Source organism: Panicum virgatum, chromosome 3N (genome assembly GCF_016808335.1).
Source record: "Panicum virgatum strain AP13 chromosome 3N, P.virgatum_v5, whole genome shotgun sequence".
NCBI classification, from domain to species: domain Eukaryota; kingdom Viridiplantae; phylum Streptophyta; class Magnoliopsida; order Poales; family Poaceae; genus Panicum; species Panicum virgatum.
The window spans coordinates 63,549,533-63,693,207 of NC_053147.1; the positions used below are offsets into that span (position 1 = coordinate 63,549,533).

At 47.3% G+C, this 143,675-nt stretch overlaps 5 protein-coding genes and 1 long non-coding RNA gene across 10 annotated transcripts; 2 read left to right on the forward strand and 4 right to left on the reverse strand.

Annotated features, from left to right (window-relative positions):
• Positions 1 to 28,349: 28,349 nt before the first annotated feature.
• Positions 28,350 to 29,817, reverse strand: LOC120663768. Of its 4 annotated transcripts, none has more exons than XR_005670615.1 (4): positions 29,674 to 29,817; positions 29,341 to 29,570; positions 28,601 to 29,195; positions 28,350 to 28,522 (listed from the first exon to the last, which is right to left on the reverse strand). It is a non-coding gene; the product is annotated as an uncharacterized LOC120663768 (long non-coding RNA). The 4 variants fall into 4 exon arrangements; XR_005670614.1 differs by having other exon boundaries at positions 28,601 to 29,198; XR_005670617.1 differs by having other exon boundaries at positions 29,317 to 29,570.
• A 7,825-nt stretch (positions 29,818 to 37,642) lies between these two features.
• On the forward strand, positions 37,643 to 56,643 carry LOC120668000 (probable LRR receptor-like serine/threonine-protein kinase At1g51860). Its single transcript, XM_039947967.1, has 10 exons — positions 37,643 to 38,786; positions 45,572 to 45,710; positions 45,831 to 45,902; positions 53,060 to 53,128; positions 53,240 to 53,391; positions 53,479 to 53,741; positions 53,867 to 53,993; positions 55,241 to 55,309; positions 55,426 to 55,615; positions 55,788 to 56,643. The coding sequence occupies exons 1-10, from the start codon at positions 37,643 to 37,645 to the stop codon at positions 56,182 to 56,184; spliced, it is 2,622 nt and encodes an 873-aa protein (XP_039803901.1). The 3' UTR covers positions 56,185 to 56,643.
• Positions 56,644 to 60,137: 3,494 nt separating this feature from the next.
• On the reverse strand, positions 60,138 to 62,517 carry LOC120666596 (transcription initiation factor TFIID subunit 1-like). Of its 2 annotated transcripts, XM_039946468.1 has the most exons (4): positions 62,503 to 62,517; positions 61,760 to 61,813; positions 60,943 to 61,678; positions 60,138 to 60,770 (listed from the first exon to the last, which is right to left on the reverse strand). In XM_039946468.1, exons 3-4 carry the CDS (start codon positions 61,219 to 61,221, stop codon positions 60,417 to 60,419), a joined length of 633 nt encoding a protein of 210 aa, XP_039802402.1. In that variant the 5' UTR covers positions 61,222 to 61,678; positions 61,760 to 61,813; positions 62,503 to 62,517; the 3' UTR covers positions 60,138 to 60,416. The 2 variants fall into 2 exon arrangements, with proteins under 2 accessions (XP_039802402.1, XP_039802403.1); XM_039946469.1 differs by having other exon boundaries at positions 60,943 to 61,813.
• A 13,986-nt stretch (positions 62,518 to 76,503) lies between these two features.
• LOC120666597 (RING-H2 finger protein ATL8-like) lies at positions 76,504 to 82,180 on the forward strand. Its single transcript, XM_039946470.1, has 4 exons — positions 76,504 to 76,730; positions 78,373 to 78,578; positions 78,662 to 79,309; positions 81,964 to 82,180. Exons 1-3 carry the CDS (start codon positions 76,575 to 76,577, stop codon positions 79,068 to 79,070), a joined length of 771 nt encoding a protein of 256 aa, XP_039802404.1. The 5' UTR covers positions 76,504 to 76,574; the 3' UTR covers positions 79,071 to 79,309; positions 81,964 to 82,180.
• Positions 82,181 to 86,322: 4,142 nt separating this feature from the next.
• LOC120666598 (vegetative cell wall protein gp1-like) lies at positions 86,323 to 87,875 on the reverse strand. The gene is made up of 2 exons (XM_039946471.1): positions 86,994 to 87,875; positions 86,323 to 86,639 (listed from the first exon to the last, which is right to left on the reverse strand). Exons 1-2 carry the CDS (start codon positions 87,831 to 87,833, stop codon positions 86,547 to 86,549), a joined length of 933 nt encoding a protein of 310 aa, XP_039802405.1. The 5' UTR covers positions 87,834 to 87,875; the 3' UTR covers positions 86,323 to 86,546.
• A 7,681-nt stretch (positions 87,876 to 95,556) lies between these two features.
• On the reverse strand, positions 95,557 to 98,490 carry LOC120666599. The gene is made up of 3 exons (XM_039946472.1): positions 97,856 to 98,490; positions 96,926 to 97,273; positions 95,557 to 96,824 (listed from the first exon to the last, which is right to left on the reverse strand). Exons 1-3 carry the CDS (start codon positions 98,273 to 98,275, stop codon positions 96,198 to 96,200), a joined length of 1,395 nt encoding a protein of 464 aa, XP_039802406.1. The 5' UTR covers positions 98,276 to 98,490; the 3' UTR covers positions 95,557 to 96,197.
• Between the last annotated feature and the right edge of the window lie 45,185 nt (positions 98,491 to 143,675).

Sequence of the window (143,675 nt, forward strand, 5' to 3'; positions counted from 1 at the left end):
TTAAAGGTGGATTACCAACAATGTGCCGATGGTTCTGAAGATGTGGGGCTTCTCCCACGGCTCCGCCAGCAGCTCCAACCGAAGCTGTGCCAAACGGTCGCACAGGCGGAGTGCTCCAAGGAGGTGTGCTGGGAGAGGTGGAGCACTTTTACAGAGTGCTCCGGTGGAGCCGGTGGAGCCACAAAACGTAGTTTCACCGGCTCCGGCTCCGACTCCCTAGCAAACAGCCCCTTGCTGCCATCCACCTCAATAAAAAATCATCATTATTTTTCCTAGGTATCAATTAAACCATATTTTACGTCATTTTAATTATTGGGAACATAAACACAACTCGGAAGCAGTGTGTGGAACAACCAGAACGGCAGAGCCAAAAACAAACATAACACTCAAACAGCCTGAATGTTGACTGGGTATTACATCTGAAAGCAAACTGAATAAAAGACAAGAAGATTGAGTCGATCACGTCTCCCAGATTGGAACGTGAAGAGCCTTTAGGCTAATTTGCTTTACTCTCGTGACACTTTTGTACGCTTTGTTTTTTAAATAAAGCGGAAGAGCCTTTAGGCTAATTTGCTTTACTCTCGTGACACTGGAGACCTTTTCTCTAAAAAAAAGATAGGAATGTCGGTACCCTGCAACTGGGGTACCCACTCCTATTGTGCCAAGACTCGCGTAGTTATCCGTAACTACGCCCTAAGAGCTGAGCAGCCGGACCCCTGTGGGCCGACTCCATCTCACCGAACCAACGGTCCCGGACCCGCTTCCCGCTCGGGGACGGGTCCGATGTCACCACGTGTCCCAGAGGTGGAAATGCTCAGCACCTGTGGCCGCGGACCTGGACCCCCACAGGTGGGTCCGGGACCTCCACAGGTGGGTCCGGAACCTCCACGTGCCATCCGGACTCCCACTGATGGGTCTGGGACCTCCATGTGCCTATCCGGACCCCGTGAGCTCTCGGCTCAGCTAGCTGCTCGGGAGGGGTCCGGAGCCGCCATGTGTCACGCAGACGCGGGCTCGGGCGCAAGCCTTCCGCTGGAAGCTCCCTCACCCATCCGCATTAAGTGCGAGTGGTTGAGGTGTGCTCTGCTGCCGCTGGGCACGGGGCAGCTTTTGTCAGTCCACACTGTGGATCGCCAGTTACCGAGGCGGCTCGTCAGTTACCAAGGCAAGCATTAAAGACTCAGCGCCGCGCGCATGGGCGACGAGTCATGATGACCAGCTACTGACTGGAGCAACAGTGCACGCTATTACAGTGGACTGAGTCAGTAGTTCGGCGCTTCATCATGACCTCGACGCGCGGCTGCAGAGGCTAGACTCTACTCCGACAGGACAGCTCAAGGCCATACCCAGTCGGAAGGTACGCATGGAGGCCGACAACGAAGATATCCGGATCTATAGCATTTAAGGCTCCGCTGTGTACAATATCAAATATATCGCCGGGCCCACCTGTCGGGGCCCCGCTCAGTGTACGTGCTCTCCTTGGACATATAAAAGAGAGAGCACGCCCGCGAGACACGAGGTTCACACAGACACGAGGCCAAGCGAAGCCAGACACAACACAAGCTCTGATTCACTCCGAACAATCCCGTTCTCAACCTCTGAGAGCACAAGCAATACAACATACAGTGGACGTAGGGTATTACGCTCCGGCGGCCCGAACCATTCTAAACCTGCTGTGTTCATCGCATTCTTGCATCTAGATTGGACTAATCCTAGCTAACCCCCGAGTACTCACCATCTGGGTTTAGGCGGGTGCACTACGCCACCCGGCTGTGGGTTTGCACACCACGACAAGGAAGATTGCACAAATGCTAATCCGCATCTCTTTATTGAGCTACTATCTCAAGAATATGCTCTGTATAGGTATGTACAGAAGAATAACATCAGTGTACAGCCAAGCAGAACTGTCTGGGAGCTTCAGAACAATCACAAGCCCATGCATTGCATTACCCTGCATACTTCTACACTGTTTCGCAACCAAGGAGTAACTTAAGATCCTTGCCTTCACCATCCAGCAAAATTTATTGCTCAGGGAAATGCCGGTATAAAAATCTCTTCACTATCTACAGACTACAGCAGATGAAATGGAGTTCTTTCATTTCCTGACTACATGCATCGCGGTGTCAAACTTCAAGATAGTGTACCATGTGTGTACCGTGAGGGCCAAGGGTTTTCTCTACCGGCCGAGAAATTCCGAAATCTCCCGTCTACTAGTGGGGCCTAGTATTTTGCTGGTGCCGCTCAAAATTTTCGGCATGTTGAAATTGTGCGCGCTAAAAATTGGGCCCAAAATGTTGTGCGAGTCCGCCAAGCAATTGGAACCCAATAAAAACCCAATCCTAAGCCTAAAATCCCAATTCAGGCCTTATTTAGTTAGCTTCAAAATTCCAAAACTTTATAAGATTCCCCATCACATCGAATCTTTGAACACATGCATGAAGTGTTAAATGTAGCTAAACAAAATAACTAATTATACAGTTTAATTATAATTTGCGAGACGAATTTTTTTAGCCTAAATAATTCATAGTGGGATAATTTATCAAATACAAACCAAAGTACTATAGTGCTTTACCAATTCACTTTTATACATCTGGAACAAGACCTCATTCACTCCTACAGGACCAGCCTCCGCCGCCGCCACTAGTACGGTCGTACCTAGCAAGCACACGCATCAGCCAACCCCGCTCGTCGCGCCACGCCAGAGCCGTGCGCGCAGACACGACGTCTGCTCTGCGTGCGCCAGGCGCCCAGCTGCATGTGCCCTGCCCGGTGCGCGCCGGCAGCCAGCATCGGCCATCGGGTGCGGAGGCGGCGCCTGCCCTGCACGCGCCAGCAACCAGAGTCCGGCGCATAAGGCAGGCTCCCGTGTCCCCGTTTGGGAGGGCTCCAGCAGCGGCTCCACGAGCGGCTCCAAGCGAAGCCCTCCCAAATAGTAGTTTTGTAATCGGCTTCACGTGTGAAGCCACTCCTGGAGCCATCGGCGGCTTATATAGGCAAGGTGAAGCCATAAAATCGTGGCTCCACGCGGCTCCGCGGAGCTCCTACCGTCACTGGACCACCTTGCCCTCGCTGGGGCCCGGGAGCAGCGGCGTGGGCAGACGCCAGGAGCCAGCGGCGCGGACAGAGGCCGGCCTCTTCGGCGGCGCGGACGGAGGCCGGTGGCGGCGACGAGGCGCAGCGAGATGAGGGAGGGGGCGCGGGCCGCCGGCGGCTACGGGGAGGAGGAGGTGCAGCGAGGCGGGGCGGAGGAGGCGCTGCGAGACGAGGGAGGGGGTGCGGGCCGCCGCCGGCCGCGGGGAGGAGGAGGTGCGGGCCGCCGACGCTCTGGGAGGAGGAGGAGGAGGAGCAGGCCGCCGCCGCTTGAAGGAGAAGGCCAAGCGGAGGAGGCGGCGACGGGTTGGGAAGTCCCGAGGAAGGAGACGTGCGACCGGATAAGAGGAGAGGAGGAAAAAAGAAAAGGGAAAGAAAAAAGAAAGGAGAAGAGAAAAAAAAGAAAAGGAAAAAAAGAAGAAAAAAAAAGAAAAGGGCAATTTAGATTTTTTACAACATCAATCTAACAAGTGAAGCTATTTTGCCAAATATTTTCTAAAACGGCTCCAGCTCCACCAGAGAAGCCGCTCCATCTGAGGAGCCGGAGCCGGAGCTGTTTTTGGAGGAGCCGGAGCCCTGCCAAACAGGCCCTCATTCACGTATGCAGGAAGTCAGCCCCGTACTCCTCCGTCCATCCTCAAGGTTTGACACATCATCCTTAAGCTCAATTCATTTTGTTTGGCTCCTGATTACTGAAGGAGGTAGGGGTCCTTTGTAGGATTTTAGTGGGCTGCTGAGATCCGAGAGTGAGCTACTATGCTATTGTTCATTCTTGCCTCCTCGTCTGCAGGTGCGTGATTTTTAGTTTAAAATAATTATTCATAGAGAGGTGGTGAATCTTTAGATATTCTTGCTTGCCCGTAAATTTTGAGATATTCTTGACTTCTTGTGTTCTATGGCTATGCTGCTAGTTACCACAATGGCTGGTGATGGAGCTCGTCCTTCGGCTAGTGCCAAAGGCTTGACACGGCGTCAGGCAGTGGCATCGGGCTTGACTTGGCACTAGTAGCAAAGGTAGCACTGCTGGCCGTAGGAGCACGGCAACGACAGACAACCCTGAGGTGGTTTGTGAAGATGGTAATTCTTGGATGTTTGATTTTTACTTGAATGCTGCACGTGCATGTATATTTGTATGCATAGTTTTTTTTAATCATCTTCACTACTATAAAAAAAATTATAGAAGCGGATGAAATAGTATTTCTAAGGACGGACGCCGCACCCGCATTTACTTTCCGCTGCTAAAAATCACAATATACAGGGGTGATGGGTTACCCGTTCCTGAAAATGTATTTCCAAGGACGGGTGACCCCATCACCCGTCCCTAGAAATCGAGTCGGGACAGCCGCCGCCCGTGGCCGCTGCCGCGCGCCCCCGGGCCCGCGCCCGCTGCCGCGCGCCCCCGGGCCCGCGCCCGCTGCCGGAGCCGTCCTGTGGCCACTGCCGATGCCGAAGACGTGCGCCTCTGCGGCCACTGCAGAAGCCGTCCCGTGCGCCGCCGAAGCCGCCGCACGAGTCACCGCGCCGCGCGCGGCCCGTGGCCGCTGCCGCGCGCGGCCGCGGCCGCTGCGCTGCCGAAGTCGAAGCCGTGCGCCACCGAAGCCGCTGCTTTGGCGTCGGTGAGACTGCCGGATGCCAAGCAGCCAAGCAGGTGCAGGAACTCGAGCCGCCGGCAGTGTCCGCGAACGCGAGGTCGACGGCAAGCCAGAACGCGACGCGTCGGGCTGCTCCTCGGGTTGCGGCTTCTGATGCTCGACGGTGACATGTCGTCTGCGAACACGAAGATGCATCTACGTAACGAGCAGAGGAAGACAAGGACCCTGACTCCTGTCCTGCTGGTCTTCAGTTGCTGCATTCTTCAGAGTTTTCGCGGACCCCGCAGGCCGCCGCCGCGCCGCGACTCGCCTGCCGGCCGCGGGGGCCCGGACCCAGCAGGCTGCCGCCGCGCCGAGACTCGCCCGCCGGCCGGGGGGGGCGGGACCCGGCAGGATGCCGCCGTGCCGCGCCTCGCCGGCCGCGGGAGGCCGGACCGGAAGGCCGCCGCCGCGCTGCGACTCGCTTGCCGGCCGCCGGAGGCCGGATCCGGCCGGCCGCCGCACCCGCGGCTCCACCTTGTTGGCCGCTGGAAGAAAGTGCGTAGGAGATAAGGAGGAGAGAGATTGAGGACAAGACTATCTCCAATCATTCCCCCTCTCCAACTCCTCCCAAATATACTATTTACTATATTTTATTATCTCCTTCCAAAAGATTCCTCTCCCTATAACTCCTACTCTCCAATCATTCCCCCATATCTATTTCCCCTATATACTATCACTCATTAACTAACTATTTATTTATCGTTTTTGAATTTAAAAAAATCATACAGTATTTGTACTGTCATAATACGCAATATCATCATGTTACGGGGCTCAAACGATATTAATATCGCGAAGAAATGGTGTGATTAGAATATAGGGGGAGTTGGAACTCATTCTATATATATAGGGGGAGTTTCAACTCCCCCCTATATAGGGGGAGCTTTGGGGGGAACCGTTGGATCGCCAACTCCCCCCAAAGCACCCCAACTCGGCTAAGAAGGAAGAGTGAAGGAGAGATGAAGGAAGAGTGGAGAGATATAGAAACGCGTAGGGGTGCTGCAGCTAGCAATTTTTTAACCTGTCCCGCCTGCTGGTTTCGAACTTTTACAGAGGCGGGTGATGGGGTGACCGCCCTTAAAAATAACTCATTTTTAGGAATGGGTAATGGGCTGACCCGCCCCTAAAAATATATTTTCAGGGGCGGGTCATCAGCTACAGTACCACAGTCCTTTTGTAGGGGCGGGTTACATTTAGATCCGTTCCTGGAAAAAAATCGAGGTGTTGCTACAAATCGTTTTTGTAGTAGTGCTTGTATGCAAATCGCAAGCTGTTGACACTCCTTAGAGCCCCAATTTACGTACCACAAGCGCACGGATCGTGGTAGCTTTTCCTTTAGAGTACGCCCCCAAGGTTTATCAATCCGTGGATCGGAAGCGAACCGACTAGGGTTTACCATCTAACCTATCGAACATATCATAAACATGAAGCGAAGATTGCATATAAACTGAACACTTGATAGATATGAATGAAGCATAAGTGTTCATCACACCCACAACCATAGATGAGATAACTCAACCAAGGAGCTAGAGCCTATCGTCTCTAGGTACAGTTCTAATAAAAAGGTGATCAAAACATAGATTGCATCTCAACTAAAGGTACACAAAATCATCTCTCAGAAAGGCGTCTCGCAAGCGGCCTACTTTCCCAAGGTCACCGGTGCGAGGTGCGTGTCGACGCCTAAGGTTTCCCAAAGCTTTACCCCAAACGCCCACCAAGTGCTCTTACTCGAAGCTCCTCCTCTTGGTGGCCGCGTAACGACACCCATGGTACTCGCCATCGATCCTATTCCACATCATGTCGTCGCTAGAATTTTTCCCTCCGCCATGCTGTCACCACACCGGGTTAATCAACCAACTAGCTAAAACACGCTACCTCAACGTATCCGCAAGATATAGACTAATCACCACGAATAGATCTAATCTTACTATGAACATATGGATGCATCACATATGAAAAAGAAAGCATGCATTGAAGTAGACCAAAGTCGAGACAACTAGAATAAAGAGTAGATTGATATCACCATCGTGTGTGTACATACCCCGACGAATGTTGGGGGTGACTCCCGAACTCCACCATGGCACAACCTCACAGGGAGGCCATGGCGGCTAGGGGTGGCCTAAGCCATCTCCTAGGTACCCTCGAAGACTTGCGGCGGCCGTTCGCCTCTCTCCGGTCTTGGCCCTAGGTTTTCGTCGAGTTCTGGGTGGATTGATTCCCCGAGTTGAATAAGGCGCGAGCTATTTATAAGCCGAGGAAGCCACCAGTCGAAGGGGAGGCCGAACCGCCTCGTAAACGGGCTAGGCCGGCCGGCTCATGGGCCTAGGCCGGCCGGCCTACCCTCTTTCGGGCCTGCCTCGGTCTCATCTTTCGTGTGTAGACTCCTTATATCTTCTAGAGTTTATGTCCTTCACGATTGCACCCCTTTGGACGTCGTTATCTTGGAGATATCTTCGAGTAAAGGATAGAATAGGGAATCCTTCCTTAAATCTTCATTTGCTTTGCCTAATCCCGAAGTATCTTAATCTCATCTTTCGTGGGCTTGGTCCTTTGGGCTCTCTTGGAGGATGGATGTGCATGAATGGGCTTCGAATCAACATGGGTTTTGGTCCTTCCTTTGGGCTTTGGCCTTCGTCTTTCTCCGTGTTAGCGCTCGATCACGGGCCTCGTCGTTTCATGCTCCAAAATAGGCCAAAAACCTGCTAAAACGAAGTTTCTCCAAAATATATGTGCAAATGTGAAAATGACCAATAATTAGGCCGGGGTTATGACGGTTAGTGATTTTGATATTAAATTCATGCCATTATCAAGGATAAACAAGGGATAAAATGGGTACTTAAGGAGCGCCAACATCCCCCCATGCTTAAACCTTGATCGTCCTCGAGTAAGTCCAGGAGCTTTGCTTATAAAGAAATCAGCGTTGCCCCTCAATGTCCTCTCTGCACTTAGTCATACATAACAAAACATATTGCTCTCTCAAGTATTTAGCATTTAAGTTCATGTTGTGACCGGCTACTTTTTCATTATGTAAGATAGACTAGTAATTAAAGAACAAGCCACAATAATAAATAAATACAATGCTCTCAAATTTAAGCGAACTTCAAACATTTACCTTGTTTTATCGTGAAGAGTTTTCAAAAGAATGCATATCAAACATAAGTGAGGTTCTCTTGCAAAAGATCATGGAAATACTCATCTCATCAAGTCTTTCAAGTCTACATTAGATTGTTTTCAACCTATTCTACTCATATATAAAAGTGGAAGGCTTATGTGGAGCTTGGTAGGTAAAAACAATCCTAGCAAAACATTATATCTGAAATATTATCAAATTAAGAGAGAGATCTATTGGATTTACTGAGACTTGTCAAAAAGGCCATTGGAAAATAATGTTGGAGAGGGAGAAAGATGAAAGACACACATTTAGATAGGTGGACATGTGCAAGTGGCAAATGGATGATCCCGAGACACAAATGAAGTTCTCGTTATCAGATTGCACATGGTTGGAAGATTTGAGTATGGAATAGTTCTTCAAAGTAACTTGGAAAATTAATTAAGCCAAAAAGAACTAAGGAGCATTTTATTCTTCTCTTTTTTTCTTTCATTTTTCTTTTCTCCTCTTTTTTTCATTTTTCTATTTTTCTATTTTTCTTTCTTTTTGCTCCTTAGAACTTTTGATAACATAGAATACTTATCCAGCCATCCTCCCATGCTTGAACGAATGCTCGTCCTCGAGTATGAATAGTAGGAGAACCAACTAGCTAGTGTAAGTATCTCAAATTCACCTTCTTCTTCGTAGAACCTCTTGAATCTCCGGAGAGCCTTGTCTCCCAAAACTTTTCTTTATATGGTGCCCTTGATTCTTTTGATTCCGTCAAAATGATAATCCATACTCAAATTGGGTTGTGGTCAAGGAGGTAATCACAAAAAGATATTTTTGGTTTAGGCTGGATATCCAGCGAGGTTTGTAAAATTCCCGAAGTAGAAACTCACAATGCATGGATAAATAGGCTAGCAAAAAGAAGGTTACACAAAAAAAACGGAATGACCAGCTTCTTAGTCTCGTACCAAAGAAATCAATCTTAATCCAACTCATCAAAATATAAGTTTGCAATTTAAAGGTTTCATCATGAAAGAATATGTATGTATAGGCTTTGGTAGGTAGAACTTTGCAAGAGATTCATAAATGTAGATAGCATAGGAATTAAGTTTTCAAATTAAACAACACAAGGTGTAAGGTCATTGGTAGATTTAAATCAAAGAGCAACATAGAATATGTGGGTCTAGAATTTAGTCATTTAACCTCCATAAATAAAAGAGCCGGTATTTTAATCATTTTAATTCCATTTAATTGAGAGCAAATGGTCAAGTCATATACAACATAGCATAGGTAAAACAAAGCAGCAACTTTCATCACTTTTTCATAAGCAAGATCATATAAGAATATCATCGTGGTGGGCTCAAGGTGATGGTGGTTATCATTCATTGAAAACAAAAACAAATCTAGGTTGTACTCCTAGTAGCCATGTTATTATATGGAGAGATATACAAAAGTTGCATCTATGGTTGAAGGCATATATGTACAAGCATTAGAAAAAGAGAGAGTTGAGGAAGAATTACCGTCCTTCTCGATGCTCGTAATGAAGTGTAGCGCGGCGTCCCCCATACTTAAGCATTGTGCTAAGCATGGAAAAAGAATCATGAGCATCTTGTGGCAACCATGATTATCTTACTCCATGAGATCTTTCTTTCTTGTCCACGAAATCCTCCCCCATGCTAAGCATGATGCTAGGCGTGGAAGGAGAAAATGGACCATTTTGCAATTCTTGAAGTCCTTCCCTCATGTGTATGAATATCATCTTCAATGTGTTTTCACCTTTGTTGCCTCAATTTCCTTCAACTTCTTCTTGTACTAAGTCATGGTCCCAATCATTGCTTCACATCATCGTCGTCTCCTTCAATTCCTCGTTGTCCCATTGCTGCCTCATCTTCATGAATTTTTCTTTCAATTTCCAGAACAGAACATGTACTGAAACATTACTCCATTGCGAAGTGCATGAAAATTTCCTTTTCAACGAGTCCTCATTCGCCCAAAATTGATTCCGAACAAGAGAGTTATGTCCATTTCATCCCAGCGCTGCAATCTGTCCCGACGAATTTCAGAACGCGCAACGTCCAATGTTCTTGCCATATCTCCTTGTACGGGTCTTCAAATTCATTGATCTTGGATGAATTGGAACGAGAATTTCATGGAGCTTCTGAATATCTACTTTTTCTTCCTTGTACGTCTCTGTCTATGTGCAAAATTTGATAAAAACAGCGGGGCTTGCTCTCGAACTTTGGAGGTGTTGACGAATTTGATTTCTTCTTTGATCACGAATTCATGGGAACGCTTTGTCATGCCTGCAAAACAATTCAAGTGCACTACCCCTAAGGTGACAGTTGGGAGTAGAAACAATTGCCAACAAACCAAAAACATCCCCTAAGATACTTAACTTGTGGCATAGTTAGTCTATTGAAAATTAAATCTAATGGGTGTATGTGAATGCAAGTGGGAGGTGTGTGTATGCAAATGAGAGGAAAATGGATTGCTATCTTGGTCAAAAGAGCTTAAAGATGGAGGTCCGCAAACAAGTTTAAACACCACGTTTACACAAGATTGCAAAAGGTAAATGCTATCATGATAAGCATTACATGGATAGGAAAGCATACATCAATAAAATTGAGACCAATCTAGCAAAATCAGGGCATGAACAATGGAATGGATGCAAAGTGCAAATGAAAAGTTAGCAAAAACAAGTGTTAGCAGGGTTGAAAGGACCTTTCGATGTCGTTCCGCAACTAGCTTATTTAAAAACAATTGCTAAGAGTGACAAAAAGCCTTCGCGACACTTCATAAGAAGTGAGGCTTTTGTCAATGAAAATGTTATTTATCGAAAAGGACCAAGCAACCGAGCTAACAAGGTTTTAGAAGTAGGTTTATGGGTTTCCTATATTTTTGACTTAAAACAAAAATTTTGAAGAGAGAGTGTTGAGTATAGAAATTCTATCTAAGGTGGTTTTTTAAAAAAAACTAGAGAGAAACAAAAGTTAGATTTTTTTTGAAAGAAAAACATAACATATGGTTTTAGGATTGCTCTATGAGTGGTTTTCCTAAGAGTTTCAGGATCTCAAAAGTGAGGCTAGTCAATGTTTTTTAAAAAGAGTTTTTTTTAAATGCAACATGCAATGCAATGCAAGGGTGAGATGAATAACATGGTATGCAATGCAACACGGGGTGGGTGAACAAAATGATATGACATAATGAGGTGGTCTAAAACAAAACAAAAGTTAGCCTAAGTTAACTACCCACAAGTTTAGAATCAAAGAGCGGTGCAACACTTCATATTTCCCTCTAAAAGGACACAAATAAAAAGGCTCTAAACACTAATAGGCACACAAAAAGGTCTACAAGTTTCCCAAGATCAAATAACAAAGTGCTCCCTCAATAACATTTAGAATGAACAACATGAAGTTGTGGTTTTTGTTAGAGCAATGGTACAATGTTACTTGATATTCCGATTAAAGAGTGCAATGTAGATGGTCATATTAATATATATAAATAGATAAATAAAATAAACGGGTTGCCTCCCGCAAAGCGCTTCATTTAAAGTCATAGAGCTTGACTTTCTCACATACCTTCTCATTGATGTGAAGCCATGGTCCTTCGTGCGAGAATTTGAATTGTCCATGCAGCTTGTATTGATGACGCCTTTAGTAATCCATCGTGGTTCGCTCTTAACATCTTCATGCGTTGAATATTGTCACTCGTGCCTTCCTTTGCCAACGTCCTTGGGGCCCTTATTTTGTCCTGAGCTTGTGAATTCGATCATGTATGCTTGATGAAACCACACCCCAAGCTCCTCTTCATTGTTGGCATCCTTATCTCCTTCACCTTGTTCTCGTCATGATGCTCTTCGCCTCTCCTTCATAGATTTTCCCCTACATCCAGAATAGAACATATACCAAAATATAGATCTATTGAAAAGTTTATGAAATTACCTTTCCAACAAGTGGTCATTCGCTTTAAACGGAGTCCAAACGAGAGAATTATGACCGTTTTACTTTAGCGCTGCGTGCTGTCCAGAAAATTTCTGAGTGCACGACCTTCGATGTTTTGGCCATAACTTCTTGTGGGAAACTTCGATTGACTTCATTCTTGATTCGTTGGAACCGAAACTTCATGGGGCTTTTGAATATCCAAAAATATACTGCAATTTTCTTCTGAGGTCGAGCAGAATATTGATGATAAAAATGACTTCTTATGAATCGATCCGAAGATGTCGATGATCTTGATCTTGTGGTCTTCGGAGCGTCTTGTTGTGCATCCTTGGCTTTAAGGTCATCACCATTGATTCACCAGCGAGTAGCATGGCTCCAATGGTCTGTCTCCATGGTTCTTGCTTTGCCTAAGATGCCAGGATCGAAGGAGGCTCCCGTGCTTTGTGTCGATGATCAGAGTGATCTCTTTCTTTGATTGTACTCGACTAGAAGCTTCTTGAGCATCCCATAGAGAAGATGGGTGGCATCATGGTTCCTCTAATCTTGTTGCCTCCAGCGTTGGTCAACTTCAAATCAGCAACTTTTGTGCACAAGGTCCTCCAAACATCTTGCGACATCGTCATCACTTTCTCCATTGTTTGTTGCTGCCTCTTCTTCGTTGAATTCCTTGATCATCCTGCATAGAACATGTACCAAAATTCTACTCCATGGAAAGCCTTATTAAATTACCTTTTCAATGAGTGGTCATTGATCCCAAACGGACTACGGATGAAAAAGTTATGGTTGTTTTACTCCGGCACTGCGCTCTGTCCCGAGACATTTCAGAACGCATAGTGTTGTAAGATTTTACCATAACTCTTCACACCGATCTCCAAAATTCATGATTCTTGATGCGTTGGAAAGAAGGCTTGATGGAGCTTTACAATATATAATTTTCTCTCATGGTACTTCTCTGATCATGGACGAAAATCTCATCACAACAACAGTACTTTGGAGATGATGATGATCCGATCGCACGATTTTCTTTTTGGGCATCCTTCATCACCTATGGCTTGGACAAAGAAATCTCCAAGAGACATTAGCCAAAGTTGACATGGTGACATACCTTTTTCATCTTTACTTGTTTTGAGTGTGGGCTCGATAGCGGATGCTGGGCCACTAACAAAAGTTAGCACCTACCACTAAAGAGCGGGTCTTCACGTAGCCATCAACTTGCTTGAGTGAGATTGGACTTGTCAAAGTACGGACGTTGAGAGCTTCTCAATCGCTTTGTGTCTAGGGTTTTACATGCATTCATGGACACAAACAAGAAACACAGGATATATGCAATAATGAAATTAGGGTTAGTCCAAAAAGATAGATAGATCTCCCTAGGGTTCGAGTTGCCGATCCCCGGCAACGGCGCCAGAAAAGCTTGTTGACACTCCTTAGAGCCCCAATTTACGTACCGCAAGCGCACGGATCATGGTAGCTTTTCCCTTAGAGTACGCCCCCAAGGTTTATCAATCCGTGGATCGGAAGCGAACCGACTAGGGTTTACCATCTAACCTATCGAACCTATTCTAAACATGAAGCGAAGATTGCATATAAACTGAACACTTGATAGATATGAATGAAGCATAAGTGTTCATCACACCCACAACCGTAGATGAGATAACTCAACCAAGGAGCTAGGGCCTATCGTCTCTAGGTACAGTTCTAATAAAAAAGGTGATCAAAACATAGATTGCATCTCAACTAAAGGTACACGAAATCATCTCTCAGAAAGGCGGCTCGCAAGTGGCCTACTTTCCCAAGGTCACCGGTGCGAGGTGCGTGTCGACGCCTAAGGTTTCCCAAAGCTATACCCCAAACGCCCACCAAGTACTCTTACTCGAAGCTCCTCCTCTTGGTGGGCGCGCAACGACTCCCATGGTACTCGCCATCGATCCTATTCCACATCATGTCGTCACTAGAATTTTTCCACATCATGGCCTAAGCCATCTCCTAGGTACCCTCGAAGACTTGCGGCGGCCGTTCGCCTCCCTCCGGTCTTGGCCCTAGGTTTTCGTCGAGTTCTGGGAGGATTGATTCCCCGAGTTGAATAAGGTGCGAGCTATTTATAAGCCGAGGAAGCCACCGGTCGAAGGGGAGGCCGAACTGCCTCGGAAACGGGCTAGGCCGGCCGGCTCATGGGCCTAGGCCGACTGGCCTACCCTCTTTCGGGCCCGCCTCGGTCTCATCTTTCGCGTGTAGACTCCTTGCATCTTCTAGAGTTTATGTCCTTCACGATTGCACCCCTTTAGACGTCGTTATCTTGGAGATATCTTCGAGGAAAGGATATGATAGGGAATCCTTCCTTAAATCTTCATTTGCTTTGCTTAATCCCGAAGTATCTTAATCTCATCTTCGTGGGCTTGGTCCTTTGGGCTCTCTTGGAGGACGGATGTGCATGAATGGGCTTTGAATCAACATGGGCTTTGGTCCTTCCTTTGGGCTTTGGCCTTCGTCTTTCTTCGTGTTAGCACTCGATCACGGGCCTCGTCGTTTCATGCTCCAAAATAGGCCAAAAACCTGCAAAAACGAAGTTCCTCCAAAATATATGTGCAAATGTGAAAATGACCAATAATTAGACCGGGGTTAGGATGGTTAGTGATTTTGATATTAAATTCATGCCATTATCAAGGATAAACAAGGGATAAAATGAGTACTTAAGGAGCGCCAACACAAGCATTGGTTCTGTTTTTAGAAGCAAGCAGCCAAATTAGGTTGTTGTGCTATTGGTTATATTGACATAATATAATGCTTCATCACACTATCTGATATTCTTATTTTTTTGTGCAGGGAGAAGGGTGAAACTATCGGGGCCCATTGAGTATGTATGGAGCCATGCTACAAAATATAAAGTTGTTGGCTTTTCTTGTGGTTATTGTTGTAGAAATAACTCTGGTGGTGGTGTAACCTGTTTTAGGGAGCATTTAGCTGGACTATCTGGGTCGGTAGTTGCTTGTGAAAATGTCTCCCTTGTTATCAAGATATTGATGTTAGATCAAGTGTCGAAGCTAAGAATAAGGTCCAAAAAAATACAAAGTTTCGTCTATTTGTTGAAAAAGAGGTTACGCAAGCAAATAGAGGTTATGTGATGAATGATGCAAGAATTCCTCTTGATGAAGAAGCACATGTTCAAATAGCATTGAGAAACTCTTTGATAGATGTTGGTAGTGGGGCTGCAGATGGCCATAGGATTGGAAGTGGTAGTGGGGGTGCTAATTGCTCAGCTAGTCATCAAGTTACACTTCATAAGTTCTACCGAAGTCCTGAAAGCATTTCCAAAGCACCTTTTGACATAGATTTGGCATGTAGTTGGTCAATGCATGTCTTCTAGTGGGTGTGAACGGAATTGGAGCACTTTTGCTCTTGTCCATACCAAATTGAGGAATCGATTAAGTTATGACAAGCTCCACAAGTTAGTTTTTGTGCACTATAATTTGAAGTTGCGCATCCAACAATATGAAGATGACATCCATAGCCTTCAAGATATGCAAATTCAACATGAAATGGATTCTGATCCTTATAGCATGCTAATGGATGCTGTTGTGTTTGATGACCGCAACCCAATCATGGATTGGTTGGTCAACTCTAGGAGTGAGTCTACTCCTACTCTTGATGAAAATGTTGATGGTGAGACTGAATTTGCCATCTCTAGTAGATTTATCATTGAGGAGATGGGATTGAGTGATAAAGATGTGGCTATACTTAAGAAAATATATTGTCCCAAACAAAATATTAGTAAAAATAGGAGGATACAATTTGATGAAAAAGAAAGCCCTAAGGATATTGAATCAGATTCTGCTCAAGGTAGCCCAATATATGCTGAATTAGGGGACAGTGCCTCCCATGAGAGTGAAGATGAAATTGCCTATCTTGTTTGTTACATTCTTGTTTTGCTGGGTTTTTTATGCTCAATAATTGGTTAATTTTTCTGCTCTCATGAGAAGGTGATGATGGTGCTGGTACCACAAATGCACAACCAGCCACCTCCCCTCTTTGTCCAAGATCTAAAAGGGTGAAGAAAGTCCCTGTTAGGAACTTGTACTAGTCAAGAGGTTAGGTGCCTTTCTTCCCCTTCTATTATGAAATTGACTGACTATGCTAGCTGAAATATATCTACTTGGCCTTTTCTGATGTGTGAATTCTTACATATTGCTTGCTAAAATTGTAGTGATTTGGCATGAAAGTACTATGGGATATGGACTGATTTATGACCAGATTATGCTATTATGGTGCTGCTTGTTGTATTTGGGATTGTGCACTGATATTATGTAATATTTGGCACTATGGTGGACTCTGTAATATTTAGGACTGGACTATTTATACAAATATCATTGAATCGGTAGTTTATAGTATGTGTACATTTGTTTTTTATCTAAAATGATATAGAACTGATGTGCATGATTTTTTGAACAAAAAGAATGTTTTTTTTGTAAATTTTGTCCGAAAGTTTTTTTTGTATCGCCGATAAATTCCCGATATATCCGATATTCCCGTTTACCGGTGACCACTGAGATTTTAAAAATACTCGGTAGAGAAAACCTCGCCTCTTGCATGCCATTGTGTTCTCCACTACCGGCCGCGAATGAGCAAACTATCTCCTCTGCCAAGCGGTTATCCACCACTTCAGGTGACGGTTAGGCAAGCCCAATGCAGCTGAATAGGAGAAACATCTGTGCAGACATGCAAAAATAGATAAAAGTGCTCACCTCACCCACGTGCAAGCAAATTTGAAATAAAAAAAACTATAACTACTAAACTCAGCATTTAAAATAAATTTGGATTACACCGTTATTTTTGTTATGATAACAAGACCACACATGCCTATTTGCTCGATATTTTTAAAAATTATATTAATGCTAAATACTTAATTTTGGAAACTAGACACAGATATTATAAGAACACGAATAAATTATTATTTTCTACGAACAAATAATAATGTACGACGAACAAAATATTGCACATCATGAACATTTAATTGCATAAGATAAATAACAAAAACTAAATATCGCGAATAAATTGGTCAACATCACGTAATAATTTAATTTACAAAGTGAAGAAACAATTTATCGTTGCGAACAAATTAGTTACACGCAGACAAATAATATAAACTCAAAAACACATATTTGTACGCTCATAATAAATTGTACGAATTTATAGAACAACAATTTGTACACATGAAACAAATAGTATATGAACAAACAACAGCTCTTACAATCCTTAAAAAAGATATGAATGGATGAAGTTGCGAATAGAAAGTAAGAAAGAATGTAAACTAAATAATAGTAAATAAAAATATAGGTAAGAAACATATAAACAATTTAATATGAGATAGAAAAATAAAGTAAAATAATTGTAATATAAGAAATGAGGGAAACTAAATATCTTATATTAATATCTTTCTAGTAGTTATGCACATATTTTTTTAAGAAAAGAAGACATATGAACCACAATAGAAATAGATGATGTGAATATTATAAATTTTAAAATATATAAAATTTAAAAAGAAAAAGAAAAGAATGAAGAAAATATATTGAAGAATGACAAAGCAAATAATAAGAAAAGCAAAAGGAATACATATAAAATAATTACTAAAACAGAAATTAATAAAAAGGAAAAAGAAAATGGGAAGAAAAAGCATGCAAGAAGCAAGGTTGGAACAAAGAAAAAATATGAAGGAACCAAACAACAAAGAAGGAAAGAAAAAAGAAACAAATTAAGAAGAAGAAAAGAAAAGAAAAAACACCTGCTAACAAGTGCTGCAGCAAGCCCACCAACACTAGTAACACACTAATGGAACAGCTGGTTGATGTTCAAAGCATGCGGATCCCAAGTTCGCAACAAGGCACTACCTATAGAATTAGTAAACAAATAGAGAATCAATAAATTATTCTTACCTATTAATTTATCACAAAATGAATAAGTAAAAGAATAGATCTCCATTGCTGAAAACTAATAATATAATTTGGCTACATGAAATATAATTCAATGATATGAGTATTATATAAGAATTGTGCAAAAAACCTAAAAAAGAAAATAGAATAAAAGGAGAAGAAATGGAAGAATGGAAACCGAAGAAAAGAAGCAAATAAATTGTAATTTTTTCAACGTGGGCACTTGAATGCGTCCATAGTAGTATGTAAATTGCAACTCGCTTTCCGTCTATACCATGATAGAAACACATAAACAGAAAGAAGGAAATGATATGTAGATAAACGCTGATAGAGGGAACAGGTGAAATTGATGCTTCTGTGATCTACCCATAATATATAAATAATAGCCAATTACTTCTGTTCTCACCATATCCATGCAACGAAATAATATTTTATAATACGTGCGATCTTTTATAGAAAGATCGTACTCCTTCCGTCCTGAAATAATGTAATGTATTAGAGGATTTAAATTTGTACTCTTGCTAATCATCTTGGTTTTGGTGCTAGTTTTGTAAAAAAATCAATTGTGGTGGGTCAAGGTAGTAAAAAAAGGCATGCTAGTCTTTTTGATTTTGGTGTGAGCATTAAAAACTAAGTAATTGATTAACTAAATAATACAGTAATGAGGGTACATGCATTCTTCTCTACCTCTCCATAATATGTCTGTCAAAACCCAGAACGCCCTTTCACGAAGGAGGGAGTATGTATGAACATCTGGACGAGATCATCCGGCCATCCACCAGAGAGCATGCATAACAATAATAACGTTTTTAATTAGCCGAACTTCCTTCATATACAAGTTCAAACTCTTGTTGCGACTCGATCTCATGTCATCCTAGCTATTGTGGACACGTACGTACTAGAGTCTCTGTATGTTCCGGGCAGGAGCACGAAAAATTTATATAAATATAGTATATATATATGATAAGCACATGTAAACAAAGTCTTCGTCCTTGTTGCTAAACACGCAGATCGATCAAGTCATGGACGTGATCGACGACGACGTCCTCCGCCTCATCCTCGAGCGGATCGACTCGCCAGTCTACCTCGTCCGCGCCGCCTCCACATGCAAGAGATGGCACGGCCTCATCGCCGACGCCGGCTTCCTCCGCCGCTACCGCTCCGCCCACGCGCCCAGCCTCGTCGCCGGCTACTACTCCAACGGCATTTATTATGAAACGGACTCGGAGGCGGAGCCGCCCTGCTTCGTGCGAATATTAAAGGACCGCCCGTCGTTTGTCCCCGGCGCCGCCGTCGCGTCCTCGCCGATCGCTGCCCGCCACTTCTCCTCCTTCGACTTCCTCCCCGGCGCCGGCGACGACTGCCCGCGCCCCTGGGTCGTCTTCGACAGCCGCGGCACCCTCCTCCTGATGTACCGCATGGGAAGCCACCAGTCTTTCGACGGCGTCTTCCCGGACTGTGTCGTCTGCGAGCCCGCGACGCGGAGATACAGGAGGATCCCTAGGCCGCCTAACTTGAAGCCCCTGCCCAACAGCTACAAGGGGCTCTACCTCGTCGACGGCGAGGCTTCCATGGCGGGACCTCGCATCGGCATGTCGAGCTTCAGGGTGCTGTACATGTTCGAGAACGGACTGGGACTGGACTCCTGGAGTGCCGGCACTGCCATGTTCACCGCCGGCAGCTCGGAGCCGCCGTCGTGGGGCAGTTGGACCCCGAGGCTCGCCATCGGCTCGCCGGACGACGCCATCAACCAAGATCTCGCAGACATGCGCGACCTGGGCTGCGCCGGGGGCTCCCAGTACTTCTATGTCCGAGGCCACCGGAACCAGCTGGTCGCGCTCGACCGCAGCTCCGGCGAGTTCTCCGTCGCCGTGTTCCCGCCGCCCTCGGAGAACCAGGGCGGCAGCGACGACTTCGACGTTGACCTCATCATGTGGAGAGCCTTCTTCCATGCCACCGATGGCCGCGACGGCGAGCCACGCATCTTCACCGTGATCGGCGAGACCATGAAAGTGTACGCGAAGCTCGACGGCGGCGAGTGGGCGCTGGAGAAGAGGCTCTCGCTGCGGGAGGCTACCCGTGGCCTGCCAGGGTACAAGGACGAATACTTCGGCAAGCCCCGGCCGCTGGGCGTCGTGACTAGGGGCCCGGGGTACGTGACCCTATCGCCCGGGACTCGAGAGACGACGCGGGTGTGGTTGATCTCCGTCGACCTGGAGACCATGCAGGTGGCGCTGGCGGAGGCGGCGGCGGCGGACATGGGGGAGGTGATGTACCGGTGCGAGATCGTCCCATGGCTGCCGGTGTTGAACAGCGTGTAGATAGAGGATATGTATATGGATGATAGAGGCACGGGGTTTGATTATATTCCTTGCAAAACATTGTTAAATCAATCAATTATAATGAAAATTAGCTAGGTTGAATTAGGGATTTAGTTTAGTTGGTAGAGGATTTATGTAATGGATATGCTAGAGGCAATGCTGGTTGGGTTCCTGGTATGCCCAACTAAATAGATCCTTTTCCATTGCTCACAATTGTTTCATTGCCTGTGCATTGTAACACAAACAAAGGAAACATTCTAACATCAAGAACCTTTTCGTCGATGCCGATTAGAACTACCAAGAGGCCTATTTTTTAATGAGTAATTTAATTTTGTTTCTGCATAAACCATCGGAGTTGCATCAGGCCAATGCAGATAATACTTTCAAGCGTAAGTCGGAGCAGCCATATACTTATAGAAAAAAAAAGTCAGAGCAAATCCCTGAGTTAGTACCCGTCGGATTTTTGTGCCTACACATTGTTCAACCTGTATCTGAATCTTTATTCAGCCATGTGTTCGCATGCATGGTTACGTTACAGACCTTGTGGTTACTTTCAGGTACCTGGAGTGGCGCGGCGGCGCGGACGACGGGCTCCCCCAGGTGCGGAGGTGCCCGATGAAACAGAAGCTTCTTCGGAGGAGGAGGTGGAGGTACGGCGTGGCCGTCGCGTTTCAAAGACCGGTGAACGGCGGCGGGAGCGGCGGTGACCGCGGCGCGGGGGTGGACGGTGGCTGTTCCCCGACCAGGGGCTCCAGCCGTTGGATAGGAAACGAGCGGCGGGATCCGACCGGAGGAAGGCGCGTCGTATGGGCTTCAAGGCCCAGTAAGCTGCCCAGTTATCACTGTGGGCCGTGTCTGGTGATGCGCCGAGCGACGACGACTCCACTGGCCACCCGCTGGAGGGGAAGGAGTCAAGGAGCCCCCCCACAGTCGGCGGCGCAATGTTTTGCATGGTTACGTTGCAGAATACGGACCTTGCTTTGGATACATGTAACACTGGCACCGGCTCTCCACTACCCCTGGAATAATCTGCGGTGTCAGTCTCGATGGAAGGGCAGGAAAAGGCAGCCAATTGACGGCGGGCTGTCGCCGCGGGCATTGTGGAATCAAGCGACTCGGCTTTCGGGACGGGAGCACAAGAGGCGGGGATGGAGTGGGCCGGCTTGCTCCTTTCCTGCTTCTCCCGCCGCTGTTGCAGAGCTGGCTCCTCTTCGACGGCAGCAGCGGTGGCGGCGGCCGTCGACGGACGGCAAGAGGGTGAGAGCCCATACAAGGGGCCGTTTCTGCGGGCTGCTATCCGTGCGAGGGCGGCGCGGCGCGGTGAGGAATGATGTTCCAGCCGCGTCTCCCGCACGAACCATCCGCGCGCCGGAGCAACCGCGTCCTTGACCAGCGGCGCGATCCAGTGGCCGGCGATCGGCGGCGGGAGCGGCCAGCGGCGGTGACCGCGGCGAGGGAGCGGTGGTTGGCTCGTTCCCCGACCACAGGAGGTGTTTCATTTACCGTCCACCTCTGAGGTTACGGCAACCGTCAGATGGGCCACGAACGGCGGGATTCGAGCGGACGATGGCGAACTGATGCGTGATCACCGTGGGCCCGTGGCTCGTGTGGTGCGCTCCCGAGCTGAAGCAGGGCGCGCGCGGGCTGCGACGACGACGACGACTGGCCGCTCGCTCTGTTGGAGGACAGGGGCTAGGTGGCCGGCGGCGCCGGCACCGGCCGTGACGACGACGGGCCCGGTTGTTTCCTCCCTTCTCTCGAAATTGAAACTCCGAGGCACGTGGACAGCTCGCCGGACGCCGGGGCTCTTCTTCCCCGTCCCCGGCCGGCTGTCATCGAGGCCTTGAAGCCTCGACATACTGGTCAGCTGCCGCACGGCCGGCGAGGAGGTGATGCATCATTATTCCAGCTCGCTGTTCTCAGCCGTCAGCCATATCGGTGTGGTAGAAATTAGGTGAGAGATGAAACCTGCTGTGGAGCCATGGATCACCCACTCACCCGTGCAAAGGAAGGCGACGACCGCGCCTGTGAATCGACACGACGATGTGCCTGGAGGACGGCTGGAGCGGTGCGGTGGCGCGGACAACGGGCTCACCCACCCAACAGGTAGCGCTACTAGCACGTCCTCCACTCGCCCTGCCTCGAGCCGCCGAAGCAGGAGACGACGTCTGCGTCCGAGGAAATAGCTGCTTCTACTTCGGGGTCCGCGGAACACGTGGCCGTCGCGCTTCGCCGCCGCGGCGACGGCCGAGGGCCGACGCGCGGGCGGCGCCCAGGCGCCCGGCAGGCAGCCGCTCCATGAGCATCTCCCCGGAACCGTCCACACGGCTGAGGACCGGCGTCCTTGGACCCACCGTATTCCGACAGGCGACTGGAGACGGCGAACGGCTGTGACCGCGTGAGAGGGGTGGACGGTGGCTCGTTCCGCGACCAGGGGTGGACCGTCCAGTGGACGGTATTTCATTTACCATCCGCCCCTTGGGTCATGCCAGCCGTCGAATCGGGTACGAGCGGCGGGATCTGGTTTGAAGCGAACATGAACTGATTGCCTGTCCTGGTTTGAAGCATTTGCACAAGAAAAAAAAGCCCATTTTTGACCATCCAACTCTTGCCTCGGTCTGGTTTTGGCCATTAAACTCCAAAACCGGGTATCTTCGGCCACTCAACTATGAAAACCGTTTATTTTTTACCATCAGGCTGTTTTAGGGGTTTTTTTTGCTAACGTGGACGCCATGTGGCAGTGGGGCCCACTTGTCAGCACCGTCTCCCTCTCCTCTCTCTTTTCTCCTCTCCCTCTCCTCTGCTCCCTCCCGCCGGCACTTCCCACCCTCCCCTGTTCGCTCCCGCCGGCGAGCCGCGGGGCCACGCCGCCCCCTCCCCTGCTCCCTCCTGCCGACGCTGGCCAAGAGCGCAGCGCCCACGCCAGCGGCGCGACGCGCGCACGGCGGCTCGGCGCGGCGGCCGGCGGGGGTAGGCGGCCAGGAGCCGAGTGGAGGTCGGGCGTGCGCGCGCACTAGCTGGCCAAGGGCGCGGCGAAGCTCACCGGCCAAGCGCAGCGTGGGGAGCCGCGGCGAGGAGGCGGGGCGACGACGTCCGGCGGCGGTGGCGATGGAGCTTCGCCGAGGAGGACCTGCAGAAGGGGAATCGACTGGGTGAGGACCGGAATCGGTCAAGGAGAGGACGGGTAAGCTCCCAGCGCACGGAATTGAACGGAGCCTCACAGGAGACGACGAATTGAGGGCGGCCGGCGGTGGGGAAGAAGGTTGTGCCGCCACTGCCCGTGTGGAGCCGGAGCGAGACCGCGATGCGCCTGCTGTCAGCCGCCGCCTGCTGCCCGTGGCAGCGCCCTGCTCCGGCCTGCACTCGGAGGTGGGGGAGCAAGCCTCGTCGCCTCACCCAGTCGAGCACACGCATGCGAGTGCCACCGCCGCCACAATCGCACCTCGCCGCCCTCCGGCCAAATTCGCCTAAACCACCTCGCCCTCTTCCAATTACTCGCGCGTGGAGCTTCCTCGTGGCCTCCCCGACCTCGTCCCTGACTCATCCCGGCCGTCCATGCGCTGAGCCGCCACCCACCGGCCATCCACCCACCGCGGCCGCCATGGATGAGCCGCCGAGCTCGTTGCCGGCCACCTGCAGACCGTGTGCCTGGACGCTGACGGGGCGCACATGATGCGCCCAGCCTTGCTGAAGCTCCCTTGCTGGCCCTTAGCCACCCAGCCGCCGCCCTCGCCGCCGCCGGTGAGCCCAAGCTCCATGGCCGCCGCACGCCATGTCGTGCGTGGAGGAAGCAGGGAGGGGGCGGCGCAGCCAGCGTCGGTAGGAGGGAGCAGGGGAGGGGACGGCGCAGTCAGCGTCGGCAGGAGGGAGCAGGGGAGGGGCGGTGTGGCCCCGCGGCTCGCCGGCGGGAGCGAGCAGGGGAGGGTGCGGAGCGCCGGCGGGAGGGAGCAGAGGAGAGGGAGAGGAGAAAAGAGAGAGGAGAGGGAGATAGTGCTGACAAGTGGGCCCACTGTCATGTGACGTCCACGTCAGCGAAACTGGCACCCAAAACAGCCCGATGGTCAAAAATGAACGGGTTTCATAGTTGAGTGGCCGAAGATACCCGGTTTTAGAGTTCAATGGCCAAAACCAGACCGAGGCAAGAGTTGGATGATCAAAAATAGACTTTTTCATTTGCACAAACACGTATAACTCTTTTTTTTATCATAAGAATAAGGGAAGGGTGATGACTTGCTGTAATGGATGTAGTGACTTACAATTTGTACCTGTAAGCTTTGGAGTTCTTGGTTCGTCGTTATCCATGAGAAGAGAAAGATAAATGACATTGACACAATCAGGTTGCGCAGTGAAGCCCGGGCTTGACACTGAAACGTCACATGAAACAGATTAGTGCCCTGAGCAGAACAAACCATTCCAAGAACGCTCATCACATCACGTGAATCCCATCACTGAAACGTCGTTCCCGGTCTGGCTGGCAGACGAGAGAGGCCAAAGCTGCAGTGGTCGCTGCGCTGCCGCATCGATCTTGTCGATCCGGTCCCCAATTGCTACTACAAACCTCATGCCGGTCGCCGGCGACGGGGACGTGCTAGTGGCCATTTGCCGACGAGAAGGTGTGCAGGTACAACATGCAGAACGGAAGCGTGGAGGAAGTGGTGGACATGGAACATCAGCTGCAATACGGTCGACCTGACGGATCCAAGTACATGTGCCAATCATATTACTCTAGACGCTATGCCGTGCCCTACATGGAGAGTTTGGTCTCACCTAGAGGCTAGAACAATATGCAAGCTTGTAAATACTAAAACTAATAGAACCACAATATAATGATGATGATGATGTGGAAGACTCCATTTTTGATGGTTTAATTTGATGATAGCGAGCAACACTATCCTTTTGTGTGACCTCAACAATTCACTTGAAAAGAATAGGTGCTCGTAGCGTAGCCTAAGAGGGAGAGATGGTGAATTAAGTAAACTTAAAACCTTAACTTATAGCTCAAACTAATTTGCACAAAATATTAACTAAAACATGCTATTTAGATTTTCCACCAGGATTCTTCTAGTGTTCCACCCAATCCAAAAGAGTTTTGCAACCTATAGCCAATCCTAGCATGGAGCTACTCTAAGAAAGTAAATGCACACAAGTTGCAAGTATGAAAATACGGATTGGGCGCGAGGATTAATCTCAACAATGTGTATATGTGACTTCTCTCAACTCCAGCAACCTGAAACGACTCGGGGTGAGACGCTTGTATAGACTAGCTCATAGCCGTTACTAGCCATTCTGCCAAAAAGCATAAATCATTGGTTAAACTGGTTCCTGATATCGGTTTAACCTCTCACACTAATCCTACATTCTAGCCGTTGAACTTCAACTGCCCCCATCTGCTGGCGTTATCGAACCGTCGCTTGCACTGGCAGGAATCGGTTTAAACCGGTTCTGAAAACTTTACCCCTTAGACTCTTGTGCATCTTGACAAGTTCTCTAACTGATTAAACTACTAATGTACCGACGCCTTCTTTCCATGGTGTTGGTTGATCTGGTGTCTCTGTTGTTTCTTCACTTCATTGCTGTGTCAACTCAGCATTGTACCCACCAGCGTAGCTAGGATTTTTGCATCGGGTATGCCAAACCAAAGTATTTATATGCAGCCGGTAAAATCCATTTAGCAATTCGATAAAATTTCATCAAATTCACCCAACAATTGGTACACAACTATTAAATGGCATAATAAGTCTTAAATTACAATTCAGATATATTAAAACAGCACACTAATAGTTTAGATTATAAATATAAATGATTAAAACAGCACACTAATAGTTTAGATTATAAATATAAATGATACAAGCTTAAATAACAAATAGGATTACAACACTAATTTTTAGGCCTACGCTTTCTAATGGCCATGAAAGTCTTGACTACATCATCTTCATCCACATCTTCCAAAATGTCTCTCTCAATGAACGTGACAAGGCAATCATGAGACTATCACTCATTTTATTTCTTCACCTGATTTTGACAAAATTCATACTAGAAAATACCCTCTCAACACTTGATGTCACCATTGCTAGAAGCAATACCATTTTGAGAAACAAGTAAACCAAATCATAAACATTGTGTTGTTTCCACTAGCTTAACTGAGAGGTCAACAAGATTTTCTAGACCATTGAATCTATCATCATATCTCATGGCATCAATATAGGTATCAAGTTGCAATTATAGCTTAAGCAAATAAGAGCCAAAAATACCCGTGGGGTAGATTTCAGCAAGTCGGCGTACCATTTGGGCATCAAATAATGTAAATGAATTGGAAGGGTTGAGGGCAGACATACAAAAAAGCAACTCCATGTTCTCATCAAACCGACTATCAAGCTCTTGACTGATTTTATCAATGACCCCAATGTATACCTCCCTTCTTAAGTGGCCATCATTTGTTTGATTTTGGACAAACCTTCGTGATCTTCCAAAAGGCACATAATTACCCTCCATAGCAGGAACTTGGACACCATGTTTGTTGCAAAATAAAGTGACCTTTTGAAGAAATTGATTCCATCCTTCAAACCTCAATTGTTGCATTCTGTTTTTTTGCCACACCAACAAGTTGGATTGCATGAATAATATCTTGCCATCTTCTTTGCAAATACTCAGATAATTCATTTGTGTATTCCAGAATAACAAACATTAAGTGTAGACTGAACACAAAATCAAAGGACTCAAATGCTCCAACCATAAAATGAAATTTTATCCAATCAGCTTTATGTGTTGTATCCTCTCCAAGAGTGGTGAGTACATCATGGATTATTATTAGATACATATAAATGATGTTGCACACGGTTCTATAATGAGAGCCTACCGAGTCTCACCAGGCCTAGCCAATCCTATCTCTTGGTTTAGTCCACTCCCAATTTTGAGTTCACCACATTCAAATGCTTTCATCATACTCTCAAGTCTAGCACTTCAAAGCATCCCATGGCGCTTACAAGAAACTCCAACAATATTCAGCAAGAGAGATAATTGTTCCAAGAACCAAAAACTGTACTTATTGGTACCCTTTCGAACACAATTAATACATTCCAAAATAACTCGGATTCTAACATCTTTGCCCTTGGCCATGAACCTCCTTTCCCTTTTGGATTGACTTAACTTAATTCTTATACCTATTCTTTTATTCTTCTATTTTGGATCCAAAGAAGAAGAATAAAATCCATAGAAGTTCCTAACTAAAAATGTGATTTCTAAAGATTTTGTTGTAATTCTTCGAATTCTCCAAGGAATCCAATAGAATAATTTTTTTTTTGAAATTCGTAAATTAAGTAATAAAAATAGAGAAATAAAAGTCTGAGCTAGCACCCTTCCTAAGCCCAAGGAAGCAAGCCCGTTAGCTCCAAAAATCTGCCAAAGCTGAGAATCATCCTTGAAAGCCTAGAGTGCTTGCTGCAGACATGGAGACCCCCATCAAAAACACAAGCATTCCTATGTTTTCACAATGTCCAAGCATCAATGGATGCACGGAGAGTTGAATCCTTTTCTAAGGTGTTTTGGAATCTTCTTCCACGACCTTCACCACCTCTCTGCAAAGGAGCTAATACTGTGGCTTGGCATCACATGGGCTAAACTCAATGGCTGTAGGACCAAGAACCAAAACTGTCTTGCAAACAGACACGGAGTAAGGATGTGCTGAACTGTCTCATCAGCTTGGTCGCAAAGGGGGCAGGTCCGGGTGACACTACAAAAAATCTGTTGATCCATGACGATTGAATTTCATCACAGATCACTGAAAAACCGTCATAAAACAGTATCTATGACGATCTCAAATAACGTCATGTATTGAGCGTCACAGATCACACCTCGTGACGTTCCTTAAATTTTCGTCATAGATTACTTGATCCATGATGTTTTAAAACCGTCATAGAATGTCCCCGGGCCCCCGAAGCCCAACCCAAGCCCGTTTTCTATGACGAAAATTAACGTCACGAACAGTATAAGTTTCGTCACAGATTTAATTGCCATGTCACACAATGGTGACATAAAGAATGACGTGGCTGTTGACTTGACGATGACGTGGATAGCAATGATGACGTGCATATTGACGTGGCTGATGACATGGCAATGACGTGGCCAATGACATGGTAGATGACTTGGCAATGACATGGCAGCTAACATGGATGATGACATCAGCATCCCATCCCATTTATGGATGGACCCAATTCAGAATGGGCCACTAAGTTGGGCCTAATTCTCAACCCACAATTAACTAGCAACTAACCAAATTTAACTTTATACACAACCCATATAACCGGTTTTCACAACTCACTTATCAAAACAAAAGTTCGAGCGAGAAATTACCATAAGCAATTCCAGCACAAATATACATGCATACAACATAAGTTTTCCAGCAACATACATGTAGCAATTGAATCAATCTAAATCCACTTGAGCTGGTTAATACAAATGCATATTAGCTTCCATGCTAGTGCTGCTCCATGTTGCTGTAACACCTGCTTGTCTCTTTAGCCTATACAAACAATTGTTGTGTAAGTAAAAATGGAACTAATAACTGAAAGCCCGTAGGTGAAAAGGAAGAAATGATTACCTAACAATTATGTCTTCTTGGTATACAATCAGTGGGTAACAACTATACAGCTTTATAATGCTCAGACCAACTTTTGCAAGGAAATAAAATATAAGACAAAAGCAATTGTATTTATCAAGGGTTTACAAATATGTGAATATGTTAAAGGACATCAGCAGCACCCTGCAATAAGTAATTTGCTGAATGCTTGCAAAATAAGTTAAAGGACATCAACAGCACCCTGCAATAGGCAAACTCAAGTATCCAGTGATAGCATGTACAACCTTAAAGTTAACAAGCTAATTTAAGATAAGATATATTATGCACTGATGATAAAATTCTTATGCCATTATTATCAATGAAGTTACACAACAATCAAGGGAACAAACAATAGTTTGAACGGCAATAACAAACAGGAGGATTGCATCAAGAAAAAGAGAAATTATCTGTAAAATGGAATTGCAGTTCTACAAATGAATCTGATGATTAACCATTCATTTTCAGAAATGAAGACAACAACTATCCTGTATCTATCTAATGTACCTCGGTTCTGCCCACTAGACATCCTGCGACTTGGGAGCTGTCATTGTTGTGGTCATTCTCCACCACCACGACTCTGCTATGGGGATGCAAATAGTTTAACACAAATCAATTGCTGTTGTCCAAGCACATGCATGCTTACTAATAATCACGATTGCACCCACACATACATTTCGTCGAACATAATGGATGCATACCTGAACTGCTAGAGGTGGTCGTACCTTGCTCAGTCGGGGTTGGTGGCCAGCAGCTTGGGAGGGCCATGCTTCCATGTCCTTCCTCTCATGCGCGAGTTGGAGCTGCAGCCAGCCCGGCACCTCACCCACCCATGCGGCCGGATCTAAGGCTGCGACCGGATCAAGAGCTGACCAGCCGTCCATGGCCAGGCAGCGGAGCAGCAGGGGAAGGTGGGGAGGGCCGCTTCGATGCGAGACGGAGGTCGAGAGGGGCTCTGCACCGCCGCAGTTTATGAGTAGCAGTGCCAGTAGCGTAGTGGAAGCAACGAGGCAGGCAGGGCGGGGGCGGAGGTCGCGGGCAGTGCCGCGCGCGCGCACCTTGCACTCGTTGCGGTTGACCTCGTCGCTGCCAGCCATGGCGGTCGGCGGGCGCCGCTCGGCCTCGACCACCGGAGCACCGGCCTCCGGCTGCTGCTGCTGCGGCAAGATCTCTCCACCGGGGCGCAAAGCCGCGCCGCGTCGTAGCGATCCCGTAGAACCGAACGGAGCTCGAGGCGCGAGGTGTGTGGGGGTGCGGAGGAGGTAGGGGGTCGGAGCTCGATGGAGGAGATGCTCTAGATCAGCCTCCACACGGAGCTCGCCCAGGGAGGAGGCACTAGGGGCGTGACCTCCAGCGCCGGGCCTAGCTTGGAGAAGATGGGGATACAGAGCTGGATGTTGTACTCGCTTGTCGCGCCACTGCCTGCACACGAGCTGCGCGCGGGCTAACTGGCGGAGAGGGAGGCGGATGAGGACGGAGCGTGGTGCGTGTGCGTGGCGTGCGGTGCCCTTGCACCCTCGGCCCCTTGCAAGCAGCTATGAAGGAGGGGCGGCGGCGGGCGGGGTGCGGTGGATGCGGAGGGGCGGCGGCGGGGTGCGGCGGATGCGGAGGGGCGGCGGCGGGGTGCGGCGGATGCGGAGGGGCGGCGGGGTGCGGCGGATGCGGAGGGGCGGCTGACCTAGGGTTTGCTGGCCTATTTATACGTCTACGGATCGATTTGAGTCGTTGGATCAGAGATGGATGGTTGGGAGAAGTTGGGCTTTGATGGAAGATGGCTGTAGCTGCAGTTTCGGCCCATTTAACATTTTTCTTTATTTTTCCCATTTTGTTGCACCATAATGAAGTAACATATAAAAATAATTATCTTCTATACACTAATATATTTTCTGAATATAATAGACTACATATAAATTGTCTGGTAGAAGTTTTAATAATTTTCAAACTCATTTACTATTTTCCATGGTTTAAATGAATTTCTGCATATTTATTGAAAGTAATTACAATTTGAACTGTGTGTACCCCAAAAAGATAAAAAAAATTGTAAATAAATTATATTTAGGCTCATATGTTCCATTGTGTCCCCAAGTGTCGGAGATGGATGAAAAATTCAATTTTCTTCTAGGGATAATTCAAACTTCTTTTTCCAAATTACCATATAATAATTACAGTAATATCCAAATCTAGTCAAAAAATTCTATAAATTGATATGACAACATGTTTTTGGTCTTTTAGCTTCCCATAAAAAAATCAAGTAGTTCTAATAATATGTCACTATACATTGTTCACAAATGGATACCTTTCTCACATAGTTTCATATATCTCAAGTCAAACTTTGATATTTGAATACCTCATAAAATGTTCGAACTTGTATGTACCTCAAATTTGGACACCACCTTATGTTGACCATAACAATGAAAAATATGAAATTACATTAGCAATTGTTATGCAAAAACATGTTTTTCAATTCTCTATTTAATTGGAATAAAAAATATATTACGAAAACAATCTAGATATAGCAATTAATGTAAAAAAGCCACTAAATAAAAGATCCAGATTTTAGAAAACTTCAAAAAAAAGAATCATCAAATTTGGAGTTCATATGAGGAAGAAATACCAATTACAAAATTTAATTTGGGATCAAAAAGAAAAAGATGATTCACACATTTGTTCTTCACTGTAGGGCCACGTTGCAATACTATTATATAAAATATTTATTATTCAGCGTAATCACAAACAAAGGCCTGGCGCATTGGTAGGGCACCCTGGTCTTACCTCCATGCCCAGGGTTCGAATCCCCGCAGTGCTCGATGCCCTACAAGCGCAGGTTTTTATTATTTTTCTAAATTAAAGCATCGATATCAGATATAAAGAAATTAATACCAAACTATTTCACAAATGAAAGCGCGGACCAGTGGTTAGGCACGGCGGTCTGGTCCTGGTTATCAGGGTTCGAACCCTCCATTCTCTCTTTTCTTACCCCAATTTTTATCTTTTTTTTTTGTGAGCAGCTCTTTATTTTTCTTATCACCAATTCTGCGGGAGAATTTTTTTCTTCCATCACATGCAAATGAAGTCAACTTATTTTTTTATCTCCTACCTTGCACAACACCCACATTTTTTTAAGAAAAAAAGTAACACATCTTATTTTCTTTAAAATAAGCAACATATTATGGTTTGAGCACCATATCAAATCCGTGACGATTTCTATTTTCATTCTATGACATTTTCAGAGGTTTGTCATGGAAACTAAGCTCCATTCTCTCTTTTCTTACCCCAATTTTTATCTTTTTTTTTGTGAGCAGCTCTTTATTTTTCTTATCACCAATTTTGCGGGAGAATTTTTTTTCTTCCATCACATGCAAATGAAGGCAACTTATTTTTTTATCTCCTACCTTGCACAACACCCACATTTTTTAAGAAAAAAAGTAACACATCTTATTTTCTTTAAAATAAGCAACATATTATGGTTTGAGCACCATATCAAATCCGTGACGATTTCTATTTTCATTCTATGACATTTTCAGAGGTTTGTCATGGAAACTAAGCCCATATTAGAGCCCATATGGGCTCTTTACAAATCTGTGACGAAAATTCATAAATCGTCATAGATCCTGCCTGTTTATGACGGTGTTCATAAACGTCACAAAAAATTCGTCATGGATCAATGGATTTCTTGTAGTGTGAGGGAGTTCCCTTTCGTGCAGCTGATCTACTATCCAACAACGGTTTCTAATTGCCAGCCATACAAATGTCTTCCACTTGCTTGGAGCCCATGAACCGATCACAAATAATACCAAGTAACTAAGGAAACAAAACAAGTGGGACCGGATCGGAGTGCCGCCGCACCAGATCCACCACAGCTGACAAGTGGGACCGAGTAGTAAGAGAGAGAAGGCGCTAACGCACGGGCCAAGGCTGTCAGCGAGAGGAAGCATGAAAAAGAGAAGAAAAAGAGAAGAGAAGGAAGTTGGTCCGAGACCGTCCCGAATGGCCCATGATCGAAGAGAGTCTGAAAACACTTCGAGCCCGAGAACCCCTCCTCTCTTTTTCTTTTTTATTTTTCGTTTATAACAGTGCTGACATGCGGGTCCCACCTATCGGTGAGACCCAATCACTGACATGTTGGCCCCTCTAACCTTTGACCGTAGACCAGGTCAGCGTTGACTGTCAACGCTGATGTCAGCATGGGGCTATGCTGATGTCAGCACAGCCGACCCCATGGATGCTGTCATACTAACGTCAGCACAGCCGACCCCCTAGATGATGTCATGCTAACATCAACATGCCACATGGCACGCCCTAGCCTCAATTGTTTTCCGAAATTTATTTATTAATTTCAAAAATTCATTTAAACTTAGAAAATTCATAATAAATCAATCGAACCTCCAAAAATTATGAAACCAGTTTCATAATTCTTCTAAAATCATGATCTACCCATTAGAGTAGGATTTGAGAGCTATTTGGATCTTATTTGGATATTTTGTACATATTTGCACTTTAGCCCCTATACTTATACATATTTACGAATAGGACCCGTCACCGAGGAGCTAACCGAAAACCAGGAGTACCAAGAGACCCAAGAGTTCTACGAGGAACCACCAGGTTCACACCCATCTCTCGCATGCTAGATACGCTACAGATTCACTTGCTATTGAGATGAACCTGCATGGCCTACTTATATACCTAATCCTTGATCACCTACTCTACCCTTTATGAATGGTCGAGAGATCTTGTTGCTATGTATATGTGTTGGTGGGACACTGTGATATACTCTTGGCGTGATTGGAGATCCATGTATTAGGAGTTTGTGGTTAGGATTATCCAGCGGGAGCAAGCAATTTAATCCAATCATTCGATTGGAGGCTGGGGCGTGTGTTGGGCACACACTGCGAGTACCTATGACAGGTACAAGTGTTCCATTAGGGGAGGGATCCATGATAGTTTGGAGGAGATTTTGGAGTGGCGATACCTGTGATGGGTGCCAATCGCGGACCGTTGCGGGGGAGATGTTGTAACACCCTGGTGTTAATCTTGACGCTAATTAAGTGTTTAGTCGCTAATCAGGGTTAATCAAGGTCATTAGCGCTAATCAAGTTGCACAGTGTAGTTACATTCAACCGAGTTTGAGCGCATTTTTCTCTATGATCCGAGCTTCATATCAAGTTGTGCCTAAAAACAAAGTTGTCGATCATCTTGTCCTCTACAACTTCTATTTTGGCCGAAATTCGAGTGCCATTATGAAATTTTGATTTTAGACCGTCAAAAATCGACTCAAAAACATTTGAACGGTCACTGTGCCTCCCCTGTTTTTGCCACGGCGCCGCCGTCGCTGGAACGCCGCCTTGACAGCCCCGAATCCGCTGCGCGCCCGCCGCGGGCCGCCCCTGTGCCGTCCCACGCAGCGCGGCTGAGCGCCCCTGCTCCACCGGCCCGCCCTGGCAGCGGCTCTACCTTGCCTCGCCGCCGCGTACTTGGCCACGCGCCGGCCGTGGCGCGCGAGCAGAGTCCAGGCTGGCCTGGGCCTCTCACTGACTAGTGGGGCCCAGCCGTCAGCCCAGTTTAGGATTTAGGGTTTTTCTTTTATTGTTTAAATTGGCTGAACTTCGAAAATTCCTAGAAATTCGTAGAAAAATCCTAAAAATGCAAAACCAGTTGCATTAGTTCCAGAATTTCATGCTCTAATTGATAGAACCATGAAATGGATAGTTTCATCACTTTTGCTAGGTGGTTTTGTTTGCACTTGTTTAATAGCAGTTGAGACCTAGAACCCCTCCTTTCGGACTTAGAGTTGAGCCTGATCTGATCAATGCACTCTCCTGTCTTCTTTGATGGAGACACTTCGGGCTAAAAGACATTTGAACCAGGAATCCATCTCAACACTAAACCATCCCTTTGAGCCATAGTTAGGACTGTTGTTATCCATTTTATCCATGCATTCTTGTATGCTAATCAGAGTGTTTGCGGCCACGAGTCAGACTTCGAGGTAATTATGGGAACAATTGCTCGATGTGACTCGACGGGGTTGCACTTGGCGTGTGAGTTAGGTCCAACTTGCAAGGGTAAATCGGATCGATTCACCGTGACTCGCAGTTATGAGAACCTTGGTCACTTCCTCGCATCGTAGTAAAGAAGTGGAATGAGAATGGAATGGAAAGGTTGAGTTGTATGCTACTAAAGACTAATATGATCAACCATGTATGCTCTAGAAAATTAGGCAAATCTAGTTTATAGCTGTCAACTCAATTGGAGCTAAAATATTGAAAGTAAGGATCCAATATTAGCAGCTTTTCAGCAAAATAACTCCAGAGCCAAACAGCTTGCATGTCTAGATAATGGGCTAAGTATACCCATAGACAGGTAAGTCTTGCTGAGTATTAAAATACTCAGGCTTGTTGTTGTAATATATTTTAGCAGGATGCGTTCCGGAGGACTTCGAGGAGATCTGCATCTCGTGGATCGGTCAACCACTTCCTCCGGGTCGGTCAGTCGAGTGGGTCCCGTCTTCTCCGTGAAGTTCGGGCAGGTGAGCCTCACATCAGTGGGCAAGATGTGAAGCTCGTCTTCTGTCATCGATGTTATCTATCGTATTGTATTTTGAAGCTTGTTTAAACTCTAAATTACTTTCCGCTGCATTTGAACTCCGAAGTTTGAATTGTAAACCTGGCTTGTAAACACTTTTGTAGATTAAGTTGGTAATTCTGTTATAAACTCGGGTTGTAAATGGCTTTGAACGCTTTTAATGCCGGTAATCATCTGTGCTCATCTTTTGGCGAGAGTTCCTGTGTAATCGATCTTTGTTACAGCAGGCGGTCTGAGTGTACTGGTTGAGTGCAGTAATTTTGGATTAAGTTTAAGTGTTAATTATTGCACTTGATTGGTATTATTTGGACTATTCTGTGACAGATGCACATATGACAAAGATGCTCGTTTCGGCAAGTAAGAACCGAGTTAGCTGGACCTGGTGAAGAAACTATGTCAAATGTGCACACCACTTATCCATTATAAGGGAGGATCCGGTCTGAGCTAGCTACGTGCAACACCAAGCCTGCAAGTGGATAGAGATCAGTGCAGGGGAAGGGCCAGTATTGGCGTGAAGGGGTACTAATCCTCTTGAGCCCTGATACAGCAGGGAGAGGCTTCACAGTCCCGGGACGGCAGGATGGTGGCCGTAGCCGTTAGTTTCATTATAGTAGATCGGTCTTTCATTGTCCTGGAGGGTCATTATCGACTGGCTTCGATTCGAGTGGGTCCAGATGTACAACCTCTTGATCTAGCTTCACTAACTAGAGTAATGCTACTTGAATTCTACCTCCCCTTTGAGACGTTTTCCCTAATGGTGCGCAGTTGAGGTGCGAGGAGAGGGAGTTCTCGTACCGCCTGGGTGAGATGTGTTTTCCTGAATGTCTGAGTGAATCGAGAGTCCGGGATGCCAGAATGGCCCATGTCAGGAGGATGGTTGATGTATGTATATACTCGTGATGTTGTTTGTGTATATGAAACCCTTACCTTTCCTTGGTTTATATACTGTTGCATCCACAAAAAGTTTGCATACAGATGGTGACGTGAACCTGTCCCATGCTTGGGGATAGCTTGGCAAGATGCAGGTTCTGAGGAGGAGCTCGACACCAGCAACGATAGACGGTACGACTGAGGCTCGTGCTATGCTCAAAATTGCCTGTGGGAGGAGTCCTGAAGAAGAAGGCCCCTGAAGCCTAGATTCTGGTACCGATTTCTATTTGCTTTGAATTAGCCCGATGGGCTTGTAATGGAAGAACCGTACCATAAATTCTTAGAATTTATGTAATAATTAAACTCATGTTTGTATTGTTTAAGAGGTATGACTGTGATATTGCCTGAAATGATGAATATGTATGTGCTAGCGTCTAATCCAGGGACTATTATGACGATACAGGGAATCATGTTCACTTCACAGGAACCTGGTTCGTTTCAACCCATCCCTTAGAATGCTCATTCTAGGGGCGGGTGACACCACCACCACCCCCCCCTAAAATGACGCCCGTTTGCAGGGGCGGGTGCGTCAAATGCTACAGTAAATTCATTCCATTTGTAGCAACCGGTTCCATTTGTTGCTCTAAATCGTTTTTATAGTAGTTGTATTCCCTCTTCTCCATCAAGCATTTCATCTAAATCACTACTCAAAACAAAAACCTTCTCGGAGATACTCATGAAGGACTGTTGGACTTTCTGTTCCGACAATATATTTTCTACACACATAACAGTATAACAGATGGCAGTGGTATGTACATCAGTACATGAACAAGCTAACGACAGTGCAAACGTGTGTGTGTATATATGTGTATGTGTGTGTATGCACGTGGCGCTAAACATATGCGCATTTACAGGGTCGGCCTACCTAGTCCCCATCCACGTGGCACACTTGAAGTTGACCAATGACTATCCATGCATGCATCTGTCCGATGACCGGCGGCTGCCATGCGCTAAACCCACACGCGTTTGGTTCGTTGATCTGTTCCACGGTTGCAGCCATCGATCACATGTCGCGCAGACCATGAATAGCGAGTTGACGATCGACCCATCCAAAGGAAACTCTCGGCCCTGTTTGATTTATGCTAGAACTTCTAGCACTAAAACGTAATCTTGTATGTATGGAGTAATAAATACAGTCTATTTGCAAAATCTTTTCACGGATGGGTGCAACTTTGTGCGACGAATCTAATGACAGTAATTAATTTATGATTGGCTACAGTCATACTGTCAAAGATCTCGTTAGATTTGACTACACTCATACAGTTGTGAAGTTAGTTTTGTAAACTGATTTTAATTAATACCTTTATTTAGGGGTCAAAGTTATTAGCGTAGCACAAACCATATATTGAGAGACACACTCATCACATGGAGGCATCTCGCATCGCCATTACTCGCCACCACTTCGCAAGCATCACCTGATCGACCACAGACGGCCGATCGATCAATCTCTCGGCGGGCCTGGCCGGCCGCCAGCAAGTTCGTTCTGGACGAGGACGAGGCTGCTCAATCATATCATCAATGGCGGCGTCGTTCTTGATTTACTTTGCTGCGACGGCGATAGTGTTCGTGCTGGCCCCGACCCCGGCGGTTCTTGTGGCCGCCCAGCTGCCGGCAGGCTCCCTGAGCATCGACTGCGGCCTGGACGCAAACTCGGGCGGCTACAGGGACAAGTCCACCGGCATCGACTACGTCCCCGACGGCCCGTACGTGGACGCCGGCGAGAACCACGCGGTGGCCAGCGAGTACCAGCTCCAGCCGGCGCTGCCGCGGAGCTACCTCACGCTGCGGAGCTTCCCGCTGGGCGTGCGCAACTGCTACGAGCTCCCCACGGCGGTCGGGTCCAAGTACCTCGCCCGGATGGAGGCCTTCTACGGCAACTACGACGGCCGGGGAAGCTCCTCGTCGCCATCGTCGTCGCCGGCGGCGGAGTTCGACCTGTACCTCGGCGCCGACTACTGGGACACCGCGAAGGTCGGCACCGACAGGGTGTACGAGGCGGTGTTCGTTGCGTGGGCGGCCTGGACGCCGCTGTGCCTCGTGAACACCAACAAAGGCACGCCGTTCGTGTCCGCCGTGGAGCTCAGGCCGCTCGCCGCCGCGCTCTACCCGCCCGTCGCGCCCGGCTTGTCCATGGCCATGTACAATCGCCTCAACATGGGGGCAAGCACCTCATTCGCGAGGTATCCGGCTGATCAATACGATCGCTTCTGGTACCCGATGAGCGAGGCCAGCCCGCGGTGGGCGAACCTGTCCACTGGGCTGACCATCCGGCCGGACCCCACCTCGGCGGAGCCCCTAGCGGTTCTCCAGACGGCGGTCGCGGCGGCCGGGAACGACACGGAGCTCACCGCGGCGACATGGACGGTGGACGAGCGCCGGGCGTCCTTCTCCTTCATGGTGTTCGTGCACTTCGCCGACTTCCAGAGCACGCAGCTCCGGGAGTTCGACATATACCTGAACAACAACCGACGGCCCTCGCCGTTGAGCCCCCAGGCCTGGGTTGCTTCGTGCATCTACACCACCAGGGGGAACTGGGCCGCCGACGGTACGTACAACGTCACTCTCGTCGCCACCAACCAGTCCGTGCTGCCGCCCATGATCAACGCCCTCGAGATCTACAGCGTCATCCTCAACAACAGCCCGACGACATTCGCGGATGATAGTGAGTACCTTAGTTTTTGCATAAATTTTTTGAATAAGACGAGTGATTAAAATTTGACAAAAACAAACAGAAAAATACGGAGGGAGTACTACATACACTACCGGAAACAGAATAGTTACCGTGTGTCCACAGTTTTGCCGTGTGAAGTCGAGAAAAACACACCGTACAAAAAATACACGACAAATAGATTGTTTGTCGTGTGCCAGATTCCTGGCACATGACAAATAGTTTGTTTGCAGTGCGTGTGCAAGACTAGAAACACGTGACAAAAATTTAGTAAAACACGTTTAGAAAATGAGTGGAACGAAAAAAAAGGTTGTAGATCACAGCACACAACAAAGGCCATATCCAGACACTTAAACACAACACTCGCACACAGCCACATCCACACCCGCACACACCCACACTTGCCTCCACCCGCCTCGGCGCCGTGTCCATGGCGCCGCCTCCACCTCGCCTCCACGCGGCCTCCACTCCGCCGATGTCCCCGCTGCGCATGGCCTCAATGCCTGTGCCTACGCCGCCACCCCTCGTCGCCGCCGCCATGCCCCGGCGCCGCCACGTCGCCGCGGCCGTCCATGCCGCGTGCGAGTGCCATGGCCACCGTCTGAACTAGTTGGCGCCATGCCAGCCGCCTGCGCCACGTCCACGCCGCCATAGAAGACGACCCCCTAGAGGAGCTCCTCCTGCACGCCACGGATGGTGGTGGCGGCGCGGGCGGATCCGTCCTCGGCGGAGCAGGCGGATCCAGCGGCTGCCTCCAACCCTCCCTCCATCGCCACGGCGAGTGACGGATCCGGCAGTGTGGGCAAATCCGGCGGCAGCATCCTCCCTTCCCTCCACGGCCATGGCTAGCGACGGAGCGCGCAGCACTACCACTCCTCGAGAGCAGCGCTGATGGTGCGGCTCCGGCCTTCCCTTGACGGCTCGCGGGCGGCGCAACGGGGTGCGGCCGGGGCTGCTCCAGGACGGCGGCGGACGTGGTGGCTTTTTTTTTATTTATTTCGAATTTTTTTGCCGAGTGCCCGAAGAGTGACCCACGGCAAAGATCTTCTTTGTTGATGCTTGTTTGCTATGTGCTATTTGCCCTGTACAACACATGAAAAACGCTTTGCCGTGTGTATAAGTGGTTTTGCCGTGTGCCTCTGGCACACGGTAAAGGTGGGGATTTCGGTAGTGATATGAGGTGCACATTAATATTACCAACAAGCAATGGAAAATAGAAATGGACTAACCGAAAGTTAGCTGGATGTCTACTTCAACACTTGTGCCACCACATGTTAACAATGATTTAGGCATAATTTTTAATTTGAAAGACATCACCCTGTCCAAACCTACTCACAGAATTCAATGGACGGTACAGGGTTGTGTGCGCTGGGCTAAGGGTTGGACTCGGCCTAGATATCATTGGGGTTTAAACTAGGGCGCTGCTCCTATCGGACATTCCATTACAATATCAAAAATACACTCTTGCAATATTAAAAATTTATATTTGCAACATCAAAAACATTAATTGAAACACATCAAAATGTCAGGATGCAAAAGTAAAATTCTCATCGCAACATCATAGATGTGTTTCATGCAACATCCATTCAAATTCATGCAACATAAAAAAAGCTACTGGAACATTAGATTCATGCATGTGCAACATGAAAATAGTTATATCCAAGAAATGAATTGACAAGAAGGATATCTCTATGGCAACATGAATCTCGATCTCAATATCTCGAATCAACCATTTGCATCATTCAAAAAATTCTAATGCAACACCATGAGGGCCTTGTTGCCCCTAGATCTTCCGCCACCAGCCCAAAGCTCACCGGCGCACTCGTGCGCTACCACCCCGGAGCTCCCGCAGCAGCCCTTGCGCACCGCCGCCCGCGCGGGGCTCGCCGCATCGCTGCCGGGGTGTCCCGAGTCGACGCAGAGAGGAGGAGGAGGCCCCCGGATCTCCCATCGCCGGCCTGGAGCTCGCCGTCGTCCACGCTGGGCTCACCGCCGGCCTCGTACACCGCTGCCTCGAAGCTCCCACCGAATCGAGCAGAATCAATTCCGAGCAGCACGAGCCTAGGACGATCCAGGCGGAGCAGGCCGCGGGCGCACTTGTGGAGATCGGAGGTTGCAGCGGGTGAGGAGGGCGATAGCTAGAGGCGACGCGGATCTCACCTAGGGCATGGCGTTTCCACGGCGTGGTGGGTCGCAAGCGGCGAGCAAGCAAAGCCAGGAGCGGGCGGTCGCGAACGGCGAGAAAGGGAGAGTGCGAGCAAGCAAAGCCACGAGAGTGCGAGCAAAGACCAATTCAATGGTCTGATGTGGAGAGCGTCCGATCTTTTTATTGTCTCGTCGAACACCCTACAGGAAGCATTTCCCTTTAAATTAAAGCACCCCCTTCTAATTCGTATACGGAATTTAGTTTTCCTTAATGAATTAGATGTGGTGATGTTTGATATGAGAATTCTGATTTTTGTTGAAAAAAGTTCATTTGTGGCCATCTAACTATCACTCGAGTTTAATTTTGGTCATCCAACTCCAAAATCAGATATTTTTTACCATTAAACTATCAAAACCGTTTATATTTGGTTATCTAGCTGTTTTGAAGAGTGATTTTACTGATTTTGACGACGCCTGGCAATAGGCCCACATGCCAGCTTCTTTTTCTCTCTCCTTTTTTCCTTTTTCTCTCTTCTCCCTTTCGCTGCTCTGGCACTCTCGGCCGCCGATAGCACTTCTCCGGCGGGCGGCAGCAAGCCTGCGCCCGCATTTGCTCTGTGCTCCCTCTGCTGTGCCTGGAGGTCATGCCAGCGTCTAAGCCGACGTCCCCACATGCCCCGAGATGCGCTGGGCGGCGGTTCTCGTGCGGACGCGCTCCGTACCGGCGGCCAGGAGATCTCCTATTGCTGGTGGAGCGGTTGTCGGAGCACATGAAGAAGGCACGCGGCAGCCGGGACCACCACGGCGACCACCAGGAGCCCCCTCATCTTGGTCGCAACTCGCAACTCCCTCGCGCTATGGCCGCCTTGCTTCTCTTGTGAGTTGTAGCTCGGGAATAAGGATGTAGGTGGAGTTTGCGACTGCTGCAGCCCTCCCCCGGTTTGCTGCCACCACAGCTCCTCCGCCCCTGTGTGCTCGCGACGCCGACGCATGGGCAAGAGAAAGCACAGATAGAGATAGAGAGAGGAAAGAGGAGGGAGGAAAAGAAGCTGCCATGTAAACCTCACTGTCACGTGTCATCCACCTCAGCAAAATCACTCTTTAAAACAGTTAAATGACTAAATATAAACGATTTTGATAGCTTGATGGTCGAAAATACCTAATTTTAGAGTTTGATGGCTAAAATCAAACTCAGCTGATAGTTGGATGGCTAAAAATGATTTTTTTTCATTTTTATAATGTAACATGATTTGTTTGTTCCCCCTCCAAGCTTCATGTGATGTGCATCACACACAGAAAATGTGTCATCCTTTTATTCCATGTAACATAACATGATTTGTTTGTTCCCTTTCCAATGCCGGCAAATCATCGACACAATATTGAGTATTGATGCCAAAAATAGTTGAGCTAAATCTATTTTTTATAAGATTATAGAGATACTTTCACAAGATATAAAATATATTATTTGGGTTTTTCATTGCCTATCTATCTCTTGGAATTTTTCTCAATTTTTTTGGAAACCTAGATATATTTTTCATGGTTTTAAATCCTTATCAGATGTTTACAAGATTTTTTTTGAACTATAAAGACAAAACCACGTTTGGAAAACTGCTTCTAACCGGATAAAGAGGTAAAATGAACAATTTTAAAAGTTGAGGGAGATGAGTTACTTGGTTTTGGAATTCAGAAATAAATAGTTAAAAGAGGTAAATAGACTTTTATCTAAAAAAACACAAGCTGAAGCCTCGGATCGTGGGCCAGTAGTTAGGGGCTTTGCTTCAGAAGAGGGAGCCGGCGCTCGTCGGTGGGGGGCTACTAAATAACCTCGTGGAAGATGGTTAAGTAATATAACTTTAAAATCCATTACACTCAATTAGATGCAATATTTTAAAAAGATTAGATTCAACATTATAAAAAATATTGATCAACATTGAAAAATAGCATATTTAACATTTTTTAGAAATACAAATCAACATTTTGAAACAAATACTAACATCAACATTTCTCACAACATATTTTAACATTTCAAAAAAATGGATTCAACATTTTCTAAAATCTAGATCAATATTTTTTGAAATAGCTTCTTCCTATCCTTTTCTTTTCTGTCCATGGCGGCGACGCGCGCGGCGGAGAGACAAGCAGCGGAGTGACGGTGCACCTGCGGGGCATGCGGGCGTGGGGGGTAGCAGGCAGCGGCGCGGGGGGGTGGGGGGTGGAAGCAGCGCTCGGCGGCGCGCGTGCGCAGGGGCAGAGGGAGCGGCTTCAGTAGTGGCACGCGGCAGAAAAGGAGGTGCAGTGGCTGTGGGCGCCGAGGAGCAGGAGCCGAGGCGCGCGCATGAGGAAGACAAGGTGGTGGTGGTGGGCTTGTGGGGTTCAAAAATCGGATGGATAAAGAGTGTTGCACGAAGAAAAAAATTTCGAATGTATAGGATTGCCGCTCATTGGTGCAACCTAGGCTAGGTGGCACTTAAGCCCAGGGCCGGCTCACGGTTTTCAAAGGCCCCAGGGCGAGCAAGATACTATAAATTCTTTTAGGTTAACTATTTTTCATTTGTGATAGTAACTAAAAAGAAGATATAAATTCTAATAATATATGTAATTCATGAAGAATAATGTCAATATTACAAACGAAAATGATAGAAACATAAAACTAGAATTACCTACAACCTACTAGAGCGCTAATGTTAGCACCTAGGCAGCAGATGCTCGCGTGGGCCACGGTGCCGCCATGCCGGCCGGCCTGTGTTTTCGTGAGTACATTGGACTCCGATAGATCTCCGGTGTCGGTGTCGGGCCGTCTGAAGAGGGAGAACACCCGAAGTCGGATCCGGACGAAAGCGATGAAAATGAAAGGCCAAACACCGAGTCACGATCGCGCGTGGAAGGGCAGAAGTCCGTGAGACCGGCGCTACTCGGACCCCAAATGGATCTATCACAGAAGGCATGATGACCTACTTCTTAGATGGACCGAAAATAAGAAGTTAGATTGGCCCAATATATCAGTTCGTGGTAAATATAAAAAAATAGAACAATTTTTTAACATGGAACAATTTTTCCGGAATAAAAAATAATTCTGTCATGTGTGATAATTTGATTGCCAGTCACATGTGAGGCTCCAAATATTTGCTGGAAGACCTGCATGTCTGACTGTCTGCTCGTATACTCCGATTGAGTCAGGTACTACTACGTACAACATATTAAATGTCGGGCCCATTACTCCATGGGCCCCGGGCCATCACCCCGGCTGCCCTCCCACTTAAGCCGGGCCTGCTTAAGCCACCCGCCACTGTGTCCAGCCCAACAAATAAACCTACCCCTTCCCTTTTTCTATACAACCCAATAACTTGAAATCCTAATCCCTCCCCACCTCTTCCCGCTGCCGCCGCTGCCATCCCGCCCGGCTCGGGTGGCTCCCTCCCCACCACCCACCACCCATCGCCGCGCTCCCCGCTGGATGAGCCCATGTCGCTCGGCTCCAGCGGCAACCCTGCTACCGGAGCTCACTCCTCTCCCTTCCTCCCTTCTTCTAGAGGCAGCAGGGTTGGTTGGAGTGGCAGTGGCGGCTGGTGGAGGTGGAAGAAGGTGAAAGAGAGAGGGAGGAGGGGTGGGTGGCAGGTGGCTTAAGAGGATGTTTGGTTGCCAACCACATTTTAACACACTTAAGGTTAGGCAAGTATGGCAAAGAATTTGGCTACTTACCAAAGAATTTGGTCACCACACTTTTCTTATCTAAGGGAATCTTGCCACACTTTTTCTTGCCTGTGACACGTGGAGCCCAAAAAATCTTGCCTAAGCTTAGTTACCAACCAAATACCTACCAACTTGATCAAACTTGCCTAAAGTTAGGTGTGGCAAAGTGTGGCTAGCAACCAAACACCCGAAATCCGACAGGGAGCTCTACCTTCAAACACCACCAGGTGACCTAATGGGCCAATTTGTTTGTTTAGCCTGTTTATATTTGGGCTGGTTTAGCTATTTTATGGGCAATTCGTTTGCTCAGCAATGCACAACACGGGTGTAACCGTGTAAGGGAGCTCATTAGCTCAACACTTGCAGCTAGCGCCAGGAGGTTGCATTGCTCCTTAGCTGATGGTACACGTGAAGCGATATCTGTGTCTGTGACAGGTGGCGGTGGTTGAGCAGCCTACTGCGCTGGCAATTGCCGTCCTGATCGCTTGGAAATAGGTGGCCGAAGGAGCGTTGCACGGTGGGAGCAGCGAGGTGCAGGAATCTGCACATGGCCGCGGCAAGGGACTGCGTCCCAAGCGGCACTGCGGCAGGCGCCCACCTGACCTGGCTGGTTGTGCTCAAGGTGCTCGACGAAATGACGCTTATGTTACAGCGTCCCCCCCCCCCCCCCTCCTGAATACGATAGAGAGCTGCGTATCTTTGTATTAGATAGAAAAGAGTTGGTTCAAGTTCTACAACGCGGGCTTATGCTATCGCACCTATATCCATCAGTTCACTGATCCCTTGTCAGCTTGCTGAATTCAAGAAACAGACGAGAGGTTGAAATGTTATTTTGCCCAACATTATGCTTTGAACATAAACTTTTTTCCTGTCTTGCATAGGCAGCTGGATGTTTGCAGTTCAGTTCTCAGACATACATTCTGACAGTACTTCTTCTGTGCTAGTTGACGCCATCATGGCCATCAAATTCGAGTATGGCGTGAAGAAAAACTGGATGGGTGACCCATGTTTCCCAGTCATATATGCTTGGCATGGTGTGAAATGCAGCAATACAAGTGGTAACACCACGAGGATAACATCACTGTGAGTATCTGTAAGCATATGTTGTGAAGTTCTTGCATCTTCATTCTTACTATAGTAGTTCAGTACTTCAGTAAATGTTCGTTCCTCTAACTCAATGTTGGATTGGAAATTGCAATGCAGAGATCTCTCGAACAGCAACTTGCGTGGTGCGATATCTACGAATTTTACATTGCTTACGGCACTTGAGTTTTTGTAAGTGCTACATGACCTATTCATGCCCTTGGCCTTCCAATTTTTTTGGGTCATAAACCCAAACAATTTATTATGAATGAGATGCATTTAAGCAGTAGTGAACAAGCAAACGACTGAGTATGTAGTTTAACCAGTGTACTTCTTGACATCTTGTTACCACTATATACTGTCGTTTTATATGCTATGGGGTGCTTCCCTGAACAGGAGTGATCTGTAGCCTTGAGGAGCTATGGAATGCTCCCAAACAACCAAAATTCACATCCTCTTTAGGATAAAGATTCAATGCTACTCCAAATGCTTAAAAGGGTATTACAGTAGTTCATAACAAATGTACGGAACAGTGGGACTGGAGTAGATACTGATGTATGATCCAGTACTCTAGGGTGACGAGGGAGAATAGAAAGGAGGCCGTCCTTGCAAATATGTTTCCAACTTCAGATTGTTAAGGACGGTTTCTGTTTATTTATAAATTCGAGAAACTTTGCAACAGTTGTGTTCTGATTGAACTCATAGAAAATTGGGAAGTGTAAATGAGGGTTTTGTTGTGAATCGTGTAAGCTAATTACATATAAGCAGTTTCTATGAGTGGTAAATAAGTTGGTTCACAGAACCAGTCTAGGAATTTGTTTCTGTGATCTAGTATACTGTTTTTTTATATATAAAGTTATAATCCGATAAGCCACCCTCCTCAAAATAAGCTTTGATGTCCAAGAGATAGGACCTGTTAAAGAAGACTAAAGAAGCCATCTTTTTGGCTACAACTTTAGTACGTCACAGACTCACAGTATGTCGTCTAAGATTAGGCAAAGCTGAACAAAGTCTATAGTAAAGTTCACTAGCGGTCAAACTTATTTGGGGCAGGGGCGGAGCCAGAGCCTCTCTTTCTCTTCTTCTTCCTCTTCACTGGGTTTCAAGGGGGTAGGGGGCTGGAGCCTCCCCGCTGGCTCCGCCCCTGATTTGCGGTGTCGTCCAAGATTAGGTCCCAAACTATTAATTTACGGATCTAGATCCCTAAACTTGTTGATTGTACTACTTGAGGTCAAAATATCTTTAATCAACGTGACTTTGCTTGTTGTCGCATGCTCTTGTGGCCCTCAGTTTCCATACTCTCATGCTCACTTCCAACCTTAGCATCTAGAGAGAAAGAGTTAGTTAAAAAAAAGATAATGCTAAGGAATGACATACAAGTACATATAATCTTCTTCAATGCGTATCATGTGTAGCCAATGATAGATAATTACCTATGCTCTAGCTTGTCTAGATTCTACGCTGGTAGGGGCTCTTGCTCCTGCTCAGTCAAGGCTGCCTCTTCAATGTTGGGCGGCAAACACTATTGTGTATAGTAGCAGCTGCAGTTGGCAGCATGGTAGCAGTAGTGACTAGTAGTAGCCGCAGTAGCTAGTAGTGGTAGAGGCTGTATAACACTATAGCGCCTTATCTTGTAAATGCTCACCTTGACTACTTGTGTCTATAAAAGGAGAGAGCAGCTACAGCTCACAGATTAAGCAGCTCCACTTCGTGTGCTCTTCCTGAGTCCTTCCTCTCATCTTCTTCCTCCACCTGCAAGCAAGAGGGTGTTGTGTGTATGTGAGGGAGTGCCAACAAGTGGTATTCAGAGCTTGAGTGTTCGAGCTTGGTGGCCATGGCTTCCCTGGATCGTGAGCATGGGCGCGGGCGTTCTCAGTAGCGTGCCCGTGGGCGCCAGACGACGTACGTCGTGAAGAAGACGGTGCGGGACGTCGGTGGCGCGCAGTACCCCATGCTCACTCGCACGAACTACGCCGAGTGGGTGGTGCTGATGAAGGTGATGCTCAAGGCGAGGCGCCTGTGGGCGGCGGTGACCGTGGGCACCGCTGACGAAGAAGACGACCAATCGGCCATGGAGGCCATTCTCAAGTCGGTGCCGAACGAGTACGTCGTCCCGCTCGGCGCCAAGGACTCCGCCAAGGAGGCGTGGGAGAGCCTGGAAACGATGCGGCTTGGCGGCGACCGCATGCGCAAGGCGAAGGCGCAGCAGCTCCGGCGAGAGTACGAGGCTGTCGCGTTCCGCGATGGCGAGGCCATCGAGGACTTCGCGCTGCGGCTCACATCTCTGGTGAGCCAGCTAGCGCAGGTCGGCGTCGACATCGGCGAAGAGGAAGCGGTGGCGAAGTATCTCCGCGTCGTGCCACCGCGATTCGCGCAGATTGCGCTCTCGATCCAGACGCTGCTCGACATGAGCACACTCTCGATCGAGGAAGTCACCGGGCGGCTCAAGGCGGTCGAGGACCGCGCGGAGGCCCCCGCCCGCACGACCGCCGGTGGCCAGCTACTGCTCACGGAGGAGCAGTGGGCAGCGCACCTGCGCGAGAGGAAGCAGGGGGAGGGCTCCTCTGTTTCGCGCAGCGGCGGCAGAGGCGGCGTGCGCAGTAGGCGTTGCAGCAAGCCACGGCGGAAGGCGGAGGGCGTCGGCAAGGACGGCGGAGATCGTGCCGCCGACAGGATCATTGCCGCAATTGCGGCAAGATCGGGCACGGGGACCGCGACTGCAAGGAGCCGCGGCGCCAGGAGCGGGCGCACCTCGCCCAGGATGACGAGGAAGAGCCTGCGCTGCTCATGGCGCAGGTCTGCGCCATCAACACCGAGGCAGAGGACCGCGGCGGGCGCGTCAAGCTCGACGAGCCTCGCGCGCGGGTCAACCTCGGGCGAGCAGAGGAGGAGGCAGAGGAGCTGTGGTACCTCGACACTGGCGCGAGCAACCACATGACCAAGAACCGCGCGGCCTTCTCCGAGCTCGACACCGGAGTCGTCGGCACCATGAAGTTCGGGGACAACTCCAGCGTCGACATCCAGGGGCGTGGCACGGTCGTGTTCCAGTGCAAGAATGGCGAGCACAAGGCGCTGACGGATGTGTACTACATCCCCAAGCTCCGGAGCAACATCGTCAGCATTAGCAAGCTCGACGAGCGAGGCTGCCAGGTGTTGATCGACGGCGGCGTGCTCCGGATCAGGGATCGCGAGCGGAAGCTGCTCGCCAAGGTCGAGTGCGGCAGGAATCGCCTCTACACCTTGGCGCTGCGCATTGCGCGCCCGGTGTGCTTGGCGGCAAGGTGCGACGATGCAGCGTGGCGCTGGCTCACGCGCTTCGGCCATTTGAGCTTCAATGCTCTGGCCAGGATGGCGTGGCAAGGCATGGTGCGAGGGCTACCACTGATCGAGCATGCCGGCGAGCTGTGCGACAGCTGCCTTGCCGGGAAGCATAGGAGGCTGCCGTTCCCCAAGAAGGCGAGCTACCGCGCTGGCGATACCCTCGAGCTCGTCCACGGCGACCTCTGCGGGCCAATCACGCCGGCAACGCACGGCGGGTGGCGCTACTTCCTGCTCCTGGTGGACGATTGCAGCCGCTTCATGTGGCTGCACCTCCTGTCGAGCAAGGATGAGGCGCCGGCGGCGATCAAGGAGTTCCAGACGCGGGTGGAGACGGAGACGGGGAAGAAGCTGCGCATGCTGCAGACGGATCGTGGTGGCGAGTTCACCTCGATCGAATTCGGCCTCTACTACGCGGGACAGGGCTTGGAACGCCACCTCACGGCGTCGTACTCGCCTCAGCAGAACGACGTCGTCGAGAGGAGGAACCAGACGGTGGCCGGCATGGCGAGGAGCATGCTCAAGGCCAAGAGGATGCCGGCGGCGTTCTGGGGCGAGGCGGTGAGCACGGCGGTGTTCATCCTGAACCGCGCGCCCACCAAGAGCTTGGAGGGCACAACGCCATTCGAGGCCTGGCATGGGAGGAAGCCGGACGTGTTCTTCCTCAGGACATTCGGCTGTGTCGGGCACATGAAGAAGACGAAGCCCAACCTCGCCAAGCTGGAAAATAGGAGCACTCCCATGGTGTTCCTAGGGTACGAGCTCGGGAGCAAGGCTTATCGGCTCTACGACCCGGCCAGCAGCAAGGTGGTCGTGTCCCGCGACATCGTCTTCGACGATGCGGCGTGCTGGGGCTGGGAGTCCGGCGATGGGGAAGCGACGCCAGGCGGCCTGAGCAGCTCTTTCACCGTCGAGTACATGGTGTACTCCTGTGCGGGGGAGCTGGCTCACGACGAAGGGGAAGCAACACCCTCGAGCGAGTCGCAGGGGACACCCTCGAGAGCGGCACAGGGGGCACCCTCGAGCGAGTCGCATGGGACACCCTCGAGAGCGGCACAGGGGGCACCCTCGAGCGAGTCGCAGGGGACACCCTCGAGTGCGACACAGGGTGCACCCTCGAGCGAGGCGCAGGGGGCACCCTCGAGAGCGGCACTGGTGACACCCTCGAGCGAGGCGCAGGTGACACCCTCGATAGCGGGGCAGGGGACTCCGATCTCCACCGCAACGAGCACCGTTTCGTCGATTCGCTTCGTCACGCCTCCGCCGAGCGCCTCCCCGAACATCGACGCCGATTACTCCAGCGAACCACTCTGATTCTGTCTGGTGGATGACATCGTTGGCATGGGGAGTCCGCCCGGGCAGGAGGCCCATGTGCTGGACGACCTCGAGCTGCATCTGGACAGCGCAGAGGAGCCACCAAACTTCGCCGCAGCAAAATAGGAGGCACGCTGGCGGGCGGCGATGCTAGAGGAGATGGCGGCGGTGGAGGAGAACCGCACGTGGGAGCTAGTGGATCCGCCGGCTGGTTGCCGGCCAATTGGGCTCAAATGGGTGTTCAAGGTGAAGCGGAACGAGTGCGGCGAGGTGGTGCGGCACAAGGTGCGGCTCGTCGCCAAGGGATTCGTGCAGCGCGAGGGCATCGACTTCGAGGAAGTCTTTGCGCCGGTGGCGCGCATGGAGTCCGTGCGCTTGCTGTTGGCGCTGGCGGCGGTGAGGTGCTGGAAGGTCCATCACCTGGACGTGAAATTGGCATTCCTCAACGGAAAGCTCGCCGAGGAGGTGTACGTGCAGCAGCCGCCGGGATTTGTCATCGCCGGCGAGGAGCACAGGGTGCTCCGCCTGCTCAAGGCCCTGTATGGGCTGCGTCAGGCACCGCGCGCGTGGAACATCAAGCTCGACGCCAGCCTCGGGTCGCTCGACTTCACCAAGTGCGCCACCGAGCACGCCCTCTACACACGGCGATCGAAGGGAGGCCTGGTGATCGTCGGCGTGTACGTCAACGACCTCATCGTCACCGGAGCTGAGTAGCGGGACATCGACGCGTTCAAGGAGAAGATGAAGTCGATGTTCCGCATGTCTGACCTCGGTCTGCTCACCTACTACCTCGGCATTGAGGTGGAGCAGACCGGGAATGCCATCACGCTCCACCAGAGCGCCTACGCGAGGAAGCTGCTGGAGCGGAGCGGATTGGGCGAGTGCAGGGCGTGCTAGACGCCCATGGAGAAGAAGGTGAAGCTGTCAAAGGACAGCACTGCCCCCTTGGTGGACGCCACGAGCTACCGGAGCATCGTCGGCGCACTGCGTTACCTCACGCACACGCGGCCGGACATTGGGTTCGTCGTGGGGTACGTGAGTCGGTTCAAGGCGGAGCCGCGGGAGGATCACCTCGCCGCGGTCAAGCATCTGCTCCGCTATGTGGCAGGGACGCGCGACTACGGGCTCGTCTACCCAAGGAGGAGCAGAGGAGAGCTAGAGCTGATTGGGTTCAGCGACAGCGACATGGCGGGCGACGTTGATGGACGAAGGAGCACAACTGGTGTGCTCTTATTCCTTGGAGCGTGCCCGATCTCCTGGCAATCGATGAAACAGAAAGTCGTTGCGCTGAGCACTTGCGAGGCAGAATACATTGCGGCGGCGGCGGCATGTTGCCAGGGAGTTTGGTTGGGGCGGCTGCTGGTAGAGCTCACCGGAGAAGAAGCTCGGGCACTCGTCCTGATGGTGGACAACCAGTCCGCCATCGCCTTAGCAAAGAACCCCGTCCACCACGACCGGAGCAAGCACATCGACACCAAGTATCACTTCATCCGTGATTGCGTCGATGGTGGACAGATCAGGCTCGAGTATGTCGAGACAGCTCGACAGCTCGGGGACATCCTCACCAAACCATTTGGGCGCATTCGACTCACAGAGTTGAGGACCAAGATTGGAGTTGAGGAGATCAAGCAAGAGCAGTGCAATTAGGGGAAGAATTGATAGATAATTACCCATGCTCTAGCTTGTCTAGGTTCTACGCTAGTAGGGGCTTTTGCTCCTGCTCAGTCAAGGTTGTCTCTTCAATGTTGGGCGGCAAACACTATTGTGTATAGTAGCAGCTGCAGTTGGCAGCATGGTAGCAGTAGTGACTAGTAGTAGCAGCAGTGCTAGTAGTGGTAGAAGCTGCATAACACTATAGCTCATTACCTTGTAAATGCTCACCTTGACTACTTGTGTCTATAAAAGGAGAGATTAAGCAGCTCCACTTCGTGTGCTCTTTCTGAGTCCTTCTTCCTCTCATCTTCTTCCTCCATCTGCAAGCAAGAGGGTTTTGTGTGTGTCTGGGAGTGCCAACAGCCAAAACAGTAATATAAAAGACTTAAAATTAGTTACGAGGATGCCAAGGAAGTAGATCATCATTAATTAGATGATTGGGACCACAAGTAAACCACTTAGCAAGTTTAGGGACCTATATATAATTGTTTGGAGACCTGGATGACACCTCAGGACAAGTTTAGGGACCGCTAATGTATAGTGCTCTCTATAGTAACACATATCGTGACAGCATATTTGGCATAGCCACATGTTCAATATTTACAACCTGTAAATTAAATAATTTGTACTAGTCACATTTCGTATGCCCCCCATGATTCTGACGAAATCTCTACAAAATGATTTGATGTCATATTGAAAAGAAAATCACAAATGAACCATGATACTTTCATGATTATGCTCCATGACTCCCCTATGTACTTTTTTACTCTATGGATATCATAATAATAGAGGGTTATGTCTTAAATCATGCTGCAACTTGATAGAACACAGATTTTGTTCTATATTCCACCAGTGTAGAGTTTGAAATAAGTGCCTGCATATTTCTGGGCTTTCTCACTATAATTGTGTATATATTTCAGGGATTTGTCTTATAACAACTTAAGCGGGTCAATATCTGATTCCCTACCAAGTTTGTCCTCCCTACGAGTTTTGTAAGTGCACATATTTGTTTGCAGATTATTAACTAGCAGAGGACCTTACCTGCCACCTTTCCTTTTTAACAGGAATCTGTCTGGCAACCATCTCAGTGGTAACTCGCTATGCAAAAATTACACCGGATCACTTATTTTAAGGTTGTTGTTTCCTTCTCAGAATATTGCTTTTTTAATATGCCTGTGCATTTTGGAATATATCTGTTTCTGTTTCTGTGATCTTCTGACCTTGTGATGTCTTATGTATTTCAGATATGACTCTGATAAAAGTAGGTGCAGTAAAACGACAAGTCGATCAACAAAAGCAGCAGTTGTTTTAGTTACTTCAATTGTGGTCCCTGTTCTGGTTGTGGCTGCACTTTTTCTTGCATATTTCATCTGGAGAGCAAAAAGAAAGCCTCATGGTGTGCATCCTGTTGCTCTAATATATTACCATGCATGGAAACTTTTAGTTTATGTATGTTTGTTATATCTCATACTTGTGTAACCAGTTTCTATAGCTGATCATTCAAGAATTGCACAACTCGATATTATTCCAAGAAGAGGAACAAATCAAGGGGATCACCTGCAAGATACCGAAAATAGGCGATTCACGTATAAGGAGCTGGAGAAGATCACTGATAATTTCAAACGGTTCATAGGACAAGGAGGTTTTGGACTAGTCTACTATGGCCATTTAGAAGATGGTACCGAGGTTGCTGTCAAGATGCGTTCTGAGTCATCATCACATGGGCTGGACGAATTTTTAGCTGAGGTGCCAAATTTTTAGCAATGTCATTTTGCATGGTTTTCATTTGAATAAATAACATGAGTCACAATAATAGGGAGCCTATATCGCAATTAATATATCGTTCCTATGTTTGGGATCTTATTATATAGGTCCAAAGCTTGACAAAGGTGCATCACAGGAATATAGTTTCTTTGGTTGGTTACTGCTGGGACAAAGAGCATTTAGCACTTGTTTATGAGTACATGTCTCATGGCAATCTTTATGATCATCTGAGAGGTTTGTCTTCCAAACTTATTGATGTACTCTTTTCGAATATATGACCCTTTGGATAATACATGGCATTCAATAAGCAACTCTGATCATTGGTTTTCGGAGAAATATGTTATAAAAATTCACATCATTTTATTTTGACAATAGTTCTCATTAGAAGTCTAGTTGTGCTACTTATATGTGACTGAATTTAGAGGTCAAAATTGAGGAAGTTTAAACCACCCAAATTTAGTGAACATTCCATCGAGACTTTGACCACTCGAATTGTGGAAGTTATTAAATGCAGCGAGTCAGCACAATGGATCACCTCCAACTTGCCATCAACCTAATGATTGACTGTGATGTCTTCAGCCAATGTGTATATTCATCTAGTCAAATGTTTAGTCTTTTTTTTCTAGCATAGAGAAGTCCAGTGGTGGATCCAGGATTTTTTTTCATAGCCTGGGCGAACATAGCAATTGATAACAAGTTCACAAAAATATATTAGCTATTAACATAAGCAAAGTTGATAAGATCAACAGTTTTGGAACTAAAATCACCATTTAGTATGTGTGTAAATATGCATAAGAGAAAGATATAACACAGATTATCTCATTACAATATTTAAATTAATTATGCATGAACAATTTGCCACCACAAGTCCAATTGTATAGCTCCAAAGAAGACACTCCGGGCAGACCGGTCAGACCGGTTCACAGGAGCGGTCAGACCGGTCCAGATAGTCCAGACCGAGTTAGGAGTTGTATTTTAGCATGAAATTAATTAGGGTTTCGACTCCTAATGGGATAAGACCATCCCTCCCTGTAAACATAAAGGGCCACGGCCGATTGAGGGCATCAAACCCAATCGAATCTACCAAATCAATCTATCTTTATCGTTTTTACCTTTCTTTCTCGTTACCCTACTTTTCCAACCTCGACATGTTGTTCTTCCTTTGTCTCCGTGGCGTTTGAGGATGTCCTAGCTGGCCTACCGAACCTAGAGCAACCCAAAGTGCGTCTGCCCCGACGGGTCCCTCCCGGGTGGGCGTTTGTTGGGTCCTTGTTGGGCTGCGCCGTGACCGGTCCACCATACCGGTTTGACCGGTTGGTACTGTGGTGCTGCAAGGTGTGCCGTTGCTCGCCGTGCGATCGTGTGTTGGCCCAGAAAAGCATCAACAAACCGAAAAGTGGAAACCAGGAAGAAATATAATTTTCTGAGCTTGACATGTGAAGTTGTAACTTGTAACACAGTTTCTCTCTGGCAAACTGAAGGTAAAAATGCTGATGCTGAAACCTTGAGCTGGGGAACGCGTGTACGGGTAGTGCTTGAAGCTGCACAAGGTATGGGAAAATGAGACACATTCAGGCAACTAGATTTTTAGTAAGCAGATCTGATCTGCCAGATGTTATTCTGTACCTTTCATATGTCCTGTGATTCCTGTTATACATACATATAGGCCTGGATTATTTGCACAAAGGATGCAGCCCGCCGATTATTCACCGGGACGTGAAGAGCAGCAACATTCTCTTGGGTCAAAATCTGCAGGCGAAGATTGCAGATTTGGGACTCAGCAGGACATACCTTAGCGATGTGCAGACTCACATATCAGCCACAGCAGCGGGCACAGCTGGTTACATGGACCCAGAGTACGTGTCTCCCTATATATGTAAATGAGAACCAGCCGAATTTTCTGAGCACAAGAAAGAAAACTAGCAAAAAAATGTGTGCTTTTGTTTTCTTCTCGCAAAAAATATAATCCGTTTGTTTTTTATGCAACATTTAGGTTTTAATAAAATGTCTACGCACTGTCCTTTTCAGGTACTACATGACCGGAAGGCTGACGGAGACCAGCGACGTGTACAGCTTCGGAGTGGTTCTGCTGGAGGCAGCCACCGGCGAGGCCCCGCTGGTGCCAAGCCGCGGCCACATCGTCCAGCGCGTGAAACAGAGCGTCGCCACCACAGGCGACATCGGCGCCGTCGCCGACCCAAGGCTCGGGGGCGCCTACGACGTCAGCTCCATGTGGAAGGTGGTGGACACTGCCATGGCGTGCGTGGCGGAGGCCGGCGCCGGGAGACCGACGATGGCCGAGGTGGTGATGCAGCTGAGGGACAGCCTGGCACTGGAGGAAGCTTGTGGGAACGACGACCGCAGCTTCCCGGCGGCGAGCGATAGCTCGGCTTTGATGTCCGGCTTCGGTCCGTTGGCGAGATGAAGCTGTGCTGCTTGTACATGCATGTACCCCCAGATGCGGATTGGATCATCGTTGATGCTGGGTCTCCTGCTCACAAGTTAGCAGCGTGCGGTTTTGTTATGAACCAGTACGTGCCGTGTGATCTGTTTGTTCATTGTTTTGAGTTTTTGTAAAGGTAATGAGTGTTGACATGTGAAGGGAGGGAGAACACAGTTTAGTACTCCCTCCCTCCATTCCAAATCATATGTCATTTGAGCTTTTCTAGATACATTGTATTTACTATGTATCTAGATATAATATAACGTATATCTAAGTGCATAGCAAAATGAATGTATCTATAAAAGTCAAAACGGTCTACAATTTAGAACTGAATAAGTAATAAGGCCAGTCCCAATTGAGAGTTTCATTTCATTGTTTCATAGGTGCCTTGTAATCTACTGTAATTTGTTTTGAAACAATATATGAAACCAGACTACTCTCCGGTGCTTCAACTTATTTTGTTTTTTCATAGGCTAGTCATGGCATTAATTTACTACACGTGAGCTTGTGAGGGATGGAATGAAATCATGGCATATTTCTGAGCGGGATGTGATGTCATTCCTTGGTCGAGATTACACCAATTTTGTATTCTTGCCAGCACAACAAACTCGGATGCACACACTGACACACATGCCTTTCTTGATGAACTTGGTGAGGTACCGTTAACTTGCTCTAGTCGTTGGAAGGTAGCTGGAGATTTCAACATGATCTATTGCTCGGTGGACAAAAACAATGAAAATATCAATCGAGCCATGATGGGGTGCTTTGGTCTATTTGTGAATGATTTAGAGCTGAAAGAAATCCCACTATGGAGGAGGAGGTACACTTGGTCCAATGAGAGGGATTCTCCTATCCTTGTCAAGCTGGATAGAGTACTTTGCACTAATGATTGGGATGATATTTACCCTGAAAGTGTGCTGCAAACACATGCCACCAAAATTTCTGATCATTGCCCTTGGTCTTAGGACTGAGGGAAGGTATCTTGGGCAAGAAAAAGTTTCATTTTGAAACCTTCTGGACAAAATTAGATGGTTTTGTTGAAACAGTGCAGCACTCTTGGGAACAACAAGTACAAGGCTGCTCCCCTCTCCTTAGATTTGCTCTGAAGCTCAAGCGGTTAACTAAAGCTTTGCAATCCTGGAGTCAGAAGCAAGTTGGTAATGTTAACTCTTAGTTGGCGCCCGCTCAACACATCTTACATAACTTGGAAGTGGCTCAAAATCAGTGAGAACTGTCTGTTGCCAATGGCGGAGCTCGGATAAAAATTTAGGTGGGGTGCATCACAAACATAATTTTTTTGGGCCATTTGCAAAACTACCCTTGTTTTGAAGTCCAACTACGCGTTTGCCTCTGTTTTTTTAACTTTGCATACTTGCCCCTGTTTTTTGTCTTCCAATTGCATGGATGCCCCTAAAAACGTGCAAAACAGGGGTAGTCTTGCAATAAAACAGGAGCATCCATGCAATTGGAAGACTAAAAACAGGGGCAAATATGCAAAGTTAAAAAACTGAGGCAAGCGTGTAGTTGGACTTCAAAACAAGGGCAGCCTTGCAATTTGTCCTTTTTTAATGACATCCTGATGACACACATCACTAGCTAATTTTTGGCAAATTTAAACAATGATTGATGATTGTACCTCTCATTTGAATATAATTGTCCATTAATTCAACAAAGACCAACCAAACAAGAAAAGGTGTCCAATCTAAAGACCAAAATCCAATATTCCAAGAGACAAGAAACTGTAAATTTGAAGAACAAATCAATTAGTGACTTGGTGTGTAATATACTCAGAAGGGAGTAAATTGAACTTTTCTTTAAAACAGTTATGAGGAGAGGAGACATACCATTACACCACTAGCCTACTATTAAAGAACTAATCACGTCTAGGTCTTTTTGGTGGCCTAGGCAAGTCAATAGCCAGGTTTTTATGGCTTGAAATTCCCTAAGGAGATCAGTACCTACACTTTCTTCTTCATCCTGTGTTTCAGCTTGTTCTGTATGGGCTTGTGCATGTTCTGTCCTAACCTCTACATTAGTTGATTCAACTTGAGAAACTACAATTTCCACCAACAGAAGACTCCACAATTACGGAGACCGCAAAAGTGGCATAGAATGTTCAACCACTGTGGGGAGTAAAGGGTGCTAAAAACACATCAGCCATATCATCTGAAGGTTGAACCGACGATAAGATTTGACACCGCCGTTAGCCATCACCCGCGGAGGCTGGAAGGACCAATTCGCCACTGCTGGTAGTATCACTAGTGGCCAGAAAGGCGATTCCACCAAAGGAGAAAATAGATCCAATCCCTCGTAAAATAGGACTAGGCTAACATACCTTGATCCCACGCCGTCATCGGAAAAAACGATGCATCCCATGGGGAAAATCCAGTATGAAATAGAAAGTCAAATCGAAACATTGAAACGACGATCCAAACCAAGCCTAATTATTCTAAAGTAAAGAAAAAAATAAAAAAATCTAACAAAGTAGCAGATCTACTAGAGAGGTTGGACCCCTCTCCTCCTTGACACCAGCTAGGAGGCCGGAGGTGAGGAGAAGTGGTGGCCGGAGGTGGCGATGGCAGGGTGCTCGGCGCGAGGTGGAGGTCCACCTGAGCGGCCCAACTAGAAGACCGCAGAATTGACACAAGCAACTAATACTGATGGAAAACTCTAACGCGCGTGCATTCGCGCTCGGGCGCGCGATCTCGGTGGCCTGTTGCGGTCTACGTGGGGATGGTAGGCCGCTGCAGCCTACCTTCTTTTTCATTCTGTCACATTTTAAAAATAAACTTTATTATGAAGTGTCCATTTTCAATTTTGTTTGCACCATTATTTTTCTTATGACAATATCAATATCTTCAAAACAAGATGTATAATACAAATATTTTGAGAATGTATTTTCGATGTTGCTTCTAGAGCACCCAAGTTGCTGCTGCTATGTTGTTGAAGCACACAAGTTGCTACTACTGTTATGTTGTTGAGCACCTAAGTTGTTGTTGTGGTTACTGTAGCATCTAAGTTGCTACTGTTGTGTTACTGAGCACCCAAGTTCCTGCTGTTGCTGTTGAAGCATCCATGTTGCAACTTTAATATATACTCCCTCTATACTCAAAAAGGAAGTTGTTTTTGACAAGGTTTGAGTCAAACATTGGGAATATAAAACATGAATAACTTTTAAGTTGTTGAGTTTTAAAATACAAAAATCATATGAATAGAATTGTCTTGAAAAATACTTTCAATAAAATATAAATATACCACTTTGCGATAAATATTTTTATAAGAGTCAAAGTTAAGTTTTGGAGATTGTTGCTCCAAAAACGACCTTTTCTCGAGTATGGAGAGATTACATGGTAGCAACTTCTATAATAATATTTAATTGTATTGTATACATAGTAAGTTGCTATTACTACAAAAAATCTTCAAAAAATATGCATGTGGAGTCTAGTTTTGTTCGCATTTTCATGTAGAGCACAAAGGACAAACATAATTTTAAACTAACACTCCATTCGAAAGTTATAGAATTTTAAAATAAACTTCAATTACAGAATAACTCACATGCAGACTTAAGTCACGCGTGGATAAAAACTAGGTCGCACGCTTTTCTTTCCACGCGACCAGTCACGCGCTAGCGTTCTCCATATTAGATGGCGCACGCGCTAACAGCACAAGGTTGTACGCCTCAGAGTGTTGAGAACCTTGTGGCCCGTGATATCATTGAGCCTTTGAGTTAATGGAATTCAAACAACCCCCCTCCCCCCACCACACACACCCCCACCCCCAACCCCACCCACCCAAAAAAAAAGGATCAACATCCGGCTGAAACCGCAGGCTGAGGCCCCGCGGGCGCATCCAAGCATTCTTCTTTGTCGTTGCAAATCATGATTAGTACCAGATATTCCAAGCGCATCAGATTAGTACGTCACATGAGCCACGGATTAGACCAAAAAAAACATCTACATTTTCACAGAACTGAGTACACTAGTTCACAACGAACCCGCAGTTACACAAACTAGAACTTGAACTGCTATCTCCAAATACCAACCAAATGGTCAAACAGCTGGAATTTGGGATGCCATGTATGTTACCGCTCGACATACTAAAAGAATGTACACGAGTACATCTGTACATGTACATGTACATGTACATCATTCCCTTCTACAAATCAGCATGTACAGCATCATAGTGAGATTTAAATGCTATGTCTAGTTATCACACTAGTACTCCATCGCGCCTTCTGCGTCGTCGAGCAGCCCCGCGTGTTCCTCTAGAAGTTGATCGCACATCTTCAAGAGCTCATCAGCAAGGGGAGGTATGCCACGATGGCGGTTGTCATTGTAAGCATGCGCGTTCACTGCTATCTGCGCCACGTCATGCCTAAAAGCCTTCCTGTTCTTGTACTCCATCTTCCTCACCTTGTCCCTGATGGTACCAAGGTCCATTGGGCGCTTGACTATGTTGAAGTAATCCGGAGCATCTTTCTTCAACACTGGTTTAAGAAACAGGTATGATATAGCAGTGTTTCTCCGCAGCTGGTCAACTACCTTTTCAAGTATGTTGGAAAGCTCAACCTGCATTATGATGGAAACATATTAGTAAACCCATGCCTTTAAGGGAATTAAACCCATGCCTAGTGCTCAAGAAAGGTATCACTGAAAAAGATAACCAAATAGCAAAAAGTGACAAGAGTTACTATGCATTGCAAAATCCCATTAAACATATGTGAAGACATAAAAACTGTACCTCTCCTCCCCTGCGTCGTTTAGATGCTCGATGTCTTTCAGGTACTCTTCTTTCATTCATGTATGGCCTGTGATCAAGTAGGGCATCATCTACAAATTCAGGTTTTCTCTTTTCCATAATTTTTTTCTTTGCCTTCTGGATCCCTTCCTCTCTCTTTTCATATATCCTACTTACATGCAAGGTATTCATCTGACCTGGTTCTCTATAGCACGAGTCTTCTCTGTTTTTGTTCTCAGAACCTGACAATTCAACATGTCTCTCTTGGTCTACAAGAACCATAGGTTGCCTGATGGTGATCTTCTTGGAAGGTATATCCTTACTTAATACATGGAGGCCAAAATATAACAGATGGCTTTAGAGTGTCAGGCGGATAATCATCAAACCTCATGTTATTTGACTTCAATATCTTATCGTCCTTTCCAGTAGATCTGAAGTCTCTGGCATCCATGGTGCCCTTGAAAGTTAGTGAACCAGACGGTGACATGTTCCTCTCCGAGGACCTTTGAGGTACCCCACATTTGAAGTTTACTGGGACAGATTTTGTATTTTCAATGCCTTCTGGCCCTTCAGTTTCAGGAACTTCAAACGAGACCATAGTTATCAACTTCTTACTTGGCATCTTCATCTGGCTCGTTTCATCCAGAGGATTAGACTTGATTGAATTTGTATCCATTTCAGAGTTTTCTTGATTCTCCCCATACTTAGGGCACAGTTTGTTGGTCCGAATATGCCCAAGCTATATTATTATACAACAAAAAGGTGATAAACACAGTCATAATATAATGAGGTTATTTTAAATACACTTTCCTTTGCCTACCTGACTACAGGCTCCACAGATAAGAGTGTCATTCCTTCCGTATTGTCTCTTTCCCTGATATTTTCGGGAAAAAAAAGTGTGTCAAGATACGTGAACCTCTCAAAACAAAGGCTCAAAATTTTGAATTCTAGTCTACTGGAAAATATCCCCCCCCCCAAAAAAAAAAAAACTTAATAGGCACGAAACAATGCCAAGAATAAGCGTGCAGCAGAATTAACTCACTTAGATGGCCAAATTTGATCTTAATTCCCACTGGTCAACTTAAATTAGCACTTTTTAGGAATTTTTTGTACAGCCTGATGGTAAGGAGATCACCAGCAGCACAACATAATCACACAGAGTACGCAGTAATAATCGCAACGAGCATCGATTCTTTACTGATGATGTTGATCCAGGTTTTTATTGTATATAGTATTAAACCAATAAAAAAATAGCTCGGTTAAACTTTCTTGCCTACTGTCTGCTTCCAGTTTATTGTATCTTAAAACAGTCAGGGGTTTTTATTCCTGAACCCTTAATAAATACACAAGGAACAGAAGCTTAGCCATAGATCATATATATAGATTTTGTAAAAGTAATTATGAGACTTTTTACTTTTATAGATATGGGTTAAGTTTGTCCAGCCCTCCTCATGATAATTTCCTGGTTCCACCACTGGTGACGGAGACAAAAAGGCCTAATTCAAGCTGACAAGGAAAAAGTGCAACTGCTTCAAGAGTCGCAACGATGGCATGGACATATACCTTCAGCCCATCTGTGTTATGGACACATTCTTTGGGAAGAAGTTCCAGCGCAGAAAGAGCAAGACCCAGGCGCCATCTAGTGGCTAGTTTGTTACAGTTGGTTGGTTTGTTTCCTTCGGTTTAGGAGGATAAACATTGGTTTGTTTCCTTTTGTTTAGGAGGATAAACATTGTTATTTAAGGGGGCCGATGGCCAGTTTGTTAGGCAAGCAGAAGGATAGGTCTTAGCCTCAGAGCCTCCTAGGGAGGGCGAGGGAGATTCATCTATCTGTAATCGTGATCTCGTTCAATAAAGTGGTCGTATCATCTCTGGTATCAGACTAGGCTTTCCTTCCTCGCCATCCACTTCCATATTGTCCACCCCTTCCCCTGCGCGTCGCTAATTCCACCGCTTCCTGCCGCACATCGTCCCTGCCGCCATGCCTGGCGACGATGACGACACCTCGCTGGTCTCCAAGGCCGAGTTCGAAGAAGCCGTCGACAAGATGGTCAAGATGATGGGTGACATCGGTAAGAAGCTCGACACCGAGGTGTCATCCGTCCGTCAGGAGTGCTCCCTCCAGTCCACCTCCATCAAGAACGTGTAGACGCAGCTGCTGGACAAACAAGGCCGCTTCGACAGCCATTCATCGTTCCCAGGCGATGGCACACCGGCGCCGCCAGTCCACAAGCTCCGTTTTCCCAAGTACGACTGTGGCGACGATCCTCTCACGTGGCTGCACAAGGGCGAACAATTCTTTCGCGCTCACGGTACACCCGAGGACCAGAAGGTGTGGACGGCAACGTTCTACCTTCAGGGCGCCGCCAGCCAGTGGTACTACCGCTGGGAGAAGAACCACGGCGTTCCATCTTGGAAGGACTTCGTCGACGGCGTCAACAAGCGTTTCGGCCCTCCCCTCCGCAGCAACCCCCTCGGCGAACTATCCCAGTGTCGCCGCACGGGCTCGGTCGACGAGTACGTCGATAAGTTCCTTAAGCTATTGGCCCGCTGCGACGATGTCAGCGAGAAGCAGCAGATCAATCTCTTCACCGCCGGGCTCCTGCAGCCTATGAGCACCGACGTCGAGATGCATGCACCGGCGACCCTAGAGGATGCTATGGCCCTGGCGCGGTCGTACGAGCGCCGCGCGCAGCTGATGGACGATGCGACGCGAGCACCCGCGCGCTCCCCCCAAGCCCAGCAACCGCACGCCCGCTTCATCCGCCAAGTCTCCATCGACGCCGAACGCATCTAGCTCATCGACAACAACCCCGGGCGCTCCGGAAAAGGCTCCACCACCAGGTCCGCGTTTTACGCGCCTGTCACCAGAGGAGATGGCGCGCCGCCGCCTCGACGGTCTCTGCTTCAACTGCCCCGAGAAATTCTCTCGTGATCATGCCAAGCAATGTACCATGCGTGGCATCTACTTCCTGGAGATGGACACCGACGCCGCCGCCTTGGAGCAAGACTCAGAGGAGGACATGTCGATCTCCATGCATGCTCTGGCGGGCATTCGCATGGGCGGGACACTCAATCTGGCCGCGTCCATCGGCGACACCAACCTGACGGCCTTGATCGACTCCGGCTCCACCCACTGCTTCCTCGCCGAGTCTACAGCCCGGAGGATCGGCCTGGTGCCAGAACCACGTCCAGGATTGACAGTTGGCGTTGCCAACGGCGAGCGCGTTCCGGCGACGGGCATCTGCAAGGCCGTCCCCATCACCATCGGCGCTGAGACCTTCCACGTCGACGTCTACATCATCCTCCTCGACGGCTACGAGTTGGTGTTGGGGTGCGACTGGCTGCGCACCCTTGGTCCCATCATGTGGGATTTCGACCGCCGTTCCATGGCCTTTTGGCGCGACGGTCACCGAGTCAAGTGGCTGGGACTCGACGCGCCCCCCGCGCCACACCTCGCCATCACCACGGCGCAGGACCTGCTGCGCCTCCTCCTCGACGAGTTCGCTGACCTCTTCGCCACATTGACGGGCCTGCCTCCCCAGCGGGCATTCGACCACCGCATCCATCTTCTACCGTCTACACCGCCAGTCACTGTGAGGCCTTATCGGTACCCACAATTGCTGAAAGACGAAATAGAGACGCAGTGCAAGGCGATGCTCGAGCAGGGCTTCATCAGGGCAAGCACATCGGCGTTCTCCTCGCCCGTCCTCCTGGTTCGCAAGTGGGACGGAACTTGGCGCTTCTGTGTTGACTACAGAGCGCTCAACAGCAAGACGATTCACGACAAGTTCCCGATCCCCATCGTGGACGAAATTGCTGGACGAGCTCAAGGGCGCCATCTTCTTCACGAAGCTGGATCTACGAAGCGGCTATCACCAAGTGCGGATGCATCCGGATGATGTGCACAAGACGGCCTTCCGCACACACCATGGGCATTTCGAGTTCCTAGTCATGCCTTTCGGGCTGACAAACGCGCCATCAACGTTCCAGGCGCTCATGAACGAGGTGCTCCAGCCGTTCCTCAGCCGCTGCGTCCTGGTGTTCTTCGACGACATTCTCATCTTCAGCAGGACGTGGGCCGAACATCTTCAGCATATCCGCGCGGTGTTCACCACGCTGCGCGCCCACGGCCTCGCCCTCAAGCGTTCCAAGTGCCTCTTCGGCGAGCGGCGTGTTCAGTACCTGGGACATGTCATATCCAATGACGTGGTGGCCATGGATGATGACAAGATTAAGGCGGTCCAGGAGTGGCCGCTGCCCAAATCCGTCAAGGCGCTGCGTGGTTTTCTCGGGCTCACCGGGTACTACCGTAAGTTTATACATAACTATGGTACAATTGCTGCTCCATTGACAGCACTGCTCAAGAGGGAGGCGTTCCGCTGGTCGGCGGAAGCAACAACGGCGTTCGAGGCCCTCAAGAACGCCCTGACCACAACACCGGTTCTCAAGCTTCCTGACTTCAAAGAACCGTTCATGGTGGACTTGATGCCTCGGGAACGGGCTTTGGTGCTGTTCTCCATCAAGGACAAGGCCCCATCGCTTTCTTCAGTCGCCCTGTCGCTCCACAACATGCGAAGTTGGCGGCCTATGAGAGGGAGCTCATCGGCTTGGTTCAAGCCGTGCGCCACTGGCGTCCCTATCTGTGGACGCGCGACTTCATCGTGCGGACTGATCATTGCAGCTTGAAGCATATACTCGATCAGCGCCTCTCCACGATCCCTCAGCACACTTGGGTTGAGTACAAGCCCGGCAAGTTGAACAGGGCGCGCGGACGCACTCTCCCGCCGCAACGAAGGAGACGTGACCACTGCGATGCACGCGATCTCCAGGCCAGAGTTCTCCCTCTTTGAGGAGTTCCGGCGCGAGGCCGAGCTACTTCCGAAGATCCAAGCCAAGAAGCAGGAGATCGCCGACGGCTCGGCAGGCGCGGCGTGGTCGCTGGCGGATGGCTTCGTCATGCACCGTGGCCGCATCTTCGTCCCGTCATCCTCGGCGCTCTGGCCAGAGCTACTCGCGACGGCGCACGGCACGGGGCATAAGGGCACACAGAAGACACCGGTGCGTCTGCGCGCCTCATTCTACAATGCCCAGGCGTCCAAGATGGTGCGCGACTACGTCAAGGCCTGCATCGTTTGCCAGCGCAACAAGACGGAGCATCTACACCCGGCTGAAATCATTTTCGCTTTTAGTTTCGGATAAAAATATCATTTTTGTTTCTGTATTTTCGGTAGCTGTTTTCATTTTCATTTACACCAGAATCTCGGTAAAATCTCGAAAACAATTCCCGGTAATCGAAAATTTTCGTTTTTGTTTTCAACCCTAGCTCTTAGGTGGGATGGGGTTTTGGGCTGAATCTCAATATCAGGCCCAGTACATGCATGCATGTGGAGACAAATTGATGAAATCACTGACATGCAAGGAAGAGTTCATACTAAAAAAATTATAAACCTTAAACCATACATCCAAATTAAATTCCCCGTCATTTTTATTATTGCAAGATCTTCAAAATAAGACCACACTTGCCTATACTTACATAATATTTTTTAAAAATATTTTTTAATACTAAATAAATATTTTATCTACTGGGAACAAATATTTTAAGAACATGGACGAATGAAAATTTTCTACAAACAAAATATTAAACATGACGAACAAATAATAATATACTATGAACAACATATTAAACATTGCGAACATTTGATTGTATAGGATAATCAATGAAAATAAATATCATGAACAAATGAGTTACCATCACGTAACAAATTTAATCTACATAAGCAAACAAAATAATTGGCGTTGTGAACAAAAATTAGTTACACGCAGAAAGATAATTTTACATGAAGAATAAAGCATCTACATCGTAAAAATATTTTTATAAAAATATATACACGTGCTAAATAAGTTAGAACATAAAAATAATTAAATTATTAAATAACTCTACACGGCACATCCACAATTTATTAAACATCATGAATAAATGATTATGATGCATGGATTAAAGTTAACACAATTATCTATAAGTAATATATAAAAGTATTATATAAATTAAAAAACAAATACTAAGTGAAATAAAATAAAGTAGAAGAAAAAGAAAATAATGAAAATAATAAAATATTTATGCATTATTATCTGCTACGTCTTGTCCTCTTATATATATATGAATGCATGCGACTAAACTATACAGGAGGAGCACAAGCATCATAAAATCTAGTTAGTGGATGTGTCAAGATGTGATTGACTGAAATCATGAAACAAATTAGGTACAAGTAACCTACCATGCCAAGAATAAAAATAATACCCACTATAACATGAATTAAAAAATTGAAGAAAATAATATCTACACCAGGTTAAGAATAAAAAAGTAAAGAAAAATAAAGTAATATATACAAGTAGAGGATTAGAAGAAAAAAATGAAAATAAAAATAGAAAAATAGAAATAAGAAATAAAAACGGAGAATAAAAACGTACTGGATCCCATACTTGGCAAGAGAAACAACGATAAGCGAAAGGTTATAAAGGTTATAAGAGTCCTGCTATCACTTGAGGTCCTGGGTTCGACTCCTTTTTGGAGCGAATATTATGATATTTAACGTTTCCGTCGACAGCGAGGCGTCTGTAGTGATTTCGTCAATCTCGAGGATTTCGAGGATTTACCGGCTCGGTCTTCGAAGATGCTCATAGGGGTAGGATTTGCGTTTGTGTGTTCATAGGGGTGTGAGTGTACATGTGTGAGTGTACATGTGTTGTGAGTGTCTGAGTTGTACCGTGTGATCTAAAAAAGAACAATAAGAGTAGATAAAAATTAAAAAAGAAAACATACCCGTACACATCATTGAAGCTGTGCAGAAACTGAGAAGCATACATGCAGACCTAGCTAGTAGACTCCTCGTTTTCCATGTGCAGCAAATGTGTGACTTTTCTCTCGCCATAATGCATGCCCCACATGATAGCTGCAGGATATTAGCTTCTCCGCCGATTGATCCAGATAATAACAAAACAAACTGCAGTAATAATTATTGGGTCAAATGCATTACAGAAATAGCCTAAATCAGCATACGGGGCGATGGATCCAGCTTATTGGGCCTCCAGAAGTACAGCAGCGCGCACGCTTCAGCAGGCTGCCAGCCCACCCAGGAAAACTTGCTTGTTGGGTTGGCTACTCAACGAGTCAACGTCAACGACCTGCTTTCTGGTTTCTACTTTGTTTCTTTTCCTTCTCGGAAGTTCCTTCCGGTCGTGAAAGGAAGAGCTGCTAAGTCATCGATATCCATACGGAAAAAAATAGGACGCTGCGACATATATATTTGGACATGACTAACTTACGACCGGTCGTAAATTGGTCAGGTGGTACGGCCGTCAGTTTAGTAGTGTGTGCATGCATGTGAGGGGTAAGAAAAAAAATGAAAAGCGCATGCATGCATATAATTTCAAAATAAAAAAGATCATATTTTCAAAATCAAGCATCAAAATCAAAATCCGATTGCACATGTGTGTTTGTTTCAATAAAAACTTTAAAATAAGATCTCACACCACTATGTTTTAGTGATATAATTTTTTGAGAGAAAAATATTTTTTCGCGTATTCTAATTTGCTTACGATATTTGCAAAAGTTGCTTATGGGATTACATAATGTTGCTTTTTGCATATCTGAGTTTAGTTAAGTGGATATTGGTGTTCATATTATGAAGATAGACTGTTTAGTATCCATAACGGATAAGGGTAAATAATTTTGTTAGGTAGGTGAATGTTGATTGCATGATCAATAGTGGGCAACTTTAGCAGATTGGTTGAGCATTTTAACTAATTTACTTTGGTATTTTTTCTTGTACAATAAAGCAATTTATGGGTATTGAAAAATATTGTCGAAATATATTCAAGTGGGATCTTGTTTCGAAGATCTCCTCAAAAAAAATACAATTGTGCAGTCGGAATTTGAATTTGATGGATCGTTTAAGAACTACAATTTTTTTAGTTTTAAAATTGCTTGTATGTGGCGCTATACCGTGGTAGTAGAGGGTAAATTTAGTCTGCCGTACAATAGCGCTAACATGCGGCCGGCCGTAATAAAGTCATTACCTATATATTTTATTAGGTAATTTTCGATGTTGCAACTATTATTTCTGCATGTTTCATGTAAATGTTGCATAAAACATAATATTCATGTTACGGCGCGGATTTTCTATTCAAGAATCAAACTACTTAATTAGTTTTTTCACATAATTTCTAATATATTGCATCTATAGATTTTCGGTGTTGCGGATATTTTATTTCGAGCGTTCAAGTTCAATGGAACGTTCCCCTCGCAGGTCCGGACGCTAGTAAGCTTAGGGATTAGCATTGGCGATAATTTTCTACGTCGCGTTCCCGTTCACGTGGAGACTCTTCACCTCGGTGGTAAAAAGCACAGAACAAAACAAACAGAAAAGGTGCCGGGTCGTTGGTCCTGCCAATGCCAGCGCCGGCGCGCCGGCCATCCGCCGAGATGCTCGGTAGCGACGGGGACTGACTGATGCCGATGGCGATGGTGGGCCAGTGCCCAGTCCGAGTCCGTTACGCTTACGCCCGGCCCGATCGAGGAGGTCAGCCGTCAGCGGCTGCGGCGGTGTCCGGCGGGCGTGCCCGTCGTGCGTCAGCTCAGCGGCGCGCAACCGCCCCGCCGGCGCCGGGGGCGTCCACGGCGCTCGCGTGCGCGCAGCCGTGATGTCATCGCGATCCGTCCGGCCCCATGCCATGGCGTGCGCGCTCGTCGACTCGGCGCGTTGGTTGCCGGAGAGCGAGAACCGTCTCGACGAACTTCACCATCTCAGCCAGCCAGCATCCCATCGGAGTCTCCGAGACCCGCCTGATCTGGGGTATTAACTGCTCCTCGATCTGGGGTCGATGTCGGAGCGCGCCAAATCGATAACTAGTGTGTACGCCTACGGCGTCCACATCATGCGCCAATCGTGCCCACAAAATTTAAACTCTGAGAAAAAAAACTCGCCTCAACAAGAAAAGAACAAAGCATAAGGAAAAAGAAAAATAAAACAAACACAAGGAAACGGAACCAGGGCCATGTTTGGTTAGAGTGCAGAAAAGTTTTGATGAGAGAGAAATGAAGCTTTGACCACTAATTAGTGGTATTAAATAAAGTCTAATTACAAAATTACCTCCACAACTGTGGTACTGTAGCAGTTGCTCTAGCTAATGAGGCCTTTGACCATACGATTAGAGGATGATTGAGCGCGGTTACTGTAGCATCACTGTAGCCAATCATGATGAAACTTGGCTCATTAGATTCGTCTCGAAAAATTACGCCCATTCATAAAAAGGTATTGCAAATAAACTTCGTTTAATACTTCATGCATGCATTCGTCTTTTTGTGCAAAAGTTTTCGTGGTTTTAACCAAACATGGCCCAGCGTGGGTTTTACGCTCTCACCTCTAGTGTCGCCGCTGGAAGTAGTCTTCTCTTGCCTCCTGGGCTAAGCTATCATGACTTAATTATATTAACCTCTCTTATCTTGTCATCAAGAGCTTATTAGAGCTAGGCAGCCAGCAAAGGCCTTGAAGCAAAAGTGGGGGGGACAGAAGGAAACACAAGCAGTGTGGGTTTCACGCTCTCACCTCCTGTGTCGCTGCTCCAAGCCTTGCATGTTTTGGGTTAAAGCTATCATGACTGATCCTTAACCTCTCTTGTCTTGTCATCAAGGGAGCTAGGCAGCCAGCTAGCGCTAGTGCTGAACCGCCCCGATTTGACCTGCGACGCCATGGTGCATGCATGATGGCGCACCATCATTGGCACTGAGGAACCATTGGTTTCACTTTAAACCCAACAAGATCTTTCCAGAGAGCGGGGAAGAACAGCGGCGGTCACTCGCTCACGCACCTGGCGGGGTGACGGTAGGCACCGGCTGTCCAGCACGGCATCATCAGTGCCCTACCTTGTTTGTGGCCGGACAGAGCATTGAATCCCAAGATGGTGATGTGTCCTTCGGCTTTAAATGTGAAACTAAGGGGATGAAAGGGAGCTACGATAAATGCTTTCGGCATTGCCATGAAAGTTTAGGCAAATCTGCTTAATGGAGACTACGAGGGTGTACTGATATATTTTGGTCCCTGCAAATATCATATACTTTCTCCATTCTGAAATATAAAGCATTTCAACATTATTTTTGGAGAGTCAAAGTTTTTCAAATCCTCCTAATGTTCTTAATACCAAGACCCCATACTTCTTGCTATTGCAAATTCTCCCCCATTTCACAAGATGATATTTCTTTTTAAGACCGTTCACTTGCCAAAAAATAAAAGGTCCTTCCCTGTTTATCAAGGATTTTAACAGTGGTTTTGGGAAGAAGATACATAGAAATGTGGTATATAAAGGAGCTTGATAAGCTAGAATTAATCAATATCATTCTACCTGCAATGGACAAGGAGCTTCCTTTCCAAGCAGCCAGCTTTCCCCATTTTTTGCAGCCAGACACTAGCATTCAGCTTACTAGGAATGACAGTAACCCCAAGTACTTTATGGGAAACATGACAATTTGGCAGTTGAAGATTTCCGCATAAGTCAAGCTCTTGATTTCATCCCCATGAATTAGAATAATCTCATTTTTTCCAAAGTTAATTTTCAGACCCGACATCATTTCATTGAGGTAGAGAAGAAGCTTCATGTTTTCAACCATGTCTAGATTGCCTTTAAAGCAAATAATAGTATCGTCCATGTATTGTAGAATGACCACATCCCCAATGATAAGGTTATCAGCTAGGCCACAAAGCCATCCATTATTCTGGGCTGCACTCACCATCCTAGCCAAACAGTCATCCACGAAGTTGAAAATAATCGAAGATAAGAGATCCCACGCCTCACCCCTTTGTAACTTGCAAAGTAAGACCCTTCTTTATTGTTCAGTTAACACAAAACTGTTCCACCAGAGAGCACCTTTTTAATCCAAGTGCACCACGCTTCACAAAAGCCCTAAGATTTCAGATAATAAAAAGGAAATCCCAATTAATTTTGTCATAAGCTTTTTTGAAGTCCAGCTTGAGAATAACCCCAAGTTCCTTGTTTCACTTAGTTTAATGAAGAATCTCATATAAAGTTATTACACCATTCATAATATTCTTGCCTTTTATAAAGGCTGACTGTGTTGTTAGGATGAGTTTGTCAACTACTTTCTCCAGCCTCAAGGCCAGAGTTTTGGTTATCCATTTATACAGGAAGTTTAAGAGATAGAGGGATCTGAACTATTGAATTTTTGCTGCATCCTGTACTTTTGGAAGCAGAGTCACAACTCCATGATTTAGTTTGCACACTTCAATTTCTCCCTTATGGAATTCCTTAACTAGTTCCACAATATCATCCTTGATCACATTCCAACAGGTTTAGGTCGTGAAATTTTTTTGATTTTGGTACTGTAGCACTTTTGTTGTTATTTGACAATTAATATCCAGTCATGGACTAATTAGGTTTAAAAAATTCGTCTCATTATTTACAGTTAAATTGTGTAACTAGTTATTTTTTCAACTGCATTTAATGCTCCATGCATGTGTCCGAAGATTCGATGTGACGGGTATTGTAGGAAAATTTTTGGAAATTAAACAGGGCCGTATGGAAATTTTGTCAAGTCCAACAGGTTTGTTCTTCTCCATTTAAAATGAAGCAAATTTAATGTCCTCTTCACTGAAAGGTCCAACCAACCAATTATTATCCTCATTGAGAACTTCTTCAGACTCCCTCCAAAGGTCAGGATCAAGAGGAAAATAGTTACCCTCACTAGTGCCAAATAACTTTTTGTAATATTCGGTGGCATGAGAAAGCAAATTTTCATCCCTTTCAATAATCTCACCACCATTCGCCAAAGAGATAATGGTGTTCCTTCTTCTTCTGCCATTATTAGCAACTCTGTGAAATTGGATCCATCTGGTTGCGCGTAAAGAGTGAATGAAAAAAATAATAAGATATATTGTAGTATAGAAAAATAATTTCGAAGTGTAATGTAGAGCAGTTCCCCCAAATGAAACACTTTGCAAAAAAGAACTGTCACAACCCAGGAGAAAAAAAAAAGAGAAAAGAAAACAAAAATCCCGCGGGCCCCACCTGTCAGCCACCCTTTCCCCTTCCCCTACTCTGTTCGGCGCCGCGCGCTGCACGCGTCGCCGTCGCCGGCGTCCAACCTCGTGCATCGCGCCACATGCCGTTCATCTTCGCGTTCCGTGCCGCCGCTTCATTCTTCTCTTCGCCCTTCCTTATCCGCGCACGACCGGTCACGATCCCCGCAAACCCTAGCCCCGTTCCCCACCTCCATTGCCGCCGCCCGAGCTCCTCGTCGCCGCGATTCGCCGCCTCGGTGAGCCCCCTCGCCGATTCCTCGTGGGAGTGGCATCCTCTCCCTCGCCTCCTCCGATTTCGCCCCTCACACGGCCTCCACCGCCTCCCTGCAGGGCCGCCGCCGCTCTTCTCCGTCCGCTGCCGCCCCTGCCCGTCGCGCCGCCTCCTCATCGCCGCTCCTGGTCTGCATCACTGCCGGTGAGCCTCGCCGTCACTTCCTTCTCCCCGTGCGCACCCGCCCTTCCCCGCTCTGGCCCGGCCTCGCCTCGCCTCCTTGCGCCGCCGTCCGCCGACGCAGCCGCGTCGCGCACGCCGCGCGCGTTCCCAGGCGCGGGGTCAAGGCAAGCCTTGGCCTTGACCCAGCCTGATGGTGCCGCCCGGCCCCCTGGGCCCACCTGTCGGTGGCCGGGGTGGCTACCCTCGGGTAGCCCTAGCAATTTAGCTAGGGTTCCTTTAGGTTTTATATTTCTGTAAACTTGTAAAATCTCTAGAAATTCTTGTATAGCTCCAAAAATTGTGAAACTTGTTTTTTTGGATTCCTCTAGCTGAGATCTACGTAGGAAAAATATTATTTTGCATGTTACTTTGTTGTAGATTTATCTATAGATTTATCTTGCAAAAGTGAGTTTATTGTTTAGTTATTTGTGTACTGCTCGAAAAATATCAAACCAAATTTTGTTAGACTCCTTGTGAGGATTAGTTTTCAGTGGTGCAACTTATTCACATGTTTACTTGCTGTTGGTTAGGGTTTTGTTTCGATTTCATGCTTGCTGTCCAAAATATTGTTTAATATAGAACTTTTTGCTGGAAAGTGAGAAAATGGCAAAACTAGTTTTGTTAGCTTTGTTTTCATGCCTAGTATCCAGGATATTTTTTCTTGGATTTGTTTAGTTGAGTTTGCATGCCTTTCCTGATTTATCTCGCTTAGAGTAGCTGATTAGTGATATATTTTTGTTTACTTATAGGATAATGCTTTTGCTGCAAAACCAATTTTCTTGAGTTCTTTGTATTGTCTTCTGCATGTTCAAATTGTTTCATGATTTATGCTTGTTGTTTAGTTTGTTTCTTATTTCGTGCATCGCATTCATGCATTATAGTGGCCGAGCCATCGGAGAATGAACTCGTGGAGCCCGCCGAGTCCGTTGAGCCCGAGCCTGGAGTCCCGTTCGTGGTCGAATCTGAAGTTAATCCAGGCAAGCAGCTAATCATATCCCTTGTACATATTTAATCTGATTTAGTTTAGCTATCTCACCGAGTAATGTGGGGTTATATATCATGTATGTATTGCATTTTGATACCTATCTTCATGCATAATCCATCCTTGATTTGTTATCCCTATTCTTGGCACTAGTTAGTTAGTTAATTACTTAACCTGACTAGATGCTTAGCCCTGCTTAGGATACTTCTATTACTTGCTAGAAAGGAATGGTTTGGAGTATCACACTTACCTGATTATCCTTGTTCGCACTTGAGCATCTGGGGCAAGTGGAGTGCTGTATCGAGATTCGAGCGGAATGTTAGGGCCTAGAGAATGAAGTCACATGGGCATAGTCCGCTTGGATCGATTAAGGACCGAGTGGACGACGTCGGTTTTGAGCACCTTTCCGTGCTACCACATATCCAATTTAATGGAACGGATAAGCCAATTACCTTTCTCGACTTGATCATTGATGTGCAGTCCTAGATAAGTGGCTACGGGCTATGCAGAGAGGCTTAGTGTGTCCCCAGGTGGACCTATGTGTAGGAAAGTTTAGAGATGTCCCTGGTGGAACTAAGTCTCTACTCGTAATCTAGGTGTGAGGTTCAATGATCGAGCCATGTTGGGAACGGTTGTCGCGAGTGCCCCCTTATCCAACTTTGGCCGGTTGGGTGAGTCGCATGGTCCTTGCGTCGTGTGGGTAAAGTAGTACACCCTTGCAAGGTTATGACCAATTCGAATTGCCGCGCTCTCGGTTATGAGCACGCTCTTTGACCCATGACCTCCTCATAGAATTTCGTTTGTGGTGGGAATGGTTCATGTTGTAGCTATGGTCAGTTATAGATTATATTACTCTCTTAATCAGCTAAAAGTGTTTGGGGTTGGGCAAGATTAATTAATTCTGATAGGTGATAGTGTAGAGAGCTAATGCTTATGCAATAATTACTTAACCTTAAAGCTTTTACTTGAGCCATTGCATGATCCTTGTGTACGTAATCGCGTAAGTCTTGCGATTACCTTTTGTACTCAGGTTACTTTCTAAACCTAGTTGCAGGTGAGCCTGAAGTGGTGTTCGGCCACTTCTACCCCGCTGATCCAAACGCGGGGGAGGAGTAGGTCGTGGTGGCTGTAGTGATGTCCTTGAGCAAGGCATCATTACTTTAGTAAGTGCTTATCGTATCTGAGCTTCGTGAGAGTATGTAAATGCAATAAACTTTACATTTCTGTTTAATATGGCTTTCGTGAGCCCAAGGCTTGTAAGAGAAGTTTGAAACCCACCTATGTTGAGCTTGTAATGTTAAGTCGTGAACTCTGATAATATAAAACTGCTATTTGTGGATTTTTGGCGATGTATTCGATTGTAAACGGTATGTGCATATGCTGATTCTGGGCGTATGTTGGAGCGCATACCGGGACTATCGGATTTGATATTATTTTGGATGAATGACGTGTCGGTTATTCGTGTCACTAGATGTGGGATAACACGTGGCACGCGCTCTAGCAAGCACGTGTTAACTCTCATCTGGATGATAATGACCGGCGGTTCGTTTAAAATAGTATCAAATTAGGCGGTTTTCACAATAACTAGTAGCATTAAGAGGGTGTTTGGATCATTGTGCCAGTGCCTCCAAAATATATATATTAAAGTTTAGTATTAGCCCACTAAACAGGAGTGCTAATACGATGGATTTAACTTTAGATTAGACGTTATGTAAGTGCTATAAATAGGCGCTAATCTTTTTTTTGAAAGGAATAGGCGCTAATCTTGCCGTAACCGTCAGCCAACTGACGTTGCTCTTTGTCCGTTGCATGTGGTGGTGCCGGGGGGGGGGGGGGGGGGGGGGGGGGCGGGCTCGCCTTCGCCTGACCGTCCGTTTTCTCATCCGACGGTGCGGCACACCAAAACAAACAAGTAGTGCATGTGTCAGCTTTTGTGAGCTGAATTCCGACAAGATTGACCCTTGCTTGAATCCCATCGCGAAAGGCACCAAGAAAGTGAACTCACGCGGTCACGCCACTATAAAGAAGGGAGAGAAATGGGCAGGAACGAAATAGGTGGAACTGTAACAATTCGCCACAGCTCCTCCCTCTCGGGCGCTCGCTCCCCTCCCCTTCCCCTCCTTGCATGCCGATCGCCTCCAAGCTCCTCTACTTCCAGCGCCGCCCCTCGCCGGCGCCGCCGGACCCGGGCCCCGAGCCACCCGACCCTCGCCGCCGGGCCAGCCGCGACCCCTCCGCCCGCCAACGCCGCCGCAGCTCCCTCTCCTCCCACCACAAGCCGGTGAGTCCCCAAGAAGACACCTGACGTTTCGTTTCCTCTGGTTTCCTACCGTTTGTTCGCTAAGGCTGCGGCCTTTTACGTTTTGCTGACCGAAGAAACCGAGTGCTCTTCCAGTTTTCTTCTAGATTCCAACCTCGGACGTTCAGCAAAGTTACAACTTAAAGAATGGTGTGGATTATTGTTTTTTTTTCTTCCTCCTGCTATGGTGGATTAGTGTTCTTGGCCTCTAGGTCAGTCCGAAAGTAATGATTTTGGTCTTTGGACACAAGAAATGGAGAGCTATTGAGTTATAGGGTGCGGAGTGGATGCGTAACTGAGAAAAAGATTGTGGCTTTGAGGGGAGAAATGGATGCAAGCAGAGTATGTGGCAAGGGAAAAGGCCGTGTCATGGCAATTTTAGTTTAGTTGTTATTTGTTAATCAAGAACCATGTGTGTCAAAGTTCACGATTTTATCATGGAGGGAAACCTGGTGGGGAATTGCTGTTCTGAACTGCCAATTGATGTAGATTTCTACTGTAGACCCTGATGTTGTATAGGACTATTATAAAGTCCCAAGCTGAAATCATGCAGTCAGTGTGGTAGAAATTAGCTGAGAGAGATGAAACAGGGTGTGTAGCTATGGATCATCTGTCCTTTATAGTATTCACTTCGTTTTCCTTTGCCTGGATGTTTGGATCATGCGAAACCGAGAAACTGTTTTACAGCAATTAGATAACAGCCAATGAATGATATATATATTCTTTTAAAGAAAGCAAGGTCTCATGTTTCTTCAGGAACATTGAGGAGTTCACCAGCATTCTGGAATATTCTCAGTGCCTGAAAGTTGGTTTCGTATTCTTTCTTGAACTAGGTAGAGTATGTGCTGTAGTAGGAACCTTAATATGGCTTCGAAAAAGGAAACTAAAAACAGATAATCTCCTTATAGTATTATCGAGCAGGCAGAGAACAGGTCCCCACAAAAAGAATATTCTATTATCAAGCATGGCAATGATAATCTCAACAACAGCTAATTTTATATACCAATGAGTTGTAGGATTTAGTTCAAAATATTAGGCCAAAACTTTTATGTGGGCCTGTACTATCGGTAACATGACAGCAAATTTCTTATATGTTTCCTTCGTGTTTACATTTGTGAAAAAAGTTGCAATTTCTTTCAGCTAGTGTCATTATGATGGGCATTTGTTTTTTTTTCGCGGCCGTGCCCGAGCACGTTTTTCATTAAGAGGGTAGGATGGGCATTTGTTTTAATACATCTTTTTCTTTCCAAGGTAGTCGTAATACTAGGTTTTCAAAGACCAAGCATTGGTTTTGTTGAATCTACCTCCAGATTAGCAAATTAAATGCCAGTGCATATATCAGCCGATGGTAAATAAGTCAGATCATTTTTGTGAAAAATATTCTCTTTACTGTCATCAGTTCGTCGCTATTGCCTATGTGTAAGTCAGATTTTCTTTGCAACAAGCAAGTTTTTCGCTGATGTTCCGTCACCTAATAATGACATGTGGGCACTATGATGACCTGCCTTATTATATATTCTTTTTTTGCAAAGATCAGCGCAGTCACATTCTTCCATGTCTTGATAGTATAAAATCACTGTCAGTGATTACGCATGGCTTCTAACCTCTTGTCATATGAAAACAGGGCCAGGAACCTGTTCCAGGGAACCAAAGAGACTCTAGCAAGTCTCTTGGACCTGCTGGAAACATAACAGAGCATGTAGCGGGGATCTCCTCTATCACGAGACTAAACCGCAGCGTATCAGACCATGGCCGTCTTCCGGATGCTGTGCAACAGGCCAGGGAAAGGCTTCTTCAGAGGCTCAACAGCGTGGACTTGTCAGGAAGAAGGTCCCCATCAACTCTTTCTGCATATTATCTAACATGGACATGCACCCAACCTAACACTTTCACACGTTCTCCTGTTTTTGCAGGCAAAAGACATGCCCCTCAGAAACCATTTGGACTGACTTCTCTTCTGACTGCATCCTAGGCACCCTAACCAACTGCTTCCAGCCTGATGACTCCATCGCAGCCAGCAAGGTTGAAGAAGGTATGATGGAGTCCGCCGGCAGTAACAGTGATGAGCGTACGCCCATCTCACCATTCTCGGAACCCGTCCCTGAGATTCAACACTCGGTCTGCAACGGAGCGGCAGAAGGTGACAACTGCACCTGTGAACCTCCAGCTGAGTGCTCCATATGCCTGGAGCGGTGCGGCGGCGCGGATAACAGGCTCACCCAGCTGCGCTGCAGGCATGTCTTCCACTCGGCGTGCCTGGAGCGGTGGCTCCGGTCCCGCGGCGACTGCCCCTATTGCCGGGCCACCTTGGCCCGCTCCTAACAGCAGGATGCAAAAACTGAACGAGAATGACCATGAGTCCAACGGCGCAGATTACAGAACCTCCCCTGTCCCCCCATCTAAGCTTTAACTATGTCGCTGCTTAGTGCTTACCCCTTGTACTGTTACTACTACATTTTCCATTAGCTGTTGAGGGCTTGCTCTATGAGACCAAAACTATTCAGCCCTGTGCGGCTCAGCAATTACTGTAGATTGCAGTGTCTTTTTCATGTGTATACCATGTGTGACGGAATCGTCAAATTAAAACTCTAATTAAGCGTAATGACCGTCATTTGAACACATCGGCTCATTAGCTTAATGGCTTAATTTGGCGATCCTTTCTCAACCCACGTCCCGATCGAAACATCACCGATAGTCCCACACGAAGGTGGGTGTAGATGGTACAAGCACGACATATATTTGAAAATACAACAAATATACATAAGACTTCACCTTAAGTTTTACAAACGAAGTTTGAATAAGTACATAATTTACAAACTTTGCATTACTGAAATCCGGGTTCAACTAGAGGAAATGGGCCTACAACTACCAAAAGTGTGCCCTAGGAAGATCCCTAACTAAACGTCTGGCTCCACAATCTCCCATCCCTTGGCATCACGGCGGATGAACTTGACGCAGCAGGGACAGAAGTCTACGTCTGCGTGTCCTGAAATAATTGTGGCAACAAACCTTGAGTATACTAATACTCAGTAAGGCTTACCCGACCAGTTGGTATAACTTAGCCCACATATCTAGACATGCAAGGTTTTTGGCTGGTGGTTATTTTGCAGAAAACAGCGACTAAAGTAATTCCTCACTTTTCTTATTTTAGCCCAAGTTCTATATAAATTAACATAGTCTAATATTTGCATAACCAAATCTAGAGCAAACATAGTGGAACAATAAATAATAATTCATATGTTCATCAATATGGATATAACCATTTTTCCATCACAACACTACGCTGCGACGCAGTGACCAAGGTGCTCATATCCGAGAGCAACTGACGGCGAATCGATTCGATTTAACCTTGTAAGGTGGACCTAACCAACACGGCACGCATTAGCCCCGTCGGACCACACGCACCAACTTTTCCCCTCTCTGTCTCGAACTACAGAACCGCCCCACCTGCATATAGTCAGCCGAACCCTACGAGAGACCACCAAAAGTAAACTCATGCATCCCAATTCTCCGCGGCTACTCGACTCGCCCTAAGGGGTGGGTAGAAGTTCTGCACTTCCGAAGCAAGGCAGTACTCGGCTTACCGGCTTCGACTACCTCCTACTCCTGGCATGCGGTTAGTACAGTTCAAACATGATCAGCAGGGCCAACAACGGCTCGGTCCTTAACCGAAACAGGCGGAACTACACTTCTCCCGCCCGGTCTCTGATTCTATTCTTTCTTTCATTCCAAGACTTTCATTCAAAAATTAGTAACTCATATATGGAAACATGAAACTATCATATATCTCGCGAGTAACCAAGAATTACTCGGCTTCTACCGAACCCTATCTAGCATAGCATTGCTAACATCCTATATATACTAGTACAACTCAAGGACACCTAGGTTTCATGCAACTAGGGTTTCAAACAACTCCTACACGTAATGCATAAGTAATAAATACATATATAGGTGTCATAATTTAAATTAATAGGATGTGCACCGGGGCTTGCCTTCGGGCTGCTGCACAGAGCTGGGGTCAGACGGGCCTTGGGCCGGGTTCTCACACCTCTCCTCCTGGGCTTGCGTCGGCTGCTCCTGCGGTGCCGCAATCACCTCAAACACGGCGCCCACAGCTGCGGATGCTACACATATGCACATGAAATAAATGAGTGCAGCTCAAGGATGTAACTATTTTACTTCAACTGGAATGCCCTGCGGACTGTCCGCGCCCAAGTGGCGGACCGTCCGCCGTACCATTCTACCGACCCACTAGAACCGAGTAACTCTCTGGACAAACTTCAATCTATACGGCGGAATGTCCGCTCACCCTTAGCGTACTGTCCGCAATACACCTACGCCAACCCACCAGAGACAACAACGTCTCTGAAACAATTTCTAATCCTACCTGCGGACTGTCCGGCCCCCCTTGGCGGACCGTCTGCAATTCAGTATCCAATCCACCAAAGACGGCAACGTCTCTGGACAAAATCCTAAACTCTACTGCGGACCGTCCGCGCCCAAGTGGCGGACCGTCTGCAGTTCAATCCTGCGAACCCCACCAGAGACATCGTGTCTGGACAAATTTCAATTTTCAATGGTGGACCGTCCGCTCTCCTATAGCGGACCGTCCGCAGTTCAGTTCTGCTAACCACCAGAGACAACGTCGTCTCTGGACGAAATCTAATCTGACCGGCGGACTGTCCGCACCTCCTAGGCAGACCGTCCGCGATGCATAACTTTTGACCCGCGCCACAGGTGGCAGCAAGTGCGGCGGCGACCGTTCACCGGCGCCGGCGACACACCACGAAAGGGGAAAAAGACCAGAAAGCACAAGGAACTCACCACGAATCCATTTCCGCGGTCGGTTCGAGCGGAGGACGACCGGAGGGGCGGATCGACGGTGGAGCAAGCTTCAAGCACCTCCAATGGTGTCCGGCGGTGGCGGGGGCGATTCCGGCCGTAAGAAGCCGGATTGGGGGTTTGGGAAGGTGGAGGAGGTGCCGATGAAGGTTCCCGCGCGAGGAATCGAGGTTTGGTGGTCAGAGGAGGGAGATCGACGGAAGGGGGCGACGACGGCGCGAGCGCTCGAGCTCCGCTCGGCTCTGGACGAAGTGAGGAGGAAGAGAGGAATGACAGGTGGGTCCCACGTCTATCCAGATAAATATCTGGGCTTTGCCTGGCGGACCGTCTGCCGGCCCCGAGCGCACCGTCCGCGAGGCAGGTGTTACACCATGTCCTGTAAAACGCAGTGTGTCAGAGTAACTGGATGTTTGCATCTGTCATCTGCGCATGGCATGAGAGGAGCTGTTGGGTATTGCATCATCCCACTCCATGGAAGTTGTGTGTGCTCCAATCTCACTGCAAGCTGGTGCTCAGTGCAACCGTTTCTGTTCTGTTTCTTTTGCACACCTGCAAGTGGATCTCGAATCTCGTTCTGTTCTTTGCAACTCCTTTTAGATCAGTGCTTTGCTCCTTTCTTCGTCTGTTCTTTTATTTCCTGTCAATGACCAGCTAGCTTCTTTCTTTCTTTCCTGAAGCTCTATGTAATATATATGTTCTTCTGCACTTGCTTTCTTCTCTACTTAATGAAAAACGTGCTATGAACATTGGCACACCCAAAAAAAGAGAAAAGAATCCCGTTCTGTAGAGATGGCTAGATGTCTGTGCAGTTTGATCCAACTGCCAGATAACAGTATCGATGCCCGTCGAGTTCGGTCACGACGGTGAGCACTGGGCATCAGAGATCGCTTGCCCTAATCTTGTTCTTGGGGAAGCTGTCTAAGTCTGTAACTTGCACGACGCCGGTCTTGTTCACTCGCTCGACGTCGGTCTTGCTGCATCCTCGACCAGCGATTCATGTGTGGGTGTCGGTGCACGCGCCGGCCTCACCTGCCACTGCTCGACCTCGCCTGCCGGAGCAGGAGACTCGCCCGAGGAAAGGGAGGCATCTTCTTCGGAGTTTGGAGCGCGCGACCGTCGCGCTTCGCCGCCGTGGCGCGGCCGCAGGCCGGCGTCCGGCGCAGTGGGGTGAGGGCGGCGCGGCGCGGCGAGCCATGCCGTCCCAGCCGCTTCTCCCGAACGAACCGTTCGCGCGGCGGGGGCAAACGTCTCCCCTGACCCGCGGCGAGCTCCAATGGCCAGCGAACGGCGGCGGGAGCGGCGGTGACCGCGGCGAGCGGGGCGGACGGTGGCTCGTTCCCCGACCAGGGGAGGACGGCATTTCATTTGCCGTCCACCCCTGGGGTCATGGTAGACGTCGGATCGGGAACGAGCGGCGGGAGCTGGTGGGTCGTATGGGCTTGAAAGCCCAAGAAGCAGCCCAGTGGTCACCGTGGGCCCCTGGGTTGTACATCGAGCATCGCGGATGGATTAGCCGGCCTGCAGATGGGTTCAATGCTCAAGGTACTGAAGAAATCACGTAGCCCAAGCTTGGTTTGCGGCTGCGTGTGTGTAGGTGGCTGCGACTGACCGACTCGTACTGCATGTCTGCATCGCATCGTGGCAACAGCACGGCGGCATGGGCTGCAGCAGATTGTCAGCAATGAGCTATCCACCAACGCAAACAAAAGCGACTATTAGCCACTGAGATGGAGCTTAAGCTGGTTGATGACTGAAGCAGTGTCAACGTGTGTCAACATTGGTTTTCAGTCCACTGCTTGTGTCAAGTATTTACAAATGCAACTGTTTGATGAAAAAAATGCAACTGTACTAGTATGTTTCACTTGAACGTGGAGGTTTAGATGGAAGGTTGTGTGTGAGCTGCTCTCACGGCAAGCTGTTGGTTAGTGCAAATCGTTTCTGCTCTGTTCCTTTTGCAGGCGCCTGCAAGTGGATCTAGAACCTCGTTCTGCAGGAGATGCATGCTTCTGCTTCTGGAGCTTGATCCAGATGCCAGAGAGCGGCATCGCGGTGCCCGACGGTGGGCATCGGGGCCCTTGCCTTCACCATCTCGTAAGCCGCGGCTCTGCCCGGTGTCTTGCTCCATGTCGGTCTCGCTGCAGCAGCTCGAGCAGCGGTCGGTCAGTCCCGTCAGCTCACGCGTCGTCAGTCGTCTCGCCCTCTACGGTCGGAGCCGCCGGAGCATGAACGCTTCCGAGGATGCAGAAGCTCTTTGGCTCTCGGGTAGCGCGTGCCCTCTGCGCTCCGAGGCCGCGACGCTGGCCGACGCGCGCGCGGCGTGGTGTTCCGCTGGCCGCCGGCTGTGCCGCTCGCGCCCGGCGCCCGGCAGCCAGACGTTCCATGCGCGTCTTCCGCAGACCCGTCCCGCCGTCCGCGCGCGTAGGGCCAATCGTATCCTCTTACCTGCGGCGTGCTCCAACGGCCGGCGGACGGAGCCGGGAGCGGCGGTGACCGCGGCGAGGGGGGTGGACGGTATTTCGTTTACCGTCCACCTCTAGGGTTACGGGGGCCGTCGGATCGGCATCGAGCGGCGAGGCCCGAGCCGGAGTAAAGCAGGCTGGTGCGTACTATGGGCTCGAAAGCCCACGAAGCAGCCCAGTGATCGCCGTGGGCCAGCTGGAGGACAAGGGCCAGCCAGTCGCCTCGCCGGCGGTGTCCACCGCTCTACGGCGATGGCGGCCACGGATCACGGTTGCTGCCTCCACGCCCCCATCTGAACTGAATCTCCGAGGCGGACGGCTCGCCAGGGCTCCTCTTCCCCGTCGCCGGTGCGGCCGGCCTCGACGTGCATGCTCTGAAGATGCATCAATTAGACTGTCTCCAACAGCAGGACTCAAATTTGGAGACCTATTTGTAGTATGCGTCTCCATAAAAGAAATAGGTCACGTACCTAAAAGGGAACTTCTCCAACAGAGAGCGCAAAAGGAAAGCCCAACACACGGACTGTTTGTTTCGCGGGCGGGCGATGAAATTTTCGCGGGAGACGAAGGGGGCAGGTTTCGTGCATATTGCAGGCTTGGCAAAATGGCGAGATTATATTCTCGCGCCCGGCTGCGTGTGAGAAGGGAGTCGAGCTGCTGGCGAGGTAGCCGCCAGCAACCGGCGGCACAAGTCTGGCCGTTGGCTCATGAGTCAGCCAGAACACAGGTAATCTGCTTGTTCGTTGTCACATCCACCTCTAGGGCTTGTGGATTTCACCCCAATCCAAGTGGATTGGAGAGGATGAAAGGGTATTGGGGAGGGATTTTGACTTTTTCTAGGGATCAAATCCCTCTCGATCTCCTGCAATCCACTTGAATGGAGCCTATTTCTTGCCTGTTTTTATCACTAAATCGACTTGGCTTCTGATGTGTAATGCATTTGTGTTGGCATTGGTGTTTTCCCCTTGTTGCGATGCTGCTGCTACTGCTAGACTAGACCAGTAGCCGGTGGGCAACCTCCCTGATAATCTGAAACCCTTAGGGCAAGTAAATGTCGTATTAAAGACGGTCTCATATACATGGCCGGCTCAAGGTGAGGGCAGCCGGGCGATAGCCCGGGGCCCAACATCTAATATGTCGCAGGTAGAACTCAGGGCCGGCTCATAGTTTTCAAAGGCCTAGGGCGACCTCGTACTATGAGTCCTTTAGCCCAACTATTTTTATTTGTGCTGGTAATTAAAAATAAAATATTAATTATTAATAATAATAATATAAATATTACAAATTAAAATGGCAAAATATAAAACTAGAAACACATGCAACCTGCTGGAGCGCTAGTGCTAGCGCCAAGGCAGCAAATGCTCACGCGGGCCGTGGTGCCGCAACATCAGTCGGCCTGTGCGTGAGTGCGTAGGGCTCCGATCTCCGGTGTCGGTGTCTGGTGGAGAAGAACACCTAGTGTCGGCCCTGGACAAAAGCAGATGAAAACAAAACGGCAAACTTCAAGTAGCGATCGCGGTGCAGAAGGGCGGAAGTTTAGAAGACCGGGCGCTCGGACCCCGAGTGGATGTTAGGCAAGATGGGCCGAAAGTAAGAAGTTAGGTTGGTCTAATATATCAATTCATGATAAATATAAGAAAATTAAAATATTTTTAACATGGAACGACTTTTATGTTGTTAGAACAACAAATTGTTTCAGCATAAAAAACTATTCTGTTATATGTGATAGTTTGACTGTCACACGTGTGACTCCTAATATTTGCCTAAAAATCTGCGTCCCTAGCTACGCCGCTTTGCCATGGAGGCATGAACCCACCTCCAAAGTCCACTCCAATAAAGCCTGTTTGAAACTCTAAATCGTAGGATGCCGCCCAAGGGAATTAAGCATTGAGGTCTTGTTTAGATCATTTTGCATTTTAGATTTTTGGATTTTTAGAAGAAAATCTTTAACATTTGAAATATTAAATATAGACTAACCACAAAACTAATTACAGATCTCGTCTGTAAACTACGAGACGAATTTAATGAGCCTAATTAATTCATCATTAGAGTATGTTTACTATATCATTAATGTAGCAATTTAGTGTCTAATCACGTTCTAATTAGACTCATTAGATTCGTCTCGTGATTTTCAGTCCATTTGTATAATGCGATTTATTTTTCGATTATATTTATGATGCAAGCAATTTACAAAAATTTTACATTTTGTCTTTATGACCTAAATAGGGCCTGGGATGCGTAGAAACAAACAACAACAAAAAATGATGCAATCATTAGAAAGAAGAGATCTGTACTAGAAAGGAAGGAAGAATCGACCGCAAAAGCAATGGTAATCATACACTAGATACCAGTACAGTCTGCTCCAGACAACACAGAATACAGTGTGTGGTGTGAATTTGCTTGTCCCAGCTCAGCTCCACGCTCACACACCTCTAAACCTCTCTCCCTCCACGGCAAGCTACGGTAAGCGTGACACTGACAGGTGGCCCACCGCCGCTCACGCCAAGGCCGGGCCCACCGCCAGCGAGAGCACCACCAACGCCGCCGTCGCCGTCGCCGTCGCCGTCGCCAGCCTCCTCGCCGCGTCGCTCTGCAAGACGGAGCAGGGGAGCCCCACGGGCAGCCAGTCAGTCAGTGAGGGAGGCAGTCAAACCACATTGACCACGTTCTTGGGCGGGCCCCACGGTCCGGCGACACGGAAATTACTCGCGCACCCGCACGCGACCGTACCCGCGCCCGAACGGCCACTGCCACCGCGGGCCCCGCGACGCGCCGAGGGAGGCGAGGTCGCTGTCGCACGGGTGCGCGGGGCCCGGAGCAGCGTCGGTCTCCGGTGCTCTGTCTGACCCGACAGACATGCCCCCTCGCTGACGCGTGGGGCCCCGTGCCTCGGCCTCCGCGCCAGGCTTTTGGAGTGGGAGACTTGGGAGGAGGGGAGACGTACCATCATGTCGGCGGTGGAGGGCCCGGGGCCCGGGGCGAGGCCGGCGCCGGTGGCCGGGGACGCGGCGGCGAGCGGGGAAGCCGCGGGGGCGGCGTGCTTCTTCTTCATCGGCTTCTTGCCGGGCGCCGGGACGGGGGCCGCCGGCGCGGGGACGGGGGCGGCGAGGACGACGGGCGCCGGGGCTGGAGGGGAAGAGGACGGCGCGGGGGCGAGCGCGGGGGGAGGGAGCGTCGGCGCGGGCACCTGCGGGGAGGACGCGGCGGGAGGGGTGGCGGCGGTCACGGGCGCCGGCGCCGGCGCGGTGGCCGGGGGGAAGGGAGGCAATGGCGGCGGCTGGGAGGAGGTGATGGGGGCGGGAGTGGGTGGGGGAGGCTGTGTGGGCGGAGGGGCTGGCGGGGACGTGGCGGACGGGGAGGTGAGCTTGGTCCCGGTGGGGGAGGGGGACGCGGCGGGGGAGGTGGAGACGTGGCGGTGCTTGGACGTGGGGGGAGAGGAGGAGGATGAGGGGCCTGGGGCGGCGGCGGTTGAGGACGAGGAAGTGGGGGAGTGGGCGGCGCCGGAGTTGGAGGCGGATGGCGCGGCGGCCGGCGACTGCGACGCGGCTGTCGCGGCGGCGGCGGCGACGAGGAGCAGGAGCAGGAGGCGATGAGCCATGGGGAGGAAGCTGATGGCCTGCACTTCCGCAGTGTGAAGGAGAAGTCTGAAGCGGAGGGGAGAGGGAAGGTCACCCAGCAAGCTGTGAGCTGGTTTACTAGCAGGCTTGCAGTTGCAGTGGCGACTACAGAGAGAGCCTGTGTTTAAATGGAGGGAAAAGTAGATGCGAAAAGTTACATCGGACATCGAAGGCTGGAGCAGACTAGCAGGGTTAAAGGCTGGGTGTGCCACTGTGTGTGGACATGTGAAAGGACTTGGCTTTGTGGAGAGGTGTCTGATTTTTTATGAAAGGCTGAAGATGCACTGCAGCTAGGGATGAAAACAGTCGGAAACAGTAATTATTCGGTAATCAGTTTTTTGGTCGTTTTTCTTTGATTGCGAATAAATAGGATATAGAATCTTGTATACAAATTTGTATTCTTGTTTTGAGCATTTAGCTTGTAAAGATTCATAAAAGATAAACCTTAAATTCATCCTATATTTTCTCAAATGATAAATATAGAATTCGGTATGGATTCGGAAACAAATTCGGTATTTTTTTCACTTTTTTTGTTGTAGGGAGCAAATAATGCATAAAATAATTTGTGCAAACTTTTATTCTTATTTGTAATAATATGCTTGATAATATAAGAAATGATCACCATCAAATTTTATACATATCTATTTTAAAATATTAAATTTATTCTAACAGTTCAGATTACCACTTTCATCCCTCTGCAGCATGAGTACATGGCATCATGCGTGACTGCATGAGGGGGTGTTTAGCAGTTTTTGTTGTTACTTGACAATTAATATCTAATCATGAATTAATTAATATCATTAGATTCATCTCGTATAAATCAGTTAGACTGTGTCATTAGTTATTTTTTCCAACTGCATTTAATTCTCCATGTATGTGTTTGAAAAATTGATGTGACAGTTACTGTGTAAAAAAATTAGAAACTAAACGCTGCCTGAGTGAAGGAGAGTTGTCACACCATGAAATTTTTGGATTTCAGGATGTGATTAAAATTAAAAATAAAACAATAATTCTCTCATAATTTTAAAAATTTCCCAACATTTATTTTTCTCCACAGAGAATTTAGTAAAAATAAATAATGATGGGTTGTTTTTATAAAATTTAGCTAAAATGTTTTGTTGTTGTGCATCCATGCTGCTGCCTTGCATTTGTTTTATTGTTTGTGGTTCAATTTTGAATCCAAATCTTTGAAATTGAATTTGAATTGAATTGTTTGAATGTTTTTCTTGGAAAAAAATGGAAACCTCTCTCTCCTTCCCCATTTTGGCCCAGCCCAAAATTCCCTCTCCTTTCTCCCTCTTTTCTTTTTCTTTCTGCGAGCCCAGCCCAACACCGGCCCAAACTCTTTTCCTCTCCCCGGCCCAGCTCGCGCCCCACTCTCCCTCTCCTTTTATCGCTGACGCGCGGGACCCGCTCGTCAGGGCCTTCTTCCTCCTCTCGTGGGCGAGCAGGACTCCACCGAATCCGAATCCGCGCAGCGCGCACCCCGGCCTTCGTGGCCCGCACGCCAAGGGGTCGTGCGCCCCTATAAATAGCGGCCGCCCGCGCCCCCTTGAAGCCCAACCCGAAGCCGCCGCCTTCTACTGCGCGCCAAAACCCTAGCCGCGCCGCCTTGTGAAGCTCTCGGAGCCCGTCGCCACCGCGACGCCGTTCCACTGCTTCCCGTCAACGAGTTCGCCGCCCAGTAGCTTTGCGTCGAGGTTGTGAAGCTCGCCAACCCGTTCTTCCTCGCGTTCTCGCTTTTCTCCCCGCGGTTTTGCTCTCCGGCGTTGCCGCTCCGCCGCTCGCCACCGTGAGCTCTGTCCGCGCGGCAATACACCGCGCAGATGCCCAAGGTCAATCGCCCGCGCCGCGCTCGTGCTCCCCGTTCTGGCCCCGCTCAAAAACGAGCCCCGGACGGCCGTTTTTGCCTACGTCGGCGACCCCGCCGCCAGCCTCGCCGCCGCTAGCCCGCCCAATCCACTCTAGCCGTCCGATTTAGATCTGGCGGCTCAGATCTAATATGACCCGAGTCAAACCTAACCTATACCGGTCAACCGAGCCACTTTTGCGAAAGAGCCCTTCTGTTTTGAGGAAATAAACCCGCAGTCCAGCATAGTTCAAAAGTAATTAGGTTTAAGTCCTTCTATTTCTGTTTTAGACCCTGACCTTTTAGGAAATAGAACCCACCATCCAAGTAGTGTAGTTTTGCTTTCTAACCCTCGCAAGTTAGGTTTAATTATGTTTAAGTCCCTGGTTTCTTTAGAGTTAGCCCCTGGAAGTTCAAAACTCTCACAAACAAGTCCCTAGAACCTTGTTTTAGCCATATCTTTCACGTTTTAACTCCGTTTTCATCGATTCGTGATCCTTGTGACGTGTGCGATAGCTTTATGACCTTTTTATTCTCTGTGAGCACACTTTGTTGTGTCTTACAAATCTTTTTTTGTTAGTCCTTAACTCTATAGTTAATCACGACTAGATTGCTGAAGCACCGTTTAGTCTATAGAATCACCGTTTTAGTTCTGTTTTCTGTGTTTTTTGCGCCTCCGTAACTATAGCAACGAGCCCTATCCTTTAGTGTGTTCTTTTAAAGCCTTTCTTTGTTTTGGTGTATTGTTCTTAGATGTATCTTTTAGATTGTTTTGTATGGTTGCTCGTTGATCGCCTCGAGTAGAAGGATCGCCATTCAAAGATTGAAGATCAAGAATTGCAAGTGAGCAAAAACTGAAGAGCAGTGAAGAACAGTATGAGTAGCTTTTCGTTGGAGAAAGGAAAGTGACCCTAACCATCTTTCTATCTATGCTTATTTACAAGAGTATTATGGTTTAATTGGAACATGGAGAACCACCCAAAAAAACCGTACAACCACAATACTATATGGCTCTGGTCTTGGCTAAGTAATTAATTAGATGAACTATATGTTGTGTTGGGGTTGTTTCGCTTGGTGGTTATGAGTTTGTGTTGTGGAGCGAGTGAAGGAAGCTGTGTCTTCTGAGGGACCGCAATGGCAGGGACCAACACATACATATAGGGATTCTTTGTAAAGGCCTCGTAGCGTCCCTATGCAATCACACCTCGGAAGTGTGGTATTGTGCCTGATCAGCACATATGCGTGGTTGGGTTCAAAGTTCTTCGGAACTTTTACGCGAATTGTGGTGAAAGTGTACAACCTCTGTAGAGTTAAAACTAACCGGTTAGCCGTGCTCACGGTCAAGAGCGGCTTGGACCCTCACATGATTAATAAACTTAAAGATGGATTTAAATCACTTTCTGGTTATTTCTTGTGGTCTTGCTGAGTACCAACCATAAGTGTATTCATCCTTACTTATTGCTTCTCAGAAGAGAAAGTTGAAGTATTTGAAGATGTTGCTGAGTTCTAGGCGTATGCAACCCCCAGTCGATTGCCTGTGAAGTTTGAAGCCATCGTTTCCAGGATAAGCTATATAACTCTGATAATCTTTTAATTGTTGTTTTTACGTGATACTGTTACTGATTATTCACTTATAATGTCTCTATATGTATGAAACTTGATCCTGACATATATATAGCTATGCATTCGGTTTTGTCCTTAAAACCAAGTGTGACAAGAGTTCTAGATAGAGAGGGGTTCGGGTGGATTTTCACTATTAGGCGCGTCTGGTTTGGTGTGAAAAAATTTTCGCAAAAACTTTTTGTAGTTTTAACCACTAATTACAGGTACTAAATAAAGTCAAATTATAAAACTATCTCCACAATCATGGTACTGTAGCTAATGAGGACTTTGATCGTACGATTAGACCATGGTTACTGTATCATTACTGTATCTAATTACAAACTAATTAGGTTCATTAGGTTCGGCTCACAAATTTACACCCATCTATAAAAAGATTTTGCAAATAGACTTGTTTAATGTGCCATGTATACAAGATTCCTTCGAAAAAAATTTCACGAAAAGTAAACCAAACACGGCCATTCACAAAACTACCTGCAACTGCCATGTATCAATACTACTCGTAACTGTTTTGGAGAGGGTACGTAGGAACAGGATCAAGCAGTAGCTTTGGAAGAGTGTGGTAAGTGAACAACCAACAACTGCATGGTGGTGGTGATGGCATGATTAGCGCAAGATGACCCTACCTATCTAGTGATATCTCTCGCAAGTCACAAAGCCATAAAAGGATCCATGGTAATGAGGGTCTGCTTTGCCTTTACCTTTGCTCTTCGTCCTCTCCTTTCTTTGTCTTAAGTGGCAAGCAATGCCAAGATGCTTCGGAGGTACTAACAGCAACAGTGCAAAGGGAGAAAAACGAAAAAGGCTGCCTGCAAATGGAGAGTGATCCGCTGCTTGCAAATGGTTCAGGATCACAGTTGCTTTATTATTATTTTTTTTGCTGAGAGGGATCACAGTTGCTGGGCTCAGATTGAACACATGCAGGCCTTGCTGGGCTCAGATAACAGTCCGATCTGTCCACTGGAGGCCCAGAAAGGGTAACTTTCTTAGCCCAATGTGTAAGTAGCGAGTTTAGTTTAGGCTGTGGGCAACAGCATCTGCTTACGCTTGGCCCATCTAAATTGAGCCCAGTACAGCAAGTCCGCACTGTTTTTTCCTTTCCCTTTTCTTCTCGGAATTTCTAACACTCGGCTAAATTGTTTGCTACGTTTTGACTCAGATTTGATGGATGGCTATGATGTGAGGATGTAATGTATGTTAATTTTTAAGATTTTTCCTTTTGGCCGAAGGGCAAGAATTTATATCGAGCAATTTTTCTGAACTTTATGTACAATTTCTTTTCTCAAATAAGCACATTTCAACCTTCTGAAAAGGATAATTTCATTCTTCTATCTTAAAAATTCTAGTCTACCTGTTGTTGTTACAGGAATACTCTGCGAGGATCCCTTTTCTGTCACTGCAGCAAACTGTTCTTGTATCATCTTTGTAATCTAAGACCTAGTTCCTTTTTCTTTCTCAATGTCCATTTGATTATCTTTCTGTTGTATTTTTTTAAATATCTTTCTGTTTGTATTTGTGTAGTGACATAACGTATTCATATGCTCCATATATTTGTGGAGGAATTTAAGTATTTATTCTGTTTTATTATTCTTTTTGTAACCCATGATCCACTGAGTAATAAATGTCATTGTACTGACCTGGATTTTTGTTTGGTTCCGATCAGTATTAGTATCTTACTGAAATATGTTCAGTGAAGGGACAGTTGCAGTTACCACCAAATTTCACCATGTGTTGCTACAACGAAGTAACATTCTTTTTTTTTTGTTGGAGACGACACTGGCACACTGCTGACGTTTCTCTTAAACATATGGCACCAGACAGTGCGTGCTTCTATTGACGTAAATGAAAAAAAAATACAAGATATCCGGGGAGGACTGAAATTATGAGCAAGACAGACATAAATATCTAGTACAACATGACTGTACATGCACACCATGATCCGTATCACTCGCGCTACTGCCGTGTGAACACTGCTTGTCTGAACACTAGTATCACATTCAGATCAACTGAATGGGATCCAATTCCCACACACTCACCATCTCTGTCCTGCATAATTATGCATCCAGCTTGTGTCCTTCAGGGACAGCCACCACTAGTCAGCTGAACAGCAAGCTAACATTGTATCTCATGCAAGAGCCGGTCTTTTCTGATGTAGACCAGCAGCTGCATAGGATGCTGCTGCATGCCATACAAAACAACGACGCTAGTAGTGGCATCCAGTTGCAAAAGAACCTGCACAGTTCTTTGTTCCCACTCCGTTGCTTGCACAATCTCCTGTCGAGTTCCATGCACCGACCAGCTCGTCCGAAAGCTCAAGCCCGCCGGTTGGTTAAGAGAAACGCAGCCATGTTGATTTCATTCGCCAACCAGCTCATCCAAAAAGCTCGATTCTTTCCATATTAAAACTGCAACCGCTGTGGTGCAAGTGAAGCTATGCAGCTACCAGAAAAGGCACGGTAGATTCTTCTGCATCTTTGCCAATAATAAAAACTCCGAGACATTCTCACTCTGCAGGCTGCAGCAGTAGACCAAAACCTTTCTCCATGACCGCATCACACACTGTCACTTTACAGCAGAGTAGAGTGCCTGCAGAATGCTTCAGGCTTACTCCCGCTTTGTTTACCACCTTTAACCACTCTTTACCCCCAGAGGCATCTCTTGATCAGATCTCTGACTGACTGTCTGTCTGGATCACATTCACTGTGACCTCACCTCATCCCTGCACTGTGCGCCAGGTAAAATTTCTTTCAGTTGCCGCCATGACACCACGCCACCAGCAGCACCCTGAGCTATGAGACGCCACGCCAGGCACGCCGTGGAATGAGATGGAATGGAATATTAGCACTGAACAAAGCGCCCTGCAATTGCACTAGAGGGGTAAAGGTGGCAACTTTTTTTTTTTGGCCGGGGGGACCTTTGCAACTTTTTCAACTAGCGAGCCACCTTTTGATCAAGACTTTGCCGATGCCACCCAAGTCAAAAGTGTGAGCAATTCAGTGCCCTACCTAGCTCTCTCCACGCATGATTGATCGGAATTTTTGTTGTGCAGAGTAGCCCCAAGGCTCTAAAAGGGGGTGATGGCCTTCGTAACAACCTTCCATTGCTCATGTGACTCCCTTGTGTGTGGTCCTTCAGTTCGTGAAAACGCAGCAAACGGGTGGCGGAAAGCTGCGGAAATTTTGCTGGATTCATGTGTTTGATTGATTTTGGTGATGGATCTCGCTGAATCGGGGCGTCTTTTTTCATGTTTTTCCATTCGGATCGTGTGCGTAGACCCCAGTTGAACCGCGTGGAAATGGATGATCAATTAGCATCAATAATTTGATTAGCTGTTCCTGCTGCTGGTGTTAAAGCGGATATATTTGACATTGTTATTGCCTGCTTTTTTGTAGCAACCTTTTGTAGCCTTTGTGCATAGGAGGGGGGCTTCATTGTCAAACTAGTAGAAGCCTGAAGCAGTATGCTCTGTTTGATCCTGTTGTAGCATGAAAGTGCACAGTTTGGACTTCAAGAACTATTTGGAAGACAGGAATCAGGAATGCGCACAAACTTTAAATGAAATCCATATGAACCAATTGGCTCCCACAAAATCTGGGGAAATTTTACGATTTCCAAACAATAGACCTTAACAATGGTGTTCCATGGTTTTGTTCACAGTTGTTACAACGGTCATGATGCAAGGTGATGCACTCAGCACATCTGGAGGGGGGACAAAAAAAATTCTGCAGGTACTGATGCAAAGGTCCAATCTTCAAGAGTTTGACTCAACAAGGAGCTAGGAGGTGAGAGTTGTCCTACGAGTACTTTATTTAGTTTAGACAATGGTCTCTTCTTCCCAAGGAGAACACACAGCCCTAAGAATAAAGCTATTCCTTCCATGAAGAAAGATGGGGGCAAGTAAGAGCAAGGCCATCAATGCCAACGGCATGAGTGTGATGGCATTGCCATGGTGCTGGAGCCTGAAGCTTCTCAGGGAATGGAGCACAAAGCAAAGAGATACTCCTAACAAAGTGGCAAAGCTAGCGAGTCACAGCTCATAACAGAGATAATACTAGTACATATATGCATCACAACACCTGAGGGGGGCCATCATTAGGGGTGGTAAAGGGCCCAATATTTTGAACTAGAAAATATAAGAGCCGGGTCCTAAAAGAGCCGGGTTCTAATCTTATACAATTTTGAACTAAATAATTTAAGAGTCTTGTTGGGCTGTGAAGAGGGGCTATTATACTAATGAATCATACTCCCCAGCATACTACAGACCAAAGTTAAATGCAAGCTGGGGGGGGGGGGGAGGGGCTACATTGAAGCTGCATTATGATACTGATGACAATTTAACATTTCAGAAAGCTAATACCATGAGCTTTAGCATACAAAAGGGAGAAAGAGAAGACATGAGTGCACAGAAAAAAAAACAAAACAAAAAAAAAACAATTCAAGCCATGATATTCATAGAAGTTTTGGCTTACATCAAACTTCTGTAGAATACTACCACCATCTCATACTAAATAATAGAGATGTGAAGAAAAGGGTACACAGCCTGACCCCCATCAGGACCACCCACAGATTACATAATTCCCCCCTAAAAGTTAGCTTGACCACAGACTATCACCAACCCAAGCCTACTAGACTGCTGCTAATCAGACTCAACGACGATGAAATCACTCTCAATTGCCCGCGAGGAAATCCTTTCTTCCTGGCTGGCCTCTGATGATTAGTGTGACTATGACAGAAAGAAGCACCACCTCCATGATCCGTATCATGTGGCTGGATGGAGAAGAACACCCATGGTTCTTCCTCCATGAGGTACCGACAGAAGAAAGACACAAATTACAGACAAGACTACCTACTACCAAATCTCAGGATGAGATCAGACAGGATTCTTCACACAAGGCCTCCTCTGGGATATGGAAGGCCATGTTAGTGCCTTAAGCTTCCTATTTACAGAGGACATTTGGAATGGTAAAGCTCCAAATCCTCCTTAGCTCTTTGTTTCTCTACCCTACATCCATCAAAATCAGTCAGTTGGAATGCAAGAAGCTGAGTATGGACGGGCTACCAATCACTTGCAATCTAGCTGTAGGGCTCCGCTCCACGCGACGTTATCATCTGCCTTTTCTAGAGCCGCAACCTTAGCACGATGGCATGGGAGAAGACCGACCTTGCTCTTCTCACCTTGCGGAAGCTCAACAGTCTCACTGACAGATCCAGACTTGATATCAGTGGGCGGGATGAAACAATCCATGGAGAGGCCCGGCACGTTGAATGCAACCTCCTCGATACTCCATGCCTCCTCCATACGAGTCTTGGTGTGGCTCATAGCTGCCTCCCCAAAACGGAATAGGGTCACAGCTGAGCGCCCAGAGTGTGCAATCATAATACCCTCCACAGGACGGTAGTCCTCAATGAAGGAATTGATAGTAGTCTCCCAGTAAACTGCATCTCCTCCTGTTGTTGACTGGATTCGAGTGAGGTGTGAGTCCTCAATATGGACAAGAAGCCCGGTCTTCTGGCTGAAGTACCCAAAGAGGACATGCCGGATGATCTCCGCTAGCCCCTCGCTGCGTGCTCTGAGCGTCTCAGGATCAGCACACAGCTTCAGGATGAAGCAATCCTCTCCATTCACCTTCCTCTCGCCAATGCACCTTGCACCAGCAAACATGCTTGCTGCAGTCAATGGATCCAAGCCCTAGAGAGACCAGGAAGAACAATTTTTCAGTCAAATTCAGGCCCTTCACCAGACAATGCAGCTACAAGCATGTGGTAAAACTGGTTTACACCGACGTCTACCTGAAGAGCACGGCGGAGAGGGCGGACAGGGCCCTTCGCGGCATGCGCACCAAGCCATGGTGTGTGGCGCCACACAAGCTTGCCGTTGCAACCAGCGTGCACCTTGCTCCCACCAACGGCCAGCTCAATGTACCACATCTCTGGGGCCATCTGCCACAGCACGAAGCGGCCAGGCTCGGCGCGCTGCGCCGCCATGCGGTTCCTCACAACACGGCCACCGGTCTCGAACTCAGTAGCGACCATCCTCACCTTGCCCATGGCATAGGCGTTCCGGATGGAGGAAAGCAGCCTCTGACCACCGGAGGCAGCCAGGTACTGTTGCAGGATGTACTGCGCCGACGAGGTCTCCTGCGGAGAACAAACACACCAAGAACTCACTGTTACACAGTTGTACGGGTATACTGAAGAACCGAAATTTACAGCGAATAGCTCGGCTAATCATTCTTTACAGCGAATAATTTCTGAAGAACAATTACTGCAAATGGACGTTGCCTGTCATATCACAACAGGTAAGGAAAGCCACCTTTACAGCCGCAATGTGCTCAGATGCCAATATTTTAGGAAATGAACAAATCCCCCCAAACACATCACATCAAGAACCCATTTTTACAGTGTTTTCTGTTTCCCTTCCCCTAGGGAGCCAACAAGCTTTCTGGAATAAATGTCAGGGGAAACATCAGACAAAAGCTCGCACAGTAAACTGAAGCAGCAGCTCAAGAACGCAGCACAGAAAAAGACAGCAGTTCGAGCTACAAGGGGGCACATTCAGCTATCAAGAAACTCAAATCTTGACGCCGGGACTGCAAACCGCAAAGCGCATAAAATTTCGGCTCAGGAATTTCACCGAGCACCCAACTGAGCCCAATCTAGAGCAAGAACACGCACGCAAGCGAAAGCAGGAAGCGAGCAGCGGCGGGGTTTGGTCCTTACAATGGGGGTGTCCTTGATGCTGAGGTGCGGCAGCGGCTCGGCGGCGCTGACGTGCACGGGCGCGAGCGGCGCGCCCATGACGCCGAGCAGCAGCCTCAGGTCGTTCCGCCGCGCGGCGCCCGCGTCCGCCCCCGCCCCCGCCGCCGCCGCGGACGCCGGCGGGCGCGCGAGCTGGAGCTGGCCGCGCACCCACTGGCCCCACCCCTCCCGCCGCGCGCCGCCGCCGGCGCCCGGGGCCGCCTCCGGATCCGGGCCCTCCATGAGCGGCGCGAGCGCCTCCCCCGCCCCTCCGGCCACGCGCAGCGCCGCCGCCACCTCGGCCGCGTTGGACGCCGAGCGCCTCCGCGCCCGCGCCGGCGACAGCCCGCGTGCCACCTCCTCCCGCAGCGCGGAGAAGAAGCCCTGCTTCTTGGTGTCCATGGCGGGAGGATGGCAGCGCCGGGGTAGGGACCTGTTCGCAAATAGAGGAAACCTCGAGCTCCCCTGGAGAAGGGGCCCAAGGCACTTGCGGTTGCGGTGTGAGACAAGGAGCGGGGGGCGTGGAGCGGGGCGCGAATATATGGGAAGGAGAGGGGGCTGAGCGGAAAAGGACAGGGAGGGAGGGGAGCAGAATGGAGGCGCCGACTGCGTGAAGCAGCGGGAGTGAAGACCGCGAGGGGGTTATACGGTTACCAGTGGACTGAGAGGCTTCCCGTCACCGCCCCCGGTGGGCCTACCGCTCCATTGCAATGCTACTGCGCTGGCTTCTGGGCTTTTATTCACAATGCAGCTGTTCTAGGGTTGCAACATGCAACTTACTATGTGTTTCTTTAAATTTTTGGTGTCATTTTGGGTTTTTTGTTGCGATATTTGTGAATTTGGTGGTTGATTAGAGGTGGTTAGGCATGACCTGAAGTGTTTCCAGGGTGATTCGAATGGATTGTAGTAAACTGGACATCTTAGTAGAGAAATGTTTGCTCAGGTATTTGTAGCATGGCAAAACAACTTTAAAAGGACATCTTTGTAGGGTTATGCGTGACGGAATAATTGAGATGTTCCATACCTCTATATTTGTCTGCTTGGTTTCTATCCTCACAAAAGTTGGGAGATGACAAAATAGCATATTCGAAATCTTTAAATATATTTGCTTTAAGTTTTTCGATGTCGACCAATATTGATACATACAAACAATTCCATCTCCGTGTAATCTGTGGCCATATTCGCCAAGAGACAAGAGTAGGTTGATCTACGTCGACCTTGTCCACATATTCTTCGTCATTCCCAATCTAGTGGATGCATATCTCATCATGCGTAGCTCCAACTCATAACATGAGTTATCTTCTACTACTTTCCTTTTTTTTTCAGCATGACTCCGATTTCCCATGCACAAGTGGCAACATCAACTCATCACCATAGCTCCAAAAGAGAAGAGCCGGAAAAAATAATTAACGAAGTAAAATGTCAAATGGTCTAGGCCCACACCAGTATCTCGGTCCCCTGGCGTGGTGACCGGTGAGGTGAGCACAGCCGCTAGCGCCCCTGCTACATGGGCCCGCGCCGCACCTTGACGGCGCCGTTAGCGAAGCTTCGGATGCCCTGACGGCGGCGCGCCTAAACGAAGGAGTGGAGGGCACAACACAACCCCTGCCGTTAGGGCCACGTGATCGCCCACCCCCTCCCTTTACTCCGTTCCCATTGGCTGGATGGAGTAGCGGCCACTCCTAATCCAGCTTAGCTTAGATTCACACAGGCTTTAGTTAGCTTTAAGCAAGTGGCCTAATCAGCTTTGCTCCTCTTTAATCACGGCAAAAGCTCAAAGAAGCCCATATGCCATATGATGTCCTTTTAATTTTCTCCTTTAATTTCGCTCGTGGGATAATGCAGTGACGCGGAATTGTACTGTTTTCGAGAGGTCATTTCTATGAACATGAGCCATTTGGATTTGGGAGTGAAATGGTCTGTTTAGAAAGTTATAATGACAGCTACGCAAGTGAGAACATGAGATGGCAAGGTTGGATTTGCTCATGGGTGTTGATAATCTAATGCAAGTATAAAAATGACTATTTTTTCTACTAGTTACACATAGTGGTAGAAATTTGACCTGCAAGAGGGGCTTGCAGGCTTCTTGGAACTTCACTTCCGACCGTTAGAGGGGCATCACGGGAACCAAATATATTTTGATCAGCGACCTCGATGGACACAGATATTATAAGATCAAATCACGTCAAAACTATCTTGGTTAATCGGAGGGGCTGACAGGTGGGTGCGGTAGCAAAATGACATGGGGAACACGTCTGACAATTGGAATTACTTATGATTCAGTTAGATTATGTTCGTACACACTCGGAATCAGTTTATAATTGGCAACTTGTACGAACTTGGATTTGCGCACTTTCAGGGTCATTACCTATATCCCTGAGATATGATATATATAGTTTCCCATGAGCATGCGTGCAATGTTAATCACTCTGTTTGGTTGTTGATATGTTAAGTAATTGCACTCCACACCATGATTGTGGTAGGGTCACAAGAAGCACAAAAGCCCAGTTGATGGATCTATTTCGTTTTTGCAGGAGACTGATATAATAATGCGCATAATGTTTTTTTAGTTTAAAACTAAGATATTACACATGCTTTTGAGCATATGAGCTAGGTTATTTTTCGAGCGATCGGCAATCTGTATTTGTTTTAGCAAGTGTACAGATTTAGAATTAATGGGGATGGGAGCAAGAAATAGAGAAGTAAGAGAGATTATCTATATGAAAAATGGAATTGAGGCCGTCGTTCATGTAGTCGATAAGAATTCCAGTATCATTGCTGGAACTATCTTTGGTTGTCAGCTGACAAGTGGGTCCATCAGCTGGACTCTAAAAATAGGTTATAGCAGGCTAAAATGATATAGTGGCTAAATTACACACGAGTTCAAATAGCAATAATGGGCTATAACGGAAGATTTAAAACCTTGAGTCTAACAGTAATATATAGGAGCTCCTTATAATTAGTAAGATCTTATTTGTACGAGCTCGGAATCAACTTAGAATTATATTGGCAACTTGTATGGGGGTGGTGTTTGGCGTGCATGAACAATATATATAGTATTTGCTTATTTCATTCACGGGTCATTACCTATCCATGAGATATAATAATCTGTTAGAAGCATGCGTGGTTGGTTAATCAATCTGTTTGGCTGTTGAGTTTTTAATAATCACGCTCAAGAACATGATGACAGTAGGGTCACAAGAGCATGAGAGCGCAGTTCGTGGATCTAATCGTGCAGAAGGCAATATATAGTATAGTCCACGTACTGTATTTTTTTTCCTATACAGACTTCGATTAACAGCGCACACATGGTCTCCGAATATGAGCATAATATATAATTAATAGATCTGGTTCAGTTGACTACTGAAATTTAAATTCAACTAATAGTGTATAGCAAAATATATGTATTTTTCCATGTGCTTAATTCTGGAAGCAGATAGTTTATAGTCGTTTTAGCAAGTCTATGACAACCATTATTGACATCTAGAACTATTAGTGGTGAGTATAAAAGAATACTATTGTAACTTTCACTGTAGGTCCTCAAAGCACTTCAATCAAATCTCTCTCTATTTCAATGATAGTAGTGAAAAATATAATCAGGATTCAACCGGTTTTTCTACTTTTGCTTTTTTATTTTAACCAATTAAGAACATTATTATGAGAGATCGCGTGACATTTTTAGCTTAATTAGGACCTAAACTTAGACCAATAATCAGATATTGGTACAGATCGTCTGATCTGAATATGATCATATATTCAAATATGGTTAATTAAAACAGTTCAGTTGACTCTGCAAATAGAAGAATGACAACTAATTTATTAGTCCCTCAATGTTTTTTCATGTGCTCGTTTACTTCTTGCAATTGAAATTTGAAAATATGTAATTGTTTAAGCAAGGGTGGGGTGTCCATATTGATTGAGTTGGAATATTGCCAAACAAGGAAGAAGCACGATAGAGCCACTTCAGATTTTAATTAGTGCCTACAATAGGGAAAGGCAAATTTGCCTACAATTTTTCCATGCATCTAATAGAATATCTCTATCTCACTGATTTATGAAAATTACTGGATAAGTATCTAAGTACCATCTAGAAACGATGACAAGCCAAACAAAACGTTATAGAAGAGAGAATTTTCTCAACAAAAACCAATGTGCAGTTGCTGATTTTTATTGCTGATTATATATAACAATTAAACAATATCCAAGATACATTTTTTTTGTTATGAAGATTCTTCGAATATTAATGGAGAAGATAGCGTGATCGATGGGGCTTCTTCTAAAACTAATTAGTAACTATTCTGATAGAACTGGTAACTTTCACTGCCGTTCGTCCAAGCATTTCAATCAAATCTTAGTAATTTTCACTGTGGTTCGTCCAAGCATTTCAATCAAATCTTTATGTTTCATTGTTGACTTGTCAAATTATATGAGTACAACAACGACACTTCTCAAACTTTTTCTTTACTAGCCCTGTTTTCATCACTGGCAGACTACACTTTAGTATATAACATTTTTATGTTTATTTTACCATTCTTGAAAATTGTATTCAACTTAGCTACAACTGAAGAGTTAATGGTTAACTGTGCGCATACCTTAATATATATATATATATATATATATATATATATATATATATATATATATATATATATATATATGATTTTATAAGTGTAAAAACATAGAAGACACCATAAATAGAATTATTGTGCAGGTGACAGGACTTGAGCCTTTTTGAATTTTCACACGAAAATCATCAATCACTTGGCATCATCAGCGATGACAGAGCAATGTGTGGTTTATTTGTGTGGGTGTGCGTGCTCTCAACCATCATTGAGGTTTCTTTCAGCCCCAACCGTATCAAGATTTCGATCGCTCTCGGACCATTGATTAGCAACAGTGACACCTCAGGGTGTAATGCTCTTGAGTGTTGGGAGGCCACTGTCAAGCTAGCTAACCGGGAGCGTGCACGGAGCTGATCGAGTGAGCAGACCATAATGAAGCCCTCAGCGTGCATGACAGCTCCATCAACAGCCCCCTACACACAAAAATTATATAGTATATACTATATACATATACTGTTGTGTGGGGCAAATTAGTAGCTACCAAAAAGTTGTGGACCAAATTATGCATGCATGCAACCAATGTGGACGTACTAGTATATTCATAGGGGTAATTATGGAAGACCACAATAATTGTTCATGTGGGGTCACAATTCATGAATCGATTTTTTCAATATATGGATTAATAGGGAAACTACATCATAATCATATAAAAAAGAAAATTATAGAAAAATCACATCATCGTTCTTTGAAAGAGAGAAAATATGGTTTTTCTGCCATAAAATGAAAAATGGCATATTTTTGTATTCTTTTAAAGAGCGAAATTTTTTTGCACATCGGGAGTGCCAAAGTATGTTAGTGAAAGAAAATAACAAAAAAGTTCAACCAAGAAATAGCTTTCTTTAAGTCGAAGTACGAAAATTGGTCCATCCTAACTTTTGAAAAATCATAACTCTTACATATGACCTCAGATGAAGATAGTTTAGATTACCAAAAGGTTCCTGTTGCTTACTGTACTGCCCCATATTTATCGCCTAACCACATGTTCGTGACGATCGACTTCAATAAGTTTTGGCCTAAGTTGAGCTTCTCTAATTCTAACTAAGCTTATTGAATTAAAAATATATATTAAATGCACTACAAGATATATTTTATGGAAAAAATTAATTTGATACTGCAGATGTTGTGCATTTTTCTAAAATTTTGGTCAAAATTAGATGAGTTTATTTAAGTTTGATATGTGAAAGAACTAGAATGACATATGTTTTGGAACAGAGGGGCCGGGGGTATATTTTTCTCCAACTAGAGCTGAGGGAGAAAACACTAGATCTAGAACTAGCTTAAACTAGCTTGCGGTTAGTTAATACAAGTATGGCGTGCCAAGTACTGAGGGACAGTATGCAGGCAATCTTGTATCAGTGGTGACCCAACAATAATCTGCAGATTATGAATAATGTCCTTGCACGGAGAGGTACGGCATGTTACAGAGACTTACAGTAGAGGAAACAGGGGAGATTCAACCCATGTAACCAACTTCGTACTACGTACGATAAATGAGCTACCGGCGCTTTAGTGTGTTTAAGTCTTTATAGCATGCTTTGGCTGTTCATCTTGTACGTGCTAGGGCGCCGGTTAAGTACGGCCATCTCATAATGCAGAGAGCTCAAAAATAGCTAACTATCTTCACCGACAGTGACACTCTTTTTTTTTCCTCCCTTGCCACCAATCCCATATGCAACAAAAATGACCCCCCCCCCCCACACACACACACACAAGGTAACTATATATATTCTACACCTCTGATGTGTGTTCAGTGTCTTTTTAGCTTAGAGGTCATCCTCTCCAGATTTTTGGCAACACATAAATTCTATAGTGAATTAGCAATGTTCGCCTAGATGGTCATTTAGCTTGTTTACACACCATTTAAACGCTACACATTGGTACACCGTTTTCATTTAATTCATCATTTTGACCATTTAAACATCCATTTTGTGTGTTTAAACATCCATTTTGCCTGAATAATGGGCTAAACAGCATGTGACCGTCTGTTTACCGTTTAGCGTTTACGATAACACTGAATTAGTGTAACACCCGGTTTATAAAAGAACATAAACCGAGCAATCATATACGTGCCAGGATCAAGTCACACGTATATACAACAGAATGAACAGTATATCATAGCACATATCACGTAAAAAGACATAATAAAGCGAATACGAATGTTATTTATTACAATAATGACATAAAAGTCTGATACAGCGGAAGCGAAGTACAAAATACGAATAAAGCTCTCCGAAGCCGAAGCAGGGCGCCACAGGGACGTCGACTGGGAGACGAAGCACCTAGAAGTCCTCGAAGTCCTGGTAGCGCTGGACGAACTCCCTCGTGTCGGCAGGAACTGAGCAGCAGTAGCGTAGCCAAGAGGAAAAAGTAGAGAAGAGGCAAGGGTGAGTACACAACTTGTACTCAACAAGTATAACACAAACTATGAGGCTCTAGGCTGGCTGACTCAACTGCATTAGCTTTTAAGTGTTGGCAAAATTTTATTAAAGCTATTTACTACGAGTTGATGAATTACCATTGACCCAGTTACATAGTAATTAATCAGAATTAATTATACTACTACTGAGAACCAAACCAAAACCAAGCCACCAAGGTAAACCCCGAGAAGCACCTCCCTCGTCGGAAGGAGATAACTTCACTAATCAAAAGGAGGATCTGGGCCGCTCATAACCGTGAGCACGGCTAGTATACCAGTTTTACACTCTGCAGAGGTTGCACATCTTTACCCACAAGTCGTGAGCTACGCCAGTTGTTCATCACACTTCCTTAGGTGAGATGGCCAGCGACTCACTACGAGGCCTTTAAAAAGAATCTCGTTGGTAAGGCGTAACCGCGAGAGTTAGGTCGGCGACGATGGGGCCCACCTCCGGGGGTACAAGCACAGGAGCGCAATCCAAGCACAGACCAAGCCGGAGGAGCAGGGACCATTGAAGCTTACTACTCTTGCCCCGCAGGTAAGTTACTCCAAACCAAAAAGATCTAGTTATTACGCCAAGTCTATCCCATTCTAGCCTTGTGGTAGCGCTGTTGTCCCAGGTTGTCGCTCTATGAACCGGTCCTTATGGAGAGTGGCCAACCAGGCAGTAAGCACCGTGCTGGCCCCCTAAACCATGTTTCTAACAAAAGCCAATTTTAACGAGAAGTGAGCCACTCAAGCCACACAGAGTGCCACTCTCAGAATTAAGTTCAAGTAAACCATTAATCAAATTAATTAAAAAGGACCAGAGTGTGTTATAGCGCAGCAACCTAGCACAACTAACCAAAATGCAACCCAAAGGTATATATAAAGGATATAAAGTGGCTAGGAAAGTCCTTATAGGCATACAGTATTAAAATGCAGTATGAGATTATATTTAAAGGTGATAGGTTGTTCATGTTATACTTGCCTTCCTCGTACTGCTCTGGCTGCTGCTCAAAGTGCTCGGAAGACGGCTGCTCTGGGTACTGGTACTGGGGCTCCTCAGGTAGCTCAGCGTCTACTCACGAACACATGGCCAAAACAATGCACGAAAATAAGCATACAAGCAAACATTAACAAAAACTAAGAAACAGTACATCAATACATAAAATCAACACACAAAACTACTCTAGAACTATTCTACGCGTTACAACGATCGCGTGAGCGCAAAAACCACCTAAAACGGAGCTAAAACGCGTAATCTAGGCTAAAAACAAGGTTCAGGGGCTTATTTATAAGAAAACTGGAGTTTCAGGGGGTTTTCTACAAAAACCGAGGGCTAAAACGTAATTAAAGCGTAGCTATAGGGGCTAACGTGCAAAAACACAAGGACAGGGACGGCGGGTTCAATTTCTGGGAAGGTCAGGGGCCTAAACATTAAAAACAGGACCTATACGTAATTATTTTTGAAAAAGGCTGGACCGCGGGTTGATTACAAGGAAGGTGGAGGTCTCTTTAACAAAATCGCCAGGGCGAACCGGTACGCACGCACCACGGCCGTCAGATCTGGATCTAAGGGTTCTAGTTGGTTCGATCCAAGATCTAATCCTGGCCGTTGCATACGGATCTGGCGGCCAAGATCGGTTGGGGGCGCGGGCGGCGGCGCTGGTCGCCGGAGTTCTGCTCCTGCGGCGGCGGGGCACTGGGAGCTCGCCGGACTTCGGCATTTCAGTGCTCCCGAGCTCAAATCGGAGCGGGCTTGGGTCAGGGAGGTAGTCCGTGTCATGGCGAAACCAACTGGGCACACGGGGAAGGGGATGTGGGTTTTGCAGGAGCTCACCACGGTGAGGGGCGGCGGTGGTTCGCCGGTGACCGGTGCAGGGGGGTCTACGGTGCGCTACCCGACCTAAAACTTAGCGCAAAAGGACGGGGTGGCGGCGCTGTTTCTTACCGAGGCTCGAGGCGTCCGGGGTCGCAGCGGAGGGACGTCGGCGGTGCAGCCGCTCGGTGGTGGTGGCTCGGTGTTGCTCCGGCGAGCAATCCCCGTGCAGAGCGCGGGGTAGAGGGCGTGGGGGGCGGCTGCAGGCGAACTCCTCCTCCGTGCGGTGCTCCAGCAGTGCTCGGCGAGGGCGGGGAGGTGGCGTGGCCGGTCCTCGGCGGAGCAGGGCGCGGCGGAGCAGAGCGCGGCGGAGCAGAGCGGCGAGGGGGGGTGGCGGCTAGGGTTGGAGGGAGCAGGGGGGTCCGCGGGCGGCATTTAAAGGCCGGCGGTTGACCTGGGCGTGCGCGCCCGCGGTTGGAAAGCCGGCGTGATTCCCGGCCGGGGATCTCGGCCGTGCGGGCGGGATCGTTGCGCTGCGGAGGGGAAAGAGCTGGCAAGTGGGCCCGGCTGGTCAGAGGGAGTGGCGTGGCGCGGGCGCTCAGCGGAGCTGCTGCGCGAGCGGGGGGGTGTGGGGCTGGGCGCGCAGGCTGACGGGTGGGCCAGGCCGAGCGGCTGCTGCGTGGCCGCGCTGGGCTGAGCGTGAGGCGGGCGTGGGAGCAGGCCAGCGCCAGCTGGGCCGAAGGGGAGCGGGACGCGCTGGCGGGGAGAGAGAGAAGGAGGAGGCGGACCGGGAGAGGGCCGTGCGGAGAAGGGGGTGAAGCGGGCCGTCTCGGGTTGGGCTGCGGGGAAAGGAGAGGGAGGAGTGGGCCGGTGCTGGGTAGACTTGGGCCGGGTTTGGGAAAGAGGTTTGGGCTGGGTCTTGGGTTTGGTTTTGGGTTTTGTTTCCTTTTCTAATTCTCCTTTTCCAAAACCAATTCAAACAAAGTTTGAATTCAAAATTGAATTTGAATTCAAACCACACTCAAATAAAATTATGCACCAGCATGAATGCAACAAAAATTTAAACCTATGATAAATTTTAATAAATTAAGGAACAAAAATTAGATTAAATGCCAACTAAACACAATAAACCTTAGAAAATTATCTAAAGCCAATTAATTTATTAATAAATACTGAAGTTTAAAAATAGGGTGTTACATACCCTACCCCCTTAAAGAAATCTCGTCCCGAGATTTAGCTGGGCTGGCTAGCAAAGAGATCCGGATATGTCTTCTTCAACTCATCTTCTCGCTCCCAAGTAGCCTCAGCTTCACTGTGATGACTCCACTGAACTCTGCACATCTTGATGCGCTTGTTCCGAGTAACCCTCTCTGACGTCTCCAGAATCTTCACCGGATGCTCAGTATAAGTCAGATCCTCCTGGACATCTACTCCATCCAGGGGTGCCTGCTCCTCGGGTACTCGCAAACACCTCTTCAGCTGAGATATATGGAAGACATCATGAACTCCCGAGAGACTGAGAGGTAACTCCAGGCGATAAGCAACTTCGCCTTTCCGCTCTAGCACCTTGAATGGCCCCACATAACGAGGTGCTAACTTCCCTTTGACATTGAATCTGCGGATTCCTCGCATCGGAGACACCTTCAGATACACATAATCACCGACACTGAAAGTCAGGTCTCTCCGTTTGCCATCAGCATAGCTCTTCTGTCTGCCCTGTGCAATCCTCAGATTTTCTCGCACAGCCTGAACCATCTGCTCTGCATCATCTATGATCTCAGGGCCAAAGAGCTGCTTCTCACCGATCTGATCCCAATAGAGAGGAGTCCTGCACTTTCTGCCATACAATGCCTCAAAGGGAGACTTCTTTAGACTGGCCTGATAGCTGTTGTTATATGAGAACTCAGCAAATGACAGGCACTTATCCCAACTAGTACCATACTGAATAGCACAAGCTCTCAGCATATCCTCCAACACTTGGTTGGTTCTCTCTGTCTGCCCATCTGTCTGAGGGTGATAAGCCGTACTGAAACGCAGCTTCGTATCCAACGAATCATGGAGCTGCTCCCAGAAATGAGAAGTGAACTGAGACCCTCTGTCAGATATAATCTTCTTTGGCACACCATGCAAGCAGACAATCCGAGAGATGTACAACTCTGCAAGTCTAGCACCGGAGTAAGTAGTGTTCACTGGAATGAAGTGAGCAACCTTCGTCAGGCGATCCACTACTACCCAAATAGAGTTGTACCCTTTCTGAGTACGAGGCAATCCAACAATGAAGTCCATAGTGATTTCTTCCCATTTCCACTCTGGGATCTTCAAAGGCTGCAATAGACCTGCTGGCCTCTGATGCTCAGCCTTGACACGCTGACAGGTGTCACAAATAGCCACGTACTCTGCCACTGAACGCTTCATACCATACCACCAGAAACGTTCCTTCAGATCATAGTACATCTTCGTGCTGCCCGGATGAATAGAATATGCTGTATCATGGGCCTCACTCAGAATCAACTTCCGGAGATCATGCACATCAGGCACGCAGATCCGGTTCTTGTACCACAAGGTACCCTGATCATCCTCTCTAAAATGAGGAGCCTTGCCCTTCTTGAGCAACTCGCGAATCTCCTGCAGCTTCTCATCATCTTTCTGATGCTGCCTGATCTCTGACTCTAGAGTCGGTACTGCCTCAAATGCTGCATTGGAGGTATGATGCAAGAAGCCCAGACTCAACTGCTCGAACTCCTCGCATAACTCTGGAGGCATCTGGAAAGCCACGGCCATGTTGACATAACTTCTTCTACTCAGAGCATCTGCTACAACATTGGCCTTGCCCGGATGATAGTGAATCTCCAGATCATAGTCCTTGACCAACTCTAGCCATCTTCTCTGCCGCATGTTCAGCTCATTCTGCGTGAAAATGTACTTGAGGCTCTTGTGATCAGTGTAGATACCACACCGCTGCCCATACAAGTAATGCCTCCAAATCTTCAGAGCATGCACAACTGCGGCTAACTCAAGATCATGAGTAGGATAATTCAGCTCATGCCGACGTAACTGCCGTGAAGCATAAGCTATCACTCTGCCCTCCTGCATCAGAACACACCCAAGACCATCCTTCGAAGCATCACAATATACCGTGAACCTCTTCGTCTGGTCTGGCAGAGTCAGGACTGGCGCCGTAGTCAACCTTTTCTTCAGCTCATCAAAGGCCATCTGACGCTCATCAGTCCATACAAAAACCACATTCTTCTCCAGCAAAGAAGTCAAAGGCTTCGCGATCTTGGAGAAATTCTCAATGAACCTCCGATAATATCCAGCTAAGCCCAAGAAAGATCTGACTTCCTTCACTGTCTGCGGTGTCTCCCACTCGAGCACATCCTTCACCTTGCTTGGATCAACAGCAATGCCTCCCTGAGAGATAACATGACCGAGGAATGGAACCTCGTCAATCCAGAACTCGCACTTGCTGAACTTGGCATACAGCTGATGCTCTCTCAGTCTCTGCAATACGAGTCTCAGATGCTCCTCATGCTCTTCTTCTGTCTTGGAGAAGATCAGGATATCATCAATGAAAATCACCACGAAGACATCCAGATAGTCCATGAAAACCATGTTCATCAGATGCATGAAGTAAGCCGGGGCATTAGTCAAGCCGAAGGACATGACTGTATACTCATATAGCCCGTACTTGCAGGTGAATGCCGTCTTCGGAATATCCCCAGGACGGATCCTCAGCTGAAAATATCCCGAACGAAGATCAATCTTCGAGAATATACGAGCACCTCGAAGCAAATCGAAGAGATCCTCAATACGGGGCAGTGGATGCTTGTTCTTGATGGTGACTGCATTCAGCTCCCGATAATCCACACACATCCTCTTCGAGCCATCCTTCTTATCTACCAGCAACAATGGAAAAGCCCAAGGAGAGAAGCTGCGACGGATATAGCCCTTGGCTAGCAACTCATCAATAGTCTTCTTTACTTCTTCATGCTCTATAGGTGCCATACGGTAGGGCCGCTTTGCAATAGGAGCTGTGCCAGGCAAGAGATCAATACAAAACTCAATGGCGCGTTCAGGCGGCATACCTGGCAGATCATCCGGAAAGACATCCGGGAATTCAGACACCACGCGAATACCGTCCGTGGGTCTAGCCTCCATCTGATGAAGAAATCCAGAAGGCTCTACTGCACTGATAACAACCTCTTGGCCACTGGAAGCTGATAGCAAGACTGTCCTCTGAGCACAATCTATCCGAACTCCCCATTTGGCCAGAGTCTCCATTCCCAGAATGACATCAATGCCCTTGGTGTCTAGCACCATCAGATCAGTACAGAACTCTACTCCCCTCAAAGAAACACTGACTCTCGGGCAGTAAGTGTGAGACCTCAACTGTCCTCCCGGTGAAGATACTAACAGGCACCTCTTTAATGTGCTAGTATGAATACCATGATGCTCGACAAAAGACTGAGTAATGAAGGAATGCGTAGCACCAGTATCAAAAAGCACTGTAGCTGGATATGAATTAACCATGAACGTACCAATAACCACGTTGGGAGCCTCGGCCGCTGACTCGGCCGTCACGTGGTTCACCCTGCCCTGTGCTGGCGCCCTGGGCTGAGCTGGGCGCCCCTGCTGTCCCGCCTGCGCCTTCCGGGGGCAAGCGTTGGCGTAGTGCCCCGGCTGGCCGCAGTGAAAGCAGGTGCGAGGAGGTCCCTGAGCCTGCTGTCCGGTAGGAGCTGCCGGACGTGGAGCCTGCGGTGCCGGTGGAGCTGGTGGAGCACGAGCCGGAGGTGCTGGTAACCTCGGGCCCTGACCTGCCTGCTGCTGTCGAGGCGGGTACTGCTGCGGTGGCCTCTGCTGGTACTGCTGAGGAGGCCGGTACTGCTGCTGGTACGGCTGAGGCGGCTGGAGTCGAGGACGAGTGTTGCTGCCGGAAGCAACGGGGACAACCTTCCTCTTCTTGTCCTCCATCTCTAGGTGCTTACGCTCAGTGTTGAGCGCACTGTCAACCAGATGGTTGAAGTCGTCGAAGCGGAGGTTGAGCAGCGCGTACTGGAGGTAGTCCTCAAGACCCTCCATGAAGTGCTCCTGCTTCTTGCGGTCATCCGCAACCTCAGCAGGGGCGTAGCGTGCCAGCTGAAGAAAACGATCACGATACTCCGTGACCGACATAGTCCCCTGAATTGTCAAAGACAGATAGATATCGGAAGATTAACTCAAGATTCATAAGGATAGAACAAGGAGCATTAGCTCAAAAGAAAACGCTGAATGATTATTCTTAAGATTACCTGCTTCAGTGCAAGGAACTCCTTCTGCTTCATCTTCATAACACCCGCGGGGACGTTGTGGCTGCGGAAGCGCTCCCTGAACTGGAGCCAAGTGAGAGCCTCGCGGTCGTGAACTGGGTGGGACTCCCACCAGTCCAAAGCTGCACCTCGCAGCTGTCCTGCTGCGTACAAGACGCGCTCACGATCATCGCACTGGGCGATGTCCAGCTGACGCTCCACTGCACGGAGCCAGTCGTCAGCCTGAAGAGGGTCGGACGTGTGAGAGAACGTCGGCGGGTGACCCCTCAGGAACTCAGCACGCCTGTCGCGAGGCTGCGGCGGTGGAGGAGGCGGAGGCTGAGTGTGAGCGTGCTGAAGAGCCTGAACGGTGTTGTTCAGGGTAGCCATCATCTGCATCTGGAGCTGGAAGTACTGCTCCGGAGTCAAAGGCGGCGGCATCGGGATCCCAGTACCCTGGTTGTTCTGACCCTGCTGCTGGCCAGAACCCGAACCGGTGCTCCTGGTGTTCACCATCTGATTTGAACAAAAGATTTCACGAGTAAGGATATTGCAGGAATAAACTCAGATGGATATGATAACTCTTTGCGGAAAAAGGCTCAGCCATGATAAGGTAGACAGGACAGAGTTGACTGTTTTACCCCCAACGATCTAACTCATTTTATTAATTAGTTAGCTTTAACATCAGAGTGATTTTCTTTAAGCAAATTTAAACTACTAAGCTATGCAATCATTCAAAGATCCAAATCAAACATGTAGCATAATAACAAGCAGACAATTTTCACGACTTAGCCGAGTTTAGCAAAAGACTCGACTAATCACAACGCGTCGCAGAACGTGCTATCGTATTATTATAAAAGGTCACCTAGCTATACTCATGGTGGTCAGATGACTGATTCAGGCCAAAATCTACGAAAACTATTCTTCAGAGAGAGAAATCAGGCAAGACGAGTAAAAGGAATAGAATTCAAGGGGTATAATAGTAAAATAGTTTCAGCAGGCAAGGATTGGAAAGAAGAAGTCCTAAAACTCGACCAGTTCTATCTAGGCTTCGTCCTACAGTCGATATGGCTCTGATACCACTTTGTAACACCCGGTTTATAAAAGAACATAAACCGAGCAATCATATACGTGCCAGGATCAAGTCACACGTATATACAACAGAATGAACAGTATATCATAGCACATATCACGTAAAAAGACATAATAAAGCGAATACGAATGTTATTTATTACAATAATGACATAAAAGTCTGATACAGCGGAAGCGAAGTACAAAATACGAATAAAGCTCTCCGAAGCCGAAGCAGGGCGCCACAGGGACGTCGACTGGGAGACGAAGCACCTAGAAGTCCTCGAAGTCCTGGTAGCGCTGGACGAACTCCCTCGTGTCGGCAGGAACTGAGCAGCAGTAGCGTAGCCAAGAGGAAAAAGTAGAGAAGAGGCAAAGGTGAGTACACAACTTGTACTCAACAAGTATAACACAAACTATGAGGCTCTAGGCTGGCTGACTCAACTGCATTAGCTTTTAAGTGTTGGCAAAATTTTATTAAAGCTATTTACTACGAGTTGATGAATTACCATTGACCCAGTTACATAGTAATTAATCAGAATTAATTATACTACTACTGAGAACCAAACCAAAACCAAGCCACCAAGGTAAACCCCGAGAAGCACCTCCCTCGTCGGAAGGAGATAACTTCACTAATCAAAAGGAGGATCTGGGCCGCTCATAACCGTGAGCACGGCTAGTATACCAGTTTTACACTCTGCAGAGGTTGCACATCTTTACCCACAAGTCGTGAGCTACGCCAGTTGTTCATCACACTTCCTTAGGTGAGATGGCCAGCGACTCACTACGAGGCCTTTAAAAAGAATCTCGTTGGTAAGGCGTAACCGCGAGAGTTAGGTCGGCGACGATGGGGCCCACCTCCGGGGGTACAAGCACAGGAGCGCAATCCAAGCACAGACCAAGCCGGAGGAGCAGGGACCATTGAAGCTTACTACTCTTGCCCCGCAGGTAAGTTACTCCAAACCAAAAAGATCTAGTTATTACGCCAAGTCTATCCCATTCTAGCCTTGTGGTAGCGCTGTTGTCCCAGGTTGTCGCTCTATGAACCGGTCCTTATGGAGAGTGGCCAACCAGGCAGTAAGCACCGTGCTGGCCCCCTAAACCATGTTTCTAACAAAAGCCAATTTTAACGAGAAGTGAGCCACTCAAGCCACACAGAGTGCCACTCTCAGAATTAAGTTCAAGTAAACCATTAATCAAATTAATTAAAAAGGACCAGAGTGTGTTATAGCGCAGCAACCTAGCACAACTAACCAAAATGCAACCCAAAGGTATATATAAAGGATATAAAGTGGCTAGGAAAGTCCTTATAGGCATACAGTATTAAAATGCAGTATGAGATTATATTTAAAGGTGATAGGTTGTTCATGTTATACTTGCCTTCCTCGTACTGCTCTGGCTGCTGCTCAAAGTGCTCGGAAGACGGCTGCTCTGGGTACTGGTACTGGGGCTCCTCAGGTAGCTCAGCGTCTACTCACGAACACATGGCCAAAACAATGCACGAAAATAAGCATACAAGCAAACATTAACAAAAACTAAGAAACAGTACATCAATACATAAAATCAACACACAAAACTACTCTAGAACTATTCTACGCGTTACAACGATCGCGTGAGCGCAAAAACCACCTAAAACGGAGCTAAAACGCGTAATCTAGGCTAAAAACAAGGTTCAGGGGCTTATTTATAAGAAAACTGGAGTTTCAGGGGGTTTTCTACAAAAACCGAGGGCTAAAACGTAATTAAAGCGTAGCTATAGGGGCTAACGTGCAAAAACACAAGGACAGGGACGGCGGGTTCAATTTCTGGGAAGGTCAGGGGCCTAAACATTAAAAACAGGACCTATACGTAATTATTTTTGAAAAAGGCTGGACCGCGGGTTGATTACAAGGAAGGTGGAGGTCTCTTTAACAAAATCGCCAGGGCGAACCGGTACGCACGCACCACGGCCGTCAGATCTGGATCTAAGGGTTCTAGTTGGTTCGATCCAAGATCTAATCCTGGCCGTTGCATACGGATCTGGCGGCCAAGATCGGTTGGGGGCGCGGGCGGCGGCGCTGGTCGCCGGAGTTCTGCTCCTGCGGCGGCGGGGCACTGGGAGCTCGCCGGACTTCGGCATTTCAGTGCTCCCGAGCTCAAATCGGAGCGGGCTTGGGTCAGGGAGGTAGTCCGTGTCATGGCGAAACCAACTGGGCACACGGGGAAGGGGATGTGGGTTTTGCAGGAGCTCACCACGGTGAGGGGCGGCGGTGGTTCGCCGGTGACCGGTGCAGGGGGGTCTACGGTGCGCTACCCGACCTAAAACTTAGCGCAAAAGGACGGGGTGGCGGCGCTGTTTCTTACCGAGGCTCGAGGCGTCCGGGGTCGCAGCGGAGGGACGTCGGCGGTGCAGCCGCTCGGTGGTGGTGGCTCGGTGTTGCTCCGGCGAGCAATCCCCGTGCAGAGCGCGGGGTAGAGGGCGTGGGGGGCGGCTGCAGGCGAACTCCTCCTCCGTGCGGTGCTCCAGCAGTGCTCGGCGAGGGCGGGGAGGTGGCGTGGCCGGTCCTCGGCGGAGCAGGGCGCGGCGGAGCAGAGCACGGCGGAGCAGAGCGGCGAGGGGGGGTGGCGGCTAGGGTTGGAGGGAGCAGGGGGGTCCGCGGGCGGCATTTAAAGGCCGGCGGTTGACCTGGGCGTGCGCGCCCGCGGTTGGAAAGCCGGCGTGATTCCCGGCCGGGGATCTCGGCCGTGCGGGCGGGATCGTTGCGCTGCGGAGGGGAAAGAGCTGGCAAGTGGGCCCGGCTGGTCAGAGGGAGTGGCGTGGCGCGGGCGCTCAGCGGAGCTGCTGCGCGAGCGGGGGGGTGCGGGGCTGGGCGCGCAGGCTGACGGGTGGGCCAGGCCGAGCGGCTGCTGCGTGGCCGCGCTGGGCTGAGCGTGAGGCGGGCGTGGGAGCAGGCCAGCGCCAGCTGGGCCGAAGGGGAGCGGGACGCGCTGGCGGGGAGAGAGAGAAGGAGGAGGCGGACCGGGAGAGGGCCGTGCGGAGAAGGGGGTGAAGCGGGCCGTCTCGGGTTGGGCTGCGGGGAAAGGAGAGGGAGGAGTGGGCCGGTGCTGGGTAGACTTGGGCCGGGTTTGGGAAAGAGGTTTGGGCTGGGTCTTGGGTTTGGTTTTGGGTTTTGTTTCCTTTTCTAATTCTCCTTTTCCAAAACCAATTCAAACAAAGTTTGAATTCAAAATTGAATTTGAATTCAAACCACACTCAAATAAAATTATGCACCAGCATGAATGCAACAAAAATTTAAACCTATGATAAATTTTAATAAATTAAGGAACAAAAATTAGATTAAATGCTAACTAAACACAATAAACCTTAGAAAATTATCTAAAGCCAATTAATTTATTAATAAATACTGAAGTTTAAAAATAGGGTGTTACAATTAGAAACGATAACACTGAATTAGATAACAACATTTTGATGACTAGTATCCGAACCAATTTCATGTGTTCTTCTAAAATTATTATTTTGAATAAAAGAATATATTTTCTGTTATGGCCTCTGCTTGAGTTGCGCACTCAACCATCCATTGTTAGCAGCCTCCAGCGGCTCTGCTAATAAATCATTGCTTGCAAACAACAAAAAAAAAAGAACAAAAGCTCATATGAAATAAATAGAAACTTTACCAAATGTGTGTGTTCTTTTAGAAGGCATAGGTAACACTTTTTTGTCGCAAAAATGTAGGCGGCATTTTGTAACACCCGAGTGTTAAACTTGGGTTTAACTAGCTAACTAGTGATCCGATTCTCTCGGTTACAAGTCGAGTCACAAATCGACTCAAAACTCGATTTCAAATTCTGGAGCCAGAGGAACCCGGATACTCCGGGTTTGAATCCGGAAATTCCGGATTTACCCGGATACTCCGGATCTTCTTTCGGATAGTCCGGACCTGAAGTGCTTTATCACGTGTTTTGGCCTTATGACTGTTCCCAGAAGTTAAAACACCGTTCACTTCTCCTCTTTCTCTCCCTCACGAGCTCTCCCTTTCCCCCTGTTGTCGGTCGAAACCCACCGGCGAGCAGCGACAGGCAACACGAAGAGCCGGGAGGTCACCGGAGCGCTGGCAGGCACTGCTCCCTCGTCGACGGCCCGCAATTCCGTCACGCGTCCGGAGAATGTATGGAAAGCCGGGCGTGCCACCTGACCTATACCCGATCAGGAGGGTGCGAACGTGCTCCAAACAGTTTCCTGCATAAAAAGACACATGTAAACATAAGTCCGAGCCGTGGTCGGCTCCCCGGGACGACTCTTGCATCGGCTTTAAGGAGCCGATCGAGTCCCGGTGTCAGATGGGATCTGTTTGCATCCAGATATTGTTGAATAAAGCAAATAACTGTAAGGCCGCTTCAATTAAATCTAATTAATCTAATCCACGATGATAAAAGCCTCACTGCTAGATCGGAACATCCTACACGTGACTAGGCCTAATGAACATAACAGACAACTAAACCATAACCCAAAACAGAGGCCTAAGAACTAGCAAGAGCCGATTCCCGGAACAATCCCTATCAAGGCTAAGATAAAGCATCTACTACACCACCGGATTGTCCAACCCGTTTGCAAGGCCTAACCTAGCAGATATTACGCAAACTCTTAAGATAAGAGCAAATCATAACAGATCAGATCTATTAAACTTAAAAGAAGCAGGGTGTTGCCTCTGTGCAACTAATTCTATGCGACAAGAACTAGCATGAGATTGAAACGTGATTGCACAGAGACAACATGATATTCGTAGTTGATAAGCAACGAAGCGCAACGGATCTACTAAAAGCCACGCTACGAACATCAAGATAACTAGTATTACTCGCCATAAAAAATGCTTCAGTATGAGTAATACCAAGGTAAAAGCAAGAACAACACTGCCCTGATCGCGAGAAGCGATCAGGGCAGCATGGCACTTACTTGGATGAAACCCTAGGATTAGGGACGGCGATGCGCCGAGAGTTGTTGTTTGCGAGACATGATGACACTCTCCTTACGAATAACAAAGGATACATATTTATAGTCCGAAGACTTGGGAAACAATCTAAACTAATCTTGTCCCGATTGGACTCTATCTCTAATCTTAAACTAAATCTAAGATACATACCCCCACCAGTTCCTCAAACCCCTGAGAGTTGGATTACATGGTACAACAGAGTAGCAAAAGCTCACATGCCCCTATGGCAGGATTTGAACATAGCCGATGCACTTAGTTTATTATTATCTCCACTTGACAAAGATGAAAATCTTCTGAAAACCATCGGCTATTTCTGATCTGATACTCTGAATTGTTTCCTCTTTGGTCATGGACCCATGACCCTTACTCTGCTGGATGTCACCATGATTACTGGCCTAGACATTAGTTCTCCTAATCCTGCTGCTCACAAAATGACAGAAGTCCCCTTCAAACTTTCCTCCAAAGTTAACTGCACAAACTGGGGCACTTACATGAGTCAGCACATGAAAACAAAAGGTCCAGTGACTGAGAAGGAACACACAGCCTTCTTAAATCTTTGGCTAGAGAACTTCATCTTCTGTGGTCCTTCTTTAGCCCCAACTAAGAACTACCTTCCCTTAGCCTATCACCTGGCCCATGGTAATCACACCGGCCTAGGCAAACTCTTTCTTGGAGAAACCTACAGATATCTCCATTTAATGACATCTAACTTGCTTAACCACAAGAAACTGAGAACTGGAGGCCCTTGGTGGTTTATTCAGTCGTGGGCACAACTCTACTATCAGCACCATATCCCCAACTTCCAAGGCCTAACCAAGAACTCTTTCCCTGATGAGAGTGGCAAACCAATTAGATGTACCAGCTATGGCCAAGCTTTATTTAATCTCCCTGGCAGTAAATTGAACTCAACAGATGTAGCAAACTGGTTCAGAGTCTTCTACAAAGGACTAGATAATCCCCTTTATTTCCCATTCACTGAATCTGAATCTTTTGAGAACCCAACCACCTTCAGATTAGATAGTTTTGCCAATGACGACAGCACTCGGCATCTGTATTCTTTGATGATTCGACCTGGCTTCCTCCCCGTTGGCATCAGCACCTCTAATAGAATTATCAAGCCAGGTTATGAATCTTACCAGCCAGTCATAGCAGCTTGGCAATTTGGACTAGGACAGGTCCCTCCCCACTTCCATATTCACCACTTGGTGGAGAGCAGAGCCGATCTGCCCGATGGTCTCACCAGCTCGAGATGCTACAGCATGTTTGATAATCTCCACATTCCAATACCAGCCGATCTGTCCTTCACCTCTTCATCAATCGGCTTTGATACTTGGTGGAACATATGGAAAACTCATGTCTTCAGAAAAGCTCTAGGTCCTCGACTGCAGCAAATCGATCTTGAATATGTAATCCCCGAGGAAGAGGTACCGAATTTATGCACTTTATTTCCTCCAAACTCTCTATTCCTTTCTCTTGGCTAATCCTGCTTTCTTTGTTAGCAGCAACAAGATGGCCCAGAACCTACGACCAGCACTGGGGAGCCATTCCACTTTCTTCCAACTGCTCCTGATGTACTCTTCTGCAAAGGACCACCACCAATGAAGAAAGTGATAATGTCTGTTCAGCCAGACTTACTTCAGTCGGCTTCCAAGCGAAGACAAACTTCTGCAAGCGTTGCCCCCCGAGTCTTGACCAAGAAAAGGAAAATGATCACGAGGCGAGTGATCAAGAAACCAGCACCAGTTTCCCCAAATCCATCAGAGTCCGACACCAACCAGGTAACTCATCATTCAAAAACTTTTTCTTTATTTCACACATATGTAACATGGTTGACTGTAATTTTATTTCCAGGACGCAGCTGAAGACATCCCCAATGCAGAAAGCCTGGAACAACATGAGATGGCTGCAACTCCTGATGCACTGACGGATGCAAACAAAGAACAAACCGATACAGTCGATGTTCTCGATGTCAACACAAGCTCTAACAGGACGATTGCTCCTGAATCGCCCAACACTTCTTCAGAACAGGTAACATTACAAAATGAATTCTGAATAAGCCGATAGCTCCATAAATGCACCTTGCTCTAACTCTATATATGTCCATAGGATTTTGACATTTCAGGTTTACTTTCCTTTGACCCGGCATCAATGGGTCTGACTATCCCTGGAGCAGAAACACCATCTTCGCAGCAATCGGCTCATTTGGCACATCAGCTTCATCTCATCAAAAATCTTCTATCTGCTCCGATCACTACTCTAGTTGATGATTCCAGCAAGATAAACAACATCTTCGAGCAAATAGAATCCCAACTCCCGGAGCCATTGCAAATCAAGCTCTGGCCAGCCAGCAACCTTCCATTCTTTCGGATAGAAGTGAATAAAGCACAACAAAGGATGAAAGCACGACGCTCTCAAGCTTCTCTGAAAGCTGACATTATCCAAAAGTGCAAGGCCCTCAACCAGAAGAAGGCAACTCTAGATATCAAAGCTGACGTGTCTGCCAACATGAACCGACTCGACCTCCTGAAGAAAGAACTGGCAGAACTCGAAGAGAAGATTCATACCACCAAGAAACTCATCCAGGCCGAGGAAGCTTCCATGGCAAACTCCAAACAAGAAACCCAGGAAATAGCCGAGCAGATACAAGCAGAGTTTGCAGAGATAAGCACCTTGAGTCGGCAGATAGTAACAGGCGATGACAAGGATGACGAAGTAATCATAGCACGAGCAGACACCGTCCGCACAGAAGCCATCCACGCCATAAAAGAATTCCTGAACCAGTAGATAGGCTCAAGAGATAATTAGTACTGCCTGTTAACCTGAAACTTGTACTTGTTTAAAAACATCTTAAGTCGATGGTTACACATCGGCTGTTTCGTTTCTCATATGTATTTTACTATTTTTTTACCGGCCAACTCAATGTGTTGGCCTATCTCTTTTTTTTCTTTTTTTTACTCACTGGCCAACTCAACATGTTGGCCTGTCATGATTTTTTTTGCGGCCAACTCAACATGTTGGCCTATTACACCGCAGCCAGATGGATCTCATCGGCTTTTCGTTGCTCGCCTTCCCACATGCCCGGGAAAAACTTCTTGAGATGTTGGCCATTGACAGCAACAGGAAACTTGACGCCGTCCAATTCCTCGAGCATGTATGCATTCCCAGGCAAGACCTAATCAACCTTGTACGGCCCATGCCAAGTTGGAGACCATTTACCAAACTTTTTATCTTTAGTTCCCGATGGCAATACTGCCTCCCAAACCAAGTCTCCAACCTGGAAATCCTTAGGCCTGACCTTCTTGTTGTACACACAAGCAACTTTAGCCTTATTTTCTTTGATCTTCTCCAGCAACCAAAGCCTTAGTTCTGTCAGGTCCTCCACATTATCGTTCATCAAGGCTGCATACTGTTCAGCGGATAGATCATTCTGAAACTCAACACGCCTTGATCCCGCCGTGATTTCCCATGGTAACACAGCGTCTTGGCCGTAGACTAAATAGTACGGCGACGTTTTGGTGGACCCATGACATGAAATACGATATGCCCACAAAGCTTATGATAACACCTCATGCCAGCGCCTAGGATATTCATCGATCTTTCTCTTTATGAGCTTGATGAGGCTCTGGTTGGATGCTTCAGCCTGTCCATTAGCTTGGGCATAATATGGAGATGATCTGATCAGCTTAATCCCCATGTCATCGGCAAAATTTCTGAACTCCTCCGATATGAAGACCGATCCTCCATCGGTCGTAATAGTTTGAGGAATTCCAAATCTGTGGATGATGTGCTCTTTGACAAAGCTGATCACATCTCTTGACGCTACTGATCTCATGGGTACTGCCTCTACCCATTTCGTGAAATAATCTGTAGCAGCTAAGACCCATTGGTGACCCTTGCTAGACGACGGGTTGATCTGTCCAATCATATCCATGCCCCAACCTCTGAATGGCCACAGTTTGATGATAGGATTCATTACTGATGCTGGCACTATCTGAATTTTGCCAAACCTCTGACATGTCTGACATCCTTTATAATATTTGAAACAATCTTCAAGCATGGTAGGCCAGTAATATCCCGATCGCCTAATCAGCCACTTCATCTTATGAGCCGATTGGTGAGTACCGCAAGCTCCTTCATGAACCTCATGCAAGAGCCGATTTGACTCTGAAGGTCCCAGACATCTAAGTAGTAATCCTTCCAAGGTCCTGTAGAACATGTCATCCCCTATCAGAACATACTTCATGGCCTTGAGTCTTATCCTTCTGGGTGCCCCCCGAGCCGAATCCTTCAAGTAATTGAAGATATCGGCTCTCCAGTCTCCGGGTTCTAAAAACTGAACCTCCACGTCAACTCCATCGGCTGTTTCCCTGTACCCGGAAGCCATCTGTGCCAAATTATTGGCTTCATTGTTCAGAGTCCTGCGTATCCAGTGGAAATTGATATACCTGAATTGTGACATCAACTCACGGCACTGCATCCATATCGGAAATAGAGCCTCGCTCTCACATCTATATTCTTCCGTGAGCTGAGAAATCACCAATTTTGAATCTCCAAAAATTTCCACCACTTCTGCACCAGCTTCGAGGAGCAGTTCCATCCCTTTGCGAACGGTTTCATATTCCACCAAATTATTGGTGCATGGGGCAGTCATTCTGATGGAAAAGGAGTAAGTCGCTCCACGAGGCGAGGCCAACAGAATTCCCACACCGCACCCATCATCACAAGCCGATCCGTCAAAAAACATAGCCCAAGCACGAATAAATAATGTAGCAATATCAGTGCTGATCCTGTCTGCAACAAGATCTGCCAGTGCTTGTCCTTTGACTGCTTTCGCAGGCTGATACCGAATATCGAACTCTGACAATGCAAACATCCATTTTCCCAGTCGGCCTTTCAGGACAGGAGCCGACAACATGTGCTTTATGACATCCGATTTGCATATGACAATTGTTTCCGCCGAGAGCAAAATATGGCGAAGCTTTGTACACGTAAAGTATAAGTAAAGACAAAGCTTCTCGATTTCAGGATACCTGGTCTCAACGTCTAACATGCGCTTGCTGAGGTAGAAAACCACCCTCTCCTGGCCGTCGTGCTTCTGGATTAACACCGAAGCAATAGAAGTGTCACCCACGGATAGGTACACGTAGAACGGCCTATCTTGCTGAAGAGGAACCAACACTGGAGGCTTTAACAAATATTCTTTGATTTCATCGAAAGCATGCTGCTGTTCTGCCCCCCAGCGAAACTCATCATCGGATTTGATCTTCACTAAACCCTTGAACGGCTCAATGCGTCCAGACAGATTAGAAATAAATGGTCTAACAAAGTTAATTTTACCGATGAGCTTCTGTAACAATTTCTTTGCAGTAGGTGGCTTCATCGTCTTCACGGCTTCTTGACTTTTTAGGCCGATCTCGATTCCCCGTTCATGCACCAGGAATCCTAGAAATTGACCGGCCGACACTCTGAACGTGCACTTCTTTGGGTTCATTTTGAGCCCAAACCTCCGAGTCCGCTCTAAAACTTGACGCAGATCTTCCAAATGCCCCCAGCCGATTTGGACTTGACCACGACATCATCAATATAGATCTCTACCAGTTTGCCGATGAGATCATGGAAAATGTAATTCATGGCACGTTGGTACGTTGCACCGGCATTTTTCAGTCCAAAGGTCATAACCAAGTACTCGAACAAGCCGACCGCGCCTGGTACTCTGAACGCGGTCTTGTTCACGTCTTCTGGGGCCATGAAGATCTGGTTGTAGCCGGCATTACCGTCCATAAAACTCATCATCTTGTGGCCGGCAGCTGCGTTGATCAATGTCTCTGCAACAGGCATCGAGTACTCGTCCTTTGGCGTCGCTCTATTGAGATCTCTAAAATCAACGCAGACACGCCATCGGCCATCCTTATTTTGCACCGGTACCACGCTAGAGATCCATTCTGCATACCGGCATGGCCTGATGAACCCAGCATCCAACATCTTCTCCACCTCTTTCTTGACTTCTTCTAGGACTTCGGCCTTCATCTGACGTGCTTGTTGCTGAAACGACCGATACCCTTTCTTTAGCGGGAACCGATGCTCGATGATGCTTCTGTCTAGGCCGGGCATCTCAGTGTAATCCCATGCGAAACAGTCCCGGTACTCTTTCAGCAGTGCAATCATCTCCTCTCGCAAGGCCGGATCCAACTTTTTGCTGATAAATGTCGGCCGTGGCTTATCCCCAGGACCGATGTCAACCTCTTCCAAATCATCGGCTGACGTGAACCCGTATCCGAGTTTGCCGTCGTCTGAAAAATCAGCGGCGAACGCAAGCGAGTCTTCGTTATCCACAAGATCAGCGGCAAACACGGGGAGATGACAAGAAAAATTATTTGGCCAACCGCATGGGCTGGCCGCTTCTACACTTCCATTATCATTCGAAACCAAATAGTCGATGAGTGGCCAACTGCCAGAGCAGGCCATCGTGTGTACATGATGTAACAATTCCGAACCCAAACAGGATTTTTCTATTTTTTGGGGCCGGTCGCTAGGACCGGCCTCACTATCTCTATCACATCTCGTGGCATGCCAGGATGCGTCTACTCTGTGAGGCCAGTGGATAAGACCAGCCTCAGTCCGTTTTTTGTCGCCTCGATCCGATCACAGTCTTCCAGGGCGATCCCTGAGATCGGCTCTTGTTCATCTGCGTCCCAAGCGTTCATATCTGCGAGTGAGACTTCGCTGGAATCGTCTGCAGGGACCACTTCTACTTCATCGTCGTCCCATTGGACCAGATACTGATGCATTGTGGAAGGGATACAGCAGTTGGCATGAATCCAGTTCCTCCCAAACAGTACTGTGTATGTACTCTTGCTGTTGACGATGAAGAACGATGTTGGCACAGTCTTGCGACCCACTGTCAGCTCCACATTAAGAACTCCCATCGCCTCTGATGGCTGTCCATTGAAGTCATTAAGCATCACATTGGTCTTGATCAGATCGGCAGAAGAACGACCCAATCGGCGCAGCACAGAGTGTGGCATCAGGTTGACTGCGGCACCAGTGTCGACCAACATCTTGTTCACAGGCTTGCCATTGATGAAGCCCTTGAGATACAATCCCTTCAGGTGCTTGTAGCTCTTCTCCTTAGGCTTCTCGAAGATGATCGGCCGTGGGCCCAGATCCAGCTGTGCGATGGCCGATTCTTCCGGTTGGGGTGCCCGAAACTCCGATGGGAGCACGAACACCATGTTCACATCAGCCGATGGCTTCTCATCGGCTTTCATCTGCTTAGGGCGCCACTCTTTTATTGGAGGGTGCCTCTCCTCCCTTCGCGGTCACTTGACCTGTTCCGCGAGGTCCGGACGCGCCTTCCTCAGGACGTCGAGGTATTTTGCTTCTGCCTCTTCCAGATTACGCAAGCGCTGCACTCTGCGCTTCTGTGACCGATTAAGCCCGTCAGGACACCACCGTGGGCGATGGTACCTGTCTTCTTCTTCTTCTTGCTCGGAATCACCCCCTGGTTGGCCTCTTCATACGGTCATCATGACGTGTTCTGGGCCCTAAGCGCCAGAACACCGATGTCTCGTCCTGCTGGCGTCCTTGAGGCCTGCACTCCAAGCAATCATCTATAGTAGGCAATCGGCTCATGCCGGAATTCCAACAGTACCTGAAGAACGGGCAATGCCAGTGGTCGTGTATAGCCTGGCGTCTCCCCAATGTCCTTCTTGAGCGGTGCTCGTACTCGTCCTCTTCCGATTAGAACCTGGAAGCTGATTGCGGATGTGACGCACCTGCTCTTCGGTCACATGCTGCTGTTCCAGTTCGCATCTATCCTGCGGCCGTTTGCCAGAAGCGGCCTCTCTCCTCTGCTTGTCATGGCGGCGCACGGGTCCCACCATGTTGATCTGGAATGCCAAATCCTGGCCCTTGGATCCGAAATCTGACAGCTCCACCATGTTAGCTTGTGGGAAGGGCTTTGTGTCGACCTTCATCATGTGTTGAGCCAGGATTAATCGGCCTTGCTCAATAGCCAATTGTATCTGACGACGTAACTCCTTGCATTCACACGTGGAATGAGTGAACGAGTGGTGCCATTTGCAGTACAGTCTTCCCTGCAACTCCTGTGCCGTCGGTAACTTGTGATTCTCTGGGAGCTTCAACTGTTTTTCTTTGAGGAGCAGATCAAATATCTACTCTGCCTTGGTTACGTCGAAGTCGAAGCCCTTCACAAGCCCCTGCTGTTTGACCCACTTGTACGGGACAGGGTTTGCCCCCCGAGTCCACTCTGCCACGACCACTTCTTGCTCCTCGCCAGAGTCATCAGATTCATCCGCCTGGGCCATGTTTACATGGCGCTTGAACTCGTCCTGGTATAGCTCAGGATGGTAATGTTCGTATGTTGTAAGCTTCTGTACCAGGTGCGCCAGAGATGTGAACTCCAACTGAAAAGCCGCATCCTTGATTGGCTTAGCGAGTCCCAGGACAGCCAGATCGACTGCCTCCTTCTCTGTGATGCGCGACGAGTAGCATCGGTTCTTGACCTCCCTGAAGCGCTGTATGTATTCTGACACAGTCTCCCCTCGCTTCTGCCTGACTTGGGCGAGGTCGGCAATTCCAGCTTCAGTAGCCTCCGAGTGGTACTGGGTATGGAATTGATCTTCAAGCTGCCTCCAAGTCTGAATCGAATCCGGAGCCAGTGATGCATACCATCCAAAAGCTGGGCCTGTAAGAGATTGGCCGAAGAACCGGACCCTCAACGGATCCGACACTGAGATCATCCCAAGCTGCGTTAAGTTTCGGCTCACGTGCTCGATGGAGCTGGCTCCTTCTGACCCGTTGAACTTGGTGAACTCAGGAAGCCGATACTTGGGTGGCAGTGAGATCAAGTCATAGTCACTTGGATACGGCTTGGAATAGCCGATCGCTTTCCTCTTGGGCAGGATGCCAAATTGGTCTCTCAGTATTGCACTGACCTGCTCCACACTAAGGACTCCTGGGGCCGATGGCTCAGCACTCGGCCCAGTAGCGTACTTTGCCAGCCACGCTTGTTTCTCCGCGTCTACTCCAGAAGCTCCTGGGTTTACAATCTGCACCGAGCGTGCTGGACTGACGCTGTCAGGGATGTAGGCGCACGTGTAGCCGTGCGGGATCTCCTTGGGTGGCTCGGTGAGGAACTGGTCTTCTCCAGGATCACCGCCGATCTTGTGGACGACGTAGATCGGCGCGCTCTGTGGTTTTGGAGCCGCAAACGAGAATGGCAATTGCGGCCTAGAATGCAGTGTAGCTTCCTCTGCGTGACTCCCCAGGGTTGGCCCCGATGGAGAGTGGTTCTTGATTATCTCCTAGATGACGCGATGAGCCACGCGCTCGAGCTCATTCACCAGGCTCTGAGAGTGCCGATGAAGCATATGGGCCACTATGTAGTTCATCTCCTGACGCAAGGCTCTGGTGCGTTCTTCTGATGGCACAGACAGATCTACGTTGTCAAGAGCGCCTTCTGGTGAGAACCCCTTCCACCTGATGCCATGGTTGCGGGTCCTCTCAAAAGAGCCGATGAGATCGGCTTCCAGCAGAGCTTTGACCTCATCATACTTCTTCTTGTGTTCAGGAGAAAGCTCTTCATACGTGACGGGCTTGGGAGCGGGTTCTTAATCTTGAGCTCCAGTCATTGTTGCAGTGGACGTTGTTGCCGAGAAGTGTCCCACCGGGTGTGCCAGAATGTGTTGTCGGTCGAAACCCACCAGCGAGCAGCGACAGGCAACACGAAGAGCCGGGAAGTCGCCGGAGCGCTGGCAGGCACTGCTCCGTCGTCGACGGCCCGCAATTCCGTCACGCGCCCGGAGAATGTATGGAAAGCCGGGCATGCCACCTGACCTATACCCGATCAGGAGGGTGCGAACGTGCTCCAAACAGTTTCCTGCATAAAAAGACGCGTGTAAACATAAGTCCGAGCCATGGTCGGCACCCCGGGATGACTCTTGCATCGGCTTTAAAGAGCCGATCGAGTCCCGGTGTCAGATGGGATCTGTTTGCATCCAGATATTGTTGAATAAAGCAAATAACTGTAAGGCTGCTTCAATTAAATCTAATTAATCTAATCCACGATGATAAAAGCCTCACTGCTAGATCGGAACATCCTACACGTGACTAGGCCTAATGAACATAACAGACAACTAAACCATAACCCAAAATAGAGGCCTAAGAACTAGCAAGAGCTGATTCCCGGAACAATCCCTATCAAGGCTAAGATAAAGCATCTACTACACCACCGGATCGTCCAACCCGTTTGTAAGGCCTAACCTAGCAGATATTACGCAAACTCTTAAGATAAGAGCAAATCATAACAGATCAGATCTATTAAACTTAAAAGAAGCAGGGTGTTGCCTCTGTGCAACTAATTCTATGCGACAAGAACTAGCATGAGATTGAAACGTGACTGCACAGAGACAACATGATATTCGTAGTTGATAAGCAACGAAGCGCAATGGATCTACTAAAAGCCACGCTACGTACATCAAGATAACTAGTATTACTCGCCATAAAAAACGCTTCAGTAGGAGTAATACCAAGGTAAAAGCAAGAACAACGCTGCCCTGATCGCGAGAAGCGATTAAGACAGCATGACACTTACTTGGATGAAACCCTAGGATTAGGGACGGCGATGCGCCGAGAGTTGTTGTTTGCGAGACGTGATGACGCTCTCTTTACGAATAACAAAGGGTACATATTTATAGTCCGGAGAATTGGGAAATAATCTAAACTAATCTTGTCCCGATTGGACTCTATCTCTAATCTTAAACTAAATCTAAGATACATGGCCCATGTGGCCCAGATGCTCACGCAGGAGCCGATTTACAAGTCTTCTTCAATCTTCTGCTTTAAGCCCATATTGCTTTCGGCCCATAAATTAATCCTGTTAATTTATGGTGATAACACCCCCTTAGCCCTAAACTCCAAATCCTTCCTTCCAAATCCATTCCCAAGACCAAGAAGCTCCAATCAGCGTGGGGGATCATCTTCTCCTGGTATTCCACCATGGGGTGGCTTCGTTTTTGAGTTTTCTTGCAAGGAGAGCTTGCTCAAGGTACTAAGAGCTAGGGAAAAAAGGGATTGATCGATCTAGGGTGTTTAAAGCGATTTCTTTTGGGTCAATCATCTCCCTATAAACCATTCTATTAGGGCCTAAAAGGGTTTCAAATTTTGTGGGGTTGGTTTTGCTAAAATCAAGATTTCACTTTTTGGGGGAGAAAATGGTAGGAAACCCGGAAACTCCGGGTATTAACCCGGATACTCTGGAAAATCCGGATATAAAATCCGGATATTCCAGGTTTTTCAGAATTGTGGACGTCGGGTTGTCTCGGGTAGTGGTGTGTGTATACGGTTTAGGCTTGTTTCAAAATTACAAATCATAATCGCATTTCTCATATCATATGCATACGTGTAGCAGCCGTGACAGAGGGGGTGGTGTACGAGGTGGTTGCGGAGCCACATGAGCCGCTAGAGCAGGCCCAGCAGGCAGAGAGGCATGAGGACCCAGCCCAAGGCCTAGTTCACCACAGTACCGAGCAGCAGCCCGAAGGCAAGCCCCGGTGCACATCCTACTATTTTAAATTATGTCACCTATATATGTCTCTAATATTTGTGCCTTAGGTTTAGGAATTGTTTGAAACCTTAGTTGCACGATTCCTAGATTTTCCTGGGCCTTATACTAGTATGAATAGGTCGTTAGCACTGCTATGCTTAATAGGGCTCGATAGAAGTCGAGTGATAATTCTGTCACTCGCGAGATATAGGATGTCTTTGTATTACAGTATATGAATCATTGTATTCAAGATGTAAAGTATGGGTTGGGAGACCGGATGGGGGAATGTGTAGTCCCATCTGTGTTGATTAAGGACCGTTCCATTGTCGGCTGTGCTGATCGAGGATTGAACTGTACTAACCACATGTCGGGAGTAGGAGATAGTCGAAACCGGTAAGCCGAGTACTGCTTCGCTTCAAAAGTACAGGAACCCGCACCCAACTCCTGGGGTGGTCGAGTAGTCGCGGAGAGTTGGGGATGCATATGTTTACTTTTGGTGGTCTCACGTTGAGCTCGGCTGACCATATGTCGTTGGGCTGGTTCATATAGTTCGAGGCGGGAGGGGAAATGTTGGTGCGTGGGGTCCGACGGGGCTTTTGCGTGCCGTGTTGGTTAGGTCCACTTGTAAGGTTAAATCGGATCGATTCGCCGTGTCTCGCGGTCATGAGAGCCTTGATCTCTTGGTCACATCGTAGCAAGGAAATGAATTAAAAGAGATGAGATGCGGGCTGATATTATCTAATTATTGATTTGTTCACCATGATTGCTGTAGATTTGCAAATCATAGAGGATTAATAAATTGATTACTTTATATTGAAGCTAAAACATGAAAAAATAAGGACTCACCTGTAATTGCTTCTTTTCCGCAAAACCAACCACTAGCCAAAAAGCTTGCATGTCTAGAATATGTGGGCTATGCCACAATTCTTTCAGGACACCCAGACATTGACTTCTGTCCCTGTTGTGTCAAGTTCATCCGCCGGGATGCAGAGGGGTGGGAAGTGGTGGAGCGAGACCCTTAGGTTAGGGGATTGTCAGGTTGTACACATGAGGGAAGAGTGTTCAGCCTTTCTGTTTTGCGCAGACCGCCGGTCTGACCGGCGGTGTCGGCAGGGTAGTGCCGACCGGTCCAACCGGTTGGGTGTACCGGTCTGACTGGTCATGGTTAATCAGGGCTTTTGCAGGCTAGTGTAGTTGTAGGATCTAGTCTATTCGAACTTCAGTACATCGGTTGTAAAGTTTGTAAATTATGCAACTCTTGTAAATTATATGTATATTCGAACTCGGGTTGTAAAATCTAATGTTTTGTACTCATATGGTGTTTGTATTTTTAAGTATTATGTTGTGCTTGTACCATCTGCGCCCTCCTTCGCGTGGGACTACCGGTGATGTTTCAATCGGGCCGTGGGTTGAGAAAGGATCGCCAAATTAAGCCATTAAGCGAATATGCCTGATATGTTCAAATGAGGGCCATTACGCTTAATTAGAGTTTTAAATTTGGCGGTTCCGTCACACATTTTGGGAAAGAAAACTAGCTTAACCAAGGCTTAAGCAGTGGTAAAACCCTACCTAAGGGCTTGGCTTGTGGTAGTTCATACTTCATACTAACAATGGAACCTCCTCCCTGAAAAGGTCTTGTAATGAATAGCCTCACGCTCGCAGTTGCTAAATGCAAGTGATCGAACCTAGTACGCAGGTACGTACGGTGCACGAATCACACTGCACTTTACTGTGGGCATTAAATCATCTAGTAGTCGTCCTACATGTTCATTACCCAAAAAGAGACGTACGTCCGTACACCGGTAGTTCAGTAGCTAGCTAGCGCTAGCTAGCTATAAGTCGATCGATTGACGGCCAGAAATACATCCAGCTACTTGCTCCAGCTGATCGGTCAAATGAAGAATTTAATTAAGGTCATGCAGGGGTGCAGGAGAGGTCGGCCCGGCGAAAGTAGGTCTGGATCGACGGCCGTTGATTGAACCAGTTACTCATGGACTCGATGCAAGAATCAAGAATTAAACCATGCATATGGTAGCTAGAGGATTGCTTACTTGCATTGGCGGCAAGGTTAAATAATACTAAGTAGGGGGATTAGCGAGGCGGGCGAGCGAGCGAGCGTGCGCGAATCGCGATAGAGGTGGAGAACTTGTCATTCACCATTGGAGCAAACCTGCAAGCCTTCTAGTCTATATGCGAACACACCTACTAGACTTAAATGGCTTGACATGTTTGGTCAACGCCCCCGGTGTGGTCCTAGCTATATTCGGTTGGGAGTTTAGGTTGGGTTACGTTACCGGGGCTCGACAATATACTGTGATGAGAGTAAAAAAAACTCGATGGGTTGAAACGGTCCCCACCCGTGTTTCATTAAGAGGAAGCGACTGTCTTGGCTCTCAACCCGAGAGAGAAACCCCTCGAACCCTGACCCACCAGCGAGGCAGACTTTTTACCTCGCGGCATCGGAAATTCGCGTCCCCAGGACTCAGAACCCGCGCCGCGGGGTGCCACCAGCCCTAGCCAACCAGTCGGTCGTAGGGGCCTTAGGCATCCTGTGATGAGAGTAGCTTGACAATATACAAATCTTTACCCCAAACAAAAGGATTGGAGCAATGGAAATAATCGGTGCTCGTCACATAATCATCAAGAAGCTATCTAGGTATGACGCCTCATAATTAACCAAATCAATGTGTTGTACTGTTGTGTGCCCACGCCCTCGGGCCAAGCTAATTTCATCTTCTTATCATTTTTTTTCCTTTTCTATTAATATTTTTGTGACAAAAATTTTTGGGGAAACTTTCTAAGGAAAAATTTGAAGAGAAATGGGAAAAATATTTGATGAGAAAAAATATGATAGAGAAAGTTTTTAGAAAAAAATTTGAAGAAAAACTTTTGCATCCGAAATAAAAAGATTGAGGGCAAAATGTTCTATAAAAAAATTTCCATAAAAAAAGAGAAAAACATCGTAACCGGGGAGCTCGCCGCCACCAGCCCGCCGAGCAGCCTCTGCCCAGCGACACTACCCCCGCAACTACCACTGTTCCCCATGGAAGCCGAAGCGCGCGGAGCTACACTTGGGGACTGTTTGGCAGGGCTTCGGCTCCTCCAAAAACAGCTCCGGCTCCTTTGGTGGAACGACTTTTCTGGTGGAGCTGGAGCCGTTTTGGGAAACGTTTGGCAAAACAGCTTCACCCGTTGGATTGAGGTTGTAAATTGTCTAAATTGACCTTTTTCTTTTTCTTTTCTTTTTTCTTTTTTCTTTCTTTTCCTTTTTCCCCTCTCCTTTTCTTTTTCTTTCCCTATTTCTTTTTTTCCTCCTCTCCTCTTATCCATTCGCCCCCGTCTCCTTTCCTCGCGACTCTCGTCGCCCAGCCCCACCGCCGCCTCCTCCTTCAAGCGGCGGCGGCCTCCGGAGCCGCATGGCACCGCCTCCTTCCCTTCCGGCGCCGCCATTCGACCTCCCGCCGGAACCCGCCACCTCAAACTCCAGCCGTCCGCCATCGAGCTCCCACATCCGCTTGGCCTCCCGCCGTAGCCCGCCACCGTGGCCGGCCGCCGCTCGGCCACCTGCCCTGCCCCGCCGCGCCACAGGCTCCCGCCCCGCCTCAGGCTCTCACCGCTGCCCGGCCTCTGCAGCCGGCGAGACTGGCCGAGGACGCCGCAAGGAGGGGGCAAAGGCGTCAGGGGAGACGGAGGAGCCTCTGGAGCCGCGCGGAGCTACGATTTCGTGGCTCCAACCTCCGTGTGGAAGCCGCAACCGGCTCCAGGTGCGGCTTCTGGTCCGGAGCCGGTGGAAAATCCACCGTTTGGCAGGGCTCCGGGTGAAGCCGCTGCCGGAGCTGTTTTTGGAGCCATGCCAAAGAGGGCCTTGCTCTTTGGCTGAAGACATCGCGCCGCCCTGCTCCCACAAGCTGCTCTGTTGTGCCATCATCTCCGCTCCCCAGAGGCGTCTACGCGGAGACAAATGGAGGAAAGCGGAAAGGGAAAAGGAACGGAAATCCAAAATAGCATTCGCGCGCTATTAAGTTTCCTGGCGCGCGACGCACACTGGCGAAGCAGCTGTCCACCTGTCTGTGCCTGCCAACCCACGTGACACGCTAAGGTATTGATTTGCTTTTCTTTTTCCTTTCTATTTTTTCCTATGTGTGTTTCGTAATGGAAGCAACTATCATTCTTATTTTTTGTAAACACTACCGTACGTCGCTGATGATGAGGTATTTATATTATGTTTTCTCTTGAGAAATTTTCTTGACAAAGATTTTAGAAAAGTTATAATAAAAGATTATATGGAGCATTGTGCTTAAAAGTTGTATGATGAACTTGTACGTAAAACATTGTCCAAGAAGTCTTCCGGATTACATTTTTCATAGAAATTGTGCTGAAAAATTATCCTCTGCAAAATTTTGTAGAAAAAGTTATCTCGATAAATTGTATTTTTATAAGCTTACGACTAACTTATGCCCCAAAGTTATGTGAGAAGTTTTCGTGAAAATTATGCTCAAAGTTATCATTTAGTAAGGAGGCTGAAAAAAGTTATGTGTAAAATTTGTCCCTGCTGTGTTAAAAAATTATCCTATAATAAATAGTTGGTTTGAAAAATTATGCATAAAAAATATAAGTATCATAAAAGTTATGCTGAAAAAAAATCATTTTAGTAGTTACATTGAAAAGAATATCACCTGATATTTGTCTGAAAAAAAGATGTACACATATATTAGAAATAACTTTCTAAAAGTAGAAATTTGTGAAGAAACAAATTTACTTAGAAAGAAAATCAAGCGCCGTACAACTCCTAGCGCGCGTTGATTATTAGCTGTGCCCCTTGTCTGCGGAAGCAAAAACGGAAAGGGAATGACACGAAATCCAAAAATGGAAAGTTGGGCTCTGTCGGATCGTTTGTTGGTTCGGCTCCTGGCGCGCGTGCGCTAACTAGCAAGCCTCGCAAAGGAAGGGGAAAGGGTAAAGGAAAGGTTGTGGAGTGGAGGACTCTTAGAGTAGTCGTAAGTTTCAAAATTTACGGTCGAGTGTAGATTCAGAATTGGCCACGCCCTTTCCCTACAATATCCCTACACATTGTGCATGAGTCTGTGGACGCAGCACGTACATACCTATCCTGTGCGTGCTCCGCCCGTTTTCAGCATAAACTCCGGACGTGACGTGCACCCATGCATCGATCCTGTACACAGTTAGAGTTAGGTACCGTGCGCCGTACCCTCTCTATCTGATGGTCCCGTTATTTTGTTTTCCTTTTGGATAGTAGTTGTGTGTGATGCCTACGTGCACGGGCGTGCATGTTTGTTTAGCATGCCATGCCATGCATCTGGTCCTCCTCCAATGGGACCATCTCGATCAAGACGCACAAGGAAAGGTACCGGCACGTACACAGAAAGGATGAGAAGGAGGAGGAGAAGAGGAAGAAGAAGACATCGAGCAGCTGCTAGCTAGGCCGGTATAGATGTGTGGCTCCTCTGAGCTCGTTGAGCTAAAGCTGAGCTGTGATACTGTGATAGATCGATGCATGACTAGTGTTCTTGGACTCGGACGTACGGTTCGACCCGGCAGTGGACGGGATCGGACGTACGTGCTGCGTCGACGTCGTCTTCCTCACATCACCAGTTCACCACAGCTAGCTCGAGGTGACTGCAGTGGGATCGATCGATGATAGTGACGACGACGAACGCGTGAGTGGTAACTAACCGACAAGTTCATCCAGCACAAACCTCTTGAGATCCCTAGCTGTTGCGTTTGTATCTAATAACGAGGTAGTGCACGGAGATCGGTTTGTCAGGTTCGATTGGGTTTGTGCGGTTCCAGAGCTCGTGAACTACAACTCCACAGACTTGTCTAATTTTGGTACACTAGTGCAATTTGGAACTTCACAAGTATTCATTTTGATGTAGTGGTTTTGACAAAAGTGACTCAAGAATAAGAACTTTAAGTTTTGTCACTTGAAAACTAGAATCTTCATGTATAACCATGTTATTTTTTTTTTCCGAAATGAGGCCATCACTACCGGATTCCTCTTATTTGCCGAGTGCCACCGACACTCGGCAAAGCCAAAAATACACTCGGCAAACAGGGGCGCGGCTCCAGAATTTCAAACGTGGGTATTCAAAATCTTGAAGAATAATTTTTTTGAGAGCCTAAATCTAGTTTTGACATGTCTAATTGATTATAGCATCAATTAACACTAACTGTACACTATGTAGCAGTACTGCCGATTATATTTAGCAAATTTTTTCTTTTGACACTACTACAAAAACGATTTGTAGCAACGCCCCGATTTTTTAAGGGACGGACCTAAATTTGACCCGTTGCTACAAATAGTCGTAGACACTGTAGCTATTCACCCGCCCCTAGAAACAACATTTGTAGGGGCGGCCCACCCCCCTGACCGCCCTTAAAAATGGCGTCAATTTTTAGGGGCGGTTGGTGGGGTGAGCCGCCCCTACAAATGCCATTTGTAGGGGCGGCACACTCCCCCATCCGCCCCTAAAAAAGGAGCCATTTATAGGGTCGGATGGGGTGAGCCGCCCCTACAAATGGATTTTTAGGGGCGGTGGAGCCCCCGACCCGCCCCTAAAAATATGTGTATAAATTCCCTTCTTCCTCTCCCGACACTCCATTGTTGGCTCGGGAGAGGAGCTCCCCCAACATCTGAAAAAAAAGAAAAAAAAGGGGGGAGGTTTTCAACTTGATTCCCATCGACCTGAGGGCTCTAAGAGGTAAGTTAGCACTTAATCCTTGTCATTTCTAAGATTTTTGTGTACTTTTTGGCTCAAATTGAGCTCTCTTAGTCTCTCACTAGATTTAGGTCTCCATGTTTAAGATTAGCCATTTGTGAGACTATTTGCAACAAATTTTTGGATGAAGTTGTGCTATTTTAGTAGGAGAACAATATTATGTAAGCATTTAGACTAGATCTATATGTTTTACCCTCATTTCTAAGGATACTATTTACTAGATCTATTGAGGAGGGAGAAGATTAGTTTTTTTTCCTTTTTTTACACACATGCATGAATTTCTTTTAAGATGTAGTGGTACGCGATAATATGTTTTAATTTATACAAGATCTTTGGTTTTAATTTTCTCATTTAGTACTATATATGTAAATTTCTTTTAAGTATTTTTGTATTGTCATAGTTTTTTCACTGAAGACAGGAATTTATGAATGTTTTAATCCATTATTTATTTATTTTTTATTTTTTATAGATGAATAGGGCTTGGATGTACAATGCAAAAAGAATGGACGCATATTTCCGTGGAGAGCTAGATAAATTCATTAAAGTCGCAGAGAACCACGCAAGAAAGGAGAACACAGTGTTGATACATTGTCCGTGCAGAGTTTGTGGGAATTTGAAAGTATTTAGCGAGCCAACTACAATCAGATCGCATGTGATAGTGAGTGGTTTTGTTAAAGACTACACGATTTGGAAGAAACATGGCGAGATGGATGTTCCCCCTCCGACGAATAACCCATTGAATGAAATCATACAAGGTGATGATTTCGGCAGATTTTTTGATGCTTATTATGATCTTGACAGAGATGACGATGGTGTCAGCATTGATGATGGAGCAGGTGGATTCCATAGTGATGATGTCGATGACAGGCCCATTGATAGTGATAGTAGTGAAGATGAACTTGACGACGGAGATTTTCTGAGCCAGTTGTTGCGCCACACCAAAGCGGAGGTATTGGCTGCTAGTGCCAGGGGGTTACCAAACTTCGAGAATGTGAGAAAAATCAGCAGAGGAAAATATATATGAGTGATCCAAGGGATGCTCGAAATACTGGACCGTCCTTCATTTCATATTGGTGCTATTGACTCTGAAGGCTAAGCATAGTTGGTCAGATGGTAGTTTCAACGATCTGCTATGTATCTTGGCTTGGTTGCTTCCAAAGCCAAATAAAGTGCCCGCCAATACATACCGAGCCAAGAAGCTTGTTAGCCCGTTCACGATGGGTGTTGAAAGAATCTATGCTTGTCCAAATCATTGTATTTTGTATCGTGGGGATACTTTCAAAGACTTGAAGAAATGTCCTGTGTGTTTTGCAAGTTGGTACAAAACCAATGCGGGTTACAGTGGTGATGACAATCAAGTTTCATCCGTTGAGGCAGACGACGCTACTTTAGGCATGTCTGGGAAGCCGAGCAAAATTCCTGCCATGGTTATGTGGTACCTCCAAGTTTTCGATCGCCTTAGGCATTTCTTCTCGAACCCAAAGGATGCTGAGCTGATGCGATGGTGGAATTCAGATCAGCGCAAGAAGGGTGACGGAAAGCTGCGACATCCAGCTGATGCTCGGTAGTGGAAGGAATTCGATGACAAGTATTATCGGGAATTTGGGAATGATCCGAGAAATGTTCGGTTTGCATTGAGTACGGATGGAATGAATCCGTTCAGTGAACGAAGTAGCACCCATAGCACATGGCGAGTGATACTGACGATGTACAATCTGCCTACATGGTTGTGCCAGAAGAGAAAGTATCTTTTGCTATCTGTGCTTATACAGGGCCCCAAGCATCCTGGCATCGATATAGATGTTTTTCTTGAACCTCTGATGCAAGAAATCGAAACTTTATGGAAGGAGGGTATTGATATATTTGATGGTTTTGCACGGCAGCCCTTTAATCTTAGAGCTATTATATTTGTCACGATCCATGATTACCAGGCATTGTTTGTCCTGTCAGGTCAGATCAAAGGTAGGACAGGATGCACGATGTGCGTGGATGACACTGTATCATCTTTACTTGACGGTTCTAGAAAGGTAGTTTACCTTGGGTACAGATGCTTCTTAGTGGAAGGACATAGATACCGAAGTAAGAAGTTCTATAATTATTTTGACGGCATGCCTAAATTACATTCTGCACCGGTGCAACGAGACGGGCACTATGTTTTCAAAATGGTTCGAACCATCTAGGTCATTTATGGGAAGAAGAAGGAGGATGGGAAGAAGAGAAAGAGAGATAAGACACCTATCGATGGCGTACCATTCAAGAAACAATCCATCTTCTACAAATACTTGCCGTATTGGGCGGATCTCGAGGTTTGCCATGCAATCGATGGTATGCACCTGAAGAAGAGTGTTTTTGGGAACACAATAGGGCTCCTCCTGGAGACATCAGCCAAAACAAAGGATACCTTGAAGTCGCGTCAGGATTTGGTAGCCATAAAGATTAGACAAGATCTTCACCCTGTGGAGAAAGGTAATGGCAGATATGAACTCCCCCCCCAGCTAGCTACAACTTGACACGTGATGAGAAGAAGGCAATGTGCGAGAGCTTAAGAGGGATCCGAGTTCCTAGTCGTTTCACGTCGAACATAAGAAAACTAGTCTCGATGAAAGATTTGTCACTATGCGGCTACAACTGTCATGATTGTCATGTGCTGCTGACGGTGTTCCTCCCGATTGCAATCAGAGCGATCAAGCCAGTATATGTAAAGATGGTAATTACTTGATTGTGTTACTTCTTTAATAGGATTTCACAAAAGGTGATCGACGAAGATGAGTTGTAGGATCTTAAAGAATTCATTGCGGAGACAATGGCACAGCTAGAGATGTGTTTCCCTCCTGGTTATTTTGATATAACCGAACACCTAATGATTCATATTGTCGATCAAATACAATCACTTGGTCCACTTTACCTACACGAAATGTGGACGTATGAGAGTTTCATGTCTATCCTCAACCGGTATGTATTGAATCGTGCTCATCCTGAGGGGTCAATGATAGAGGGATACAATACTGAGGAAGTCATCGAGTCTTGCCTAGGTTACCTAAAGGAAACCGTGTCCCTTGGTTTGCCAATTCCACATTTTTTGGGGAGGTTGGAAGGTGTGGGCACAGTCGGCAGAATAATCTTCATTGACAAAGATTTCAAAGGTGTACAACAAGCACATTATTACATCATGCAGCATGTCACGGTAATGACACCTTTAGTCGAAGAACACTTGAGCATACTTCGGGCACAATGTAATGGCCGCTCGGATGATTGGGTCATGAGAGAGCACAAACATCGACTTACTACATGGTTGAAGGACCTAGATCTACCAGATGGGGAGACTGTCGAGGAGCAAACGATCAAAAGATTGGCAGCTGGCCCATCTAGCCAGGTCACATCTTGGCAAGGGTACGACATAAATGGATATTTATTCTATACTGCCGCCAATGACAAGAAGACCGTGTCCCAGAATAATGGTGTTCGTATTGAGGCCTTGGATGAGAGAACAGGTCAAAATACAATATATTTTGGTGTCATAGATGATATATGAGAAGTGCACTATGGTTCCAATATACAAATCCCGGTCTTTTGGTGTCGTTGGGTGAAGCACCCCAAAGGTGTTGAGGTGGACGGCTATGGGCTCACAATTGTCGACCTCAACAATACTGGTTACAAAGACGACCCATGGGTATTTGCTTCACAGGTCGCACAGGTACTCTATGTAGCTGATCCTGCAAAGAAGACAAAATATATTGTCGTCCCTGGAAAACAAGATATCAAAGGAGTCGAGGGTATCGACGATGTGGAAGAATATAATCAGTATGATCAAATGCACCTCTTCACAGACCTACCACAGAAGATGAAGATTATAGAAGCAGACATACGAAAAGATGACAAGCTGTGAGCACGCAAAGATGGCGAATCGAGAATTGTTACCGCTTAAATATCTCATGCATTTATGTATTCTCAAAATTGCATAAACATGTGATACCAGTCCCGGTCTTCTGGTGTCGTTTGGTACTGTTTGTATTTTATCACGCCTTACTCCGATTTTTTTTTAAAAAAACCCAATTTCCAACATATTTTCTTATTATATTCAATAAAATGTAAATTTACTATTTTTCTCATGTTTTACACATTAAAATATGCGTATGGTAAAAATTTCAGCTTTTTCTGATATTGTTTACTATAATTGCTGATTTAAACGAATATCCCAATGAAATATAGAAAAATATTTGTAGGGGCGGGTGGAGCCATCACCCGCCCCTATAAATCTATTTCTAGGGGCGGGTGAAGTACCCACCCGTCCCTACAAATTGTTTTCCAATTTTTCTTGAAACATAATTTAATTCAAAAAAATAGCAAACCACGACAAAAAAACGTGAAATTTTCGCAATTAGCATATAATAACCTATAGATCTTGTGAAAAATTGCAAATAAACAATTCTTGATTTTGCGAGTTTGAAAGTGTGCAAAACATAAAGTAGCTCTTAAATAGTATGAGATAGTAGGGTCACATAGTAGAGGTTAGGATATGAACACATTTTCTTATTATATAAACTAGAATGTAATTTTGGTATTTTTGCAATGGTTCACACATAAAAATAAGGGTATGGAAAAAATTTCAACTTTTTTTCATGTTGTTTACTATATTTGCTGATATAGCACTATTTTTGGATTATACATGAAAAAAAGTTTGTAGGGGCGGGTGGAGCCGTCATCCGCCCCTATAAATCAATTTCTTGGGGCGGGTGAAGCCAAGGCCTGCTCCTAGAAATACATTTCTAGGGGCAGGCGAATCCCCCACCCGCCCCTACAAATCGTTTGCCTATAAATACCAAATGACTTAGCAAAATCTTCAGATTCCCGGCGCGCGCGAGAAGACGCCGTCAGGCTGCCAAAATTTTCAACCGCCGCCGCCACTCCTCCTTCCCCATCGCCGGCGCCGTTCCTGCCCAGCCCCCACCCCGTCTCCACCGACCGCACGTCCTCCCCGCCGTCTCCTCCGAGCGCGGCCTCTCTGCCGCCTTCCTCCGCGCCGGACCTCCCCCGCGCGTCCTCCCCGTTGGTCCCTCCCCACCGCGCGTGCCCCTCTCCTCCGCGCTCGACCTCCGCCACCGCGTCGTCCTCCTGCGCCGCACCGGGCCGCCCTCCCTGCCATCGGCCTCCGCGCCCGACCTCGCCCACGGCCCTCGTCTCCTCCACCGCGACCGCCTCGTCCCAGCCGCGCCCCAGATCCGGCCCAGATCCGGCCGCCTTCACCCGGCCGCCTCCTCCACACGCGGTCGTCCCTCCCCGCCGGCTCCTACAACACCGCCGCCACCGGCGCCGCCCGCCTCCCGTGAGCCGCTCGTTCCCCAGCCGTGAGCTCCATCTGCCGGCCACTGACATGTGGGGCCCGGGTACCCACTGACATGTGGGGCCCGGCTATAAGCCCCTTGTTAGGGTTTAGGTTAGGGTTAATGGTTTAGAATTTAGGATTTATATTATTTAGTTGATTTTTATTTAAATTATGACAAACGTGAAATATAGTCTAATTTTTATTTAAATTATACATTAATTATTTAGTTGCAAGTAATTATTCAAAAGAATTTAGGATTTAGAATAATTCGAGTAATTTGTATTATTTTAGAATTGATATTATTTTAGGGTTAATGGTTTAGAATAATTTTGTATTATTTTAGAATTTGTATTATTTTAGAATTGATATTATATCTTCCCATGTCATATCATATTCTATTCAAATTAGCAATTTGCAATCTTTATAATTTTGTTAATTCAAAGTGTATGATTTCCTGATTATCAATTTCCCCATGTGATATTGTTGATACAATGTGTTAATTCAAAGTCTTCATATTGTAATGCCCATGTGATATTCAAATTAGTTTCGATGGCTTTTTAATGTAGAAGTAATTATAATTTCTAATGTGGTTAATTATGAATTCAAATTAGTTTCGGTGGCTTTTTAATGTAGAAGTCGTAATGGATCGTCCATCGTCATCTTCCCCACAAAGGGATGTGCCCGCACCTCAAGATGATGAAATCGAGCAAATTACATCCCAGATGGAGTGGCAGAACGACCAATCTGGGAACGAGCACTCCGATGAACAATCTGGGGACGAGCAGGGCCGTATCGAGGGACCTGGCGCTTGGCAAGGAAATGAATGGCTCGACTCGGCTGATCCACACCCTGTTCCGCAAAGAGAAAGACGTTCAGAGGAGATGATGGATCCGGATTACGATCCGGAACAACGTCAGGAGGCTCGGACAGGAAGGAGTAAGCGCCGACGCCGCCCACGCCCCCCTGCCCAACAGAGGAAGACAATAAAAGCTCTGGTCCGGACGCTACAACCTCTGACAGCCAAAACAAAAGGAGACGAGGTCAGCGAGGAAGGAACCAGTACCCTAAAGGGCAGTTCACGGTTAATGCAATTAGCCTAGCAGGAGAGCCCATTGATCTCCCCCCAGATTGTAGCGAAGTTTCGTAATGCCATCGGGGCTATAATTAGAACAAAAGTGATTGTGGATCCAACGATCGAGAGATGGACACTAGTTCCCGAGGGGAAAAAAGAAACAATGTGGTAATTGTTGAGCAGAACTTTTGTTTTTCCCTGAGGAACTAGAGATAAAGTGAAACATTATGCTAGGAAGATGCTCGGTGAAACTTTTTGTAGATGGAAGAGCGAACTGAATGTTCGGTATGTCAAGAAGGGTCTCACACCCTTTGCGGATTTCGGGGACATCACACCAGCACAATGGGAAGAGTTTGTTCGACAGAAGACCACTGAACAAGCTCTAGCCCTAAGCCAGAAGCAAAGTGACCTAGCAAAGAGCAATATACATAAAGTGCACCTTGGGTCGGGTGGGTACATAGGAAAGCTCGACCAGTGGCGCCGTAAAAGAGAGGCGGCAATAGTTGCCGGGCAGCCCGACCCATATAACGGCTTGGACAAACGTGGCTGGCAATGGATTCAAGCAAGGAAGCCAAAGCAAGTTGAAGGGAAACCAAAGTTTGATCAACCCGAGACTGACACGGTGGCACAAAAGATGTTAGAACTTGCTGAGCTTCAGAAACAAGAAAAGTTAAAACCCTAAAGGGAACACGATGTGCTCAGTACAGCTATTGGGTCCAAAGAGCATGGAGGCCGTGTTAGAGGCTTGTCCTCTAAGTTGAGCATCAAGGATGGGTTCGAGAAGGACAAGGCTAGGTACAGGAGCCATGACCACTACGAAGAAGAAATCGTGGCAGCAGCAGAGAATGCAATGCAGGCCAAGTTCAAGGATATGTTGAGAGCAGCACTTGCAGAGCAAGAGGTCGGACAGCAACAGATGGTGGCAGTGGCCCCTCCAGT

Excerpts from the sequence above, each read along its gene's own strand:
- LOC120666598 (XM_039946471.1), bottom strand. The coding sequence starts at position 87,833 with ATGTCCGATGTAACTTTTCGCATCTACTTTTCCCTCCATTTAAACACA. Across the intron at positions 86,640-86,993 it reads CCTCCACCGCCGACATGATG|AGCGACGCGGCGAGGAGGCT; the intron begins GTACGTCTCCCC and ends TCCGTCTTGCAG.
- LOC120666599 (XM_039946472.1), bottom strand. The coding sequence starts at position 98,275 with ATGGACACCAAGAAGCAGGGCTTCTTCTCCGCGCTGCGGGAGGAGGTG. Across the intron at positions 97,274-97,855 it reads GCATCAAGGACACCCCCATT|GAGACCTCGTCGGCGCAGTA; the intron begins GTAAGGACCAAA and ends TGTTCTCCGCAG. Across the intron at positions 96,825-96,925 it reads CTCTCCGCCGTGCTCTTCAG|GGCTTGGATCCATTGACTGC; the intron begins GTAGACGTCGGT and ends TGGTCTCTCTAG.
- LOC120666596 (XM_039946468.1), bottom strand. The coding sequence starts at position 61,221 with ATGGTTCTTGTAGACCAAGAGAGACATGTTGAATTGTCAGGTTCTGAG. Across the intron at positions 60,771-60,942 it reads AACGACGCAGGGGAGGAGAG|GTTGAGCTTTCCAACATACT; the intron begins GTACAGTTTTTA and ends ATCATAATGCAG.
- LOC120668000 (XM_039947967.1), top strand. The coding sequence starts at position 37,643 with ATGGCGGCGTCGTTCTTGATTTACTTTGCTGCGACGGCGATAGTGTTC. Across the intron at positions 53,392-53,478 it reads AGCAAAAAGAAAGCCTCATG|TTTCTATAGCTGATCATTCA; the intron begins GTGTGCATCCTG and ends TTGTGTAACCAG. Across the intron at positions 55,616-55,787 it reads GCTGGTTACATGGACCCAGA|GTACTACATGACCGGAAGGC; the intron begins GTACGTGTCTCC and ends TGTCCTTTTCAG.
- LOC120666597 (XM_039946470.1), top strand. The coding sequence starts at position 76,575 with ATGCCGATCGCCTCCAAGCTCCTCTACTTCCAGCGCCGCCCCTCGCCG. Across the intron at positions 76,731-78,372 it reads TCTCCTCCCACCACAAGCCG|GGCCAGGAACCTGTTCCAGG; the intron begins GTGAGTCCCCAA and ends ATATGAAAACAG. Across the intron at positions 78,579-78,661 it reads GTGGACTTGTCAGGAAGAAG|GCAAAAGACATGCCCCTCAG; the intron begins GTCCCCATCAAC and ends CTGTTTTTGCAG.